The sequence below is a fragment of the Pezoporus wallicus genome, unplaced genomic scaffold (assembly GCF_028554395.1).
Source record: "Pezoporus wallicus isolate ANWC-B61680 ecotype Strahan unplaced genomic scaffold, APGP_CSIRO_Pwel_v1 contig_5231, whole genome shotgun sequence".
Classification (NCBI taxonomy): Eukaryota; Metazoa; Chordata; class Aves; order Psittaciformes; family Psittacidae; genus Pezoporus; species Pezoporus wallicus.
The window spans coordinates 1,846,924-1,991,102 of NW_026635973.1; the positions used below are offsets into that span (position 1 = coordinate 1,846,924).

Here is a 144,179-nt window from a genome sequence, read left to right on the forward strand (position 1 = left end):
GAAAAGTTAATCCATTATTCCCTAGAATATATTCCCTTGTAAGACGAGCTTCCTCCCTCCCCTCCCTTTCCAAAGCAACATACATTTCAAGAGAAAAAACTGAAATTAGCAGGGGAAATCTATATGCAGTTCCTAAAGGACTATTTTAAAGTCACTGTTTGCAGCACAGAATCTCAATCCAGCTGTGCTCCATCTTTACAGCACTGAAGTTTTCCTCTGGGAGCACTAGTTTGGCAATGACATCTAAAAAAAAGGTACTCTGAGGTCACTCTAATTGGAGCATTTTCATTTATAGCCTTTTTAAAGCAGACATCAAGCCATTTCTGAATTTTAAGTGAGGAACTGCTCCACAGAAAGCTGTTTTTGTTACCTATAGCCAATTTAGTTCTACCAGAACTCAGTAGCAGAGTTCAAATACCCCCAACACTTGTACTGGCTCCAGCACCCTGTAACGCTGGCTCCAGACTGCACCAGTTGATGATGCCAACTCCTTACTCAAAGAGGAGACTTTACTTGTCAGCAATTGCTATTGATTTATTCACTCTGTGTCTCAGTCATCTAACAAATTAATTTTAGTTCAGAAATATGGCCAAATGCCTTTTATTCTTTACTCTTTACTATAGTAGCTATAATGTAGTCATATTACAGTATGTGCAATTATTGTGTTACTAGGACACAGAAAACAAGCACCACTGTACATAAAAAGCCATTCTGGAGTTTACTGATTGGAAGTAAGCAATTAGAAATACTTTTGAGCCTCACTCTTGCACCCCTGACAGTATTAGAATCAGGATTCCCAATCTCCAGTAAAAACATTTCCTGTAATTCAGGTGATATTTTACTGGTTACATATTTTTCATAGATGCATAAAAAAGCTGGGCAGTATTTAATAGATTGTATGTATAGTGACTGCTTTGTAGCAGTGATAGATTCCCCTAGATCCACATCCAGGGGACATTTATAAGCATGGCTGCACTTCCCCTTTCCTCAGGGCTATGTGTCAGCTACTGGGGCTGGTTCTGCAGCATCACAGGTGCTGTGGAGGGTCAAACTGGTTTCACAGTACAGTACTGGGGAGAAAGTGCCAAACAGCAGATAATTTACCTTCGACACAGTAGTATTTCATTAGTTCTAGATGCTTTCTTCCCTGCGGGCATCAGCCTACACTAAACACTTGAGAACTGCCTCACACTTTCTCTTCCTACGCTCACTTCCTTGCTAGCGTTTTATGTTTTTCTCTGCCTGTGTCAGCAGCTTGCGGACCAACTCCTGGAGGCTCTGCAAAGAAAACCAGGATGCAGTTCAGCACGTTGAATGGTGTAGATAGCACACATAACTTTATTGCTGAGTTAAGAGATGTTCAGAGAGGAGGTAGGGACTTCAACTGGCTAATGGTAAAAAAATAACACCTTAATTTAAGGTGGAAAATACGGGATGACGCTGGGAGATCACTTCCAACTCTACCGCGCTTGAGCAGTTGAAGAGACCTGCAGTTGTGAAGAGAAGTGAAAATGTCACACCGATAGCAGCTCTAAAATAGGCTGGGAAGGGAGGAGAAGGTGGTCCAGAGAACTGAACAACGATGACAAAATGAAGCATGTCAACAGAGAAAATGATCAGCTTGCAGCTGAAAGCTGCAGAAGGCAGAGCAGCAGTACAGCTGGTCTGCAGTAGCTGCTCCGTGTCTTTGCCATTTAAGAGTTTTATCAAGGTGGGACACCAGAAAAATACCACTAAGATCTAGGACACCGAACTCTGTAAGATAAACATTAGAAAATGCATTTATGCAAATGTTTTGAGAGTTCAACAGGGATCCATTTATAAAATGGAGATAATTTTACAAAGCTTCTTGCCTTTCCATATCATTGTGACAAACAGCTACATGAAGAACAGAGCTGCCGATTACTAGGCAACATGCAGACACTGGTGCTGTGACTTTAAGGTTTTGCTGAGCTTTCCCAACATGCAGAACTACACCTTCCATACCTTGGACAATTATGCTAAATTCTATTTCACATTTGTTTTAAGAATATAAAACTAAATCAACATGAATATATTTCCTGATGTATCAATTTCAACAGTTTTAGTTGACCACCTCCAAGGAATTAAATATGCATTTAACACCTGTCAGACCTTCATATGGGCTGACTTAAAGATACTTCTTTCAAGTAACTTTACATAAATTACGTATGTCAAAATACATGTATTTATGTATTCTGACAGTTAATACTTCTCTCTCCATTAAGACTTTCCTAGACAGCATGTAACTGAACATTAAATAATCATCAGTGCTTTCATACCCCTAAATGATTCCCCCCAAGACAACTGACTTCAGTGAACTTTAGCCCGTTCTTCAAGTACTTTGCACTGGCACTAGTTCCAATGAAACCACCAACTCCTTCCCTTTTCACCTGCTATCAACACCCCCCAGTGACAGCCTACACAGCCAGAATTTAATCCCTCAAAAACTATTAGTCTCAGGTAAAAAGCCAGTTTGGGAAACTTCCTCCTTGCTCCTCATTAGCCCAATCTTGTTCACCTACAGAAAACAGAGGGAATAATCTCTTGATTTTGCAAGCTTTGTATGATTAGTTGTAAAAGACACGCTGGCAAGTAATACTTGGCACTGGAACTGAGCCTCATGTAAAGTCCTGATAATCACCAGTTTGCTCAAGTGCAGATCATGGTCCTACTTTTGTAATACTCCACTTTAAAAAGCCGATGCATCTCTTGTCACTGATACAGCAGGGAAGTGCAGCTTTCAGGATGCTAAGTCAGGTACTCTCAATATTCTGCTGTAACACAAATTAAGCAAGTCCTCAGTGTACAGAGAGCTATATTAATCTTTCATGGTAGTTTTTCTTTATTACCAGTACTGAAAATGTCATGAACATAAAAGCAGCAAAAGTTGGATTAACTGCAACTGTTTTTCTCCCCAGTCTTTCCCTCTCCCTCCCTCCCAAGTTCTCTGCGGACAGAGACCAAAATGTATATGGTGTGAGAATGTAAATCACGTCATACGTTTAAAATGGATTTTAATGTGTGTATAGCAGTTAGCATTCATGAATGTTACACAGTCCCTGCAAGGACATCCTTTGTAAGGTAAGTCTTCACTTTACTGACTGCGATCGTTCCTTACTCCTTGATCTCACTCCTCCTTTCTGTTTTTGCATCAGAAGATTCAGCAAAGATTTCAGGAATTCAAGCAGTAAACCTCAGAGAGTCTTCTACAGAGCTCCAGAAATAAATGGTGGCAACGTGTATATATTGCAATTTTATTTCATTCGCTCAAACAAAACGTTAGCATGTAAGAAATTTAAAATGACACAATATGATAAAAATAGCAGAGAATGAACTGAGAAACTAAAAAGAAGGTAAACCTAAATGTATGAAAAGTCAACATTCATTAGTGATCATCTTCAGTCTCTGATTGACACTTGGTGCTCGTTAACTTTCGAAAACAATGAACTGGAAATCATTATGAGTATCGGAAGAGATTTCAGCACCAGCACTAAGATTTACATTCAGTTGGTTTGCAGTTGACTTGGTAGCCACTTGTCTATAGTGCAGGTTTATCACAGGTCAGATCACAGTGTTGAGGAAAGCAATGCCTTCCTGGCATTAGAAAGGATCCCTTAAACTGCCCTCAGCTTAAGACATCCAGTGTACAAAAGCACAGAACCACCACAATATGGTTTTTAAAGAACTCAGCAGTAAGCAAAATAACCCCAGCTTCTGCGGTTCATTTTCAATACTGAAATCTCTGGAAATGGTGCAACTGTCAGGAGGACAGGAAATGTCTACAGTAATCTTTAATTCAATCCAATTTCCTGGAAAGAACCAATTCGGTGGTTTGGGATTACAGAAAGTGTGTATGTAGAAGCAGCACAAAAGACAATATCTGTTCCTTTTTCTTTTAAACAGAAATCATGTTAATTGTAGACCAAGGCACAAAACGTTTAGTGCATAAGCCAGTTCCTTGCACAATCTAGTAGTTCAGCCTTTAGTTTTGGACCACTTTATACCCATTCACACTATTCCACTATGCTACTCCTGAACTCTCCTAGAAACAAATCAAACATGATTTCTGACAATGGTAAACGTCCTCAATGCGCAAAAAGTCCGCGTAAAACAAAAACTTACATCAACAAAGATGAAAATGCCTCCTCTTGTTTTGAGAAAAACAGCACTTGACAAGCTTACTACAGAGTTGGTTTCTAATGCCTTCAATAAATGCATGCAGAAAAATGTTTTTGTCTATTTCCACTGTAGTCTTCTCTTAGAATTTGAACCTTCAGAAACAGGAAATGTTTGAATTGGAGAAAAATTTCTCATCGAAGCCTTTCCAAAACTGTAAGTGCTGTTTTGCCTTGGTGTTCAGCACTTAAGACAGTATGTCACTGAAAGCATTTGTCTTACGAATGGAGCTGCATATAACTTTTAAGCTGAAACATTAATCTCCAGAAGTTGTAAATAAACTTCTCTTTTGGACCAGCACAGACCCCAAAGCAAACATGGCACTGTTACGGCTCAGAAAAACTGACAGTGCAAAGGAAAAAGGGAAGATTCTGATCCATGTTCTTTGTCTGAAGCACTATAGATCCAATTCATGGAATTTCTATTCCACTGAATTGTACCACATTAAAGAAATTCAAAAAAATAAAGTTTACAAGCATAAAGTCTGAAAACCCTGGGAAACAGGAAAGTATCATCTCCCCTAACAATGATTCTCAAATTGCTGACTGAAACCAATGGCATACAGTTGCTCTTTGTTTCAGAGGCTGGGTTGTGTGGAGCTGTGAGGTCTTTTGTCGGTTTTGATCTTTTTGGAAGGAGGGTGGCAGATAAATGAGAAGGGGACATTTGCTGTGACCTGATGCTCTGTTGTTCTAAGGTAACTAACTGCTGCCCTGTTTCATTAAACAACCAACAAGGATTCTCAGAAAAGAGTGAAGCAGAGGGTCATGGTAAAAAGGTAAAGGACAACGCACTTACACAGGGGCATCCTCAGTAAAGTCAGATGCTTACACATTTGTTCTCTCACCGAGAAATGAGTTCGGTTCACATGGGAGTTTAAGAACCATTATGGAAGTCTTACTGAATTTCAAATAGAAAACTGAAAAAGATACAAAAGGATTAAGTACCTGGTTCCATTAACATGGTTACTGATAAAAGTAGTGTTTTCCCTCATTATTACACATGCATGTAAGATGAAGAAAAAGTGTAGAAAGTAATAAAAATGTGTCACCTTCCCCCTCCCTCATCCCACATCTTTCTGGGCATAAATTAAGCCTTACAAATGAAAAGGCTACTCTGTGACATGCAATTTTTCTTTTAATTAAAAAGCTGGCTGTGTTGTGTTACATTACAAAAATGTCCACATGCATAAATCTAAAAAAAGCCCCAAAATCTACCGTAAATCTACAACATACTAATGATTTACATTTGACTGCTGATTCGCATTATGTCGAAGTCTTAGATTTGGTAAAGCATCGTAACAATGTAGGAAGGCATCTACATCTTTAAACTCTGGACTGTATTTGCTGTTTTTCATTTTCCTATAAAATTGCATGAAGGCTAACTAGAGAGGCTTCCTACCATAAAATTCCCAAATCTTGATATGTCATCACTGTCTAGGTCATTCACTTACAAATATTGCCCTTTAAAAGCACGCGTTTCTAATTGTTCCACGTTTCGTGAACTGAACTTCTACACATCTGATCTTGTAAATTATGCATGGAAGTATCAGATATGATAGGAAGACAAACCTGAGATACATTTGAAGTACAACAGTATAACTTGCTAACTCCTTCATTAACAAAGAAAACCTCTCTGAAAAGCCTTCCCACGCTTTTCCCTGTTTTTTTTAACAACAAATTCTGAAACATGTGCAATTTTATCTTGACATGAGTAGACTTCAAAGCACTGTGATCTTGTCTGATAGGTGTAGGAATTTCTGCATAATCATTACAGTAACGTTAAGAGTCTTTTCCACCCTGCTGTAAAGGTCAGAAAAAAGCTGCAAACTAGGAGGGGAATAGCGTATCACCCAAGTGATGTGTCTGAAGCTTTCAGAATAGGTTGTTTTCTCCCTCCTTCCAAGTGTCTGTCTGGCTCCGTTTTCTTCTAACAGCTCACAAAACGTAGTCAGTTTTATACCAAGTTAAAGAGTCACATCGGCTTAGTACTAGTCTTTCTATGCAGTATTCGACTTGCTGAGTTCCTGCCTGATAGCTAAAGAGAGACAAAGACAGAAGTTAACACATCAAATATTCAAAGTTAAAGCAGAAAGCCAGGATACGCAACTGACCTCTTAAAGAAAGCTCACCCATCTCCAAGTCTTATAATGTGAATAACCTATATGTAAGATAGTTTCATGTGGCTTCAGACATTTGGTATTTTACCACCAGTGGTATCAGTTTACTGTCCCTTTTTCTCTTCCATACTTTTACATAAAATGCTCACCAAGGCAGTAAGTCACACACAGAGTTTTATTTCCTTCTTCACTGGTGGATCTTCTAAGGTTATACTTTCTCAATGATATCCCTCAACTACAGAGGACTACTTAGGAAAATAGGTTCTGTTAAACTAAAAATGAAAATAGTGAGAATTCTTTTCTTTGACTCTTACGTTACAGACCAAAGAAAACTGAAAGCTGGAAGCACAAACCTAGTCTAAGTATCACCAGTTTTGAAATATGCACCTTGGCAGTTCTGGTTTATTTAAGACTAATCCACCTACCACCACATGATACTAAAGATAACTGCAAATCACTCAAATATAGCATCCCTCCAACTGCTTTTAAATGAAACTGGTGTCAATGTTCTATTCAGACACAACATGCAGGAGAGAAAACATGGAAACAAAGTCAGTCGGAACTGGGCTGGCACAAATTAAAGTATGCCACCAGAGTAAGCACAGAGCTACTTTTACCAATACATTATTGTCAGGCTAGGCACACATTACACTTGTTGTATACCTGTAGTTAATTGCTCTAAGACTGAGCAGCAGCAGCAGCAGCAAACGGATGGATACCTACCATCAATAAGTTCTTCCTTTAATTTCGTTAACTCCTTCCTCATTTCATCTAAAATGTCCTGTGGTGTCAGAACATAAATAGATCAGTTTTTCAACACAAACAGCCCAGTCTTGCCACCTGTCATTTTCAGCAGAGAGCAATCTGAAATTCTTCCATCCTTTAATCCTTCTGAAATGCATAACCCACCCTTTAGCTTCCAAGTTAATCCCCAAAGCGTAAAGCATCCCTAAAACACTCTCACTGCTGGTACAGTGAAGAAAAAACTTTCTGGAGAAGTCCTATAAATTGATTCCTCTACAATTTATGAGAGAAGAAGGGACATACTGAGGTTAGACTTTGCACTAACGTAAGTGCTAAATAAAAGTAGGAAAAATAATACTTGCCACAGCCCTGTAAAATAAAAGCTAGAACTGCTCCTGAGGGCTTGTTGTTTGTTGGTTTCCTTGTTTGTTTGGGCAGAGAGAGGATAAGGAAAGATTTCCAGGCAAACCAGTTTCCCAGTTCTAGCTATAGTATCAAGAGCATAATATCACCACACTTGTGTGTGATATTGCAAAAGCAGGAATCAGCATCTGTGAGAAAGTGATGGGGCTGTGTAAGCCACCATCCTACAGTTACAGCGATACTGAAACATGCCTGGGGACAAATAATAGTAGACTAATAATTACTAAATCATTATTTAAGTCTGGAACTAGTTAGCAAAACAGTTAAAAAGTGGTATTAGACAGCTACAAGTTCTTATACCCAAGTTTTCTATTCAAAACATTATATACATACCTGCTTCAATCTGTCATAATCTAGACCTTCTGTCTGTACTCCATTGGCACTGGGTTGCCCCGCTGGTGTAGATTTTGGTCTGCAGTACAAAACACATCCTTGAATTATTTGTCAGTCTTTATTACAGGATACATAGGACTTCCTCATCAAACTTGTGTTCACCAAAACCATAGTAGAGAATCAGAATAAAAAAATAATGTTGGGAGTGGGAGGGTGGGAAAATCAAGCAGACCCAAAATACCACACAGAATAGAAAGCAACAACCAAGAATACTTTCCACACACTGGAACTAATACCGTAAGAGTTATTAGTTCAAAACAAGAACTTTTCAAGTGGCAGACAGATTTCACTGACAGTGGTTTCTGATTTTTTCATAACGGGCATGAAAAGCTGAATGCCTTCAAATGTCAAATACTTTCCCTTCTCCCTTTTCAGCTGCTTCCTCGTTTCAAAAGAGGCCTTCTCAAAGGAACACTCCCACTAATGACTACATGTTGATGCTGGAACTGTATGAATACTGTGGAATCATCCTGGCAGATTTTCAATGTTTGACAGAACAGGGCTGAGCAACCTTATCTAACTCTCTTCCAACCTAAACTATTCCATCAATTACTTTCTAAAGCTATTGAAAGCAAATACTGTAACAGCAAGCTTGATTTGTAAGATAATGCTTCAGAAGTTGTAGTGTTTTGGACTATGTCACATTCAATGTTTGCTTACATAAAACTCTCTTAAGACATCAAAAAATGAGCTTAGCAAGATCAATCTGTATTTTTAACACACATTCCAGAAGCAGGTTTCCTACCTTCTCACTTTTCTTTTCTGATGCCCTCTGTTTCTACATGGCGTAACTCAGACTCATGTACTTACTACACTTCCACAGGGCCTTGCATACCTACAGCTATTGGCAGAGACAGAACCTAGATGCTAACAGTAGAAATGGTTCTCCAAAGCAGGGGTGGGTGGATGGATGGATGGATGGATGGATGGATGGATGGATGGATGGATGGATGGATGGATGGAGTGGGACAAAGGGAAGAATGCTCTGCTGTTCTTAATTGCTTTTTACATCTTGGTTAACATTCTCTCTCCACTGTCCTGTAAAATGTTAAATCAAAAAGAAGCTGCTGATAAAAACTGCTGACTGCTCACGCCAGGAGGTTTCCCCAGTGTTTAGAATTATCACACTATGATAATGTTAAGGAAGGGAAACGTATTAGTAGGCTAAACTAGGTCCTGTTTTCTTGTCCTTGTATGTGACATCACTGAACAAAAAAGCCTGGCCAAAACTCAGTGTCTCACTTCAAAATTCTTACATAGGAGGAATTCATTAAGCAGTGTATTTTCTGGATTTGTTACCTGAAAGTATAACTTTATTTATTACAATGGAAGGTGGCCAGGAACAAAAAAAGACAAACCAGCAGGAAAAGCACAGTTCTGTGCTTTATCTTCGCTCAAATATACAGTATGAAATGAACTTCTTTCAGAATAAAGCAGGGTGTGTGAGGGACACAAGCAGTATAGCCACTGCTTTAATATTTCCATTTATGTATTTTAGTTTAGCTAACAAAGAAAAACTGTGTTCTCAGAAAAAGAGAATAGTGAGCCTATATATATATGGAGGCTTGTTTTTACAAAATCACTACTTTCAGCTTTCATGCATCTTCTCTTACAATACAGCAGTACATCTATGAAGAAATTGTCCTATTACACTTTGTTCAGTACCAGGTAAATGAGCCTTATACTGGACTGTCTGGATGACTTTTAGGACTCCAAATGCAACTCCCAACAGAAAAGGGCATCCACACCAAAATGTCATTTTGCTACTAAAGAACCTTCTCACATTTGTGCTTTCCATCAGATACTTTTACATCTTATAGGTTCCCAGTCTGAGAAATGCTAAGAAACAACATGGGACACAAGGGTTGCCTATTTTGCCTCCCCCTAACCTATAACAACATATGCCTGTGTCACTGAACAGCCTGCCACATTCAAAAGATTCATTAAAACCTTCATAGCTACCAAGTAATCCTGGTGACAGGACATTTGAAATTGGTACACCTGAGCCCATTCATCTTTTCAAAAGGCAGTAACTCCAGTGTAGGTGGTAGAAACCTCTCGACGATCTTTTTAATGCTTCACGATTATTTCTGTGCTCTTGAGTCAGTTATGTCAAGCCTAGTGGCACCCGCTTAGGAAAAAACTGTAGTTAACCACACAAAAGAGTCAGCAAAAGGGATTGTATTAACTATCCCTTTGCTGCTGGACTTTGCATCAAAGCAGAGAGGTGCAGGAACATCCTGTGTTGTTCTACCAGCTTGGTTCTTCACTTGGGATCAAAATACTCAATTGCTACAACTGTTTAGATGTAAGCTCCAAGAGGGAAATCACTAACATTATTATTGCTTGAAACACACCAAAGTGAAATACATGATCTACTGAGGAAGACAGAAAGTGAAAGGTTCAGTAGCTTGGATAGTGGGAGAAATCAGAAAATAGAATTCACCTCACAACCACCAGAAATTCTACAGTGTGTGCTAATGCTATGAAGACAAACCACAGTTTAGGATCATTTACAAAACTCTTTAGATATCATCAGAGCTTAGTTCTTTATGAAAGAATTCCTTGCTCAAAAACATTCCTCAAGATGAGATCTTTGGCAATTGCTGCTTCATCATGTGTCTGATATTAAAAGTGTTACTTGCAGTTTACCCCTCAAAACTGAACACTGACTCCAAGCAGAACAGCATGAGGTCTTCCAATTCTCCATATATAGTTTCTGATCATTTCCATTGACTATCGCTTCGTTCCCATACATGATGATATTACAGCATTTACCCAACATGACCAAAAAAAGAATCAGTGAACTCCCAAATGCAACCCCTGGCAACTGAAACCAGGCACCTGCTACCTGTCTTAATGGAAGAACCCAAACAAGAATATACTTGAATATTTTAATAAAATTACTTATGACTTTAATATTTTAATGAGATGACTTTAAAGAAAAGGTCTCCACAGACAGAGTGCTTAAAAAACACCTGAAATGTTTCTTTTGCTTCACGTCTTTAGAATAAAAAGCCAGCTCTACCAGTCATACATTGTATATTCCTGCTACCTGTTAAAAATCTCAACTGGAAAGTCTCTTCATAAACTCTATGACTCAGTCTTAAGAATGCATTCCATTTTTGCTTTCCAAAATGCAAGACATTCTTCATTCAAATGTGAGAGACCATCATTTGTAAACTAGATCATTTCTAATCTCAGGCAAATGTAGCTGTCATCCTGCAAGAATTATCCTGTTTTTCCTTCTTCAATTTGCTCAGCAGAAAGATCAATGGTGAATGCAGTTGCCGTTATGGAAAACATTAACTACTGAAATTTAGTGAGTAAAACACCCCAACCATTTGATGCTAAGATGGCTAAAGAGCTCTCCCGTGTGGTTTTTCATAGCATTGCCTAACAGGACAGTAAGGCAACCTCCACAGTTCAGAAAACACCTTATATCAAGCATGCAAGATAAGATTCTTATTCATGCCAACATGCAGAATACACCACCCAAGATAAGTAGCTAAAGGGGAACTTTTCATACAAAAGATTAAGTAGTCACCACAATGAGTGCCTTCATGGAAAACAAAGCTGGAATTTGACTCAGTAATTCCGAGGGGCTCCAAAACATTTACCTGTGGAAAGCTCTTAAAAAACCTGACGGATTTTAAGACTGCCACTACAGACAGTGAAACAGAGATCTGCAGCTTAAAATACACACAATGTTAATTCTAACTTGTGGATATATTCCCAGCAGAAACATTGATTTCCCTTTTCAAGTATTTTGGTTTTCCTTTCCCATGTTTATCTTTACTTAATTTGTGAAAAGCAGATGTGAAAACCCACCTGGAAATATATTTGCTATTCCTGTGAATAGTTCACTGAATGCTAGCATATCCAACAGGAATATGCATTTTTGCAGGTGGCAACTGCCAGAAAACCAGTAGCTACTACAAATTCATAGCTAGTTCCTAATCCATCTCAATGTGCCTTTGACATCATCTGCTTTTAACCAGTCCAAAAATAGGCTCAACTGGACAAACAAAATGTGATGAGGAACCTGGTGGTGCATGTGGTGATTACCAATCCATGTAGAAAAAGTCCAACCCTGAACTGGTCAAAATGGTTATTACAAAGTCCCAAATCCCAACAGGATGATACCTGTTTAATGAATCATAGAACCTGTTTTCAGAAGCAAGCAGATTTTTCCACGGAGATTCCCGTCTACGAAGGGGAGAAACACTACCTTAACAAGCTATAATAGGTCTTAATTTTGTTCAGTTCTAGCACCTTAAATGCCATGGAGTTTCACCAGTTGTGTTCCAAGAATATTTCAGGAAATACCAAAAGCATGTTGCTTAAGTCTTTTCAAAGTCTGCTACAAGAAAAGGGCCTGATTTTAAGCATGACACTAACTTAAAATACTCAGAACATTCATTTTGAATAACAACTCCTTCATTGTGTGCCTGTTTGGAAGCTCTGAAGAGAAAATTTTGCTTATTCACCAGTTTCTGAGGTATGCTTTGTTTAATCCCTGTAAATGACTCACATACTCTGTAGAGGTCAGAAGCAGGTTCTCGAGCCTTACCAGGCGAAAGATATCCCCTTTTGGGGAAGAAGGTATTAAGTGTTTCAAACAGCTGCACCCTTTGATTAACTCACTGAAACAAAGCCACTTAAACAAGCTGCTTGCCGAGATAAACTTGGTAACTGTGGAAAATTAACTAAAATGCAAGGATATTCAAGAGAAACTTGCACTAATACATTTTCTTCCTCGGTCTACGAAGCATTCCTCATCCTGGCAGAGCAAACTGTCCACACTAACTAGAAACTGTACCAGCAGTCGCAGAATACATGCTATGGCACCTTCCTGTGTGTTATGATGGCACTGGAAAAAAATACTGATATGGAATTCTTATTTTGGATGTACTTCTAGAGTATACACCCAGTGAGGCTCTCATCAAGCTGAATCCTATCAATATCTTCCATTGGATGACTGAAGACAAAAGTTTAATGGAGAGATCGTCTCAATACATCAAGAGAAGTCTCAAAACTCCTCTGTACTCCTGTTCTCTTCTAGGTCAGAAAACATGTTTAAACAGACCACAGTAACCTCTGCTATTTTCACCAGCTGAAACAAGATCAATGAAATGGGATGCATAAAAGAGTTGTAAGAAGGCTCCAGCTGTAGGGACAGGTAGAGTAAAGACTTAAGGGCACCCAAAACTCCCCAAAGGAGTCTGCTATGGAGAGCTGCCCTACTTATGAATCCCTTCACACACTTTCCTTACTTCACTTGTTTATCCATAGGGTATCTATAGCCAAAGGGCCAGGTCAGCAACTGTCTTAAACACTGTGAAATCTAAAATGCTCTTTAGAATTCCTTACACAAATTATTTCTGTACCCCCTCAATGCCATGTATCAAGACCTTGATCTCCTTGAGAAAAAGAGACCTTGGTTAAAGGAGTTAGATCTAGTGGGGGTGTGGGGAAGAATATAGGGGGAAGTCAGGCCTAAAAGTAAAGCAGTATTTTGTTACACTGACAGTATAGCAGGGCGTACATCACTACCAATGTCACCTGCAAAGCAAGCAACCAGAATCAAGGCTGGAGACATTTTAAGCTGCTTGATTTAATCTGAAAGACAGACACGGATACTGGTATAGGCTGAGAGTGTTTAGTGTGTTACAGAACTGAAGACCTCGATGGTAACTTCAATCACAAGTAATGCCACTTAGAGAACAATAAATTTTTCTTCTGTAGTCACCAAATCTTGCGTATCTGTTTCCAACAGGCCTGAATTTTAGGGAGAATTCAAGCAACTTCAAACACAGCATTCTCAATTTTAATGTGTTTTCCTGATTTCTCAGGAACTTCGGGTAACTTTGTCAGGTTATCAGAAGTCAGAATTCTTTAACCTCTGTACACAGAATGTATATGAACTCTAAAATGGACCGCAAACCTTCTTAATGTAAATGGCAATTAAATACACCTCAAAAAACAATTCAGAAAAAGCTAAGGCAGCCATTTCGCTCTTGCACTACTTGAAATGCCTACCAAAACACCCAGTGCCTACCAAAGTTCCAGCTGACAAATTACCAAAGACTGGTTAATGCACTGAGGGATCTATAATATTTCCACCTTTCTTTAGGATTGACTCCTCTGGATTGGTATGAGACAGCTACTGAAAACTGCCGCAGGATCAACTCTTACTAAGATGGCTTAAATATCTAGATAACCATTGTATGACTAGCACAGAAATAAAAAGGAGATAGACTACTGAACATACAAATCACAGCACTAAATTTGGTGACTTTTGGTGAATTACAGACTTTAAAAATTAAAGAAATAGAAAAAATTAAACATTGCTGTAGGCAAACATACACCTTAATTGAAGATATACACCAGCAATTGTTAGGAAGTCTTTCTGGGTTTTACTTTGGACTTGACTGTCAAATGTTTTGCTTACTAGCATTCTCCAAAAGCAACTCTTCATTCCTAATTAACACTGACAAATGCAGTTTCACAGCAGAAATTTTAACCCCATACATTTTGCTTTTCATACCATTAAGTCAATTTTTACTATTTTAGTCAAGCAGCTTTAGCAGCATGTGCAACAACAACAAGCGTAAGGAGAAGATAGCTGGCACAAAAGGGAGTACCTGGAGATAACAGGCGACTTGCTTCCATTCACTGTATTTGTCCTTTCCCAAGGCTTTCTTGTTAGTTCTGGAAAACACAGTGACAAGATTAAAAATGGTTCTTTTCTATTTGTTGTGCAACTTATGTGAGGAAACCTCAAGTACCTGGCATCTTAAGTCAGACTTTGTGGGGTTTTGTTTTGGTTTGGGGTTTTGTTACTTACTACATTGCATTAGTTCTTTCATATTAAGCTACCACCTGTTGTATTTATCTTATTTTTAGTCATACTACCATTCATGTTGTGATGGCATCTTGAACTCTTGCTTTTGTTCTAGGCATCATAAATGCCATTTGATTCTTAATCCAACTGGGAGCATGTCTGCCTGTGCCTTATACATCCGACTGCTTCAGTCATGAAACATGGAATTCTGAAACTATAAGCAAATAGTCAACTTCAAATACTGGGGGATGGTACTATTAAAGTACAGAAAAAGAAAGCCTTGAGCGTCACCTGAGTCCTTGTAACACAAGTGTTTACAGTATGAACACATATGCATGCTGACAACACGGCCTGGCCAGCTATAGAATTGGAGAGATATACAAGCTTTCCCTAGTGACTGCAGCAGAAGTGTTGGATACACACTTCCAAACTCTGCCACTGGCATACCTCAGCACAGGAATCATGATTAAAGAATTTCTATTCCATGCACTTACATTCATTTATAAAGGGCACCTGCATGTGAGGGTACCTTTATTTAAGTAGCTGAAGAGACAACTATTTCTGTCTGACTCCGATAGTCTTGTGCGTCTGCCTTGAAGAAAACAAGCTACTGTCCCAACTTGTGTCCTACAATGACTGAAACAACTTGCTTTCACATTCACTACCAACTGCTTTCTGTGCATCAGACCCATAGTTTCAGCACAGGAGGACCCTAGACCAAGTGCAGTGTTCCAGTGGATGTTCTTTTTATCTGTCATCTTATGAAATACTTCTGAACCAGGACCTGTTCTACAGCAAAATACCAGGCTGTAATCATAGGAGAGGAAGCAGGTCAAAAATTCAGCAGGGCTGACTGAGATTCATCATTAAGTTTTAACATTATAGAATCACACAGTTGACAAACCTGTGGTACTTACCAGGTGTGCTTGTTGAAGAAACCTTAGAAGTTGAAGACTCTGATTCTTCCTGATTAAAAGCAAGGAGAAAGGAGAGGGGAGAAAGAGAGAAAAAAACCAAACACTTTTGACTAAACAGATTAATCTCAACTGTTTCAATATTAAACTTTTCAGATTTAAATGGTTCTGCTCAGTTTTATGTAGAAAATGTGCAAGCACTAGGCACTTCACAAAATAGTGCTTATGTAAAAAGATGTATGGTAAATAAACTCATGCACACCACCAGAACCTCTCTCATAATCTAGCACTGAATAATTTGAAGTAGGTAGAATTTCTCAACTCACAGTTTTATCTTCTTTCTGCTCTGGCTCTGTTGATCCCTTTTCAGCAATTCTTCTCCTATAAGCAGAGACAAAAAGTTACCTAGATCATCTTGGCTTTAAGATGGAAGAATGTTGTTTAGTGTAATTAAAGACACAGTGTAATTAAAGACACAGTGTAATTAAAGACATATACAGCTCGATAGCTAGGATAACTGAAAATCAGTGTTTAGAAAAAGTGCTTTCAAAATACTTTCAAAGGCAAAGTGCTCCTGCCAAAGTGACTGTGCAAGTCTGTATTCCCTCCCCATCTGCTAAACAAAGACTTACACAGAAGAAAAGTATTCGATTACACTCAAGTAAAAATGGCTATTCATAAAACATTATCAACTTCACAAAGCAACCACATGAGCAAGCCGTTTGTTTGATCTTTAGCCAGCTGCAAAGAGGCACCCAAAATCCTACCTCTTACAATGACTAAGCAGCTGGAGCACAGCAGAAACAGCTCCTTACCTCCTGGCCAGCAGGGCACTCATTTCTTCCATCAACCCACTGCCTCCCAAAGGAAGTGGTCCATTTCCACGGCCACTATCTGTTTTAGATGAAGCAGAGCCTCCTCCTCCTCCACTTGAACTGGAGGAGTCTTCACCCTTCGTAATACACAAAATAACAGCAGATGTGCAAATAAAAGGATAGCTGACTTAATGAAAGAAGCAAAGTTCACATACAAGAAAGAAACAACTGTATAAAGAATGTGATGGGCTGGTAGTACATCCTGTAATACTTTTTTAATAATGAAGCAAGCCTACCCCAAAAGTGTTAATACTATCATTCATCTTGAACAAAAATCACAAACAGCTCAGGAAGACAGGACTTAGAGGCAAGAATTGGAGACAGAAACAAGAGTTGTATTTACCCGTGAGACTTTCCTAAGTTTGGCTCCAGCGAGTGCAGCTGCTAGTCCAGTTAAAGGGCGATTTTCTTCGGACACGAATCCCACTGAAAATCCAGAGGCAGGAAGAGGGGGAGCAGGAGGTGGAAGGGGAACAGAAGGAGCTTGGCTAGGAAGTGGAGGAGGTGGTGGCGGCGGTGGTGGAGGCCCCGAAGGTGGAAGTGGAGGTGGTGGTGGTGGGCCAGGAGGAGGTGGGGCTGCTACTGAAGACTGAGCTGGGCCAGGGGGCAGGGGTGGTGGGGGAGGTGGTGCAGGTGGTCCTTGGACAACACCTAGTATCAAAGAGAAAACATGTAGACTGTATTAAGGATTTAGAAAAGAAAGGTCTTATTTCCACTGAAATATTGGTTCTTTTGCTCAGTGTATGAGACTGTACGTATACTGGTAGGGGTCCTTTTTATAGGCAAGGAAACACTGCAAGTTTCAGCAGGAGAGAAGTATTCTTATTAAACGCACTGAAAATATGACAGAGTATGCTACAAGAGAACAGACAGCTTCAGAGACATTTGCATACAAAACCCCTCCAGTCAGGTTCTGTGCTGCAACCAAGAAGAATCCTATGCTGGGAAACAGGCAAAGCTTTTTATAAAGAGTCAAGTAAGGCACGAGCATCGTACTGCGTAGGAACAATCTGTGTGTTCAAATGGTGCTAACACAGAGTGACTTCTGATTCTACTAACAGGCATTTAACACTCCACCCAAACATCTGAACCCTGGAACAGTTTGAGTTCCAACATGTTCTAAGCTATATAAAAAACCTTTCCTATAAAGAACATTCCAGGAATCAAGTTTAATAATTTAATAGAAATGCTAATTAGTGAGTTAGAAGACTGACATGTTTTAAGCTGATGGGAACAAGCTCTTCTATTATTTATCTCTGATTCCTTTGATACTTTAAATTCACATTGATATGCAATACAAAAATGTGTTTTGAAGAAACACCACTCTGATGATCCCTGTGTTATTATTACAGGAACAGTTCAAGAAATTGTGACTAAGAAAACAGCCCCACACATCCTTCCCCTGCCTCGCCCGCACTCCCATAAGCTACTGAAAATGCTGAGCAACTACCTTAAGCCATGTCTGCAGGCAGACATTTCACACACGTCTTCCTGGTTTCCTACCCTGCTGATCCCTGTGTAAATTTAAAAGCCCTTTACACTCTCTTGGTGTCACTCAGCATCCAGGTGCTGAGTGACTCTTTTATTCCATACTACATGTGAGGCTATTCACCCTATTTCTACTCCATCTCAGAGCAGCTCACACCTTCATTTAAGACAAGAGGGTATAAACATGATCTACTCTGCATGGCTCATGTGTGATGAAGCCATTGTCTGTTCACCTCCCAGGAGCTTCTCTGCCCACACCTTTAGCTGAGCTACTGCAGAGACCTAAATCTATTAATATAAAAGCAGTGTTCAGGTTAACAAAGACATTTACATTCATGTAAAACACATTTCTATCATATTGGTAGAGTGTCCATTAGGACTGTCACCTTCAGCTATGCTGGCAGAATACTACAGGAGACCTGTTTTCATATATATATATATATGCATACATAAAGCCATGTATCAAAATATGACCACTATCCAGAAAGAAATTCTGTCAGTGTCACATACTGCTTCCTAAATTTGAAAGTATCTGGAGTACCAAAGTGATTTAGATTACTCCTCACTTAAGGCCATTCACGTCTCCAAAGCTGCACATACGCTTTTCCATGCTGGCTGCCATCAGGAAATGAGTGATGATTATTATTAGCCTGTTAACACCATGTTCCAAATAAACCAATAGTGCAAGATTTACCAAGCAAGTATTTGACAAGCTCTGTTCTGTGGAGTGCTCAAGAAACCAGAATTTTACTCATGACAGGCCACAAAATGCTGGCTCTTTTCCCCAGAGCTTTAAAGTGTCCCTTACCCCATCTTCCAAATGGTATTTCACTGTGGTATTAAGATCACTGCAACTTTGGAGCCATCGTATTAATTCTTCGGGGCAGTTACAGGCTTTGATACCAACTGGTTTCGACTGCATTCCTGATTAGTGCATTAGTAGCAATAACAGAAAGCCTTACCCTGCTGGGTCGTAGGTTCAATCGGCTGAGAGGCTGCCTGCAAGACTGGCTCAGAAGCAGAGGAGTCTCCCAGCACAGAGTTTAGAGAGTTCTCAACAGAGGCAGGGGTAGCTGCAGAGGGAGAAGGGAGAACACTAGGCTTGGATGAGGGAGTCGAGGCATTCGGGGAGTTGGGAGAAGGAGAAGCTTGAGGTCCAGAGAGTGACAGAGGCGGAAAGGAAGGCAGTGGGGGGGGAGGAGGCGGCGGAGGCGGCGTTGGACCTGAGGTAGAAGGTGAAGGAACCGGATAAGCCAGGTTTTCAGGAAGCCCGTTAGGAGCCGTGGGAGACGTGGACATTTGGGTCACTGGATTAGAAGCCGACACTGGGAGGACGGGTCTCGGACCAGTAGCTTTGCCTGGTGGACTGCTTATCATTACTGGAGGAGATGGGGGAAGTGGGGCAAAACTGGGTGCGGACCAGGCAACAGGCTTTGTATTTGGAGGCAAAGTCGCCACGGCATTGACAGGTGAAGGGGGCCGAGAACTTTTGTTCAGTGGACGAGGAACCGTAGCATAATGGGGGAGAACAGGGTGGAAAGCTGAGCCTAAAGATGTAGCAAAACGTGATGCAGAGTGCCTTAGAGGCGGTGTAGGGGGAGTGGAAGTCGGTGGTGCAGAAGTCACTACAGCGTACTCCGGTGTGGCCTCTGACATTGGTGCTGAGACTGCTTTTGCATATGATGGAGGAGGTGCTGAAGGAGGCTGGCAACTGGAGTATTCAGGAAGTGGAGTGCTATACGGGGAGTTGTCGAAAGATGGAGCTGGACAGAAGATGGAAAGCAGCAGCAAAGGCAGGATAAAAAAAGGAGAAAGAGAAAAAGGGAGCTAATGAAGCAACAAAACCAGCATTCAAACAAAATGTATAAATGTAGACTACAGTTAGTACCAGAGGATTAGGCACAAGTGAAAATACTGTTAGGAAAGTTTCACATATTATCAACAGCTGCTTGTTACCGACTATTTTTGTGCCAACATTTGAATTTACAAGTATGTTCTAGAATAAGATTTCTCAAATCCCATCTGTGAGAGGGATTAGGCATAGGGTTGATTAATGAGTCTTCTATCAGCTTTTATCTTCTTGTTTGGTTGCAAACTGCAAGCAAGTGTAGTGATCTTAACATCTGTTAAACTCCACTAACAAAACTCATCCCATAGGCAGCAAGTATCATCTTTCTCTTCCCCAGAAAAAGCTCCATCGCAAACTTGAAAGTACTGGGAATAAAAATACCAATAAAATCCTCTGCTTTAAAGTGACAGCTCTTAAGAGTGTTCCTTGATTCCTACTATGAGCTGACTTATGTGAATTGAGTTTGTTACTAAAGAACAACCTAATGCTTGACTAATGTTCCATTATATTACCAAAATGAGAAGCTTTCAGCTATCACTTGATACATTTCCACAGGCAGCGCATTATCTTATCTACAAACACATACAATACACTTCACTGAAGTGTTACTACAACGCTGAATTAAACAAGACTTCATACTGAAATGCATTTCTTGCACTATTATTTCGCCTTATATAGTTACATACCTTCTACATTAATACACTCAACCTGATATGTTTAAGGAGGGTTTCCCCCCTCTCCCCCCAGATTATGTAATGAGAATACATCTTGTTGAATAGAGCAAACAATGACATGGTACTTAGCAACTCATCATATTTTAACCTATGTTGGAGGCACCCAATGTGATTCAAGCACTTCAAGCGATCAGACTATGGCAATGGAGGGAGCAAGTAGCGCAAATAATTTTATTTCAGAGTTAATGGAAAATTATGACAGGAAAGCCAAAGCTCTTGGACTTCTTGCCATAGAAAAAGGAAGCAATTTCAGCAAGCAGAAGCCTGAAATACTGACTGCTGGTACACAGCTGTACTCACTGCCCTTTGTTGCTTCTCTCCCAACTCCATCACCCAAACACATAAGGAGTAGTCTGGTACTCAGATACACTTGGTTTTGGAAGTCTTACCAGCATTTGAAATTCTTCTCTCTCTTTCCCATTCCAACTGTTCCCTTTCCAACTGTTCTTGCCGTTCTCTTTCTTGCCTTTCCCGTTCAAGTCGTTCAAGTCTCTCTCGATCCTGCCTCTCCTTCTCTTGTCTCTCCCTTTCTAGGCGCTCTTGCCGTTCCCTTTCTTGCCGTTCTCTCTCCAGTTGCTCCTGTTCTAGGCGCTCTCTTTCAAGTCTTTCCCTTTCTAGCCTCTCTCTCTCCAGCCTCTCCCGTTCCATTCGTTCACGATCCAGCCTCTCCCGTTCCAGCTCCTTCTGCCTCTGTTGCTCTTGCAACTGTCTACAATCGTGGAAAAAAGGGAAAAAGACTAAGCTGCAAAGCGAAAATCAGTATCAAGCAACTGTTAGAGGACAAGAGATAAACTAATCAACAGTCTTTGCACCAGCAAGAACACACGCACAGCATTTGTACTTACATAAAACTCTTAATTCCACATGTCATTTTTCTGAGCTAGATAATAGCTTTATTATGTCTACAGTAACAAGAATCATATATCCAATTTCCTCTTAACTAATTTAACATTGAGAGACAGCTTTCAAGAGATAAGACTAGAAAGCTGCTGTTGCTAATTTACTAACTGATACAATCTTCCCACTTCGGGATGCGGAGTTATATTTGTTCTTTGCACAGTATTTTATACTGTGAAGCAGTGAATAAAAGTACAGTGAAACAGCAGTAATACAAATACTTCTTAGACAAAAACAGCCCCAAACAAATAAAGATAGCAAGCTAGTATTTATCCAAATTTTACAGAAGCATCAAAATGCACACTGTCTCCACTTGCATAATATTGCACGCACATACAACTTAATCAGCATCAAGGAAAGAATACCCTGAAGGCAGGGGAAAACTGGACACGGTCAGAAAAAGATCCTGGGTGCAGCAGCCAAGGAAACCCTGCAGGGAGCTGGCAGGGTTTCCAGCTCATGGGAGTCTTTGCAAAGGAAAGCAGATAGTGGGAAGATGTGGAGAAGAGGAAAACAAGTAAAAGCAAGGCAGAGGAAACAAAGAACTTCCTATATGTAAGAAGAAATAGTGCAAAATTTGCTGCCAAAGCCACTAGTTTGGCTGAAAGAAAGGACTTTCCTGCAAAAACTTCCCTTTGGAACAGGTTGCCCAGAGAAGCTGTGGCTGCCCCATCCCTGGCAGTGTTCAAGGCCAGGTTGGACGGGGCTTGGAGCAACCTGCTCTAGTGGAAGGTGTCCCTGCCCATGGCAGGGGGCTGGAACTGGGTAAGCTTTAAGGTCACTTCCAACCCAAACCACGATTCTACGAAAACACAGTGGGAAAAGCTGTAAACAACCCTCTTGCGTCTTTTCCTCACTTGTTTTATGTTTTGTTCAGGTTGTTTGGCGGGTGTAAATTAAGTTTAAAAGAGATACATGTATCTAGTAAGCTAAAACAACAGCTTTTTTATTTCCAAAGCTTTTTCATCTCTTGGGAGAGCTTACTACCGAAACAAGAATTAGGCACATCCTCCTCAAAGCTGTGGCCAGTATGTTCCTGTCAGTACATATCACTGAAAATGTTGTTAGTTTTTATCCTCTGAGTTGCTCTTTTCAAAAAAACCCCAATAAGCTTAAAACCAAAAGCTTGTATATTAAGCATGGCAGGAAAAAAATGGCTGCAAGCTTTGAGATGAAAACTGAAGATAGCTTCTCAACAAATACAAAGTACAGCCAGCTTTTAAGTATAAAGCAAAAAGGTGACCTAAATTCTAACACCATGAACTACCAGGTATGTGTTTTGTATAGACTGCCACTGGGCAATCTGATTTGGAAAGGTCATCGGTAATTCTATACTATATGCTTAGAGCCATTTAAAACCGAAGTCTAAAAATGAAGGGGACTGCAGCTATTTCACTCTTATTCATGCCCAGAAAATACTGTCAGAACCGGAAACTCCATCCCATGCACTGCTAAAAACTGAAGTCCATCCTCTTTCAGCCCAATGTCTTCCCTTCATAAACAACGGTGGAATTTCAAAATCACTATAAGAAATTAAGTTCCAGTTATATACAGCAGAAGTACTTTTCCTTACTGAACTTGTTACCCAGCATCTTGAGAAGCAGCAAAATAGCTCTGCTTTAGTATCACTTCTTCCCTCAGCTCCTGCTCTCCCATATAACAAAGCTGTAACATCAGTCACTAAGAAATTTGGCTTGACATTCAGCTTGTTAAATTCTTGGTTTTTAGCCTCAGAAGTCCACTAAGAAGTCTGGTAACTGACTGACACAAATTTGGAACCAGTAGCAGATTGCTATGAGTATCAAGACAATACAGTATAAGCCACAGAAATTTAAGCTCCAAAGGATACATTAAAAGTATTTTTGGCATTACATTTTTGCTTGCTCTGTACTTTCCTTGCTCTGTAAAAGTATGTGCTCTTTTCCCCTTGGATAAAATCTATTATTAGAGGAAAGCATTGTTTTCATCCTGACCTAACTTCAGCTTGGTCATCTTTGGCTCTTTTTCTGTAAAGGGGAGGTGGATGTACATATGTTTGTAGCTAAATGGCTATTCAGAGCAGGAGTCAATATTTACAGACTCCAAAGCAGCTTTATTTTGTTCACTCATTTTCCTTTATTTTCCAGAAATTAGTATATTCTACTCAGAAATGTACACACTGTTAAGCCTAAACATAAATGTAGATAAGGCATTTGAGGCCATAAACATTCTATGTCATATTTAGTTTATAAAACTAGAAGGTATCAATCTTCAAAGTTTAACAAGACATCAAGCAGATGCCAGGTATTTAAATTTTCCTTTTCTTAAATTCTTCATCTCTTTACAGAAATAGGAACTCGATATAGGTCACTTCTCACATAAGAGGAGCGTCACCAAGGCAGTTCTGCACTAAGCCATACCAAGAGCTGTGCCATTTCGTATTTTCATAAGCAATGTGGAAAAGAAACAGCAAGGTGCTCTTGAATAAGCTCCTTAATATTAGGTTATTTAGGACAGCAAGGATGATGGGCTGATTATGAAGCACTACTAATGTATCCCTAATTCCAAGTGACTGGGCAACAAATTTAGCAAACAAAACTCAACTGAGATATTAACTGATGCAGGGAAGAGAGGGAGAATCTGCTAAATTCGTATCTAAAATGTTGGACTTTGAGTCGAATGCTGACTCAGGACTGAGATACTAGTGTTATGACAGGCAGCTCTATGACCACATCCATTCATCAACATTTTCTGTTCAAAAACATAAACCAGATGCTACACATTAGAAAGGATTACAGAGCAGTATAGAAGATACCATCATGTGCTTCATGAACCCCACATCTCTGTTCCCACCTCAGAAAGGGAAAAAGGCAGAACAGAAAAGGTTCAAAGAGCAGCAACACTGTGATCAAATGTACCAAATGGTTTCCATTTAAAATAACTAAAGATGCTGGAATCCTGGATTCTGGAAAAGACAACTGGAGGTCTAGAAAATCCTGAATAATGAGGGCATTGTAATACAAGAGCTGGGAGGGAAGATTTGATGCAACTAATAAGAGCAAAGCTGAAAAGAAGAGAGTATCTCTGCACATCAGGCAGATGAACTATGGAAATCCTTGCAAAAGCAAGTCAAAGGGGAGAAAAAGCCCACATGGAAAAAAACTAAAACAAAACAAAAAGCAAGCCACAGGAGGTCATTTAGTAGACAGAAACTGCATCATACACAAGTAGTTGAACCAAAAATAGCCATGGGATGGAAGAGTACCAGAGGGAAGTATTCAAGGTGTTTGCCCTGGCTGAGAAGGGTTTCACTTAAAGCTTTTCTAACTATGGAGAAGGGTAAGTGCACATGTGTGTATGTATGTACTATATACAGGAGAGGTGGGGATGTGAGTCTCCACAGAGCATGTAATTACATGAAATTTTGATTTAGGCATGCATTTTATGCAATTACAGCATAATTGCAGATGCAGGTTTGGACTGACTAGTTATCCCAGTATGTTTTAATACATTCCTGAAGCTTACCTGGGTGTTTTCTCCTCTTCACAGAGCTATGAAGACACACAGTGCCCATATATCATAGCAAAATGTACCTAAGTGGTTTAAAGCTTTAAACTTGAGCTGAAGTAAAACATTTCAGTCAGCAACCCATGCCATCAAACTGCACTGGCTGTCTACTAAGATATAGATAAGAGGCAGTGAAATAACCACTGTCATCTACACAGGACCTGAATAAGAAGTTCTCATTATTAAATAAATCTTGAGTGACCCCTCAGTATTTAACTTTTTGTTTTGTGGTAAAAGAATCCTCATGTTCAGTTTCTTCAGGAAATAAAGGAATGAAACCAGAAATCGAAATGTACGAGTAAAAGCTATGAACAAAACAAGCACTTCACTTACGATACAAAAGCTCTACCAAGAGAGGGCAGCAAAATACCTTGCAAACATTTCTTACATAAAATTCCCATGCAGTAAAACGTAAGGTGAAATACATCATTGTTGAGAATAATTTTAAGCTTATTCTCATTATATATTGCTGACGCATATATAATATATATTGAATAGCAAATCAAACAAAACCCACCACTACCCCCAAACCAAACCCAGACCTCACAACCCACTACCTTTTAAAAGTCTTTTTAACAATTTTCATAAACCTTTCAAATAGAAAAAACCACAAGTGGCACAGGTCAAAAGATCAGTATGGCAGTAATGCAATCAAGTTGCTTTAACCCAACTTAATGAGCAAGGCTGAATTTCGTTAAGCTGGAGATCTTTCTTAGTTTACAAGTGTTATAGTTGTAGCTTAAAAGATTAAGAACTCATTTTGCTTATTAAAGAAAAGAGAGAACAATTTTGTTTGCATTAAATCCCCCGGATTTAGTTAGCACTAGATAATGTGGCTTTAAAGTTTTGTCAGAGATCTGAATTATATTATGCAGAAGCATTAGTAGATTATGAAGAGTCACTACACAACAATTAAAGCATTTCTGAAATGTCAGGACTTTGCTAGTTCTAAAGCATGGCAATGTTCAAGAACACCATGAAAGCAATACATGAAAATCCTTCAGCCTTACAAAGCCTGGTATAGCTACTAGGACAACATCTGAGAAAGCTAACAAGGTACTACAAATGCCCCAGAAAGCCATCTTGTAACAAACTGCTCATGACGCTAAGGCAAAGAGATTCTAATTATTTTAATTACTAGGATCTAAGAGCTAATTTACACTGAATAGCTGAGATTGCTATAAAACTGTACAGCACAATCATATACAAGGTTCTGTTACATATGGGTTTAGATCCAAATAGCCAACTTCAGAATTTCAGAACAGCTGCTAGCTTTATCACATACCCTATTCATGAAAGTTCCTTTTTGGATTTTCATTAGTTTCATGCCAAAAGCATCTTTGGAAACTTCACTTTGGGATGTTTGGGGAGGAGAGGTTCTTGAAAATATCTATTTATTTATTTATTGGTAGTGTTGCTTTTAAATAAACTTACTTTGACATTGCAACAGCTTTTAAAATTATTTTTCCTCTTGCCCTTACACTCTTACCCAGTTAAGGAGGTACAAGGAGGTATTGTCAGAGGATGAAGAAAGAACCATATTTAGAACAGTAACTTGTGACTTTTAACTCTATCACCTTTAATCCTGCAGTTCTCTGGTCAGCCAAGAATCAGAAACATTACTACATTCTTGAAATAACACAAGGAGAAAAATGCAGTGAGCAGAGTTACCTACACACTGTTGTATCCCTGCTGAAAAAAAACCCAAACCCTCTGTTCCATGATGGTGAGAGTGTTCAGGATTTCTCTACACCCTGACTGCAAAACAGAACTGCAGTTAATTTACACAGGTACACACAAAGCCTTCCCAGTTTGTTCTGAATCAGATCATAAAAGGAAATAAGAAATGCTACTGTCTTTCCTCTTGATGTTACATGAAATAAGCTGATACCACAGGCAGACCAAGGTATTATGCCTTTAGCAGGTAATATCACTACATTCAACAATACAACAACTAGTGTGTGTCATCATCAACTAGGAATCTGTCCCAAGTTAATACTATCCATTATCTTTAGGTCTGTATTGGAGGCAGTGGGTGGGAAACAGGTGCTTGTTTTTACTTCTGCTCCTGGAGGTGAATGACTGACAGGGGATCCTCTGGTCCTTCTGCTAAAAACTCAATCAAAAGAATTGAAGCCTCAATCAATTCTATCAAAATACAGCTATTACCACATGGGGTGAAGGGAAGACAAGAGATCTCAACTAGATCAAGAAACTTCAGTGTTTACTGGTAAAACAGTATTCTGTGTCAGAGCAGACTTAACAGCCAGAGAGAACCAATCCTTTTCTGGAACACTTCTCACATTTAAGCCTGTATCTTGGTCATCAGCAGAAGAGTTACCGCAAGCGTCTCAGTTTGTGTCCTGCCACCAGGGAAAAGTATGCCTAGACATTAAGCAACTCTCATGGTATCAAAAACCAGAGCTGCTGTCACCAGGGCACCAAAATCAAAATCCTACATGTAACAAATCCATTGCTGAAACAGTTTGCGATAGCAAATAGCTGTCTGCTCTGGCAGGTCACCTTGTTTCCTCAACTGGAAGCTTTTCTGTACATTCACATAAATCCTCAGGATTCTAACACTAGCTCGCTTTGCTCTTGGATGCAAGATCAAGCCTTTATTTATTTATTTTTTCCCTAAAAAGATGACAGGAAACTGCACCAAGACAGCCATATATCAACCTAAGTAACAGAATTCTACCACAAACCCGAAAGGCTTCTTGTCACGAAGCCAGATACATTAAACCAGAGGTATTTCCATGAACAATACAGACAAAAGCATCTTTGTATCATATCCAAATTCAAAAGGCACTGAGCTGGTAGACATTCCAAGATAACAGAAACTGGTTTCAAGTATTTCATTTTAAAAATGACTGTAGAAAACAAAGATCCAAGACAAAGACAGCAGAAAACAAAACATCTTGAGGAACAGACCTGACTGAAGTAATTGCTGCCCTGAGTGAAGAGGTCAGCTGCAGGCAGATAATACATAGTATTTGACAGCTGTTAGTCATCATTTATGAACACACTCATTTCATAGCCCACTGTTTCCTGGCTGAAAACCTGATGTCAAAGCAGGGCATCAAATCAGTCAGAAAAAAATCAATAGGAGCAGCCATGTTTTGCTTGCTTGAAGATACAACAAGGATGGGGGAAAAAAATACCACTAATGAGTGTAATGAAAGAGGACACCAAAAACCATCACTTGAGCCACTAAGAAAAATAACATGGAATCAAAAATCATCAAACAGATGCACTTGAGGGGAGATTTGCAGGTCTGTGTCCCACACTGGTTTTTGTTGGTTCTGAAAATGGTTTCTTACTTGTGATATTACCTATTCTAAATCAAATGTGGCATCACAGAAGAGACACAATGGTGACACCCAAAAGGCAGCATGAACGTTGCTAGACTACTGCTCCCTTAAAATGTTGGAGTAATATTCTGCACTAACTATACTGAAAGTTGCCATTAAGACATTCTGTATAAGAAATCAAATGTGATTATACAAAACTATTCAACGAATGTATGGATCTTCCATTCTGTGTGTCATTAGTTGGGTTTTTTTTTGTTTTTAATTTATGTTTTATAACCCAACATCAACAACAAATCTAGGAATAACGCTTCTATGTCAAAGTTGTAAAGTCTGTATTATCAACTATAACTGAACCTGGACTCATCAATCCAAACCAATGAGATTGGATTGATGAGTTTGAAGTTGTTCAAACTGTGTTGCTGATCTGGCCATTAAACTTATGCTTACTAATTAAATAAATATTAAAATACATTTAACCATTAAAATATGTTCACCAGTTTACAAATCCGCATTGCAATGACCAGCTTTCAGGGCTGTTCAATGCTCTTGCACCAGCTCCTCTAACCCTGCCTCAATCTATGGAGCAATAAACAAGACAGTGATGTTTGGAGTTTTATTCTAAAATGCAGAAAGCCCCAGCATGTGGGCACAGATAGCATTATCTAATACAACAGTCACTACTTACTAGAATACATCTCACATGATGGCTGTCCTCCTCCCACCACTGAGTCACTGCAACAAACAGAGCAGCTGCCTGCAAACAGGCTACACAATGAGTAGCTGAGCGAGAGGCGCCAGCACCAGATGCAGGATGACCTCAGCTCCATCTGAGCATGCTGTCGTCTACACAAGAGCAGCTACCTTGTGATAGCAAGGATCCGCATGCGCTCTATGGACATCAGTTTAACTGGATACAGTCAACCTGCGTTATTCACTGTTAAAACCATTTATAGGAAAAAATGAAAAAGTTCTTTAGCACGCTATTTGGAACTTAGCTGCTAGTTTTAGGTTTAATAGCTTAATCTGCTGGTCATCTCCTGCACAAGTTCAGAAGAAGAAGGTGGCCCTTCAGATTTGCAGGAATTTATCTGAACAATAAAAACTGAATGTCAATGTGAAACTTGCTCTTCCATCTTTAATATTTATTTATCATGCCAAAATTCAGCATTTACCACAGAGCTCACTCTCCTGTATGGTCACATAAACCTACTGTATACGTATCTCAAGGCCTACACTTCAATGCTTATGTACCATGGAATGAACCACCCCCCACCCCCAAGTTTTGTAATTCATTTACAAAGAGAAAATATAACCTAAATCATAACAATACAGACTGCAAATTCCCATCAAACACAGGCAGCCACCACTGAGATCAAGAATCTTCATGACTAAAAAGTACACTTGATGCACCAATAACATCAGCAGAAGCAATCTATATTTAACTTCTTTGCATCTTCCTTAGCTCTCTCAGTTGCATGACCTTCACTTTGCACAACCTAAGCTGAATTCCTGCTATATGGTCTCCCTGCTTATCAAGTTAGCTTTGTTTTTTAAGTGCTAGACAGTCCAGACAGCTTCTACCTGAATATACTGCACATTGTTTCAGAGAAACCCAGACAAGAGGCAGTCAGCTTGATAAAATGAGCAGGAAAAAGATACTCAGATGATCTGCAAAGTTTGACTGTTCAAAGGCAAGTGAGTTTATGCATATGCTCTGGAACTGACAACTGCAGTTTCAACAGTGGTGGACCTCTAGTTCTTTAAACAGTAGTGGGAGGTGAGACTGTTTCAAATGATGTCTTTACAATGAAATATATCAAAGAACAGTTTACACCTAATTTAATGCAAAATTATGAAGGCATTTAACTGAGCACTTTATGATGATTTTGAAACACTAAGCAAATCTCAAGGTCACTACAGCTGTTTCCAATGTTCAAATAGCTTTCCCCCAACTGACAGATCACCCCTGCATGTAACACTTCCACTGTCAATTTGATTTTCCTCATACACTAGTATTAAGACAACCTGAAAACTAGTATATGGTCTACAGGTTAACAGTTTTTTTCCCTGAGAAATGTCTAAAACCAGGACAGTTGTTATATATTATTTCTCATATATATTATTTCTCATTGTGCAACATCACCCAACTCCTCCTGTTCTCCTTTGTACTCATGTATCTCAACTTGCATCAGCAGCAAGGACTTGCTTTGGTCAACAAAACAGCAAATAAAATTTGACTGCTCTCAATCCCAATGAGAACTGCCTGTTCTTATGCTCCTCACACTTCCACAGCGATCCTCCTCTCTTCCACCCTAACTAGGAAATTCCTTCTTGGTATCTGTCAACTGCATTACTGAAGCCAAAAGAACACCTCAGGAACAGCCTTTCTGCTTTTGCAAATTATTCTTTTCTTCAAAAGTAGTTCTAAAGCTTTTCACATTACCAAAGTCAAGCTAACAGGCTTTCATTTCCTTGATCAAAAGGGATTTAAGGTCTAGCAATAAGCCTCTATGTTATAAGCTCAAAATGCATTAATTGGAAATAAGAAAATTAAGAACTAGGTTTTATCTGTCAAGCAAAAACTTGTAACCAACCACACAATGAAGCCATGAAGAGGTAACTATAAAGCTAAAGGTTATTAGATCTAAGGATTCTAACACACAAAGGGATCTATTAATACTCTTTGATCAAACCTCATCAAGCCTAGTTTTCCTCACCTTGATCTTTCGATATATTATGTAAACTGAACAGAACACTTGAACTTTTCTGGCAGAGGCCAGACTGCAGGAAGTCATCTGTGCACATAAAGGTTCAGAAAACCCCAAGAATCTCAGTAGTAGAAAAATTTACTTTCACTGACAGCTCCCTCTCAGTGGTATATTTGAGTGAGTATGGTCAGGACAGAACTTATAACAGGGAACCACAATAACTAAAACTATGCAAAAAAGTGCAACAGTTTTTAATCCTAATACCATGGTTTGCATTAAACAGAAAAAAAACCTACAGAACTGAGAATTGTGCATAAGGGGTAGGATTCCAGAGCAATTTTGTCAATGTAGTCAGAAGACTGCTTAATGAAAGAGTGCTCTTTCTCAGCCTGCTAAACATGGCAAGGGTACCCAACATCTACGTCTATTCACTACTGTAACCAGACAGCAGCCATGACTTCTCCATAAAGCCAGTTATTAAGTCTGTGAGAGCTAGACTTGACAGCACTAAGGAAAACTTTTCTGTGAACTGGAAGAAACTGCGCATGGAAAGAAAATGAGGCACTAAAAAAGAAATATTATACAAAAGTCTTGTTTTCCAGAAACTTTGAGGGCAAGAAAAAACAGTCTTTGGGATAAGATTAACAATACTGACTGATGGGTCTTTCTGCTTTTGTCTCCCTTTGTCTCCCGTCCTAGTATGCAATGCAGAGGCTGGAAAGATCCAAATGGCTGCAGGGTCTCCCATGAAAGTACCACAGCAAGCTCAACTTGAAAATTAACTAAAAGTCACTACTTGAAAGATTGAGCTGCTAGAAACCCTTAGTTTAGGCACTAAATCCTCCTTTGAGTCCATCCAAACCAAGTCTCTGGTTTAGGCCCACAGCACACAATACAAACATATGACAGTATTCTACAGACCACTCCGATACCCGAAACCAAAAAGCCAACTACCGTATCATATTTGTATGCCTATCCCAGATTAGAACTGTTTGTTTAGTTATAATGTAATCAATCCATATGCCTTTAAAGAAAGCCTACTTCCTCAAAATGAGCGGTTGGATAAATGGCACAATTTCAAAAGCAGAGAAAACAGTACATCAACAGTGCTAGGGAAAGGTCATGGGTTGTGGGAAATGGGTAGAAACCAGGCTACCAGGGACAGAAAGTGACAGGCAACCTTTCCTTCCTTAAAATTATGACAGTTACGCTGCCACTAAACTGGGGGATGCAGGGTTTTCTCTTTCAGTATTTCCACACATTTCCAAAAGAGTTCAGGAATTACAGATGTAAGAAATGATTTATGGGGGAAAATTTCTTTTACTGTAATTAAAAATTAAGATTAGCAAAATCTCAGAAAGAATACTTTTAATCTGTAATATGAAAAGCATTCCTTTAAGTCTATCAGTAAATAAGAAATTGCTACTCGTGTCAGCCTCTGAACTTGCACTATCTACAAATAAGAAACCTTCCAAAAGATGTTACAAAACCCACAGCATATCAATACTATTTTCTAGCACTGTCACACACCAAGTTTTCTTTAACAGTATCATCCCAATCCATGAAATAAACCTTAAAGCAGGCAACCTTAAAGCATTTAATGATTACAAACCCCACTAATACTCCACTGTTGCATTCTGTGAACTTCGAATTTTGGAACACTTACGACAGAAGTCGGTCAAGTTTTGGTCCATTGCGCCCCTGAAGGACAGCAGGCGGCTTGTATACCTTCATTATCCTTACAATCTATGGGCTTTCTCTGTTTCTGGTGTTCTTGGTCTCTTTATTTATGAAGCAGTGATGATTTTGAAGTTATTTATAACTATTAACTCATTAAATTCCCAAGTGTCATATTAGATACCAACCCAGTGACTCATATTCCTGACAATATATTTATCACGGCTGGAAGGTAAATTTACATGCACGAGTAGCACACACAGGCATGCCATGAACTAATCTTATATTTTAAAATGGTATTTGACATTAAGTAACTCAAGTTATTAACCAATACGTATATGTCAACTGAAGTTGGCCCATTATCAAACAGATCAGTGGAATTTGTAAACACTGCCTGAACACCACTGTGACAAGATGAAAAATAACCCATGTAACACAATTTCCCCTCGTTTTTTGAGGATTGAAAATGGGGGCTGGAGTGTTTTAAAGCTTGTTATTACTGCACTTAAAATACGTGCAAGCTAAGGAAAACCACAGTTATCTCCAAATACTCCCTGAGAGGGAAAGCATACTCCACGTATGTTAAGGTTTATTAGAAGACAGTAATAAAGTTATCAGCTCACCAGACAACATTATTTCAATAAGCACCTATGTGTAATCTTGGCCTTATAAAAACCTCAGTGCTTAAGATCACACATCTGGTCCTAGTGGCTTTACACATTGTCTCACTGCCAGAAAACAATGCAAATATTCAACTAACAAGCTCTGCAGCAAAATAAACACAGTAATATTGGTGCTTTAGCACTTTCAAAATATCTAAACCCTTTCTAAACTAAAGAAAAATCTCTGGACCAAAAGAATAGATTTTTGTTGGCTATGAGCTAATTTAGTTCTTTAGTTCCCAATTTCCCCAAGATTCCTGAACACCAGTAATAAAAGTGAAGGAAAACATCAGATCAGTTGAAGACCTCTCTTTAATATGCCATTCTTCACCCATTATTCCTTGAGCAAAACATTTCTGAGGAAGTGTTTCTATTTGTGCGTAGGAAAACCCTGAAGCTACAAGCCACATAATTTAACTTTGAAATCCGTCCTGCTCTGGGCAGAGTTGGACTAGATGACCCCCATGGGCTTCTTTTCCAGCCATAACTTTTTATGTGAGCAGATTTTTGTTATCAGACTTAGACTAATTCCAGAAAATGTCTTCCTGAACTTGACCTGGGAGTCAGTCAGACACTACCAAATCCAGGCACAAGGGGAGAGATGAGACCAGCGCTCAAAGACAACTATTATCCAAGCCACATCTTAAGCAAAACCTGACCTGATAGACATTTCATGAGCAATAGACTTAGCAAAGCCAGCCTTTCTACTGATCCATCACAAATCCCATGTTCCTTCCTACACAGTAACATTTATTCCCTTCTCTTGCATTCCCTGTAGTCCTACCGCTCCCCACAGCATTCACTTCTTCCCACGCTGCCTTTACCCTTTACTGAGAATGGAAATGTCACTTATAAACACATTAAAAGTAATATATACCTAAACCTTTTCTTCCCAACTGTTTACTACTCTCTACATTATGGTAGTAAGACTATTGTTATTACTGTCTGAAAGCTGAAAGACAGCTACCACTGAAGAGAAGTTCCAGCTTCGAGTTAACTGAACTCTATTATAACCATACAGTTACAATAGTAAAGAGACCAGAAAAGCATTTGTGAAATGTTTTAACAAAATTATGTGTTCTTCTTAGGCTTAACGACACAATAGCAATAGGCTTTCCACAGACAACTGGGCTAGCAACATGAGTGAACACTCATTCCAGTTGTCGATCTATTTTTAGGGGAAAATCAAATCAGAACCAGGACCAGACTTCAGTGAGGACACTGTATTAGATGAACACAAGTAGAGCACACTGATGAAATAAGGAAGTGAAGCCGTAAGAATGCCATCTGATAATATGTCCTTTACACACAAACACTTGAGACCTGCAGAGCTCTTAATATGTGGCAGCACTTTCTGCTGAAGAAACGTCTATCTAAAATACTTTCCTCTGAAACACTGTTCAGAAGTATTCAGCATTATAAATGTCAATTAATACAGCCTTCTGCAGGAACAGACGGGAAATGAAAATATTAAAAAGCCACTACTGTAAAACAGAAAAGAATATCAAAAGAAAAAAGCTTTTTAAAAGCCTGTCAAAAGAAGTGACATAAAAGACCTTTAACATGACAGCAGACTTGCACGTAAACACATCAAACAGACAGCTTTGTAATGAGCTTCTTGCTGTTTGTTTTTAAACAAGGCAACTTTCAGATAAAGCGACCCCTGCTCAGATTTAAGAACATACTGCAGAAAAGAGATGGACAAGTACGACCTATTTTCATGTCAAAACTTTGTTCAACACCTATGGCTAGTTTATCAAATCTATACTAGGAATTATTCCCCAATTACCTATCTGTTTCTGCTCACCTTTACATAAACAAACTAAATGCAAAGTATCAAAATAGGCAACATTTCAGTGCCATTTAGACCAACATGTTAAAGTATTTTTTCCAGTTACCACTGACATCTATGAAATGCATTTACACCGTCAATCTGGACCACCTCCTATTTATTCAAGGATCCTCTTCCCCGCATCTGTACTGCATGTGACCTAAATCGCTCCCAGCATCCCTTCTGGAAGGGAACAGCTAATCTCCTGGGAGTATTTTGATGGCAAAATAATCCAGGATTGCACCACCGGCAGTATGCTTGAGACAGCCCAAGGACTTGCTGTTTTCACTAACCCAGTCTCATAGCACTATCCTAAAAGTCTTTGCCATCTCATACACCAGACACTCAACCTATAGCACTAACCCACACTGCCATGCAACGAAAGTGGGAATATGGCAACTAAAAAAGGCTGTTTCCAGGACTTGGGCACATGACTAATCCATAGCAACTATTAAAAGGAGCTGATAAAAACCCCTGTATGTTAAAAATGCTACAGGCCTGAAAGATACCCCCCAGAGTGTGGGACAGGGTACAGTGGCTTCACATTGAAGGGAACAGCTTAGCTGGGAGGAATGCCAACTAGTCAGGGGAACATGGTCTGCTCCCTGAGGGCAGCACAGATACAACCACTATTGCTACAGCTGAAAAATTAAACTAGTAAAAGGTTACATAAATTCATACACTAAAAGCAGAAAATGAAGGTTTCTTTGCTAAAGAACTAATATCGTATAAAGACAAACAAGCTTTCCAATGCAATGTTTGATCTAGTGCATCCACATTCAGGAAGAAAAACTGTCATTCTCCATGATGATTTAATTCTCTACTTCTAAAGGTTAAAAACTTCCTTCCATGCTTGCTGCTTTCTTCTTTATAAGCATGTGTCAAAAACTGAAGGCACAACAGGCACTGAAAAATTAATTAGCCTGGTTGAAAAGGACAGCAGTGAAATCTTCCAAGGCTTCCCATATGATCTTCAACTCTTTCATTACAGGCCAACAGCAACTGAATTGTTTGGATGGGTAGAGAACACAAACAGGGGATCTAGTCAAAGTTTTTACATAGGAAAGCTGCACTGCTGAAAACTGCATGCATAAAACCGCTGCTCTAATGCAAGGAAGTAATTGCAAGTCCTTGACATTTATTTCTCATCATCAGTGAGGAGTTAGCACATTCTTTAATTGAACAGCTGTTCACATATAATACCATACCTCCTCTGGATTTCCAATTCTTCTTGCGATGGACCATTTTGTACTTGAGAGGGAAGCTGTGAATTCTGTCGAGGCAATGTAGGACCTAAAAGTCAAGACAGACCAGAAATTAGTGACTTGAACTTTCAGTAAGCAAAGAGGCACAAAAATCAAGGAAAAAGGCCAGCCACCACATGACATTATAAGAACTGTTTACTTCTGCTTTTTAAGCCAAACAAGCTCAACAACATAATACAGCAACTAAAAGCTGCAACAAATGTTACCTTATATATTTGCAGAATGGATTTATTTCACACAGATGGAAAGGTTTCACAGAAATGCAAAATATATATAAGATGGAACTTGACAAAAGCTTTGAAAAGCACCCAAAGGCTGAGATTTTCTTGAAACAATGAACAAGTACTCTTGGAGAAACAGAAAAGGCTCAAAAAATTAACACACTCACCTAAATAGAACACTGGAAATGAGGAAGGAATAGTAAAAATAAGAAAAGAAGAACAGGAGAAAAAAACATCAGAAGCTTAGAAAAAGTATGTTTCTACAGGTCACACTTTTACTCAGATTTTAGCTTGTCTACTTGGATCAAATACGTTCCTTTTTGCATAGGTAAGTATTGTGTCCGAAGGAACAGAGGCATAACATAAATATAACAAACTGTGAGTTCTGAAAAGCACAAGAAATGCTAGAGAGAAGGACATGCAAATTCACCTTTGACTTTTACTGATGAGCAATTCTCAATCATACATCTTTCAAAAACTATATATGCTAGACCATCTGAAAGCAAAGAGGCTTTTCCATTTTCCTCACAAATGCATTTACAGCACAAAACTATTTTAAAGGATGAAAAAGTGTGGAATGGAATACATTAGACCATGAATGGTTTCTGTAAGAATGGGCAGTAAACTGGGATCTTAATATTTAGACTATAGCTACACTGAAGATTATGGAATTTATAAGCAAGCAGAATTAAAACCAACAAAAATGTATCAAGTAATTTCTTGCTGAGATTCCACCAAACTGCTTAGAGTGATGGAGTTGAAATGAGATCCCCCCCATCTCAAATATCAAACTATAAAATTTCTTTGCCATCTGAACTTGTTAAAGTCATCCAAAAACATGAAGAGACCATGTGTGATATACTGAGACATCAAGGACAGGCGATCTGCCTCAGACTCAGCAAACAAGTGCCCTGTTTTTAAAGGCTACACAAAAAACATTTACTCAGAACAGCATAGTATGACCACTGTGGTCATGAAGACAATGAATGCTGAAAATTAGAGAGGTGTACACTATCTACTGCACCCTACAGGTTAAAAGTCATCTAAGAACTTACTTCTAGAAGAAGATAAAAGCAGGAAGTGTACTACAGGCTTTGTACATATTCCTTACACAGTTTTTCACCAGGCATTAGGTCCTCATACCAAAATGCATGATGTTGCCCTGGATGGACTACTTTTGCTTGGAGTACCTCCAAGAGATACCCACGGATATAAATCTAGATTATTTTTAATGCAAAAGATTTAACTGCATTGATAATCATTAATCTATCAGTAAGCAGAAACATCTGTCATATTGCTCATCTGGAAATCACTTCTGCTTTAAAACTTGACCAGTTTCACATCCTCCTCTGTCATATCTCCTGCATGACAGATGGAAGGCCTTTATGCCCACTAAGCCATGACTGCAGCTCCCAGGCAGCTGGGCTATTTGCTGTCTGCACCATGCTGCAGCCTTTCATGGACTTTCAGAAGTAGACGCAACCCAGCAGCAGCTGTGTTGCTGCTTAAAGGTGCTATATACCACTACCGCTTGCCACGTCTAATATCCTCCCTTCCCTCAGATCTGCTGTATGAAACAAAAGAACAAAAATAAACGGTGATACTATAACCATTTACCAACTGGAACTATTTGGTACTGAAAATACAGTAGAAATGAAAACATCAAACTTCCACACATTTAATCTTTAGGAGTTTAACAGGGATTTTTTTGAAGAAGGCATTATCACGCTGCTGTAGCCGAGTGTGGACCACCACTCTGCAACCTTTCTACCAGTGTCCATCCAGCTCTTTCTTTTGATGGCTTCACCAGAAACCAACCATCTAGTTTTATTTGCACTGGCTATTCCAGCGAGCCTACCTATCAGGAAACCTGTTCCTGTAGCCTCAAGATTCATTCTAGAGCACTGTATGTCAGAAAATCATGTGTCTGTGGAACACAACAGACACAAGCCAAGCTAGCATAACCTGGCCAACGTACTCCAGTGAGATATGTGCTTTTTTTCATAGCTATACCTGCAAAAGAGCTGAACACAGTCACCTGTTAACAATTAACATGGTGCTTTGAGTATTTCTTATGTATTTTTGCCATAAGGAAATGCAACCTGAGCATACCAAAGGTTTTCAAGAAGGAAAAAACCAGCTACTGAGTAATTTGGTGTGTTCTCTGACAAATTCCTCTCTGCAAGCATAGATTCTAAGCAGCATGTTAACAGGCACTGGCAAGTTAAAGGTACACACCAGGTGGAAAAGTATGTTTTATCTTATAATATGTATTACAGCAAGCCAGGACCACCACTTCATTGCTAAAATACAACTGTCTGGCTAGTGGAACAGATGGTATAATAAATAAGAAGAGGTAGCTAATAAAAAAGCTCTGAGATATTCAAGATACTTCAGAAACATCAGCCCCCAAGAGAAATAGTCACTGAATCCCCAAGAGAAACATTCACAGATACTGCCTGGAAAAAAAGTCTGATCCTCCTACAGGATCACTTTATCTTCAGAGACCAGTACAAGCCAAGTAGGAGATGAGGCTGAATGGTCTATTCATTCTGAGTTTTAAGGAAAACCTAACATCTTTCTTCTTCTAAAGAAAGCACAGATGGTGCATGCCGCAGCACACACTGACAGACAGAGGATATAATTTCATACCAATTTGTTCAGCAGCCATTCCAGTTTCAACGCTTTCTGCTTTTCAGCTTATTCTCACCTTTGCATCATCCTTCCTCTACGACAGTTCAGGCAACTGTTAGTGAAAGATGGGCTGGAAATCAGTGCATTAAAAATCCCACAGAAAAAAATCTGCAGGAAGTGTTTTCACCAGCTAAATCAGAACCAGTTCTGGCTCTTCACACAGTCACATAGACAGCTATGCTGGCAGAGCTCAGGGAATGACATCAGACTGCTGGGGGTTGCTTTTAACCAAATTAAGCATCCCCAGCATCACCTTTTTAAACCACAACCAGAGCAGTAGTTTATCAAACTCAGTAACTTCCATTTTCACCTCCAATTGAGTTCTTACCTTTGTATCTCCATTCAAGAGCTGAATTAATTCCAGTTGTACAAACCTATGAAAGCATTATTAGGAAGTTGAAGATGGAAAGACACAGCTTCTCCTCCCTTGATGCCTTTTGGTTCATCAGTTCCTTCCATCTTTCAATTACATTACCTGCTTTGCAGTTTCACACCAAACTCTACAAAACCACTTCTTTTCATGTCAGCTGCCTTATGCTAGCATCCGGCTGATACTAAAGACATCGCATTCCTATGAAGTAGCAGCCCTGAAAACCCCCGAGTATCAACTGTTTAGGATTGGAACAGTACAGGTACTACAGGTCACATAACGAGCAACAACCTGTATCTTCATTTGGCTGGACAGGCTTGCTTGAGAGCTGGTAATTTAAGGAAAAGTTTTCTGGGGGGACTGCTGGTAATCAGATCATGTCCCTCAGAACTGCACGTGCCTTATGGTTCAAGAAGGACAAAACACACATAACCCCCCCACTCCCTGCAATGACTGTCTGCTCAGAGTACAGCATCAGGAAACAAAATCTACTGCCTTTAGAAAAAGTTGATCAACTGTCACACGAGAATTTTAGCTTGAGGTGAAGATCTCCATTCATCCCCCAGAGAAACAGCTTATAGAAACAATGCAGTAATTAAGAATTCCCACTCTTTCATTTCTCAGTATGCCAGCGCCAAAACTAAGCAACATTCCAATTACACAGTTTGATATTCAAATCAAAGTATGACTGACTATTCAAAGGAAGAACTGACTGAAAGCAGACGGCAAGTTAATTCATATAGGCATATATAAATGGGTATAAAGATAAGTGTACTGACTAATTATAATCTTTAAAATGATTTTCATTGAGGACAGTTTGAGTACACCTACTAAGCAAACAATGTACCCCAAGCAAGAGCTCAAAACCACAGCAAAAAAGATGTATTTCTGTTACGGGATATAATAACTTTTAAAAACAAGTGTTTTAGTAAATGCTTAAATGTTTTCTGAATGAATGGAAAGTAGGATTTTTCAGAGATTTATGTTAGGAAGTAATAAGAAAAATGACTGTGGTGAAGTAACCTCTTACTTATCTCTGGGTCCTTCTCCTGCTCAGATCCTGTCCTGCTCTAGGATATGACAGAACAAAGTCTGAGGAGACTCATTAACTAGCCTTCCACAGAAGCAAAAAAGTCACCACTCCTTAAGACCTAGATTTCTGTTATACACTGATATGCAAGACCAGAATGGTCAAAAGCCAGGGCATTAACAAGTGATAAAGCTATTCCCCAGTACTTCTATTCAGATGAATCATCTTCCAGCTAAGACTTTTCTTTCCTTCAAATACTCACTTCCATGCCGTCTTCCAAGTCCCTTCAGCTGAGTTAATTTACTCATCCCTTTGATTTATTTTAGCAGAGTGGTATAACTTATGTTGCATATTCTATGCTGAAAGTAAATGCTTTCCACTTCACGAGCACTTTTGTTACCTGATGAAGGTAATAAAAAGGGCAAGAATAACAAATGTATTCATTAAGATACATCTGAATGGAAGTAGAGCCAAGCCTCCTATCAGCGCCAGCACAGCCTCCTACCAACGCCAGCAGAGCCTTGGAAACAGTGCTGATAACCTGGGTGGTAGCTTGGCTCAGCACAAACTTGCTGGGTGATCTCAAGCAAGCCTGTGGCTTTTCCCTCCACTATCCTTTTATGCAGGCGGAGATAGAGACAAAGCTTCAGCAGTAGAATATTACAGTTGTTTAATAAAACTACAACATCACAATCTTAGAATAGCAAGTATGACAAGTTAATTGCATCAATACCATCTACTGCAGGGTATTTATTACTTTTTCTTCTCCAATTCTGCCAAAATTTCTTTAAGTAGCGATTTTATAGATGGTGATGGTCACTGCTTGCATATAATACTACAGAAATGAGCCTAACAAAGCTGTATTTTCACAATTATGTTCACAATTTCACACCACCAACCTGTTCCCACAAGGCAGCAGATTTAATACAGCTACATCTACTGATATTTTTGAGACAACAATATGAACCCTCAGAAGAAAAATGTATTAACGTTCCCCAATGTTTATTAAACAATACTTCATCCACAAAGTGAATGTACTTCTACATAGAAGAAGTTTGACATGTGGTTAAGACCAACTACCAAATTTTAATGAAATTCTTTGGGTTGCCCACCCAAACCTTAATGCTTTCACCTGACAGAACACCACTAATTCTTAAGAACCACACAAGCAGCCATTAAAAGTGAGTATAACTCTGTAAATTTAGCAATCTCCCCCTTCACTTCCAAATACCACAACTAACACTGATGATGTTTTCAATAATCTTATGTGTAATTAAAATGTAATGGAGTTTTGTTCAATAAACAGTTAAAACTTCTTTTAGGTCATTATTTTGTCATACACATCAGGATTAGTTAACCAGAATTAAAGGCAAAGAAAAAGCTTTCTAGCAAAAATAGAGATTATTATCCAATCTCTGATCACATCATGTTACTTCCATTCTGACAGGGAATGCTGACAGCCTGCTCCAGAGGCGTACCAAAGTATAGGTATAGCATAATTACTTCATTGCAGTAGAGTAACTTTTCCCCTCAAAACAAGCCTTAGCATGATGTGAACCAAAACAGTATGAGGAGAACTGCCCGAGATCCCTTTCAGACCTGCATATACATTTCTATTTTCATTCTCCTTTAACGTCTACATATACTCCAGTTAGGCAACCCCAGTTTTTGTTTCAGTTTGCATTTCCCAAAGATACTAAATTATTCAGTCTATGATAGGAGTAAGTGCATTCCCCTCCCAGCAAGTATTTAATGAACTACCTTTTCTGTAAGAGAAAGGACCACACATCAATATACAGCTGTGGAAAAAACAAGCATCTTTTCCCTATAAAGGTTTGACTATTTTATAAGTAAACAACCTAACTTCTAGGTTTAGTCATCATTTCAAAGCACTTTAACCTCAAGGTTTTTTTTTTTTCCAAGATTAGACTAACAAAACCTCTGTTTCTTTTTCCTCTTCCCCATTTTCCTATGAATTAAAATGTCATCTAAGGCAATATTAGAACAGCTTCGCTGAAGCCATTTTTGTCCTTGCCTTTATATCCAGAATGCCCAAAATCTTGTCAAGAACTAACACATAACTGTTAAGGATCCGTACAAAAACAATCAGGAATTTTACATATATGTGATTCTAGTGAAAAGAATGAGAACAGGCTTATTTACAGCTGTATGACATCCTTCATTTTTTCTTTTGCTGCTTTCGTCTTACACAGTGAACAACCCAAAGAACCTCCTCAAATGCAAATTACACCTATATAAATCTCATACTTAGTTTCTTACTCTCTTAGCAAGGCTTTCCTGAGACTGAAGACGCATGCCACACAAAACACCCCTAATTCCAGCTGAACTAGAAGGTACTTTCTGCAGGAAAACAGAGGATGATGCCCCTTAGTTCCCCCCATCTCCCAGCATGTACTTCCCTTACTTGCCCTTATTCCTTCAAAGGAATAATCAATTTCCTCACGCATCAGAGAATTTTCTCAGCCACTTTCCTTTCATTGAGGTTTTTCCCTCATTCCAGAGTCACTTTGATTACAACACTGAGCTCTACTTGATGCAGACGTGAAAATTTTCTCTGTACTGCAATGCAAAACCTTTGCAGAAAGCAGTCTTTATACCACTAAGACTGATTACTGAATATCTGACCATGCTGCACAAAACCTCAAAGCCAGAAATCCTCTTCAAGTGACCTCTTAAACTGATGACACATACTTGTCATTTGATGAAGGTGTAACTTTTGACCACCTCAGACACTTAATGCAACGAGTAAGTCTTCCAAGCTTTTCCCAGAAACAAATTTTGGTTCGTTTGTAACGTATCTCTTAAACAATACTGGGGAGGAACTTGCAGCATTAGTAATCTACCTTAAAATTCCAGGAGAAAGCGTAGTCCTGTGTTGTCTTTCTCCTCTGGATTTGCAGATGGCCTACAATCTGCTTGACCAGCCAGCAGGAAAATAGGGTCTGGGTGAAGAGCTACTAGCTAAGGCAATCATTCAAACCAGAACAGAGTGAAAACACTTTGACTTTTACATTTATTTCAATAAACAGAATTCAAGCATAAGAGGAATTAGGGAAAGCCAGTTGGGCTTATTCAGACTGGAGAAGAGAAGGCTCTGGGGAGATCTTAGAGCAGCTTCCAGTGCCTGAAGGGGCTGACAAGAAAGCTGGAGAGGGGCTTTTGACAAGGGCCTGTAGTGACAGGATAAGGGGAAATGACTTTAACCTGACAGAGAGGAGACTTACATTAGACATTAGGAAGTAATTCTTCCCTGTGAGGGTGCTGAGGTGCTGGCACAGGGTGCCCAGAGAAGCTCTGGCTGCCTCATCCCTGGCAGTGTTCAAAGCAGGGGATTGGAACTAGGTGATCTTGAAGGTCCCTTCCAACCCAAACCATTCTGTGATTCTATGAGAGGATAAAGAACTAGATATACAGTATTTCAAACAGTTTCACTGACAAGGCAGCCATCCCTTCAGAGCCCTTTGAGACAAACCTGCACTGGGTTTCAATGAGAAAACTGCCAGTTGCAGTAAAGCCTTTTACCATGCATTCTGAACTCATCAGAAGGACAAAATACCCACCACTGGGTGCTCAGTGGGAGAGGCACCCAGTGGCTTCGCCTCTGCTCTGCAGATCCACTAGAGGGAGATCCTAAATTAAACAACCTCAAGACACACAGGAGCCAGCAGAACAGCTGAGGGTGCCAACTGCCACCAAAGATCAATGGCATTGCTCAAATACATGCAAGAGCAGGACACCATGTCATTTTATATATAACAAAAAAAGGGTAAGAGAGCTGTAAGGAACAGCTGACTTGCAAACCAAAAGGATGCTCACAAAATAATATTCCTCAGAAGTCGTTTAGATTTCTGTGAACCTTTGCATAGAGTTTCAAATTCATCTGCAGCTTTATGAATTTCTGAGCAGTTATGCTCAGCTAACATTAAAGCTGTTTGCCTTTTATGAATAAAATATAACGTAAAATAACCAAGCTAATAAAAGAAATTGCCAAAAATGAGAAAACACAGCAGAAAATAAGGACACTGCAAGAACCAAACTTTAATTGTAAGCAGTTCTAGAGTAAAGGGAATTCATCCATACAGGTTTTCTTTATTCTGGGCTGGAGAGTCTATATGCTGTTTTAGATACAGTAGGAAACACAGCAATTCACATAAATTATTAGAGACAAGCTGTTCTCTTCAGGTACAGATTTTTGAAGCAGTATCAGCAGAATACCAACTAGGACTAAACGTGTTAGAAATGTTTGAGTCTAGCGGATAAACTGGAAGAAACAAAACTATCCATACGTAACATATTGATCTTCATGCATTAGCACAAATTCCTTTCGTAACACAGAACCCCCCAACACCATCTCAAAAAAGGATAATTGGGGGTGTTGAAATCCGTCTCCTAAAGCGAAAAGCTAGTATCAGAGCCTCAAAGCCAGTGAACTGTCTAAATAAATATTCAGCTGTATCAGTGATGCTAAGGGGAAAAAAATTATCACCAAGGATTCGTTTCTAGCCACACTTTTAGGAAGTTATACTAACCACAGAGAAAAGAAATGCATTAAACTTTGAGCAAGGAATCTAATTTGCTTCTGAACTACAAACTACTTAGTATCCTATTTCCATTATCAAAGCAGGTATGTTCAGAAAGATACTTCATCTTTCTTACATCTTACACTGATACATGTCAGGAAAATATGTAGATACAAGTAATACATATAAGATCATGAACTGACAAACCTCCCAGCTGATAAAATTTCGGGACACTTTTTGACAGTTTTCTAACACAGATGCATTATAAACATTTACCTTTAAACATTGTCTGGAAATGGCAGTAGGCTTTCAAAGCAATTCCACATATATAATTAGGATTTTTCTTCACAAGCAGCAGTGCAAAACTACTCATCTTCAGCCACTGAAGTGACAGCAGTAACATTAAGCTTTAGCTGGATGGTTGGACAGGGCTTGGAGCAACCTTGTCTAATAGAAGTTCCTGCCCATGGCAGGGGCTGGAAATAGATGAGATTTAAGGTCCCTTCCAATCCAAACCATTCTATGATTTTATGATCCTGATGGCTATATCTGTTATATATCTGAAACAGGTAAGTGATAGCTAATCTTTTATCTTTCTTGGCTGACAGAAATTATAGGAGGACAGTTATCTCCTCCTAGGCCAATGGTGTCCACCATTAGCTTCTGATGCTTGTACTGACAAGTACACCATTAGTTTCTGATGCTTGTAGTCAGCTTTGTACTGACTCCTACCAAGTCAAATCACAAGAAGGAGAAACGAAGTGACTACCTTACATTCAGGAAACATGAGGGTCACCACCAGTCGCTGTCAAACATAATTATGCAACTTATGTCATCTCCTTGTCAGACCTACGTCTCAAAGGCACAAAGCACAAGCCAGACAGACTACAACACTGTATCCAGCAACCTGGATATGGTATTAGTCATACTTAACTGAATCACACACAAATCCACCTGAAAATGAAACCTCTCCACAATCATTAGAGATGAATTGGTAATAAACCAAATGATGCAGACAAACTCAAACTGAAGGGCCATTTCAGAGGTCAGTGAAGAGACTACTGGCAGAGCGATTTGGAGGAATTCACAACTTGGGATGAGCAGAGGACTGAATTCTAAGCACAATCACTTCTGGACTCATTGCAAAGCTCAGCTCCCCTTCCTTCACCACTGAAGAAACTACTGAACTGATGCCAACAGGAAAAAGAGTTCTTTGCACTGAGTTGTTTGAATGATGTTTTGTATAACTAAAGTTACAGTTAAAAAAAAAACTAAAATGATTTTAGTTTTATCCAAGTCTTCACAAACTGAAGCTGCACCTTAGCTCAATACATTTTCTACTACTGAAGAATCTAACGACATAGCCATTAGCCCACATACAGCTTGCATAAAGCAGCAAGAGAACTAGTCATTAGGCAAATCACAATAATCCAAGAAATGAAGAAACAGACACACTGGCTAATTAAAAAATGAGCACTGTCATGCCTGCCTATGCCATTTCAGCCTTCTAGTAGCTCAGTGTTAGTGTTAAGGGAAGGAGTTAAACTAAATGATGAAAATAAATATATGCATATATACACGCAGTCATTTTACAATTGAGTAACCCTGAGGGAAAGGAGAACTGAGGGATTTAGAAGAGAAAATATCCAAGCAAGAGGTAGGAGAATGGGATACACAGCTAGATTATTTTAGCTGGCAAAAAGAAAGCTTTACCTCTAGCTACCCTTTCTACTTTGGCCTCATATGCCACATAACAGCATAAGCACTGCAGAATATATCATCCTTGGTCTAGAACACTTAGTTTCAAATGTTAAGTCTTGAAAAAACTGTCAGAATGAAAAGCAACTTGAAAAGTCACCCTTTTTTGCTGAGAGACGGCCCTAGTAAGGTCATCTACAGCCTCTTTTCTTCACAAGAGAAAACTGGCTCAGAAGTACCATCTCTTGTTACACAACCTTTAAAGTTTAATGAGGACAAAAGAATTCATTTGGTTACAAGAACACTAAAGTCTCTTTCAGTCTTTTAAAATAAAACCTCCCTCTCTGTGTCTCAGTGTTATACTGATCAATTTGCTGTACAGCCACTAATGTTTCCACCTACATTTTAAACTCTCTATGCCACCCTGTTCTCCAAATTCATAGACCCGTTGTCTAGATTATATGCGTTCATCTGAATGTTACCCCTGGATCCAAGGTCTCCAAGCTAGAAAACTCCTGTATGGTAAGGACTGCCAAAGAAGATGACTTGAATTCCCAGATTTGGAGGAAAAAAACCCTAGAGTGTTTATAATAAACTGGAGGTCAATGAAAAGTGAAAATACCAATACACATTAAGAACACCTCTAGAAATCCCCAAAAGTACCTTGATTAAGAGGTATGCACTTCTTGGTCAGGAGTTTTGGTGTTGTTTCCTTAAACAAAAGGCAAAACCAGCAGCTTTCTCTATGCAATAAATATGACAATCAATTTACTCATCAGGAATCCCATTTACATGGATGGCAGTCGAGATTCACTATTACAAAACATCAACTAGGTAGACAAAACTCCCAAATAATTAAAATGGTTAAAGGCTGAATCATGATTAGAAACAACTTATTGACTTCTATGCATAAATATTTGAATGTTTTCCATCTGTATTTGAACAATCTTGTAAAAAAAGAAAAAGCTCAGAGACTCTTACCAGCTTCCTGTGAATTTAATACTTCTAAGGCATGCATCATGGCACTTGCGAAGACATTGGCATCTTCTTTGCTGCCAAAATTCAGACCATACACCTGCCTAGCATCACGCCACTGGTGGAAGGTCTGTGTAGCCTGATTGTACTTCAGCCCTTTCGGAATGGCACAATTTATTACCACCTAGAAACATTACAAAATAAAAAGTTACTTATGTTTAAAGTTGCTTTTGCACAACAAGTTTCAGCTTCATGCAGATTTTATTCCTTAACCATGTGGGTTAATTCAAGACCCATAATCTGTAAAATCACAATGCTGAGGGACATATAACCATTTCCATTTTCATTCCAATGCCGCATGAAATCAGTGATGAGAATACACAAGGGGACTAATGAGATATTTTCCATCAACTGTGTAGTTTAAGCATTCTCATTTCTAAAGATTCAGTGATGTTTCATAACAGCAATGTAGTAATATCAACAGTTCTGGCTTTTAATAGCAGAGTACTTGATGTGAATATGCATCTGGATCTCAGAAATGCATTAGGTTTTTTATTTTCTACATTAGCTTCACAGAGTACTTGTCAGAACTATTTTTTTTAACCAAGTTATCACCTTCTCTCTGTGGCTGCTGCACCCCTTAGCTCGCAGTGCTTTCAACAGCAGTTCATGGGGACTTCTACTATGCATCACAAGGTATCATTTTGCAAGATCGTTATGGCTCACACAAAAGGTGATAAATTCTAGCTAGTAGAACAACCACTTATTACAAGCCATCCACTAAGAGGATCCCATTGCACTTGGATAACTATATCCTCTAACCTTTTTCCACCTAATAATGGGAGGAAAAAAACATGTTTCTTCTCAGATGAATTCACACAGACCATTTATTACTTCAAATAAGTGTTTAATGATGTCGCGGTTTAACCCCAGCCAGCAGCTAAGCACCGCGCAGCCACTCATTCACTCTTCCCCAGTGGGATGAGGGAGAGAATCAGAAGAGTAAAGTGAGAAAACTCGTGGGTTGAGATAAAGGGGTTTTAATAAGTAATGCAGAAGCCACTCACACAAGCAAAACAAGGAATTCATTCACCATTCCCCATTAGCAGGCATGTGTTCAGGCACTCCAGGACAGCAGGGCTCCATCACACAGAATGGTTACTTGGGAGGACAAATACCATCACTCTGAACATCTCCCCCCTTCCTCCACTTTCTTCCCCCAACTTCATATGCTGGGCATGATGCCATATGGTCTGGAATATGCATTTGGTCAGTTGGGGTCAGCTGTCCCAGCTGTGTCTCCTCCCAACTCCTCGTGCACTCCCAGCCTGCTCACTGGTGGGGTGGTGTGAGGAGCAGAAAGGGCCTTGACTCTGTAAGCACTGCTCAGCAGTAACTAAAACATCCTGTGTTATTAACACTGTTTTCAGCACAATTCAAAACATAGCCGCATACTAGCTACTATGAAGAAAATTAACTCCATCCCAGCCAAAACCAGCACAAACAACAAATCACATAGCAGATGATCAGCGTATGCTTCAGGCCTGTGAGAAATGACCATGAATAGACCAAAAGAATTGTTTATAAATGCTGGGAGAGAGGGAAACAGATACAGAAGCTTTACTCAAACAAAAGGATTAGATTTTTAACCTCACCATGTTTCAAGACACAGTGCTAAGTCTGCCATTTAATCAAGATCTAACAACTTCATCAAGGAAATTTAGATGTAATCCTTGTAGCTCTCTTCTCAATCTCTTGAAGTGGTAGATGATGAGCACTACCAAATGTCAGAAGTTTTTGGAATTCAATGACCTGGGGAAATGAGGTATCATGCATCCAACTTTTCATAAAGAGCTACAAAAGAACTGCTGGTACCTATATAGACTGCAGTTAACAGGGAAGAAGAAAAGATTTTAGGTTGCCACTTCACCTTTAAAGAAATCAGATGTCTTGTCTACACCACTAGCCTTTATATTTATCTGTAGGAAGGAATGGTAAAAGAGTGCACAAGGACTTTTGCCTTGGAGGTATGTAAAGTGCTTAGTTTATGGGGAAAAAGCCGTAATACAGTTTTGCTACTTCAGTTTAAAATAAAATTGTTTCATATTTACAGTTCCCATAATTTTACTCAAGATGCACTTCTTAGTGTTAAAAACAATCACAAAAATAGCTTCAGATTCCTATTCCAAATTTGCATAGATCTGCTTACCTGATGATCCTGAATCTTCCTGCCCACAACTCTGAACGTGTTGTTGCCTGTGTGATGATATATATGAACTCTGCTGAATCCAGTTGATCCACCAGCTGGTACCCACTTCTTATTGGCATCATCATAGACCATTACAGCAGCCCGTGCTTGGCAGATACTCTGTTCACTGTTAAAATACAAACATTTTGGAGTAGAACATAAGATTACTTATGGTAAATCATCGTCTTTTTGGTTAGCTTTTGCTTTTTAAACTCAAAATGTTAAAGCAATGCTCCTTGCTGAAACATCCACCTTTCTAAATACATAACACCAGTAGCACTTTGTCATTTTGCTTAAAGGTGTTCATTTTGAAACGCTGTGGTCAAGACAAACAGGCTAAACTATTACTAAGAGATCAGAAAGTGATTTACTTTTCTTTTTTTTTGCACTTCTCCCCCCACAGGGTTTTTCCCCTCCTTTCTGTTCACCACCCACCATAATTTTAATTAAATGCCATAACCATGCACAAAGTTTACTGCAAAGACTGAATTACAAAGAACCTGGAGATGCACTGGCTCCATACGACTTCTACAAGAAATAAGGATTGGAAGTCCACTTGTTCATCTTAACATACATAGAAGGAAACACACACACAGGATAAAGTTCAGAGCAACAAATTCACCTGCTCAGAAATTAAATGCCTTTTTGGTTTGACATGTCTTACAATTGTAAAAATGTCTTTCTTACAATTATAACATTTCCTCTCTGAGAAAAGGTTCTCCTCATTACTGAAAAGTACAATTCCATTAGGAAACCGCTATCAGTAGCTAATTCTGATTATTATGGCAGTCATCTGGAAGCTATTGTATAGCCTAAAGTTAAAAGGAAGCATATCATGAATGTCCTCAAACTAGAAACACAAGAAAGCATGATGTACCATAAACACACCATTTATTAGGAGGGGGTGAGAGGGTGATACTACACAAGTTGTCTTTACAGGAAATGTCCAGATGCAGACAGGAAATAAAAATAGAAAGGAATTATTTCTTATCAGCAAGGCAAATTCTCCAAACATACCACTCCAGTACATCCAACATTATAGAAAGCACATGAAGCCTGGCTTGCTAGGAATGTGGCCTGCCGCTTGGAGAACTGAGAAGGCTGAAGAGACATGCATTCTTCATAAATTACGAAAGGAAAGTAGTGAAATATTCCTTCATATTTCATAAAGGAGGGAGAACACAACTCTCCCCAGTCTTTCTTGGAGTTTTTTTTTTTTTGGTGGGTTTTTATTGTTTGATTGCTTGGTTTTGGGGGCTGTCGTGCTTGTTGGTGGTTTTTTTAACAAGAATATGCTGAATTTCCTAGTATATGATTTCCATCTGACACACAAAAACTCAGCACTGTATCCAGCTGTTTTGTTAGCTTTCAGTACTGGCATTGTTGGGAAAACATAGTCTCAATTTCTATCACACTTTCCACAGTGCTCCAGCAGTTGGAAAAGAACTCAACACTGGGATGCTTTTCAAGACTGGGGGAGAAGAGAGAATATTGAGATGATGTCTCCTATGTGTACAAGAGAATCAATATTTCTAATTTTAAAAGGCATATGGGTTGCAGTCTCATAGCCTATTCAGCAACTAGATCAGAATGGGATAACATCCTCTAATTAAACCACCTTTTTCTAGCCAGAAATTTGTTCAATGTAGGGATAGTAAAATTATAATACACATATATAGAGTGCTTCTTTTCTAAGCATAGTTTACATTTTAGACTAAAAGGACCACATCGAATGCAAAAAGAAAGATCAGATGCAAAGAAAATAAAGCTATTGACAAGTTTCAGGGGTTTCACAGTCCCACTAAAAACGTGCCACAGGTACATAAAGTTCTCACATCTGAGAAGAGGACAGTGCAAGAATTGACCGGATTTCTTTGGTTTGAAGTATTTTGGCACACTCAATCTTAGATGTTCAAACCTAGAAACAATGTGTTCACAAAGTACACAACAAGCAGTAGTGTTTTTTCTAAAATACATAATAGTATTACAAGAAACTTGGAAGATTTCTGAACCCAAACCAAGTTTTGGCTACATCTGAGGTTGGATCAATCATGGGCATAATAAACTACAGGTGACAGGACCCAGATACTGATTTGGAAGCAGTGCCACGTGGTTTGCAGCGTTCTTGCCAAAAAATAACTTTATCTCAATCATGTGTCAGACAGATTAAAAGAGAAATCATTTAGATTCTATTAAAAATTGAGGCTATGAGTATAAGCTAATATGAGTATAAGCTAATATGTTCCAATTACAATGCAGGTAGAATCAGAGTGTGATTGAATAATGGTACGGTGATCAGAAGACTTAATTAGTAGGACAAACCATCAAAGTTCAGATGTTCTTATTCAGAGCATTCTCACTCTTTGCCCTGCCAAGGTCCTTCCATAGGCCTCTTACAGAGGTTTTTACATTGTATTATTTAACATAACAAGAAAAAAACACCTACTCATTTTAGAACTGTTTAGTATTCAAGCGGCGTAATTCATATGCACAAATAAGTTGACCTTGAGTAGAGTTTCTAGCTTTTCTTTAACAACTGTTAAACTATTTTTAGTTCCACTTCTCGGGCTATGCCTTAGAACTGGAAATATTACACAAGTCAAGATCTCAAATACTTCATGCTCCATTTAAAATAAAAGAATTTTCTTAATAGCAGGGGATTACTCTTTCTCATATAAAAAATGTAAGATGATTCACATCCTTTAAAAAATGACAAATACAAATGATTTCCAGTTGACCTATTCAATCACAACACAATAAGCCTTTTGCCTTCATTTCACACAAATCCTATAACTAAAATTTTCATGTTCCGGGTCTATAATTTTCATATCCAGGTACCAATCTGGAGGTGACACACTCCCCTCCTGCCAACAGTTCCCACCACCCATCACTTTGTTTATCAGAATGAAGCGGTAAGACAGAAAAATGAAGCTATCCCTGTCAGAAACAAATTAAAACATCACAGTGTGCTAGCCTTGTCCCAGGGTTCAATAGCTGCACATTATTAGATGTAGAGGAGATTTAATTCAATCTCTTTCTCGGAGGAAAAAGTTCTGCACTCTAAAGTTACTTCATTTTCTTTTGAAGACAAGCATGGAGGCATAAGCTTTAGCAAGGAAGACCTTTTAGGTCTGTTTTTCAATGACCATTTGATAGTTAATATTTGAATATAGCATATTACAGCAAATAAACACCACAAAGTTTAGTATTTAAGTCTCGAAAAAATCACTTTTTAAACAAGATGCATACCTGAACTTCAAAGGGCTATAGCAAATCAAAAATCCATGCTGTTAGGTCATGACTATCTTTGACAGATCTAACAAAAAACAAAGTTCAGTTTTCTTTCCATGATCCATCTTTTCCTAGGATAATGCTAAGTTTAACATACAGACTGTTACTAGAACCTCAGCCAATGCCCTTTGTATTCTCCTACAAATATAAATTTAAACTTCAGTTCAAAGGAACAAGAGCAGAGTGAATCAGAACAGCATCATTTATTACATTTCTTCCTTTTTAACTTACTACACTTCCCTGCTGTACTTTTAACAGGAAACAGGTCTTCACTGATCTCAGTGTTTATACATGAGCTCTTCACAGTCTAGAGGGTTTTCTGTAACGCAGGTCCTTAGACTGCAGGAACTGTGAGATGCCAGGATGACTTACTTCATTCACTGCACCAGAATCACTTTGGTCTGGTCACAAAGACCCTTTTTATATTTAACAGTGGTGGGAAATAAACAAATTGTCTACAGTCGTGTTGCAAAAGAAAAGAATAAAGGATGTTCATTTATTTGCCATGTCATTAGGCCTTCAAAAGCAGCCTACAGGGTTTACTTGCCTAGCTACAGATTTTTTTTTCTGGTGTACTATACAGGTATAATGGTTCCAGAAACATTACACTTGGATTAGCCTGTACCTTCCCAACATGAGAACTCATTAGGGGATGCAGCAGAACAAGTGAAGGGATCCATCTCAAGCTCCAAATACTACTGCCAAAATGTACAGCTGCTCAAAGAACCGATTGCTAACTTACTGGGGCAGTGGGCTGGGGAACTGGAGTGACAATCTAAATATTAACTAAGATTAAGAAATTGTCTGTTCCCAAGAAAACTTACTGAACCAAGTATATGAAATCATACGCTATATATATCCTGTAAAATAGAAAATTGATAAAAGGCAACATTTATGCAAAACAGCGCTTGCCACTTAGGAAACAAAGCATACAAGGTCTTTTCCCAAAGTGTAAAGCCTGACAAAGAGTTGGATAAATATATGTCAGGTGGAGTTCTTCTCTTGACAAAGATGTAAGGTTCTTATTATTAAAGCCAACCATTATTCTGGTTAAGTCCACCTACAGCAATACCATATAAAGCCAAATACAGGGTGGCTGTTTTTTATTTGGGGTAGAGAGTGGGGAGAGGTCTGGCACTCAAAAGGCTCAGACAAAAAAAACACAGTAGTAATGAATCATAAGATTATTCTTATGGGAGAATATACTTTCCTCCTCCAGTGATGAGATCATATGGAAAGCTCAAAAACCATAGCAAACTGAACCCTAACAGACACCATTCTTTTGCCCAGATGGAATGTGTTCATTCTTTCCCATCCCAAGTTCTTAAGCAAAATGCACAGTGACACCAATGCACAGTCTGCTGACCTAAGCCTTTATTTTCTTTTTACTACTCTTCCCAAAAAGTGGATGCTTGGATTTCCTCTCTCAAGAGCTAAAATGAATAAACAGACTTAAATAATCAAACTCATATGGAAAACAGCACAATTGCAGCCACCGAAAAGATCATTTAAATATACTAACAAGAGCAAGGAAAAGCTGCGATTGCTCCAATTCTCAACCTTTAGTATTTTTGTCAGTGATGTAACAGTGAGGTTTTTGGAAAATCCTATCCCTTTACCACTTCTTCTGGTGATTCAGGGTTTTTTTGCTATGTTCTCAATTTACAGAAACATAACAACATGTTCTTCAGTGTGCAGTCTTTGTGGAAGGAATGGAAAGAGACGCTGATTCATCAAACGCCTGTTGAGGTTTTTCAAACCATGTGGCACAAAGCTAGAAAGAAACTCCAAATGCTTCCAGTACTAACATCTTAAAATACACATTTTCAATAAGCAGCTGAATGCTGGTCCAGATATCGGGTTTTGTATCTTGGCGGTGGTATTCTGTAAGATGGTTTTCCTTGCTTGATCCTGAAGCCTGACGGGCACACGTCACAGTGAAAATATGCGTTCTCTATTTTGCTCTTAAAAAAGCAAACAACAAAATACCCTGCAACATAACAGAAAGTAGCGGTAGAGTACACAGTAACTAAAAGAGACACTGCAGATAAAAGTTGTCATGTACTCTAAGCTGCTCATTTGGCTTAACTCAATAGTTAAGCTACTTGCTAGCACCTGAAAGCTAACATTAAAATGCTCCCAATACCTTCAAATATCTCTCTACATCATGGTCTGCTGAGAATCAGATTGAACTCAACTGCATAGACTAGGATTTACTTTTGGGAGTAGGGGTTTGAATTTGAGGGTGGGAGGAAGAATAAACTTTGAGTCACTTCAGTTTTTAACTCCTAATCCACTGCTTTAATTTTACTCATTTTTTGAACTTAAACTAAAAAGCAAATCTCAGAGGAAGCTGAGGATAACAATTACCACCTCCTCCTGCCAACTACACCAGCATCCAAGCCATCAACAGGGCATCATGAAAAAATATAATCCATTTATTATCCATTTGGGCTCAGCAAAGGTTAACATAGATCTTACAATAAATTCATGGTCTCTGTAACTCATCCTCAGTTAAAAGGTAAGAAACTCAACTTTCCCTGCACTACTAAAACATAGCTGAAATGCTGCTGCAAGGGAACATCGCATGCTCAGTACAGGAGAAGGAGCTATGCTGTGTTGTGCTACCTGCATCCAACTTCAAATGATGTGCCTTGCCCACTTCAACACTTCAGCTAGTATAGAATTTATTTGCTATTCAGGTTTTGGAATAAGACTAAATTGGAACCAGCTCATTTATCTGACTGGCTTTCATGCAGATTCTTCTTTGCATGCTATAACCCCCGGAGGACAAGAGCAGCTGTTGATTTCTCCTAGCAGGTGAAACCAAACAAGAGCTCCTGTTCAACCAGGAGGTGAATGTGAAGGGAGCACTTCCAAATTGCTTCACTAACAGCTCTCTTGCTAATGAGTTAGTACTTGCCTGTGCCTAGAAAACTTTTGATTGATAACAAATTCATTCATCTCTCCCACTTTTTTGTCTCTGATAACCGAGAGATTCATTCATCTCTCCCACTTTTTCTTCTCATGAATTACTCTGAATATAGATTAGCTGCAACGCAAACCAGAGGGAAATCCTGCACACGAAAGTTCCAATTAGAAATAAAACTACTACTGCACCTTGAGAAGCAAGGAAAACTGAATCTAAAGACTGGGATTAATAGCTGGCAAAGGAAAGGTGCTTTGGCTTTGGCACAGAACTCTGCAACACTCCATTCCAGAGTTTTAGTCTTACACAGTTTATTGAAAACTTTCTTTGCTCAATGAGTACCTTCCATTGGAAGAAAATTGCTTTTCATCTTATGTCCAAAACCATTTAAGATTAATTTAAGAGCAATCTGTTCTTGGAGCAAGTGAAATTCACAGAATAAATTTCTCTTGTTGCTATAAATCTGTTCCTTCACAACTTTGCAGCTGTAGCTTGTTCCGTAACAGCAGGTGAATATCAAACAGATGAAGGAAATCACTGCAGGACACGCAGCCAGAAAAAGAAATATCATTTAAGAGAACACCTTGATATCAAATGAAAGTCCACTTTCCAAACAGAATTACCAGTTTATAGCCCCAGGATCTTCTTTTAACATTGTTTCATGGTCCATATTTAACATTAAGAGTATTTCATACAATAGATGATGTAATTTTGAGCTGGAAATTCAATAGTTTCTCCAGGTTTGTTATATGCTGATGATTATACTTATGGGAGAATATAGCATATTATACCATACATAAAATTCACTCATTCCCTCAAAGAGAATCAGGGATAACCAAGAGAGAACATGATGACAGTCAAACCAAGAAAAAGCCACGCTGGAGTGATGAACCTTAATAAAAACAAAAGACTGATAGGAATTAATAATAACAGACTGAAACCCATGGGTATTTAATAGTATGAAACTAGTTATATTAATGGTGGCTAACCATATATATAATATGCAATAATATAATAGCAATTGTTATTATATATTATTATCCATATGTGACTTAACCATATTTAGTTACAAACTCCATCCTAAACTTAGATTCCTAAATACTCTCTGAAGTGAACCTTCCCATTTTCATCTCAAACTAAAGATGGTATCAAAATACCTAGAGCATGTAGACATTTCAGGCATGGAACTATTTAAGCAGCACAAGCCATCACTTCTCAAATCTTAAACTAACAAGACTGAATGAAACCCCAAACTCAGGTACCAATTTTCAAACAGGAACAGAAACTAAAGTTGTTTAATACACAAAGGGGTGGGGTTTAAGCAATTATTTCAGCAGACAAAAGGAACAACTGCCTTGCTTTGTAAAAACGAAGAATAACATTCCTAACTTTGTATCATCCATAGCACAAATTGCTTTCTCCAAAACCAGATATGCTCAAAACTTACCTAGAAAAACCACATGATCCAATTCACGACTTCACTGCCATCAATTAATTTTCCATAGGTTACCTGCTAACCTTTTTTAACCTTTACTTGTTTGTATTACTGTACTACCCAGATATTTATCTATTTCTGTGTTTAAGAGAAACAGTTCTTCACAGCTTGCACTTCGGGTTCGAGGTTTTCCTTTAAACTAGTTTTGATTAGAAAAAAGCAGCACTAGAGTGTTGTACATGTCCAAAAAGCATGCTCAGCCTGGGAAAAGACAATACTTTGGATGCTTAAAACAAAATGTAAGATTTAAAATCCCACTGAAGAATTCACTTTGTCCAAACCTTACCATCAAATAAGTACCAGGTTTACTTAAAATATAAAGTTACGAGATAGAGAAGTAAGAGCTTTGATATACTGGAATTTTATACATACAATTTGGTCCTTGCCTTGTATGCAAACCTAGTGATAACTTCATGGATATACTTTGTTAAAAGCCTTCATTATTTAGCTTTGAGGTAAGACGGTCAACGAAACAACCAACAAGTAACAAAGCAGTATTTTCCCAATTTATCCTAGAATTTTCCAGATTTTTCATCCCATAAAGAATCAATAATATTTTTTTCAAAAAATATTTCCAACAGACGTTTTGGGAAAAAAATATCAGAACTACACAGAGACTATTTCATTATAATACATTTGCACTGGTGGGGCAGAATCTTTCTAGCCACTATTTTTATACTGGTAAAATAAAGTCTTACATTTAGACTCCACAGAACCATGAAATAAGATAATTCAGTTTACTTCCTTCACACACACATCCATATTCTTGTTTTCTTTTATCCTTTTACACAGGGTGTTCTCTTAGACACAGCATTTTTGGTTATTTATCCAGATATTTTCCCTGAACACACCACATTGTTGTAATCAAATCCATTTTTCCACTGATTCTTCAAACATATTTCTCCAGGCCATTTACTATTTTACTTACACTAAAAAGGTCATGCAGAATCTATGCAGCAATTTAAATAGATAACACTTCCTCAATGCAGATTCGATAGGGTGGCATTGCATGCCAAAGGTTTTGCCACAGTAAGGCTAATGCTGTCTGGAGAGTGATTCTACTGAGCAGTAGAACAGGAGTAGAAGATTTCTAACATGACTTTCATCCATCTCAAGGCAGATTTTAATCAAAATTAAGTTCCCTGGTTTACCTATCTTCTGACAATCTAATGGAAAACAAGCTCTTCAGCACAACCTGGGAATTGTAAGCGCTGGGGTATGCTGTAACTGAACAAAGGTAAGAGTCATAAAATCAATACCTTTAAATCTATCATGATTGTTCCTATTCAGCAAAAGTTCAAATCTTTAAACCTACAGGTCTTAAAGACCAGGGCCAAAAGCTACCTAGATCCACTGCTTCTTTCCTACAAACGGGTTATTTTTGATGGTTTGTTGCTTTTCTTGCTACGATTTCACGAAGCTGAACACAGTCGTAACTGTGGAAAGACTTTTTCAGTGGGCATGAAAAACATCTTCAGCAACTAGACTGACAGTTGATGATTTCCTGTGAGAAACCACTTAACAGACATTTCCTACCTTCTATACATGTTTTAACAGAAAGTGACCTTATTATGTTATTTCTTAAGCTTTTGACACACGGTATAAATCACAGCTTTCAGAGTCCAGATTCCCCAGGCAATCTGAGTTCTTGAACAGACACTGCAACAGAATCCGTCACTGCATTACCATTACTGCAGATCATGTAACTCATTTTACTTTCAGATAAAGAATGCCCAGCTCCTCCTGGAATAGCAAGATAGTAGCATTTTTACATTACCTATTTAATATAATGGCTGCCTCTGATGTAGAGAGCTGTGTAAGGGGAACGTGGCTGATCTCTGATTGAGCCGTTATGGCCCAATGTTAATATGCGAATATGCAATTCATAGTTCATTACATGATTCTTTTAAGAGTCTTTCTAAAAATCTCATCTAAAATATGAAAGCAAAAAAAATCATATTTTGTTAATTGAGAACTCGCTTTTAAGACGCAAAGTCAACATTAGCAGGAATTAATCAAGGAAGACGTGGGTCTACTGCAGAAACTAGACAGGTTATCTAGCAGCAAAGGACACAGAAAAGGCTCCATTTGCCTTGGTGTCTACTGGCAAGTTCTGTTCTCAGACTTCCCAGGTCTGTGTGAGTACTGGAATACTACCTGCAGTAGAGGAAAATTAAGTAAGGGGCTCCAGTTAGATAAAATGGATATAGAGAGTCTACTGAATTGAACAGTGGGCACTCAACAAGGGTGGAGGTAGCTACATGGTAACATCATTACTGGTGAATTTCTCAGTACCAGCTCTTGATACTGTTTAATGTCCTTGTTAATGACCAGGAAAACGCGATGCAACTTTAGCAAGCCTGTGATGGCTTTTCCTAAATTGGGATAGACCAATATGCTGGACAGTAGAGCCACCTTTCAGGTGTCTCAGCAGGCTGGAGAAACCAGCTGGAGAAACTTGAAGGCTAGAGCAAAATCCGGGACAAAACAACCACCAAGCTGTAGAAGGTGATGATTCTCCTCTACTCAGACCACATCTGGTCTTTGTGCCCATCATTTGAGACCAGTTTTAGGCTCACCAGTAGAAGGAAAGCCTTTGACAAATTGGAGTAAATCAAACAGAAAACCATTAAGGGGGGGTAGAGAAAAGATGCATGAGGAGAGGCTGAGACAGCTGTGTTTGTTCAGTCTTCAGCTAAGACAGGAACATAAGTGCCACTCTCAACTACTCAATAGGTCATTAACACAGAATACAGTCAGAATCTTCTCAAAAGCACCATACAGAAGGATGAGAGGTAATGATCAAAAGTTGCACAAAAGGAACTTCCAACCAGATAAGAAGTTGCACTAAAAGTATGGTGAAGTCCTGGGACAGGCTGTCCAGGGGAGCTGTGGGATCTTTATCCTTGGAGACTTCCAAATTCAGCTGGACAAGGCCCAAAGCAACCCAACCTAACAGCATAGCCTGTCCCAAGCAGGGGACTGGAGCAGATGAACTCTGAGTACTCTCTCCCCTTGACTAAGTCATTCTATGGCTCTAGAAAAAATAAAACACCTTTGAGAAGATCCCACTGAATAGCAGACATCTCCTAAGTACCATATTTATGACAATTACTGCCTTAGCACCTCATTTTATTGGAACAGTCTTCCCCCAAATTAACAACATGCATTTCACACTCCTTTTGTCCTTATGCAAGGCTTTCCATTTTCACATCTGTGCTACCTGCTGCAGCCACCTCACTCTTTCACCTCCCCTCTCCCATATTCCTCCCTTCCCTACTTTATGCTTTCTGGCTCCAGCAATTGCCTTACTTCACTCTCTCCACAGCCCTTGGTTAACATAACCTGACTCCTCAAATCCCTTAATCCCAGAGGTGCCATTCCCACTCCTCCAGGTGAGACCACATCTCCTCATATAACCAAACCCACGAACTCCTGCTCCACACCAGTGTCGCTGCCCCCGAATCTCACCCATGACTGTCTCATCACACACAACCTCCATCCACTACCACCTAGCAGCACCTATGCTGCTTTCTGAACCAAGCCACTCACAGCAGCACACCTTAGAGGCACAGGTTGCATAGAGACCTGCACTTCCTTTGCATGAAGAAGGTATTCAGTATAGAGGTGCCTCTCCCCGATTTAGAAACAATGGACAAGAAAAGGCCCACTCTGAAATACAGTATTCTTTTTCTGTATGCTTCAAGCACACACCTAATTTATGGCCTGCCAGAAAGAACTGTAAAAATTGTCAGGTTTTACTAGGCTGTGTTTTCACACAGAAGCAGCTCACAGGGCACAGAATGTATCATTAAGTTCACAGGAAAGCCACAGAAGAACTCAAAACTGAACTTATACTAGCCTTATAAATAGCAGTTTCTTTGACACAGCAGTCAATATTTACTAAACACTGCAGAAGAAAGGTGTCAGCATCTCTTTTTACAATGCTGAGATACTGAAAAATGATGTTCTTATGACTATGACAAAGATTCTCCCTAAATACTATTAGTATTTTCTGAATACATTTTGAAGTTAGAAGAAAAAACAACCGGGCTAGTAAACTATTTGTTTCAGTAACCTGAGAGTAACATTAATAGGCAACTACAAAGCCAGAAGCATCCATCATGTTACTAATCCTAGCATTCTGAAAGGCACACCATACCTAGTACAATACTGTTTTCTTCCTGTTCTTCACAAAAAGCACAAAAAGAGAAAGCAACATCTCCATTTTCTCAAGTCAATATTGAAATACTTTCTGTCCTCTAAAATAAATGTACTCCTCAAGGCTTAATCTGTGCTACGTTTATTCTACTCCAGCTTGATGTTGTTTCGAAAGCAATGTATGCATTTTGAAGTGTGTGCAAGAGGCAACAATTTTCTCTGCTTGAAAGACATAAGACAAGTAAGTTTCTTAACCTGGCACTTTACCAAAGCAGCTTAGTAAACTGCTCCAAGATTCATGCCAATTCCTTATCTCACACGCATACACACATATATTTTCAATACATACACTTCCCATTTTTAGATTTGATATCAAATATACACCAAAAAACACCTTTAAAATTCCAGAACATGTTAAGAAAAAAAGAATAACTGATAATACTAAATTATCAAGTTGTAGAATTCTCTTAATTAGGAAAAAAATAGGCCGAAATTCATGTTAAACAATCCTACAATTTTCAGTAATTCTTTTTTGGACAACAATAAAATGAAAAACATTGGGGTAAAATTACCTATAGTTCGTCAATGAGACAAAACCAGGCAGCCTTCTGTGCAATAAGCCTTATTTCTCGCATGCTCTCCTCCCAGCAAAGCACACAAGACTAATTCATGGATTTCTGCAATCTCTTACCAAGTCCGTACTACAAAATACATCACATATAAAAACACCTCTTGACAACCTTGTTGTTATTTCTGAGGGCTCCAGGATAAGGTAAAGTTCTGGGCCTTATTCAAACAACTCTAAACAAGTGAATTCTTAAGTAACCCAATACCAGACATGGTGTAGTAAACAAACAGTGATCTGTAAAACCCACTCCAGCTACAACTGCTCCCTTGTATGGGAAGATCTAATGAACATTCTCATGCTGTATATTCAGTACAGACATTTGTGATCACCTATAAAACAAAGGAATACTAAATTTCCACTTACGTCTGTCCAGTAGTGCTCTACTCCCTTCCCAAGCACAGGTTTCCACATGCAAATTCTACCCCAACTCAAAAAGAGGCTGTTATCATCAAGCTGACACAACCTGGCAGCACCCTGCTTCCACTTCACTTATGGTTTATTTACATTTGCCTTTGATCATAGTCAAATTTATCACCTATATTAAAATACGAATTCAACTTTCATGCCAAAATACTGCGTTTACTCACCAAATAGCACGTTTTTCTTTTACTCTTCTCTTCTTTGATCCAACTTACTTTTTTGGCAAGTCTAACTCAGCCTTATTCGAAACAACTCCAGTTTCTTTCCCACACCATTTAATCCTAAAATACCACTTTTTAAACAAGTGATTATCTTCTCACTTCTCCTAATCCCTACTTACTAGTAATAGCCTCTTGAAGTGGTTACTCACACAGCTATTTCATAAGCCCTTCTTCCAAGTTGGACTTCAAGCCAGTCAAGATCTTGGAAGAATGATAGAATGGTTTGGGTTGGAAGCCTCTAACTTGAAGAAAGACCTCATTCCACCCCCACACATCCCATTTCCTCACTTTTCCCAGCATTTTTTACTAATATACTTCCCTCAAGGTACTAAGGCTTGTCTTTAAAATCAAGTCCCTTATGTAGAAACCCACTCTCATACACTCTTCTATTACATGCAGTTTAAATTAACGTGTAATCGTTCAAACCTGTGATCATGTTTCATACAGTGCTACTTAACAGCAAAAAGTAAAAAGACTTGCATTACCCAAAGTGCGTAGTTTGGCTTCATCCGCTAATGGTTTTGATGAAAAGGTAGTAAAGGTGATTTCATCTGAAAATTCTACCACTGTTCTATAGTAGCCATGTTACCATAAGAAAATCCTTTTTTCAGGAGCTGGTGGAGGGATTCAGATGATTCCATCCTCTACTGTATGTGCTGCTATAATTCTGACAGAAAGGAACAGGTTATTTTTACATCAACGAGGATGTAGCAAAAGGCTTGAAGAGTTCTGCTCTTCTTATCCACACTAGTAGCCAAACAGCACAAGCTGAAATATGAAAATCAATGCTAGAATTCATTGCAAAAGTATTCTGAGCATTGGTGACCCACTTTGATCACCAACAGACGACTGCAGTAACTAATTCAATCTAATTAATAATTAACATTTGTGCATTCACTACATCTGATGCTCTGGCCTAGAAAAAGGGATGATCTAGATGCATCACCAACCATCGAGTAGAGCTGTGATTTCCTCATAATGTCAGCTATTTCATGCATCTCTTGCAATAAAAATTAAGCAGCTAGAGTGAAGTGGCAGTAAGCATACAGCTCTTGAACTGAAGTGTATCAATGCAGATGTGTGCTCAAAACACTTGACTGAAGGGGTTTTATCCATGCAGAATAGCTAGCATAAATGGGCATTTGAATTGGCATCCCATAACAAGAACTATTTTTCAGCTCATCTTGCCTTGCTGAAATAGGTCTATTATCAAAACTCTACAAAAAAGGTTACTCTGTGGAAAAAATAAATTACACAAAGAGCAGTCTTTCTCCAGAGCAGACAACACACACGTACAAGAAATGACTAAATTATGATGCTAGTTCATAAAAGTTATTGATCAACATCTTTAGCATGACATTACACATTGTTTTCCCAGACAGCAGCCCTTCTAGTATTTCAAACCTCTTGGTAATGTAATTATTGTCTGAGATTACAATATTCCCCCCCCCCCCATTTCAGGATGTTTTGTTTGATAGCTTCTTTAATGTTGTCATTGAGATCTGCCTTCACACCAGAAAATGTGACCAAGTTGAACAGTGAGAAACTGTGCTTGCCTTGGTTTCCTGGTCGCAATTCCTAGGCAGTTCTCCCCAGCTGTTCTCTCTGCTTTGCAAAGGTTCATGTTTTGAGACAAAGCCTGAATTTTAAGACTGGAAAGTCAATTCTGTTTCACAGTAACTTTAAATATGCTAATCTGTTAAACACATTGCCCAGACAGGTGATGGATGCGCCATCCCTGGAGACATTCAAGGCTAGACTGGATGTGGTTCTGGGCAACCTGATCTAGTTGAGTTTGTCCCTGCTCACCGCAGGTGGGTTGGACTGGATGAGCTTTGAAGGTTCTTTCCAGCCCTAATTATTCTAAGATTTTATGATTTCCAGTAATAGGGACATAATCCATGTTCACCTGAAGGACTTCTGTTCCATTCCACCGACGTCTATTCCCTAGAAGAAACTGCATCACACCACCGGTAACAGCAGCAAAAGGAGATTGCATTTCCCAAGAAATCAAATTCATTTTAAAAAACTCCCAGACATGACCATTCATACCTTACTGAAGTATATCTGCATGAACAGGCACAAATGATTATTCAACAAATCCAGACTTCCACATGTGAATTTCTGTTTGTATTTGGGTACAGGATTTGACTCCGGAGTGAGCTAAATCTATAGAAAACATTACTCAAAGGAAAAAAGCCTACAGTTATTTATATTTTTATGTTATATTGTATACATAATGCATTATATAAAAACCAAAATCCACTGCACAAGGCTTTTAGACACTATTATATTATCAGCATTATTCGGGAAATCCCTGAAAGTTCTGACAACAGTATGTTTTCCTTTTAGAGCAGGGAGAAAAGTAGTTGCTGGCTTCCTTTACTAGAAAAACAGGAAAATAAGGTTTTCAAAACAGCAATAAGATTTAAAAAACCCTGATCTAGTAAGAGTGCATTTATTACATTGCTGTCAAATCTGGAAAAGATATTTAGACACATTTCTAATATCGATTATAACCAGATGTTGATTATTCTATCTCTTCCTTTTTAAGAAGTGTAACTCACTTTACCTTATCTCACTTTAGCTTATCTCACATTGAAAGCCCAAGTACTAAAACTGGAAGTAGCACATAGGTTACTACTACTTTGGACTTAATTCTTCTGCTAATCCTTTCTTTCCTAAGTTTCTTCAGTGAATCATTACATAAGCAAACACTTCTCACTGAACTGTAAGTATAAATTCAGTATAGCATACACCCATACGAACACCCAAACAGAACAGCAGCTCTAGCCAAAAGGGCTTTTATTCTGAGGTTTTAATACTAAAAGTATTAAAATACATCAGTGGCATAAAAAAGGTAGAGCCTTATACTAATCATTACTTTCCAACTGCAAAAAAAAGCAAATCATCTGTGAGCTCCAACTGGAAAAAGAATATTTAAAAGTATAATTATGTATCCCTTGATTATTTGTGCTAATAAACTACTTAGTGGAGTAACTATAATGCAAAGGTGACTTGAAGAACGATTTTGTTCACACTGGAAAATTAAGACTCCTTATCAGCATATCCATTGTTTAGCTTTGTGCTAACTGCAAGTCCCAGAGAGCTTTATCTGACCAGAGACTTTCGCTGGTTCAGCTAATCCAGCAGTAACTATTGGAAAATGCTATTTTGAAGTATAAAAGCAGCACAATCCAGCTGGCATCCCATGGGTCTATTTCATTGCACAAGATGGCTGTTACAGAGCTAGAAATTTAACGTGGCTTTCATTACCCTAGAGCAACAGCCCAACCATTGTACTATCTTTCCTCTCCAGCTCCAAATGCATTTTAGAAACCACCTTTTCCAGACAATCTTGGGTTATTTTAATAAGCATTTTAATTTATCATGTTACTATGATAGTCATTTAAGTGCTAAAATACCTTAAAGCTTAATGACATGGGACAAAGTTCTGCTATTTACAGCATTTACTACTAGGCTGGGTTTTTCCAGTGTCATCACACCCTTCTAATAGGTACACTCTGTAGTTTAATTTTTAAACCACAAAGGGAGTGTCTTGCATCTTCCTTCTTAACAGCAGCTTTGGGAATTCTACTCTCTACCCAGAGCCTTCAGGTTCTGCTTGAAAAAAAAGAGCTTTCAGGCAGTTTTGGGGCTTTCATTTGGGTTGGTCTGGGGTGTATATATGCCATAGGCATTTACTACTATGCTATGGTGCACACATCAGTTTGATTAACACCAGCTACATAGAATCATAGAATAGTTAGGGTTGGAAAGGACCTTAAGATCATCCAGTTCCAAACCCCCTGCCATGGGCAGGTACACCTCACACCAAACCATACCACCCAAGGCTCTGTCCAACCTGGCCTTGAACACTGCCAGGGATGGAGCATTCACAGCTTCCCTGGGCAACCCATTCCAGTGCCTCACCACCCTAACAGGAAATAATTTCTTCCTTATATCCAGCCTAAACTTCCCCTGTTTAACTTTTAACCCCTTACCCCTTGTCCTATCACTACAGTCCCTAATGAAGAGTCCCTCCCCAGCATCCCTATAGGCCCCCTTCAGATACTGGAAGGCTGCAATGAGGTCTCCACGCAGCCTTCTCTTCTCCAGGCTGAACAGCCCCAACTTCCTCAGCCTGTCTTCACACAGGAGGTGCTCCAGTCCCCTGAGCATCCTCGTGGCCTCCTCTGGACTTGTTCCAACAGTTCCGTGTCCTTTTTATGTTGAGGACACCAGAACTGCACACAATACTCCAGGTGAGGTCTCACGAGAGCAGAGCAGAGGGTCAGGATCACCTCCTTCGACCTGCTGGTCACGCTCCTTTTGATGCAGCCCAGGATACGGTTGGCTTTCTGGGCTGCAAGCACACACTGAAGCCAGCTCATGTTCGTTTTCTCATCAACCAACACCCCCAAGTCCTTCTCCACAGGGCTGCTCTGGATCTCTTCTCTTAACAAAACTTAGTTATCTTCTGTTGTTACTTGCCCCACAAAAGCATTTCTTCAAAAAAGCACTTCTTTAAAGTAAGCAATGCACAAGACAAGGGGCTTAACACGATAGTGCATTTTCTGTCTAGCTAAGCATTCATATTCTGGAATGTGTTGCTATGTGATCAACTGCAAACCTGAGTAAGCAAACAAGAACAGGCAGACTGCACCACCAACCTTTAATATGTATTTTGTGGGAGATATGGAGAAAAGTTTTATTACCAGTTTTACGCCATATGTGGGTATAAAGACAGGCTAAGGAAGTTGGGGCTGTTCAGCCTGGAGAAGAGAAGGCTGCGTGGAGACCTCATAGCAGCCTTCCAGTACCTGAAGGGGGCCTACAAGGATGCTGGAGAGGGACTCTTCATTAGAGACTGTAGTGATAGGACAAGGGGTAACGGGTTAAAACTTAAACAGGGGAAGTTCAGGTTAGATATAATGAAGAAGTCCTTTACTGTGAAGGTGGTGAGGCACTGGAACAGGCTGCCCAAAGAAGTAGTAAATGCTCTGTCCCTGGCAGTGTTCAAGCCAGGTTGGAGCTAGACGATCTTAAGGTCCTTTCCAACCCTAACAATGCTATGATTCTATATGCTATAACCACAGTTCAATTAGCTGCTCCCTGATACAGTATAATCAATTTTCCCTTTGCGCATATTCAGTTGTCCAAATCCACACTTAAAAAGCATGTCATGAAAGGTAACAATAAAAATTTGCTTCATGTAACACGAAACAAAGTCAACATAACTCAGTTTACCCTTGTGCACGTACAAAATGAAAAGGTGATGTTCCAGAAAACACTAACAAGCTTCTTATAGACTTCAGAAAATTATATACTTTTAAACTCATTTCCATTTTGACCTTTTTTTTTCCCCTACATCAGCAAATTAGTTGTGTTTCTTTCTTTGTTTTTAAAGGTGATCATTATCTTTGAAAGCAAAAAGGTAAACTGCTTGTTCTCCCTCCTCCTATGTACAAAGGACAGCATTCACTGCATCTATGCGGTACACCCAAGAGCTGTGAGTCATCCGTTTTGGAAAAAAAGCTCCCAAAGGCTATCAAACAAGACTGTTGAGATAAAGACCTTCAAGGCTAGCATCAGGGTTTCCCAGACACTACGTGTCCCAGTAAGTGCAGACTAATCACAGACTGCACACTACTTCCGAACCCATCTACCAGCATGCCAGTGAGGATAATGTAAGCATGAACTATTAGAAGCACATGCTACTCCACGCAGCAATTCTGTTTCTGTATCCTCACCCAGGTTGCCTCAAGGAATGCTTCACAGCTTTTTACAAAGCTAGAATTAAGACAAATGGGACTCGTACAGTGCAAAAAACGAGTAGGGGGGACACAAGGTGCTGACTGCCAGCAAGGAGTGAATGAAGCAGAAAGCTACAGGAAGGCTGTTGGAGACCGTAGGATGAAAGAAGCCCCAGCAAACTGGCTAGCTACCCCCACTGAATAATCCAAAGCTCTGGTTTGGTTTAGAAACCAGTTACTTCAGCTTTTATTCCAGCAATCAAATGCTGCCAGTGACCTAAGCAGTCTAATCAAATCCAGGCCTTGTTAAAACAGTAGTCTGAATGTCAGTAGCTGTTTTCCTTATGGTACTTGGTCAGACTAACAGCATCATCTGCACTCAAACCGGGACACAAAGTTTATTTAAAACTAGATATGTCAACACAGCTCCTTCCACCAAACGCTGGGCAGTGTTCTTTAACAACTTGTAGTTGCTAAATTCAGGCATGCACAGATGTTCACAGGAGAAAGAATCCCCACCCCTCCAAAGAAAACTCAACAAAACCAACAGAAAAAAGCCCAAAACTTCACTAGTCACTTTAAAGAAAAATTCCATTACCTCTTCCTGCCTAACAATGGACTGAAAAGTAGTCAACACATGCAAAGTGAACATGCAAAGCAACTGGAAAAGTCTGGGTAGGGGCCAAATAAATGCTAGCCACAATGCCTCACAAAATACAGTGTACAGTGGGATCCATCATGAGCACCAGTGTTTCTTTCACCTCAACAGCTGAAGAAACAACTATAAAAAGTCTTCCAAGGGGTGAAGCAGCATCCTGAAGCAGAACTACTGCTGTCAGGTAAATATGTTCAGTTTATGGAGCAGACTCATGAAAATACAAAATGAAGTCTTTTATATGGCAGAAAAAAGCCAACAGGGAATATCTGTATTAAAAGTTTAAAAAAAAAAAGAAGTATTGTTTCCAGTACCTAAAGGGGCCAACAAGAAAGCTTGAGGGGGACTTTTGACAAAGGACTCTAGTGACAGGGCAAGGCGGAATGGCTTTAACCTGACAGGGGAGATTTACATTAGACATTAGGAAGAAATTCTTCCCTGTGAGGGTGGGGAGGCCCTGCAACAGGTTGGCCAGAGATGCTGTGTACCCAGCATTCATACTGTAAGGGTCTAGAGGTGTTAACGCTGGCTTAGCCAAAACAATTCGAACAGTGCCATTACTGCCAAGACCAAGAACTTCCTGTTGAGAGGCAAATTTATCACAAAGTATGATGAACATGGTCATAAAAACCTAGACTGCCAGTTACTTGCGGAACGTAAGATTTAGCGCTTTACACCCTTTTCTGTGACAAATCTATTGAGAAGTAGCTTGTCATGAAAAAGAATCACAGAACCACAGAATGGCTGGGTTTGGAAGGGGCCTTAAAGCTTAAAGCCACAGGCAGGGACACCTTCCACTAGACCAGGTTGCTCCCAGGCACCTCCAGCCTGACCTTGAATACTTAAAATAATGAATGCGGAAAACAAAAGTTGTACCTGCGAGTGGTTATTTGGGAACTGTTTGTAATAATCTGGCTCAAGTAACACAGGCACGTACAAGACTACACACAAAGTACCACCCTGCTACCAGGAAGAACAAGAGATCACATAGAGACAGGCATTACCTTTCATCATTACCCAGCCTATTCTGGGTGTGGGGAAATAAACAGGAGTCAAGAAAATAAAAAGGAAAGGAAAAAGCACTGCACACTAAGTATATGGTTTTGATAGCTAAAACATCACTGTGTAACTAATTAGTAAAACGGAGGTAGATGTAAAACACAAAGTAAATGGGAAAAGTAAGTTTAAGTAACCTCCGAAAAACGTGAGCACAAAGTAGTATGCTTTGGACTACAGCTGACAAACAAGGTGGGAAGGCGGAAGTGCATCAAAAAGTCATGGTGGTTACAAAATAAAAGAGCAAACCATTCAACGCAGAGGCAAAAACCTGGGAATGTACTAAAGACATCCTTAATAAACAAGAATGGGTAACAGGAAAATTCCCTTAACAGTAACAGCAGTGAAATACTAGAACAGGCTGTTTGGAACTATTGTGAAATCTCACGCAAGATCCTGAAAACCCCAGAGATGTCAAGATAAGTTTGTTTGATTCTTGCTGCTCAACTTGGTCTTTTAGGAGTGCCTCTGTGTGTAGGGCAGCCCTTGAGCCTTGCAACCATGGGAGCACGCATGAAGACACATGTGGGGTGGGACAGAACCCTGTAGCACAAAGGGCCCCACTGTACAGAGGACCCAGGGAAGCAATGCAAGTCAATGCCTACACTGCCCCAGGGCATTCAGCTCACAGGTATCTGCTGTGGATGAACCCTGCCACAGAGCAGACTGAGCTGGCTTTATGCAAACTGAGGTCAAGATCCAGCAGAGTTACTAACTGTATTGCAGCACTCAGTAGGTGCTGGGTTTATCGTTTTCAGATCAGCACGCTGCTGTTTCAGAAGGTATGGAGTAAGAATCCATCAGCCAAATGAATCTAGCTCAGATGTTCCCAGACCATGGCTCTGGTCCCATGTCTGAGGAACACCCAAGAAGCATGCATAACTTCATTAAGGTCCGAAGCTACAGCTCAACTAATTTGCAATTACAGCACCAGCTGGTGGCTCAAAACAAGGTGCTGTGTCATTTGAGCCTCTGCATCACAGCCCTTAGTATCCGTGGCAGTAAAAAACATGGATCACAGAAATATCCCAACTTCCTTTGACACTCAAGGCAAAGTTACATGTAAGAAATCAACTGAGCAAGGATCTAAACACTTGCACTTATGTTGGTAGTTTAGGGAATGGAAAAAAAGGCTTCTCAAAAACGACAAACTGAATTCAGAATACCTCATCAACACTAGCTACAGACAGCTTTATATCCTTACAAGTGTTCTGGCTGGGGTTTTTCACCCTCCTCTAATTCATTTGTATTTGACTTACCTGCCTGGGATAAACAGTCCCTCAAACAGAGGTGTCTAGAAATGCTCCTAGCAAATTACAGGCTGGCACCTGATTAATTCTGAGTCCCAGGGTAACAAATTACAGCATGAGCTCTGTGTGGTTACAGCAGAATGTTCTGCCTCCTTAGATACTCAACTGCCACAGGATACACAAAGGCTTTCAGGGCTGTTAAAAGAAACCAATCTGTCCCCCCCAAAAAATAGGACAGTACTTGCATCATTGTTCCCCATATGCTGATGGAGAGCCTAATTTTATATTTTCAGGGTGAAAAAGCAGCAGAGACAACTGTTCTCATTACAAATGCTAACACATGTAGAGATAACTTCGGGGGGGGGGGGGGGGGGGGGGGCAGGGGGGGCAAGAAACAAAACATAACTCCTTCCTTTACACTACTGTTCTGAGAACCAGGAGATACTCCACACAGTGCTATAATATATCATAGCAGCCTTCCAGTATCTAAAGGGGGCTTATAAGGATGCTGGAGAGGGACTCTTCATTAGGGACTGTAGTGATAGGACAAGGGGTAACGGGTTAAAACTTAAACAGGAGAAGTTTAGATTGGATATAAGGAGGAAATTATTTACTGTGAGGGTGGTGAGGCACTGCAATGGGTTGCCCAGGGAGGTTGTGAATGCTCCATCCCCGGCAGTGTTCAAGGCCAGGTTGGACAGAGCCTTGGGTGCCATGGTTTAGTGTGAGGTGTCCCTGCCCATGGCAGGGGGGTTGGAACTGGATGATCTTAAAAGTCATTTCTAACCCTAACTATTCTATGACCCTCACAAACAATGGGAGATTGGGAAATGAGAAGAGTGGGGTTGAATAATCAGTGTCAAGAGTTACCTGGTCATTTCTAGAACCCATTAGCTTTTAGCAGTATTTTTCCTTAAAAGGAAACAACCAGTCACTAAACGGAACAGACTCTTAGTTGTAGTTCCCAACAATTTTCAATATAGTAAACCCAGTGATTTGGGGTTTAGTATTATTCTACTGAAGTTTCAGCTGTTTCAGATGATCAAAGTACCTGATGAAACTCATTCTATTGTGGTTACTCAAATGATTCCAGCCAACAGAAAATACAAGTTTTTTCCCCTCAAACAGTCTGGATCTTTATCTGCTTCCTTTGAAAGTTCTGGGGTGTGATGTTCTGCTCAGAACACTCTGCTGTACTTGAGTTGTTGTAGAAACCCAAGGTTGTTCACCAGCACAAACACCTACAATTGCAACTAGGGCACTTTACTCCTGCCTGCAGCACAGATGCAGAAGCATACAAGCATTAGTTTCTCAGATGCTGCAGCCCATATGCAAGTCTAATTTTACTTCAGTTATCAATAACTTCAGATGTTTATCCACTAGCTGCCACTACTACCATAGCAGTAAGTAACAAATGCCTGAGCAATCAATCTTATCAATGTCCCTGAAAAACCCCATCAGCTCTCCTCTGTAATCCTACAGTATTTGGGTAAATTCTAACACCTTGGGACAACTCTGATAATTGCATTTGAACAACTGACTGCTGAAGGTTGAACAACTATTAACCAGCTCTTCATAAATGTTCAAGCATTTGGGGTTTGTGATATTTGATGTAGGCTCTGAAAGCTGCTGTTCACTCTCCAAAGCTCAAGGCACTGTGAATGACCTTCCATGCCAGGTGCAGAAATATGGATAAAGGATGAAAAGGAAATGGAGAACCTTCTTTCCTGCTTTTTGTAGTAGACTGATCTGAATAGAACACAGGTGTGTAAGAAATGGATGTTCTTTGTTCCACAGTTAGGTTGGTGCAATCTATGCTCCCCCTTTGTATGCAAAGTCACATTTGTAGAAATACTAGGTAATGGAAGCTTAGACAGACCTAAAACTGGCATATATCAGCAATATTTGCAGTCATCAAGATACACATAGCAAATTTATGGTTTCTTCAAAGTTTTGACTTCAGGATATGTGAAGAGGGTATATTTTTAACAAACCGAGTCCAAAAACCCTGTCAAATGTCACACAAGGTCTGTCTGTGGAGTGCCTGCTCAAATTCCTGCTCTGTGCATGTCATCTGACTCAAAGTGCAATCTGAAAGACAACAGGTCCTTGTTTCTCACATACTAATACTTAGGTTGGATCTGTTCATACCGTCTGAGTTTGCATGTCCACAGCTGTAATGGAAAAGAACTTCTCTTTAAAGTAAGGAAATAAAGAAAACTCTCCCAAAATTTTTAGAAGTACTTCAAATACTGTGGTATCAGAACACCATTTATTATTCTAAAGCAGTCTCCAGTCTTAAAAAAAATATACAAGGAAAAAAACCTGTCTTACAAAGCCCCACATTCTTGATTCTAAGGCTATTTAAAGTAACTTTCCATAAATTCCTATACCTTAAACAGAGTTGCACTCTGTTTTCCTGATGTCTCTGAAGCCTCTACAAGATCAGAAGCCAAAGCATTGAGTTCTATCACAGTACCACATTCCACATAGTTTGAAGTGGTGTCTACTTAAACAGTGAGTTACTGCAGAATCCACTGAACCCTTCTCCTAACAGCAAGGCCACGCAGCCTGGGTGTGCCAGCACTGGAGTGAAAGCTGATGCCAAACCCCTTCTTGGTTGATAACAACCCTGCTTAACAAGTGAGAACGTTTATAAAGGAGAATTTCAGTACGCCAGTACTTCCTCTGGAGAGGAAACCATAGCAGTAAATGCGTACGTACTGCAATGATTAGTACTGCAGTCTAGGTTTAGTTTACTGATGTACCACAGATTTAATTCACTCAAAATCTCTATACTTACATTTTATTAATAGTCCCATCATTTTTATTGAAGAAATATTTCCTCTTATTTAACACTTTATACTCACTGTTTTCTCTACATCACTGTAGAATCACAACAGCCAAGAAATGCTCTTCTCTGAAGGATTTATGGCGCAACAACAGCCAGAATTATGTCCACCCTCCATCAATATTCAGTTTTGGGTACATCAATGATAAAACTCAAACCAAATGATTCAATTACAGTAGCAAGTTGCTATACATGGAATTGCATTACCAATCTGTTGTCATCATAATTTCAGTAGGAATTCTGATTTATTGCAGTATTTTTTGTACTTTTATTTGTGTTATGGTATTACATATGTCTATAAAGACAATCAGAGAGCTCAAGCACCTCTCCTGTGAAGACAGGCTGAAAGGGCTGGGCTTGTTCAGCCTGAAGAGAAGACTCCAGGGAGACCTTAGAGCAGCTTCCAGCGCCTGAAGGGGTCAACAAGAAACCTGGAGAGGAACTTTTACAAGGACATGCAGAGACAGGACAAGGCGGAATGGGTTTAAGCCAAAAGAGGGGAGATTTAGATTAGACATAAGGAAAAAATTATTCCCTGTGAGGGTGCTGAGGCGCTGGCACAGGGTGCCCAGAGAAGCTGTGGCTGCCCCATCCCTGGCAGTGTTCAAGGCCAGGCTGGACAGGGCTTGGAGCAACCTGGTCCAGTGGAAGGTGTCCCTACCTGTGGCAAGGGGTTGGAAATGGATGAGCTTTAACGTCTCTTGCAGTGCAAACCCTTCTGTGACTCTATGAAAACAATTACCAGGAAAAACATTTGTAGCACACTCATTTATTTAAAAACAAAAAATCCCAACAAAAAACCCCAGAACACCTTTTCAGTTGAGAAGTTTTATTTCTCAGGACACAAGAAAGCATGTGAAAAGAAGTTACATTCAAAACACCCAAGGAGGCTCTAACTTTTGCAGAGGGCTGTCTGCAAAAATACTGCAGAGAAACAAAACAGTTAAAAACAAAGTTTTAGTTGGATCAATGTGATTAGTCATTAAGTTTACAACTGTTTTGAAAGTAAACAAAAGGCAGATGTTTTATGTATTAAAAATTATCCGCCTCAAATTGAAGTGCTAGGCAAGTTATAAAGGCACCTTACTGTGGTTAGCATATATTCTCACTAGGTGCTACCCCTTTGTATCTCTTACTTACAAGACAAGAAAGGCTTTGTCTGCACAATTCACTGTTCTAAAGCATCCAAAAAGAACCCAAGTTTGGCCTAAATTTAAATTACATAACCTCCATTTCTTTCAAGGGGAGCTTTACAAGTGTAAATAAAGACACCTTCTGGTCCTGACATGGAAACTTAATTGAATTTTCTTACATACAGCTGCGATCATTCTTTAGAGCTCGCAACTGTCAGACAAAAAAAGGAATTTTGCTGTAAGTAAATATACCTTCTGACTGCAGCCTTGAACACTGACTTCTTTTAAACAGCATTTCAGATGCCCCAGAATAAATCAGGAAGGGTTACTCATCAGTTTCTTGCTTGTAGTTCAACATTAGAGTGTTAACCCCTTCAATATCCAAAGCTCACCTTCCACCACTGAAGGACTACTCCTGTTCATGATAACAGAGGATATAAGAGAGAAATTTAAGCCCAAAACCTTCATGAGTGTCAGATTAAGACTTAAAACATCCAGAAATGTTTGTTAAAATTCCCAGAGTAATCCACACATTCATGGTATACAAACTATGTCAACCCTCAAATACAAGCAACAAGAATGGAGTAGTCAGCATACAACTTAAGAGGACTGATTTCAAGCATTTCACTAGATTTTAACTGTGGTATTATAGATGGTGGGCTTTTTTTTTGCCAGGCAATGAATACTTACACTGAAAACCTCAAGTGTCAAGTAAAACACTTCTATCAAAGTCACACTATACAGAGTGCTGTTACCATAACTATCTTCTGAGGTCACCATGTTTTCTCCAGTTTGGTTTTATAACTCTCATAACAAGGATATAGAGGAAAGGAATGTGGAAGAGTCAACTGATACTACTGCACCATAAAAAACCTCCTGACTTTTCTCCTGGCTTACAAGGGTTCTGTGAATTTAAGGCTGAAAGATGACCTAGTGTTAAAATTTCTGCATTACAGGTACTGATTGCTCTATGTCATAGGATTTATACTTACGTTTTCTGTGCTTTGTTCTCAACACAGCTACCTAGGTTAAAGAAAAGAAAGCTAAGCAAAACTATACTGACCTGTACTATGAGTAACTAACAAGGTACAGCAGGAGGACAGTGACCTGAAGCAACAGATGCAAGGAAACCCTGATCTTGCATAATGTAAATCATACACAGGAGCTGAACAAGTTTCAAGCTCTTCCCTCCAGCCATAAATATTATGCAACATGTACTGCCTCTGTGCTACACACACAAAGAATACTTTTATAGAGATGGTTTCATAAAAACATTATGGACTGCTAGAGCAATCACTAAAGTAACCTGTCACAAAATTGTCAAAATGTTTTAAAAGAGCTTTCCTTACTTGTGCAGACATTTATTTGCTAAAAGGAAAAAAACTGGAAGGTGCTGTTTGGGTAGCCTGAACTACTTAAGCCGCATATCCACTTAATCCACACTGAGGAAAATTAACAATGCCCTTTTGGGACTTACAGTAGCACACGCAACATGATTGTTCATCCTTTTCATTTCACCTGCAAAGAAATATATTCACTATGCTGCACTGCATACCATAAATCAGACTGCTTAACAGAAGCTGAACTCACAATGAAGGGGGAAAAGTGCAGCCAGTCGCCAAATTCCTACCACCCAAAAGGTTAAGAAGTTACATACACAGGGGGAATTTCTGGACGTTGTTGCTACAGGAACTTAGAGAGGCAGATAAGATCAGAAGGCTAAAAAGAGATCAGAAGAATTCATGGCAACAGGTTCTTAAAAAAAGAAAATAATAAAAGGTATCAACAGGCATGTTCCAAAATACCTTGAATCAGACAATGGAGCCTAGGGTGCCAGCAGAGGGGGGAGAAGGGATCACTGGGTGGCTGCATGTAGCTTCTTCCAAGCAGCTTAGAATCATAGGATCGCAGAATGGTTTGGGTTGAAGTGACCTTAAAGCTCATCCAGCTCCAACCCCCTGCCACAGGCAGGGACACCTTCCACTAGACCAGGTTGCTCCAAGCCCTGTCCAACCTGGCCTTGAACACTGCCAGGGATGGGGCAGCCACAGCTTCTCTGGGCACCCTGTGCCAGGGCCTCAGCACTGTGACAACTTCTCCTATTGCTACTCTCCAAGACATAGCATGGGACTAGATCAACCACTGGTCTGCCCCATGGGACAGTGCTCATTTTTAATGCTACTCTAATATTGAAATCTCTCTAGTTGTCACAAAACTTAACTCCTTCCATGTGCAGGGAATCCTACTACTCTCAAATTTGTCTTAAATTACACATCCGGTTTTCTTTGTTTTGTTACCAAGGCAGTTAAATCTAAGATAGGAAGCAAAGCCTTTTAGATTAAGAGTCCCTTTCTATTGTTTTAAGTAGTCAGAAGGAAGTCCCAGTTTAAATACAGAGCCACACTGCTTGGAGACTAACAGGGGAAATCTTTGCAAGCTTTCTTTTCAATCTGACACTAATTTTAGCTATAGCAGCTTTCAAACCTATTTGCAAGATTTCATAGGTAATGTGGTGCTCCACTACTTGTGATATACTTTTATTTCCTACCAAACCAATTAACCTAAATCAAGGCCCAAAACACCCTGTTCTCTAATCATCAGGCAACATCAGAAGAGCATTGCTATGTGCCCCTCTAATAGGCATGTTATCAGATGTAACAAGACAGACCACACGCTGGAGTACAATGCAGACTGAGACTGAATTTGAGACAAATGCATCTGAGAAGAGTTTCGTATCCAAATTTTACACTGAAGAAAAAGAGACCATGATCTCTACTGCAACAGGAAAGAAGCATGTATATGTGGGCTAGTGACACTGTTGTACTTAAAGGCTAGATGTGAACAGTGTTGTCCCCATCACCATCACAAACACACAAACACTGTTCCATTTCAGTGGTAAGGTATTACCCAGAAAAAGCACTTATACTTCCAAGAGACTCTAAACAGGAAAGCAGAACACAGTGTATTTTATAGGCTTCTACAGATACACTCCCTGCAGTCTTTTTAAGAATTTAAAAGTAAAACCAACCACATTAAGTTATGGTCTCCCACATCTCAGCTCCCCCACAGCTACTAAAAGGATGGGAAGACTGCCAATGCTACTACCACCTTTAACTACTCAAGACCCATACAGCAGTGCAGCAGGTCTGGCTAGACAATGTCAAAAGAGAAAAACAACTCCTGCTCTTGCTTCAGCTGGAGAGCTAACAATAGATGCAGTGCATTCCACGGATCAAATAGAGCTGCAAATAATCCCAGCATTTTTCACCACAGGCACACAGAGTGCACAGGCTCTCACTGAAGGTCTCCCTAAAATGGGGAACTACAAGGGGAAGTCTTAGGGCTTCTCTAGACTGCAGACAAGTTTTAAAGTGGCTTTTTAAGTTATAATCTCTGAAGATGATCTTAAGCAAACAGACTCCTAAGTGGTTTGAGCTGACCAAGCCTTGCTTAAACTGCAGATCAAGATGTTCTAAAGCTGGGAAACAAAAGCTCCCATTTTAGACAAGAACCTGTTTTTCAATCAGGACATATAAAAAAAACCTTAAAAAATGCAAGCTAATTTTAAGATTAATAGTTCATGTGAAGCTTGTCCAGTTAATCCCAAACACAGGGAAAAAAGCTGAAGATCTTTATCAGAATAAAACTGCATTTTTAAAAATAGTTTTAATCAGCATTACAAAAAATAATGTTTGAACATTATTATTATTTTTATTATTAACTTCAGAATTTTTAAGAGTAACAGCAAAAAGCAGTTCTACGGTTTTAGACAGAAAAATACTATTCTGCTTCTAATTTCCACAAAGCTTATGATGAATCATAGTTTTAGCAAGCACTAAGACACTGCTCATCAGCATTTACTGATAAAGCAGATAAGCTTCATAAACAACATTTACTTTGACTGACCATAATTAAGTTCCAAAACCCTGAACTGAGATATGCTACTGAGGTAAAACATAGAAAACAAGGTGAATGGCCATAGGCATTAACACAAGTTTGAAAACTCCACTACCAATCAAGTTTCTTTATCATATTAAATTCTTTGGTAGCAGCTCCACCACCTCTGGGTTACAATCCCAAACTACACAGAGGGCCTTCTTTATGTTCTCCTGGTCATCCCATCTACAGGTATCTCTATCCTCACAGTAATCATCTGGAAAGTGCACTTAGAAGGTTGAGTTAACAGCAAGACGTGGACTGCCAAGTGAAAAGAGTAAGAGTTTGTTTCATTAAGAACTCCACAAACAGGTTTACAATTCAAGTACCTATTTCAGGTTTTCATTTGTGCCTTTGCTGGCCTCCCTAGTTAAGATGTACAGGTGGGATTGAAAAGCAGCCCTTCTTTTTATGAAAGGAACATGATGCTACTAAGAAAAACGGTCACTTACCTCATGCCTCTGGATTTTACTTAATACAGTAAGTTAAATTCTTTCTGTACAGGCATTCACTAGCACTGGATAAAAAGACTGGACACTCTCCCCACTCCTGTTCCCTTACAGATCTGTTCTTCCACATTATCTATGAAGAGTTTTAAGCCTAACATCCAATAGGGAGACAAGCAGCATGAAGTTACTCACTTAAACCTAAAGATACTCAGCAGTATACAGTACATTAAAGGAACTCCATGAAAAGACTATAACTACAAGTAGTAGCTTGTTGTAACACAGAAGAAAAGCAGAATGAATCCCAGAATCACAGAATGGTTTGGGCTAGAAAGGACCTTCAGATCATTTAGTGTGACTTAAAGTCACAAATATTCTATACTCCAATGTACTAGACTTCCTTGAAGGTTTTTAAACAGTCTAGATTCCTGTTACAACAATATAGGTCATTCTGATGAAAACCAGGAGTTTCTCCCAAAAATCAGGGCAAGTGCAAGCATTTTAGATTCAGTACAGAACTTGGCTACAATTCACTGCAGCAAACAACAGCCTGGGTCAAACAAAAAGGTTTTAATCAGTCAGGTACCACGGGCAAGGAAAGGCTCATACTGCAGTTGTGTAACTATAACAAGACAAAAATTTACGGTAAAAAGAGGGTTATTCCTGCAAAACCAACCTCCTCTCCTCTTTTAGGTTATTATCAGCAGGCTGTAACCCAACATCTTACCCTACGAACTGTTACACCCTACTTGGATCCCAGGAGGGTAACACTTCTAGCTGCGACACATTGAACATTACCACAGAACTGCACTCTATGCTTTACTCTCTTCCCTGCAACACTATTAGTGATGCCAGCAACAGATTGCTCCATGCTGCTTTTTACAAAGCTCATGTTTCCAACCGTGTAAAAATCTGCAAGCTTCAGCGATGACAGATGACTTTTTTGGGCTAGTTTGTGTCTGCATTTACTAGAGACATTTTCCTCAATGAGAAAACCCTGAATGTCATAGCTACAACCCTCTGTTTTCAGAAGACTGCAGTTGTCAGGCTTACAATGAAGAGACTCCATTCCAAGCAGAGGAGAGAGCAAAATTTTCCCTGCAATTACTACCACTGTATTTTCAGGTAGTGTTCAGAACCTCAGACCATGAAGGGATGTCAATCAGACCGGCAGAAGCCTGTATCCTCCCTGGCATCATTTTTCCCCAGAGCCTCCTAAGATATGGCCAGAGACCATGTACAATTATTTGGAAAATCTGTTCCTTGCTGTTCAGAGGATACTACAACACTTCCCTCCTTAATAACCAAGCCTGCATCTGCCATGCAGCCAGAACACACAGAAGTGACCCATTCTATCATTCATTATAGAACAGTCATAGCTAAACAGTAAAAGGAGTCATCTAAGTGGACTGTCCCACTGTATAAGACAGGTGACTATTACCTGTCTTTCAATTATACGGAAAAGGAGAGATCAGCATAAACCACTTCAAAGCATCTTCAGAAAAAAGCCATGGTCTAACCCACACAAAACATTAGAACAATGAGCTAAGTGTCAAGGATCTTCCTAGTTCTACCATAAAAACCGACAGCTAAATATTGATGTATCTTAGTTTGCATGAAGTTAGCAACTCTGATTAAGCCCAGTATGAGCAGAACATAGATTCCTGGAGTTAGTGTTCCTCTCTGTTAAGCACACACTGCTGTAATCACAGTTTCGGTGTCCTTCACTGCATGCTCTACCAGCAGACCAAGAACTACCAAGAGTTACGCTCATTTTAGGTAGCACATGTGGTTTAGAATGCACCTGTTGCAGATCCTCATGTTATTTCAAATGTCACAGCACATTATGTTTGGCTTATTATTTCAATTCTAGAAGAACAGAGAAATTATACTGTAATGCAGCAAAGAAAAATAACCTTCAGTTTAAAAAAGTACAAGAGTTAAGAACAACTAAAACTTCTGATTGCTTATTTCTGAGAGGAAGGAGTGACTTACGGTCGTAAAACCATTAAAAAGTCTTAGTTGTAAACTTACTCCTCTCACCCCTCCTTCCTTTTTTCTCAGGCTACCTCCGACTGAGGAGTAAATGAACAGCTATGAGATTTCCTCATTATTCAATGCGCAGCGAGTGAGTGATCTTTTCTGGACATTAATCAAAACTTGTTCTGAATAGCAAATTCAGAAGTTATTTGTGGTTTAAGCACAGTGCCATAAAACACAGCACAAGAGCTTCACACTTGTACACATTTCTTTGTAAGAAATTAGTGAAAGTTGGAAATTAAAGGAGAAACAGATGAGAAGTTGTTTCCTCCATTGGAGGACTGAAGCACAATAACCAATGTATCTAGTCTCCTGATGTTGATTTTTTAATCCAAGACTACCTAGAGCCCTTTGTCTTCAGTGGCCATATAATGTTCTCTGTGCTTTAAAGGATTAAGGTATATGCTGAATAATTTAATGTTTTGACAGATCAGGCCCACAGCCTTAAGTTAGCCAGTAAGAAGACAAGTCAGGACACCGCTAATGAACATCCCTGACAACTCTGAACAACTCAACCAGCACCTAAGGACAGAAACTCTTTGAAAAGTAAAAAGCAGTCAGTTCTTGCAGAAAACGCTGAGCTGAAACCATGGAATCCTCTTCTCTTCAAGCAGCTCCCTACTTCCTTCATTACAGACCTTCCAACCTCTGCAACAAAGAAAAACAACCTAAAACAAAACAAAACAAAGCAGCCTTTAAGCCACCATCTTCTTTCTGCAAACCAGAATCCAGCCTCTATTGTATGGGAGGCAAAACAGCATATAACTCACATGCTTCAACATCCTTCCTACAGAATTCTGCATATAGTGTATGCATACAGATATTAACGACCAAGAGCTGGTAGCTGTGAATGAGCACACACACATAAAGAATGCATTCATTTATTTTCTACAGCTCAGCAGAACTTTGGACTAACTGTATCAAATCTATAGGATTTCCCCCAGTTTAATTTCAATTTTGGGAAGGAAATGATGAATATGAAAAGCTGACTGGTTTGTAATAGCCCTATTTACAGCAGCATAGCACCTGAGCCTTAAAACAAAAGAAGAAAGAAAAATCAAGATAGCATGCACTACCCATACACTGATAATTTCCCTCTGGCAACCACTAACATGCAAACAGATTGTTGCTTTATCTGATGCATCTTTTTGCTCATTTTTGATGGCCACTCCATTATACCATGAAGCAAAACCAGTACAAACCCAAAGTAGAAGATGGGAGGGAACAAAAGGAGAAAAGTATTGTTTGTTCCTAGCTGTTGATTTTTGTTCTTCATCTTTTTCTCCTCCATCCCAAAGCTGTAAGGGAAAATTTCTAAGGAGATTTTCTTTTACCCTGGACACTGTCAGCAAAATCATCGCTGTTAGCTGACTTGGAGGAAAAAGGAGAGGATGGGCTACACGGTAACAGAAACTGAGAGGTTCCTCTTAACTCCCACATTACAGTTGGATTTAGGGTCCAATTAAAAAAAGTGTAGGGATAGTTTAGACACAGGAGGATAAAAATAAACTGATTAGTATTGTTGAGCATTTAAATTCTACATGCTCTTTGTCCTACAGCCAGTGTTTTTAGAGCACCCCTTTTCTACTTGGAGTTCCTCAAAGATTTACCCAATAGCCTACCAACACTTCTAACTTAAATCTCAAATTTCCCAACTGCTTGTGCACACTCTAGAACTTCTCCATTCTACACATCACAATAAGCCGATTTCATTAGTCACAGATAAAATTGTTGGCTTCGCAATCAAGTTACGTTCTGCCCCCCTCCTCAGGAAGAGGAGGCAGTTTTACAAATTCCTACTCTTTCCTGTGCCAAAAGATACCATTAAAAGAAGCCACCCCAGCACTGAAAGACCACAGGCAGCATTCTCATTCTCACCAAGCAGTTCTGCAACAGAAGCAAAGATTCATCTACCCAAGCCAGAAAGCAAAAAGCCCCCAGGCATCCCCATCCACATCTTTAAATCATTTCTATGTAACAAAGTGTTCAGGTTTGATCTCACCAAATACAGAATGGCATAAGAATCAGGCTCTTCTTTGTGTACACAGAGAAATGTTTTTTATTGGGTCTGCTTGAGAACCGGCACGCAATGCTCTGGCATCAAGCTCTGTATTAAGCAGCAGACTACAAGAAAGAAAATGGTATTATTTAAGGCTGCTTGCTCCTTTAACGATGCTTTGTTTCTTAGAGGCATCCTCCTTGGCAAAGCAAGCAGGAAGACAGTAGAGAGGTGTTCTGAATCTTCCCCGTCTTGCTTTTGACTCTTCCTTTTGACTTCTGCTTTATTACTAAGCCACACACGAGCAAATTTACAAAACATTAAAAACCCAGTGACTTACAAACCTGCTTCAGACTGACGACTTAAAATGAGATGTTCAACAATGGCGTATTTCAGCTCTAAGAGCAGAAAAAGTGACAGTATTTGACCTGCTGATTTTTGTACCTGACTTTGTTTCAGTTTAGATTTTGTAAGCTGGCTTTCAAAATCCACAACAACATTTGGAGAACTGCTTAAAATAAGATGGATCATTATATAGGATAGACGTCACAGCACGTAAGACAATGCATGCGTTTCATTCTTAAAAGCACAGTATTAAAGATCCTCAGCTTTCAAGTTTCTGTATTTCAGTCATCGCTATCGCATGACAGCCTTTGAAGCAAAGATCAAATTAACATCCTTCTAGCTCTCAAATATTATTTTTGCCTTCTTTTCCTCTACAGAAGCCTAACTAGATTACAAAATAATGCCTTACCAGACGTTGTTATTTGTCCATTACTTAATTACTGGTCCCAGAGCCACAGAACACACCCTAAACATTTATTCCACAATCCATCTAGAGCGAATGTAGAGTTTGGATGCTGAGATTGGTCGGGTTTAGCACTGGGGGGAGCGGGGGAGGTAGGGAGGGGAGGTGTCAACATATTCAAATATCAAAGTCAATTCTAATCATTAAAAATTAACTGGGTATTTTAGTTTAAAGATCCATATACAGCCATCTGCATTAAAACTTTCCTTGCATCACATTTAAAGGTTTTCGGAATTCACAGCCTGAAGATTTTTCCCCACACAAGGAATTTCTCCCTTTTGAAGCCTTAACATGCTGCTTGGCAATACCATCCAAGCCCGGGGAAGATCACCACCACCCCTTTTTGTCTGGTTGGAAGCTCGATTGTGTTGCACAGGTATCCCATCCACCCGAAAACAAAGAAAGGCTCTCTGCAAGTCCACTGACGTCACTGCAGCTCCAGCGAGCACTGGAATAGCAACTCCAATGTACACTTCATACTACAGTCCTTCAGGAAGCCAGAACCATACCCTCCTGTTACAGTATAAGATGAACGTGCAGAGAGATGTGCCGGGAATACAAATTTAATATATCCTGTACTAAAGTGACATTCTGTTTGTTGCATAGCAACAGGAATCTACTGCAGGAAAACAATATGGAACTTTCTTTTTTTTTTTTTTCCCTTGCCAAGCTACAATTAACCCCAGTCTTCCCGAGAAACAGAACATCCACAGCATAAACACTGCCCTCCTCACCAGTCTAACCAAAGATGCCATGTCCAACACTCACCGGTTTACATCAAATGGATTCCATACGTTTCAATGGTGGTAGGGTATTGTGGTGCTGGGAGAAAATCCACTGATACAGTGCATACAGGCAGCAACATTTTAATTCTGTAGTAATGCCCAAGAAAAAGTTCTTAGATGCACAAAATTTCCATTCGGAAGTGTGGAATGCTTTCATCATTTTATACAAGGTCTTTGTTGTATTATATGAAAACATTAAAGCTCTCATTCAGGAAGAAAAGCCTACGGCTTTATTTCTAACTGCTTTTATTTTGTTTCGTGTGTTTGTTTGTGGGCTGGTTTTGTTTCCCAAAAAAGAAATGAATTAAAATTAGCATCAACCCAAACTATTTTGAATTTAAGATCCGTCCTGAATTTTGAAGCTAAATTATGTATGAACATATGACCCATGTTCCTCTTCATGAAAGAGAGAGTTTTGGGGAAGACAGTTTGAACTGCATAAAATCTCTCCCCCATCCCCAAAGAACAGGAATACTACGATCACCCAATTGATTGGGAAATGGATACTTTGATACATCAGTTATATGAAAATATGCAATGCCAACTAGAGAGAATTCTCTTAGGTTTTTGTTTCTTTGAGCTTTTGTTTTTAAGCCTTCGCAAACAAGACCATGGTAAACTCCCTGAATTACAACCAAAATATCTAATGCCTGAGCTTTGGGGTCAGTCCACTCCCTACACCCACCCCAACCACACACATGCTTGAAGACAGGGAGCTCCGTTCGGTTCAGCAGGAAAACAAAATACAAGACATTGAACACCGAGATTGCCACTGTGTAAATCACCAAATCTGAAAGCATTCCTAAGAGTTACATTAATAGCTCAGTCCTCAGCCTAACATCACTGACAAAATATGTGCAATTTACTTAGAACAAGTTAAGGAACAAAGTCATGAAAGCCTTACTATAATAAGGCCCAGATAACATAAAGCACACCATGAATGAACAAGCTTACAAACACTTCCCCATTTAAAATAGCTAAGGATTTCTCATGCCATACAGGCAATTCTCTCCCTCTTTATTCACACTAGTGAGGCACAGAACAGACCAGATAGAAATCAGATACCTGACTGGAGGTGAAGATTGTACATCGACTGTGGGGAACCCTAAACAAGTGAACACCTTTGTACAGAGGCAGCACAGAGGTTAAGCATGTGTGCCAGGAACAGTGTTTCCTTTCTACTGCAAGGAGGAGTGCAAGAGGAGAGGCTGCTTGGTTTGCACCCATCTACCCTAAGAAAAGGACACACATGAATTGCAGGCAAGATATTCAGAGTATTTAGAACTGGCTTAACTGTACACTCTTCTATCCTGTGATGACTAACCAGAGACTTCAACAGGACAAAAATAAAATCCTACTATTGAGTATTACTAAGCATTAGTCATGTCTAGATGCAACCCTTGCAATGCAATCCACTTCTACCTGCATCTTACGCATTTACTACACTAGTGACCAAGACCACAACCCCACAAAAACACCACAGTTGGACTCCTCAAACCAGGCACTCCAAGCATTCATTTTTTTCCCCAATGATTCCCAATAGTCAGATGCTCCAAAGGAAAATACATCTTCACACAGGAACAGTAACATTTGAGAAGTATTTCCAGTGGTTTACTTCCTGGTATTTTCCTCTGCAAAGCAATCTCCGCTTCCTTTATGCGGGCATCACCTTTGCGGAGTAATGGAAAAATAAATGGCAATTTAAATAGTATCTTATGGCTGCTTAGGTGATTGTTTTAAAGCACCTAATGCCGTATTCTTTGAACTAACAATTACACCAAATATTGTTACTTCATCAGACACCAAAACTATGAGCTAAAACACACAGCAACATTTACCTGTACCCACAATGTGCCTGCAACAATCCACACAGTACTGAATCTCCACATGGTGTCTCCAAAGAATTGAGTAACTTTCCAAGGAACTCAGCACTTGAATGTCTGAAAGCTTGCCCAGGTCCTACTCCCCACCAATGCAGTAGCTGATCTAATAAAAGATATTGCCTCTCTGCATAAAACCTTTGTCGTGTTTATATCCTTAGACCAACACAGCTACCGCAACAGCATTCCTAACCCAGAATGCAACCCCTGTTGCATGCCATTTTACTGCCATCCATTTGTGGATTTAGCTACTGTTGGGAACAGTGGCAGTTACAAGAACATAGAACTGATTCATCAGTGAATAAAAAATGTACAGCAAACAAAGATATACAGGAATACCCTTGGGTTTAAAGTCACCTTTAGAGCATGCCAAACCAAGTCCACGATGTACTGTTCTTCCAGCTTCACAAAAAGAATAGCGAAAGATACTGCCAAAATACAAGATGAGGTCCCTGAATTCAGCAGTCCAGAATTCTTCACTACACAACTTGGTTGTAAGGTTGGATGTAAAGTTCAGCAGTAATAGTTTTGAGAGTAATTTGTATATGACTCAGTTTACTGAGTTGATCACAAAACTAAAGGTGACTAGAATCATTATACCATACTGGGGAAACGAGAACAATGGTACTATCATAATCCTTGAGATTACAGCACAACATATTTAGGATGCAAAATCTGTTTGATTTACTTCTTCTATGTATTTGATGCTTTGGTCTTCTGCCGCAATCTCAAGTCAATTTTCACCTGAAACCCATTACTGCATTTCCACTCAGTAGCTGAAAACCCAACAAGACCAGTGAAATGATACAAAAATCTCATTCTCAATTACTCTCCAAAACACGTAACACTGAAGAAGCGGCTAAGTACCAGATTCAACTTCTGCTTAAGTTTATTAGCAACAGCTTACTACCTGAGTGTTCTAGTACTCTTCCTTCTACTCATTAGACATGGCTCCCCTGCTGGGTTTCTGAGATGAACCTATCTCCTCAGCCATCTCTTGGTCAGAAGAGTGTGGGACTGGGGACGTCTTTCACATCTTCACTCACCCCTCAAACAGCAGGCTCTAACCAAGAGAAGTGCAGTGGCTACAGTACACAGCAACTATTGTCTCCATACTCAGTTTAGACCAGATGGTTCATATCTTACTGGAAAGGCAGTCCTGTTCAAAGTATGTTTGTTTCATATACATACATCCATTGAATGGAGACACAAAGTATCAGCCACTTCCTGCACCATCCTCCTGGTCTACTCACGCCAAAGTGATTCTGCTGCACATCAGTGTACAATATTAAAATACAATCTTAGCTTCTTGAGTTCTGACTATATACAAAATTCTATCAAAGCAGTATTCTGAACCACAAAAAAAGTACTTCTAAATGTAATTTCTAATGAAAGTCAGTATTTTTGCTAGAGTAGTACATAACTACAACCAGACTATACCTGCTTTAAGTAAAATGTCCAGTGATTAGGCTTATATATACATATATAAATACTGAGCTGTGGTGCTGATCATTTTCATAACAGTGCTGTCATTCACTACTTTGATTTATTATCTCTGCCATAATTAGGTTCATTTGGATTAGATTTCACTGTTTTGGCAGTCTGGCTGCACCATCTATTTCAGATAACAGATAACAATGTTTCTTCTTCAGCTGTGAAGTCCATTTAACTCAATCCACAAGTAGCCCATTGCAGTCTTCTGAAAATGGGCTTTGTAAATGTTATCAAGAACACAGTACAAGTTTTCTAATGAAGCTTTACTGTGTTCAATTTTAAGTATAAATCCAACAAGTTAGGAAAAAGAAAATCTGTTGCATTAACTTAGCCTGAGTACTTTTACAGAAGAATCAGCATTGTTTAATGAGCTGAGGTTTGCCAAACAATCATATGCTTTCCTCAAATATCAGCAAGAGTTTGATACAGGAGAGGAAGTAAAAGGTGTAGACATGACCATGCACTGTTTCTAAAAGACTAAAAGCTTTTGAAAGAACTCAAAGAAGGGGAAGGAGATTTTCATAGTACAGGAAAACATACAGAGAAAACAAGTTTTCAAAACAAGTAGCAGTGTACATGGTTCATAATAATGCACTACTGACATGAACATCTACAGTAACTAAACTCCTGCTAGCCTAGGCTTGGAAGCTTGGTACCCAAAAAAGTTCTATCTAATAAAAGCTATTTCAAGAGCTATTGATTTTGAGCAGCAACACTACCAGGTTCAAGGCCCAGATTTACTCAGAGCATATGCTTAAGTCAGACTTGCAAAGCCAACCAGAAAGCTGAATGGAACCTAAAAATACCAACCGCCTCTTTCCACCAATGCCAGTAAAAATGCCACTAATACAGCAGTATTGAAAGTTCTGTTGAAAATACATGGATTACAACTGAATCCTAATCATCTTCCCATTTAGTATCTGCATTTGCAATTCCACACAATAAGGAAAATATGTAACTGCAATGGAAGTCTCCACAAAACATTCAATTCTAGCAGATATGACCACATATGAAGACGTATACTGATGTATAAAACTGAAATATAAAAGCATTTACCAGTAGCCAGATAAAGACCACAATAAAACATTCCCTTAACTACATACCCTTCAAAGTGTTCCAGTTAAATATCTGGTACTACTGTATGGTAACCTGCAACAAAGTGACAGCAGTCAGTGGCTTAAAAAAAAAACACATTAAATAATGAACTATATTAAATGAAATTGCTTTAAGAAGAATGACACATTACATAGGAATTCATTTCTTCTGCAAAGAAAATTAAAACATTTCTCTATTGCTATAAAACTGCAGCTAAAACATAAGAGGGGCTCTACCTACACCAACTGTTTCTATTGTTCTTTTACTGTTCTGCTAATTTCCAGGGTTTAAAATGTTTTCTCTTTTAAACTAGTTAGTTTAAAAGAGTGGAGTTAGTACGCTCAGAACACCCAACCATCTCAGCTTCTGTATAGAGTTTGCAATAAGTACAGATTACTTCGTAACCTGACTCGGGAAACAGAAAAGGAGTTTCAAATTTGTGAAGAATAACGAAAGAATGAGAGAACATTTGAAACAAAACCCTTCCCAAACTTGTCTGTGGTGCAAACCAGGAGTTCAGACAGTTATTTCTGGGCAGCACACCAGTCCAACAAAGCAGCATTTCTGTATCACCCTCTGGAGTACAGTCAGTTTCCACTTCTGTCCCCCAGACTTCAGTGGGTGTCAGCACCTTTCTTTACCATAATTTTAAAAAACAAACAAAAAAAAAAACAACAAAAAGCAAAAACAAAAGCAAAAACTAGAAGAAAAAAACCCACAAGGCCAACCTATACACTTAGCAAAGCAGCATACTAGTTTTGCACTGAACTGAAAGAGTTTATATTGTTATTCCTTTATATAAGCCAGCTTCACCAGGAGAATTTTCAATATGGGAAACTAAGAGAACCATAGAACCGTTTGGGTTGGAAAGGACCTTAAGATCATCTAGTCCCAACCCCCCTGCCATGGGGCAGGGATGCCTCACACTAGACCAGGTCACCCAAGGCTCTGTCCAACCTGGCCTTGAACACTGCCAGGGATGGAGCATTTACCACTTCTTTGGGAAACCAGCGCCAACGCCTCACCCCCCTCACAGTAAACATTATTTTTTGCCTGAATATTGTCTGTGTTTTAATGAGTCCTGACTAAAGACTACCCAGACAGCAAGAGGATCTTACTTCAACTCCTTACATAAACACCGATTCCCAAAACATGCTTATTACCAGCAGTTCAACTGGAAAGACTAATCCAAAGCAGACTGACACCACACTGTCACTACCATTTAGGTAGTAAACCCAGAAAAATGTCACATCATCTCCCAAGGAGCAGTTCCATAAGCTGTCCATAAGTGTCTACAGAACTCTAACATTAAGAGCAGCACATGTCTAACACTGTCAAAAGGTGGTAAGCATGATTTTTGCATTCTGTTTTGGAATTCTTTAAACATTAGTGGTGAAACAGCTCCAACAAAGGAGACTTGTAATAAGTGATAGTAGGGGAGAGGCTTATCAATTATTAGAACAATTAATTAGGAATATCTGAAATAAAACTCAACCTTTTTCTCTAAAAACTGTACTGGTATAGAACATTTTAATGTAAGGCAAAACTACTTCAGACTCAGTCACTTAGACATACATTTTTATTTTTCAAATTAAAAAATTTGAAAGTTAAGATAGTGCAGCCTTCTAAATGAGGAAAAAGATTCTCTATGTTATTCAGAAACAACAAAAGCTATATACAAACCTCATTCTTTTCCAGGTTTGCAGAACACATGGGAAGTTAGGGCAGGGAGGGACAGTAGGGACATAACACTGGCTCTTCATCTGGCAGGTTTAAACACTGACAGATACAGAAGTGCCTTTGCTCCCCTATTAATCCCAAGAGAGATGCCAACAGCACAAGAACATAAGGTGGTTTTATACAACTCAAGAACTAGTGGGAAAGGCAGGCATGGGGTGGGGGAGTGAGGTGGATACCATGCAAAAGTACTTAAATATATTGAAGCTGCTCAACAACGCTCGTGTGACTTCTGTCTCTGCTACATTTACTTTTAGCTACTCCTAAAAGTCAACTTTTTTTTTTGACTCGTACATATAGAAAGCACGTATCTTCTGCTTTCCCTGAACACTACAGCACTCTTAAAACCTAAACATGTCTGTATGTTTAGAGAGCTGGCACATGTATTTCTACACTGCTGAGTGGAAGCAGGCATGAACTGTCAAGAGCAGTTCTAGATGAAAGGTCAAAGTAAAGAAGGGAATAATATCTGTTTCACAAAATACATTTGCTTTTGAGTAATGAAAGCAAATGACTGTCCACCGATTCAAAAACCTACTTCTATAATAGCTCTGCATGAAATACACCAGCATGGCAAGAAGCAGTCCTCAGTAGGAATTATTTCCAATCACATGCCTAAGGCAGCACTGAGATACGTCACTCGGGGTGTAAGTGTTCTAGCAAAGCATCCACTGAAACAGGTGCTGGAAGAATAATTCCTCTCCTTTTTATGGAAGCGTGGAAAAAAGGCTTTTACACTGCAGTGGTCTGAAGTAGGATGTTACTTCACCCAGGCTTTTCTGACCTCCAAGAACAAACACCACGAAGCCCTGAATCAGAGACAAGAAAAAAACCACCACATCTCCTTCCAGAGAGCATTCCTGAATTATACACACTCCCAGACTGTTTCTAATTTTTAGAGGCTGACAACAGAATTGCTAAGATGGTCATAAATAGCTGTTTCTAAACCAACTCTCTTCTGATTCCCGCACCCTCCATTCACAGAGTCATCTTTTAAAGACTTATACTTTTACTATCAAAATAATTCACTAAACTATCCAGAGACCTGGAGGGCAAAACAGTTGTCAGGTTCCATATCAGGTGGGCAGAAACAACCCCTCCATAAATTACTTGCAACTGTCACAAATAAAGTGCTAGCTAAAGGCTGCACTTCTATCAGACAGATGACTCAGTCCATCTGTTAGTTTACTTAAGCACAAGCTAACTAACCTGAATACTTGTATCCACCTGAAAAAAAAACACCACCACAACCCTGCTACACCACCTATTTTACTCTTGAGATATGAGCAATTTTAGGAACTGTACTGGTTGCAGTTATGTGTCTCCAGTCTAATTTAACTGCCTGCTTACATTTCAACATTATGTCAAATATTTCTCACTTAAGCTTTCTCCTTCAAATACAGTATTGAAACCAAAGGAAAGGCACAGTTCCAAAGCATAACCCTACACATTGCTATACACAATAACTTAATGCCACCATTGAAATTAATGGCTTTGCTACTCTGGTATTTACCACCTTAAATAACTGCAGTTATTGCAGGAGACTGAACTATACTGTTGTCACTAATAATACAACACTCTTGTATACCCACTTTTCTGGAAACCCTGGGAACTGTGTGTGGGTTCCTTTAAGAATTCCTAGCCCTAATAAACATACATGTTTTGTTACTTCTGCCATGCGCTTTCACTCCTGAATTAAAGACATAAAAGCTCAGTGAGTATGGTATCACATTTCTTAGCATAATGTTTAAAATGTAATGAAGGCTCACTAACCCAGGCACAAATTAAACTGACTTTTAGATGATAACATGCTTTACCTTGTGAAACAACATACTGGAGCAGAAAAGCTGGTGAATGTAAGCAAGCAGTAATTTTAATATGGCTTAGAGGCCACATATTTAGCTATTTTTTTAATATGAAAACACAAGTGAGGGTATGACATGATTTTCTAAGAAGGCAGACTCTATAGTAATTTATCTAAACACAGAATGAATGTTCACACATATAACACACATACTTGCCTGTTGCAAACACAAATGAATATCCCAGGCTCTGGAAAGACTAGAATTTAAAATCTTTAAAAACACTGTTTCTTTCCCAGTTCCTGCAACTTGGGTAATGAAATCAGCCTAAGCAGTCTGCGTTCTGACTAGCACACTAATGAAAAACAATTCTTTCCCACACAAAGACATAGATGTAGTAATCCCAAGAGAAGGCTGTACAGCTTGATTAAAAAAAAGGAAGCCAGTATCTTGGAAAGCTCATTTATTTTTATTGGAGTTACCATATAAAATGAGCTAGATACCAAAAAATTAACAATTAAAGATAATTCAGTTAACCTTCACTGTAGAACCCCAGTTCTAGCAGTAGTTCTGCTCATCAGCTTCCGTGATACTGATTTCAACATATGCTTCAATACAAGTCTGTTCACACATGTTGTGATGGGAAGTTACGATACTACTAGAACTGGGGCACCAAATTGTGCTGTTTGTTACCTTCTCCCCCACCGCCACATCCCAGTCAGCTAGTAAATGGAAACCTCACTGAATATGCCTACTCCTATGATGAAATAAGTGCATTCAGGAAGCTACACCAAGAGCAGTACTGACTTACTCAGCTAACCAAAATACAATAGGAGCAACAGGTGTTCACAGGAATCAACCCTGTACCGAAAGCCGGAGAGAGATACACACACAAGCCCTATTCAAGCTGGCACTTGAACCAAGTAACTTCATACTCAGGCTAGACCACTGGAGATTTAATATTCAAAGTTGATCAGCAACCTAAAACCCCTAACAGATGGTACTCAAATAGCATATAATTTTAATTTGAATACAAAACAGGGTTCTGCAAGAATTCTGCTGATGTTTCTGCTTTACTGAATCACTGATTATCTTAGAAGAAGATGATGCTCTTTACAATGATGTTTAATTTCACCTGACATAAGGAAAACCAGTTTGCACTTTGGTAACTGAACCAGACAAGATGCAAGATCTTAGCACGAAATCATCAGAGTTAGTTCAGGCTTCTGATGGCTGAAGAACAACAGGTTCTCACACATGTATGCGTCAAAGCAAGGGAGAGAAACTGAGGGGTTGCTGGTTTTTTTTTTTCCTGCAGCCCATCTATTTCTCCTTGCATTCACTGAAGCACCAACTGCCTACCTACCTGCAGAGCAGCAAACTGCAGAATGCAGTTTATACATTCCAGGAGACCATCAACAGCATGTCAAAAGTATGGGTTTCATATTAACTGCTAAGATTTACCCCCAGCAGCAAATAGAGGAGCTATATATATGAAACACAGGTCACTTGTCCCAGCCACAATCCTCCCCCATCACAACTTGCCTTGACCAGCAAATGTACATTAAAAGACACTGCCCGAACAAAATACAGCATGAAGCTATTGTTTAAACATGTTTCAGAGCTATACCGTCAAACGTAGTCTAAACAAGCCCAAAGAGAGAGCGTGCAGTGAAAGCTTGCCATTGTCCTGGAGTCCGACCAACTAAACAAAACAGAGTCAATTTAATAGTGCCTCCACAGAGAGAAAATACTTCTTTAACCACATCATTTTCTTAGCCTGTGTAGTTTAATTGGTACAGTTTGCTGCTTTATTCAAAAGACTTGGAGCTTCCACATGCTTCAAGCATTCTCCAAGTCAGGTTTCTTTGAGATACCTGATGACCACTCGGAGTGACCATCCAACCAAAATGCAAGTACATTTTCCTCTTCACACTGCACTCATGAGTGTGGTAGCACATTCATTTGCCTATATTTACCAACTGCTTCAAGTCAACTATTCCAACATCTAAATAAGCAACCTAAGGGTAGGTTCAACCTAGACACTTTCCTGTTATGCTGGTTAAGAGGAATATTTGTGCTCTCTCCAAGCTGGCAGAAGTCCTAGCACACGTACAGTTACATCAGTGAAAGAGCAGTCTTGCTGGTATAGCTTACTTCCCTCAGTATCACCCGTGCAAGAAAAGTACTTTTTGCCAATAAAAAAAAAAGGCAAGCTTATGGGGGGGCTTCTCAAAACATTTATGCCAACTCTTGCTGGATTAACAGCACTCGTTCTGTTAAAGACTGTCAAGATAATAAAAACAACCCACCTCTGCTTAAAGGATCTGAACTGTGAGTTTTCCAAGTTGTAACTTTTTATTCACAGGGTATCTGACTTCTACATGAGCAGCATGAGTAAGTGAAAATAAATTACCCCAAGACAAAACAAAGCTTAAAATAATGCGGGACATAAATACCTACAGTTAACAAAGAAAACTAGAGGGAAATACAGGAATGCAGTTCTAAACAAAACAGCAGGGAGGCTGTCCCCATGCCTCCTGCTGCAATGCTACCCTTTTCACTGATAATGCACACACAGCGGGCAGGGGAACCCTTAAACAAAAAATGTAATTAGGACGTTACTGCAATTTACAGAGAATTCTCATGGCTCATCATTTTTATGCAGCGCAGGAATTTGATGGTTTTCACCGTGCAAATCTTGCCCACCTATACTCCAAAGGACCTCACGACTTACAGTCATCTTTAAGACAAAGAAGGTTCAAATCCAACTGCGAGGCAGAGAGTATCGGGGGGGGGGGGGGAGGAGGAGGAAGAGTAAGTCGGTTCCCCAGTTGTCTGACTGAGGGACAGGCCTACAGGGAAGCACAACGTCCCCCAACAGACCGGCCAGCGCTCGGGCTACCGAGCCGCATTTCTCACCGGGTCCTGCACCAAGCCAGAAAGAAGATTATAGAAACGGAACAGGCACTAAAAAGAGCTGGGAGGGGAGGGGAAGGACGGGCCGGGGAGGCAGAAAATCGCCTTCAAATGAATGAGCCGGCGGGGAGCGGGAGTCCCCGGCGGGAAGGCGGGCAGGGAGGCACCCACCTCCCTCCTCCTGCTGCTCCCCGGCCCCCAGCCGGGTCCACCTCAGTGTTTACATCCGAAACCTCCAAACGCGACACTTTCCCGGCTGCCGAGAGGGGGATCCCCCCCCACCCCCCGGACGCCTCTTTTATTGATTACACAGGGAAAAGCCCCGCCGCCGCTGCTGCTGCAATGCAACACGCGCCCGTTAAGGCGGAGGGGAAGGGGAAAACCACCACCACCGGCAGAGAAAGAAAGAACCCGGGCGGCGGGGGCTCTGCGCGCACCAGCCCGGGGGGAACCCACCGGAGCGGGGCCGCCCCCCGCCCCGGGCCCCGCTGCCGCCCCCCGAGCGCAACTTCGTCGCCGCCGCCGCGGGGGACGGGGACGGCGGGGCCGCCCTTCCCCCACCCACCGCTAACAATGGGCCCCTCCCCCACCGCGGGGCTCCCCTCAGCGCTGCCCCCTCCCCTCCGCCGGACGGGCCCCCCCTCAGCACGCCCCGGTTCGGGGCTGCGGGCCGGTAGAGGCGGGGGGCACGGAGCACTCACATACACACACACATACATACATATACACACACACACACACACACCCCTAGGCGCCCCGCCGGCACGCCCGCTCCGGGGCCGGCCCCTCACCTCATGGTGCTGCCCGGGGTCGGGGAGCCGCTCCCGCTTCCTCGGTCGCTCACGCTGTCCCCGGCTCGGCTCCTCGGGCGCTCCGCAGGGGCCGGCGCGTCAACCGGTCAGCGAGACCCGCGGCTGCCGGCACCTCCCCGCCCGTCTCCACCGCTCCCTCCGCCGCCGGGCCGGGCCACACCACCGCGGGGAGCCGGGGGGTGGGAAGAGACGAGAGAGGTGGGGGAAAGGGGCGGGGAGGAGCGAACCAACGCGCGGGAAGGGCGGGGGGGGGGAGGAGGGAGGAAGAAGGAGGAGGAGAAAGGGCGGGCGGGGGGAGCGCGGGGCAGGCCGGAGGCACCGGCGGGGCTGAGGGCAGGGAGCGGCGGCGGGCGGGGGGCGCGGCGGCGGCGCGCACAGGGGCACGCGAGGGGCGGGAGGAAGGGGCGGGTCGCGGAGGCCTCGCCCACCGCCGCGCTCCCGCCGCGCTGCCAGCTCGGGAGGTGAATGGGGCTCGGCGGCCCTGTGTGGGGCCGGGCGGAGCGGCGGACGGGACGGCCTCAGGTGAGGCGGCGGCTCCCCGGGGGCACTGCTCAGCCCGGCCTCCGGAGGAGCTCCCCCCGCCCCGTGCCATTGTCCTGCGGGCGGGGGGACAGGCGGGGCACGGCTCGGCTAGGCTCCGCGACGAGGACCTGCTGCCGGCCGGGAAAAGCGGACCCGGGCTCGCCTCGGATGGGCCCCTCCGGGCGGCCCTGCCGTGACCTGTAGCTACCGGAGAGCAGCGTCCCGGAGCTCGGCGTCTCCGGGGGCTTCGGGCTCGCTGAGGCCGGTTGTGAACAATCCGTCTGCAAACCCTTCCCCTCCGTTCCACGTCCCGCACCGGGGTCTGCCCAGGCAGCCGGCGCTAGGTACAGAGGTAGCAGCGGGGTCTGTGTGTAGGAAAGCAGTGCATAACGCCTCAGAGGGAGCGGGCAGGTAAACCGCTCCCCGGGCGTGCGGCCCTTCCCATCGCCGCTCTGAGCCCTCGGAAGGCTGTGGCCTAAGTAGGCATGTTTTCGGGAATACGGGAATGTTACTTCAGCTTTGCACCTTCCCATAGCCCCTGTGTCTGTGGCATATAAAGATTCACGCTTTGCTTTCAGTATTCCCTGTGAAACTGGCACATGGTACACGTAACTTCAACCCGGCTTGTGCTCAGCTCGTTTCTGTCACAAGCGGAATACCCATCCTCTTTCATCTCCGTTAACACAAGTGATGAGCAGCTATCTCTGCAATTTTGCATTTTGGTGCTTCTGCATCACTGGTTTCATTTTTCCCTGACAATTATCAGCGTTTCCTAGCATTTAGTTATTTAAAATGTATTGCACACGAGCAATAAATGTATATATGTATCTTTTTTATAAATTTCTAGACTTCTATATAAAAAGGTAAAAAAAATGAGAAAGACGTATACCTTCTTTGTATATTTCTGATCTAGGTTTCATACATTTAGGGGGGTTTACCAGTTAAAACCTCTTCCTTGTATGGTATCAGAGGCAGGGTCATCCACTGTCAATTAATGGGGTCAGTAACACAGTAAGAGGGAAGCTAGTCAATGAAAAAATGGCCAATTGTCAAAAAACACTGATTCAGGAGAAAGGACAGGCTCTGAAGCTGATGAATAAGGTTAGTAAGAAAACGAACATGTTTTTACTGGCATGGGGATGATGTCAATGAAAATGTTGCAGCAGAGGTGAATCACAAAATGCAGATGAGTAATCAGAAGAAAAGCAGCATCGTAGCCTTAAAAATTAAGCACGCACCTTTGACAACAATGTAAACGCAGCCTGACAAAGGGGAGAAAATGGAATCTGGTGAATAAATTTACCTTCATTGCTTCCAGCAAATACTGAGGACTCCAGTGACTGACAGTGGACCTCAGTTCTTAAAGGAGTCCTGAATTTTCCAAGATCTGAGCTTCCTATCACCAGAACATCCTCCAAATCAAAGGCTGGAAAAGAAGGCCATTCTGATAGTGAAAAGTAGCTTGAAGGCAGCCAAATATAAATGTTAAGATCCATATCAAACTCGTATATCTATGTGTCTGTGTAGATATGTTAAAGATAGATGGCTAGTGGGCTTCAGCAGATACATCAGTAGAAGGAATGGCAGAGACCATGAGAAGAAGGATTTTGTCCTAATATCCCAGTTGTTTTGTACCATGAAAAAATCACAGTCAGAATGCGACTGTTCTGGTAAAACTGTTTGGTCATATTAGTCAAATCTAAAAGAGGTTTGACAGGTATATAAACCCCACTGAAAGTATGTCTGGGCTGCAAGCCTGCCTGAGAGGGAATGAAAATAGCCAGAAGCTGTTACTCCCACAAAATAACTATTATCGCTATTTGTGTTATATTACTTGGTGTTCTTTGCCAAATCAGATACGGTCATAGCTGGATTTCTCAAGACGTGCTCCGTGGTACAATAGAACTTGTCAAAATGCCAGGAGAATCATTTTGCATGCTGGCATCGCAGATGTCACCGAGTGCAAAGTCATTCTGGACGCTAGCTTAGTCAAAAATCCCATTGAATTAATCTGTAACAAAATACTAAATCTGCAGTAACTCATATTAGCAGTTACATGAGAAGGAGGGGAGCCAAAATGATGTAGGGCAGAAATCAATTATAAATGTTGAGTGCCTCTTTCTTTCCAGGTCAATTTAGCGATGTTATTGTCAAGAAATTAAAGTATTCTAGCAGAAGAATGGGTTGGTGTCATGTACATGTTTATGATACTGAATTATGCATTGAGAAATCTGTAATCTCCTGTTGCGGGCCTGCGGGTCCTTAAACTGGAATCGTTTGATGTGTCCAAGTCACTTGGTGCGATTCTGCTGTTATCTTTCTCGCTGACAGGATCCTCCAGCGGCACAGCATGGGTGTTAATGCCCTCTGCATCACCTCCCACTGCTGCCCCTTCTTCTGGCAATGACAAAACTAATGTGGCAGAAAGCCTTCGTAGCTGGTGGTGTCACACTAATAACCTGAGGTCCCTGACAACTTACGGGGCAGAGCCACATAACGAGTCTTCTAATCTGTGTTTGTGCCTTCCTTCCTTCAGATCCAAGCAGCTCAGGATACCCCAAAGCCCCTTTGCATCCATCCCTCTTCCATTTTCTGCTGCTCGGCTGCAACCAGGCTAAGCCAGCTCAGGTTGAGCAGTATGGTGTGCCTCCTCTCCAAACAACCCAACTAATAAAGGCTTTCTGAATGCTACAGGAATGGCTCACCCAGGCATAAACCATAAGAGAATGTGTTTCTGTTTAGTATCAGCCAGATGCAAGAGGCTTGGCAGGCTACTCCTTGAGCAAACCCAGCCGAGTCTGTCGCATCTCGTCAGCATGGATCACCCTTAATGAAGGGTCATGAGGAGGATGCATGACTAATGTTCTGGAGACATTTGGGGAATCCAAAAGCTTCAAAAAGCAGAGTAATCCTTCCTCTTACAGTAAGGTTCCCCCCATCTTCTCTGAAACACTCTCCTGCTTTGCAGTCTTTGTTTCTTTGGAAAGTTTGTTTGTATTTAAGAGGAAGAAGTAGCTGAGATCTTCGTATGTCTTACTACAGTCAGTGTCCTAGGACAACAGCACTTACACAAGACCATTTTGACCTTCTGTGATGATCTGTAAATAGCACAACACAGGATACGCAGTCAGAGAGGTTTCTGGAGTGGGGGGAAGTGGGTTTTTCTGATGGTTTGGGTTTTTTGAAGGGCATTGTGTCTAGAATTTGGGTTTCAAATATGTAGGGAAACACTTTTTTATTTCACTTGTTTGGATTATTTTCCATAGCACTAGTATACTAAGGAAATGCAATTTACTATATAGCAGAAGTGAGAGAATTGAAACCACAAAGCATGAGCTTTCCCTCTGGTAATAGTGAAGGGCTTTCCAAAAATGGTGAACTAAAAGAACATGGCTCTGACAGTGTGCTCCTGTTAGCATCTAAGATTATCAAAACAGAAGTGAATTAAGTAATTTAATGTATTATTCTTATCAGTGACTACGCTAATCTAATGGATAAATACATCTTTTGCTCTGGATCAGACACTGAGCTGATGCCTGAGTCAATTCTGTGAGGTCATGGTTAGCTGAACAAGATGAGGCTCCGACTACTATATAGATAGTTAAAATATACTGGCTACTATAATTCTTCCTGGCCTCTTCTTTCTTTCCATCACCCCAAAGTCATTTTCAATTTCAGCTTGCCATGAGTCAGCCGACTGCTGAAGTGTTGCACAGCAGACCATTAAAGGAGATGCTTTCAACCAAAAACTCTTTAGCTTTATTTTATTGATGAAGTTCTGCAGTATTTCTCAACCGTCTTCTGGGGAACAGGGAGTAAACAGTCTCTAAAGTTCTTTAGGAATGCTAAAATAAACTATTATTAGCATGACTCAGCAGATAAGGACAACAGTGGCCAACAAGGTCTTTCCTTAATGGAATAAGATTTGTCTTCTGTTGTAAAAACACAAAACAACATCACCAGAAAAGGAAGCAAGTCTTTTAATATTAAACACAGACCTTTGACTTCTGAATATGAAGCTGTGTCTTCCTACCAGCATATCCTGCTCCTTACTATACAAGTAAACTATAGATGTTCCATCGAGCACCTTCAAAGTGGAATAGAAACTACAGCTGAAGCTTTCCACTGTGTGTCTTGCCACCAAGGTTCCTACCGTGCCCCTCGTGCTGTCAAAAAGCATCAGCAAATCTAACCACAAGCCTCTGTAGATGTGACTCTGGAGTATGGTACGTACCTTTCAATCTGTTCCCAGGAGACTCAAAGATTGAAGTGAAAATTCCTTGAATAAAAAGGGGTTGTTTCCCCCCCCCCCCCAGATTTATCATTTAAAAGAATTTGTATTTTCCTGCAGGCTATTCAGTGAGGGCTGAAGTCTCTTTGTGTAGCTACTGTCTATCAGGTCTAAAACAATGCGTTGTGTACTAAGTGTAAAAATGCTTTCCTGATGTTCTGATACATTATGATTGTTGTGTTCACCCTTGTCTTTCACTCACCTCCACTCGGTTGCTGACTTTTGTGGTTTCTGAGATGACATGTTGATTTAGGACCACTGCGATAGACCAACCTCATCTCTTACTTTCCATCTAATTTTACACTCTTATCCCCTAATGGTCTTATTTGCCACCACTCTGCCTTCTTCTTATGCATTACCAATAAATTTATTTATTGTGTTCTTTGCTCTCCCTTGCTAATGTCTTAGAACAGATTGTACTCTGCTGCTTTATCTTATGCTGGAGGAAGGTCCAGGCACAAAGCTGGCTCAGAATTTGGTTAAGACTGTTTTGAGCCATCTTTTCATACAACTCCAGATGATTTATGTTTCAAGTTTCTTAACTACAGCCAAGGATTTGGGCCATTATTAATTGGTCATTATTAATAATTGTTAAATGCCTACAGCGCACCTGTAGCATAAAAAAAGGGCAGATTTCTTGCTCTTACTTTAAGGGGGTATCTACACTGCAGTCTCCCATATCTGAGCTAGCTTTAACACACTTACCTCAGTCAGCTGGTATTAGCTATCAGGTACATTCTAGCTGAAGCTGCCCTGAGCTCTGCAAGCAGCTGCTCATCTCACTCCTTGGCCCCAGCACCAGCAGAGATTTGACTTTAAAAGAGCATGTTCTCTGCACCGTACCCCTTCATCCCGTCCAAGTATAGGTAGAGAGACGCCAAAGGAGGTGGTGTAGCCTTTCAGTTGGAAGCCTGTACCAAATGTCACCAATTTAAAGCTACCTTGCGCTTCGCAATTTGTCTTTAATGGACAAAAAAAAAAACCACAGAAAAACAACAAACAATTGCAAAGCATCTGAGAATATTCTACTCTGACTCCATTGCAAATATATTCTGTCTTTTGACCGTCTTTCTCCTTTCTCTTCCTTTCTATTTTAGATGACTGACAACACACTTACTATTGCTGGTTAGTTTCCATTCACTGCAAAGTTGGAATAACTTATGATGGAAGTACTGTCCCAGTTATAGATGAATGACAGCACTTTTACTATAGCTGGTTAGTTTCCACTGACTGCAAAGTTGGAATAACTTGCAGTAAAAATAATGTCCCGATTATAGATGAATGACAACACTTTTGCTATTGTGAGTGAGCACCTGTGGACTGCAAAGCTGGAAGTAACTTACAATACAAATACTGTTCCAATAAAGGTAGAAGCTTAGTAAGATGATGCTAACCTCTTTAGTCCTTTCCAGCACTGCAGATTTTGCTTTCTGGCAATAGCTATAGCCAATTCCATAATTTGGATTTCAAATTTAGTAAGTGATAAATCATGCATGAGACCCAAAATATACAAAGCAGCACTTGCAAAAATATTCTTCCTTCAGTATTTTTGAGAGAACATCACAAAAATGTTTGCCAAATGAATTAACGTTTCTATAAAAAGATGCGAAGAAACGAGCTCTTAAGAAATTACAACACTAACACATGCCATTATTATTACTATAACTAGTTAGCAACAGTCTCAAAATGAAGATATACTCTATAAAAGAAATGAGAAGGAATTCCTTGCCATTGGCCCCAAGTCACCTACCAAGACTAGGGATCTGTATCTCAACAGTAATCACTCTGCTCAGTATTTATTCTCCACTTCCTCTGTTAGTTCAGCTCCCATGTTTCACAAATGCCACCACATAAACAGTGATGGATTTTCTCCTACTCCTGCCAGCCTCAGGCAGAACACAAGTGTCTCGTACCCTATTTCCTATGTCACGGGGTTTTTCTACACAGCTCATACTGCTTGTTTGCCACTGACTGGCAGAGTTCAGGCAGGAATTTAGGTACCACAGTCAACCGACTGCTGTCCAAGCATTCCACTCATTACTGCTGGAGAGTCTATGTTAAAAACTAAAGGTTCTCATAGGAATATAGCCTTTTCCAGATGCTTGCTGAATGCTGGGGTTTCTAAGTTGCTGGTAAGAAGGCATTGCTGTTCTGGAGAACATACATAGATAAATAGAAGTAGGAAAAGACCAATAAAGTTCCTCACTAGACTGCTTCCAGAGTTTTGTTTAATAAACAACCTTACACTATGTGAAATACATTTCACTGTCAGGAAGTTATTTCTAAACTTCCCATGTTTTTCTTGGGCTTACTGTGCTTAGATAAATCCTACCTTCCCTGTATTTTTCTTTTCTAAATAGCTGTAGATTTTATCCTGGGCTGCTTCAGATATCAGCTACCCCTAAAATATCAACTGCTCCATGTCACTAAACAAGATTTTTCAGTGTTCCTGTAGTTCTGTTTCTTAAAAGCCTCCACTGTCACTCTGTGGCTTTGTTCTAAGCTCCTTCCAATGATTCTAGTCCTGGCTGAAAAGTAATGCCTTTATTAAGTAGCAGCCAACTGCTCACTGCTTCTGAATATGGAAAGAGAAATCACATTTCATTACATGGTTTTTATAAGGGTTGTTGTCACTCTGAAAGATTCTGTCCATTGATAATAAAATCCAGGTAGCTCCAGCTGTGTGAAGACAGACTGATTGACAACCCTCAGGGATGCTCAGACAATCATTATATTTAATTGTCACAACTGGTTGAACTTTTCTAACCTTCTGTTTGTGAGCAGAGGTTGCTTTGTGCGGCAGAATGTCTCTTACAACAATGAAGCATTCATTCTGCTGTGACTACACCAGTGGGTGAAGGGGAAGTGCCAGCTTTGTAATGTTTGAAACTATTACTATTATCATCATTGTTACTATCATTACTGTTATTATTATTTTTACTAAAACAACCATACAACAAGGATATTGGCAGATCTGCAAAGAAATAAAAAGCCTTCCATCTCTTACCTGTTCATGGCTTAGAACCACCTTAAGCTGGTAGCAATTATAACCATTAGCATCTGATAGGTGTATTCATAAGATCATTAGTAATATGAGCTGACGTGATGATAAGAGAACATATTCATACCAAAAATGCTGAAAAGATGAGAAGCCACAAGGATAAACAGAGGGCTGGAGCACATCTGCTGTGGAGACAGGCTAAGAGAATTACAGTTGTTCAGCCTGGAAAAGAGAAGGCTCCAGGAGACCTTACAACAGTCTTCCAATACATAAAGAGGGCCTAAAAGAAGGCTGGACAAGGACTTTTGACAAGGACATGTGGTGATAGGACAAGAGGGAATGGCTTTAAACTGAAAGAGGGGAGATTTAGATTAGACATTAGGCAGAAGTTCGTCCCTGTGAGGGTGGTGAGGCGCTGGCACAGGGTGCCCAGAGAAGCTGTGGCTGCCCCATCCCTGGCAGTGTTCAAGGCCAGGTTGGACAGGGCTTGGAGCAAGCTGCTCTAGTGGAAGGTGTCCCTGCCTGTGGCAAGGGGTTGGAAATGGATGAGCTTTAAGGTCCCTTCCAGCCCAAACCTTTCTATGATTCTGTTAATCCTAGGGAGACTTATACATGAATCAGGTCATATGAGGTCAAAGAGCATTACTAGAAGAGATGATTTCTAACCTGAACACAACATTAAAAGCACTGCTTTTGAATCCTTTATGAAGGTGAAAGAAATTTCACCCTAGTAAACAAATATTGGTTGCACTCATCTGTTCACTCAGAAAGAGGTGTTCTTGCCTCCTCTTACACAGAGATCACTGAGGAAAGCCCAAAGCAGTGGATGTTTTCAGGAAGATCAGCCTGGTATAGGCCACAGGAAGGCCTTGGACACAGGAGCTCTGCTTGAGCACAGCCCAGTCAATGAACTTACTCTACACAGCTCTTAATTTGTAATATTTTCAGGCAAATTCTGGAGTGGATCTTTTAACTGACAGAAATAAGCAAATTATCCTCATTATCTCTGCATTACAGGCTCACCCATGACAACGTAATGTGGGGTTTTATGCTACGCAAGTATCTGAGCATTTGCTTTCTATGTGAGCTGGACCTTTAGCACATGCAAATCAGATGAGACTCTGACGACATAAGATGTGACCTTACAACAGGGCATTTCCTCTTCCCTTCAGCTTCAAACATAGCAGATCGTATTTTCATTTTCATGAAGATCTTTTACATCAATTACATCTGAATTTTATGCTGTAATTAAGATCCCTTTGCACTGAAAAAGTGGTTCAAAATGCATTAATTAATTACATTAAATAAGCACACAAGAGACTGCCTCACAGCTTTTGTTCCTCTAAGAATTTTGTGGAGTTGGCTGCAATTCATAGTATTACTCAGCTTCATAAGGGCTTCTTCTTCAAACGCTCTGACTTCCACCTTTTGCACATCTCACAGGTTTCTCTTAGCGTGCTCAAGTAGCCACAAATTGGTTTCTGTTCCTGTATGTGCCTATATATGTGTGCTAAACCTTTTACAACAGGTTTTCCTCAAAAGCTAAGAACTTTCCATAACCTAGTTTTCACCTCTCAAGTTCTGCAGATGTACTCTCCTGAGATGCTGACCTCACTTGTTTCGTGATCTCTTTCCAGCTACTGCATTCTTACAGTTCTGACTGTAAGAACCAGGGAAAGGCTCATCTAAGTGTGTTCAAAGGACTTAAAAGTAAGAGCAGGACATCCACAAGGCAATTAGAAAAAGAGTCACCTTAACTGTCCAGTGTTGTGTCCTCATTGTCTCTTCCCCTGTATTATGTAAAGAAACTCTTTGTTTAATGTTAGATTTATTATTACAGTTGTGAAATTGGGTAAGACTTTTAGATGGCTACAAAAACTACAGGGTAATTGCACAGCAGTGGTCACTAGCAGGGGAAGAGAGAAAGGAATCACAGAGTCATCAGGGTTGGAAGGGACCTCTGGAGACCATCCAGTCCAACCCCCTGCCAATGCAGGACCACCTTGAGCAGGTTACACAGGAATGCGTCCAGGCGGGTTTGGAATGTCTCCAGAGAGGGAGACTCCACAGCCCCCCTGGGCAGCCCATTCCAGTGCCCTGCCACATGCTTAGCTGGGAACAGTGCTCTTCCAGAATTCATCAGAATGCCAAGATTTCTGAATATTCACCTCAAAGGACAGATTTTTTGCCAGCATTTCACTTTACCATGGCTTTGTCCAAATGGGAGAATCATACGGAATTCTGCTTTGCTGGTTTCTGGTGTCATAGCACAATGGCAATAAACTATGAAGAATCCCAAACCAGATCATTTGCAAAGCTGACTGGGAATTTTGGTACAAGAAAAGAGAAGAGTTAGAAGCTAGGATCATAATCCATGTTCAGAATACATGGCTAGTAGAGCTCACCCAAAAGGCTGGAGGGATAGACCTACTAATGCTACGTACCGTGCCCTCCCTCTGCACTGCCTGCTGAGCTCCTCTGTAATGGAAGGAAAGATATTGGCAGTCTTTGGTTTCATGCCTGTTATGACCATGACACTACCATACATTCCCTTCAGCATCATATATGTCTTCCTTCACCTCTCAGCAGCAGCAACATCAGTTACTCAACAGGAAATGTCTCAAAATAAGCCTTTCATTTGAGGAGTCTGCCAAAATGAAAACACTTTTAGAAATAGACAGCTGATCTCATAAACAGAAATAAATCTAAAATTAACTGAAACCAAAATCACATGTTTCCCCTCTAAGCCCCCAGCCAGGTCTCTGGTGTTGGGAATCTTAAGCTGTACTCTCCATTCTGGAACTAAATTAGACTCACAGCCCGAAAACTAACCTCAGACTCAAACTTTGGTGGCGCAGCTTGAAATGATATATTCTATACTTAGATACAAATGCACAACTTCAGATTCATCTGTACTCATAAGTTGTTTCCTAGAAACAAAATCTTATGATTTCAGTTCAATTAGATTGTGTCTTTTAATTAATTCTCTTTCTCTGGAAGCAAATCATCAAATAGAAAAGGCATCTGCACCGTTCTAATTGACTTAACTAGAAATAATGAATACTTAACCTATAGGTTGATTGGACACCTGGATTATTTCTCACTGAGGATAATAATACATCTCTCCACAGGCAAATTTTGGGAAGAGAGAGAGTGGTAATTTCATCAATAAAGCATTAGGAAAAGAGTAGGCTAGAATTATACACATTTACTAGTTAGAACCTCTACTCCATCCACTGTTATGGCATCACTTTGGAGACTGAAACAGCAACAGTTTGCTTCCTTCTTTTTCAGAGATTTATGTAACAGAGGAGAAGGTGGGATCCAGTCCATGTATCCATGCAATAGACTATCTAGGAATCCTTCTGAATAAAATATACACCAGGAATTGAATTTGCCCCCTTTATGCCTTCTGACTGAAATATTCCTACTGAAATCTATTTCCTTTATTTTCCCAGAGAGAATAGGTTTACATTTTACTGAAAGGATACTACTATTGTTACACCTAGAAAGCAAGAAACCCTTCCAGAAAAGAAGTATCTTTAACTATTTTTTACAGAATACAGACCATTTACTTTGCAAAATTCATCTCTTGCACTTGGAATTTCATCTAGAAAATGCAAACTTCATAAATGATTCCCATAAGGCTTCATTTAACAGGCTTCATTATGTGGAAAGGGCATAAAGCAACCGAAGCCCTAAAATGGCTGCTCGGAATTATGTTGTCCTGTGGCTGCTGGCATGATTTACAACTATGCTTTTTCTGCTCCTGTTTCTTCAGCTTAGTGCCGAATTATAAATGAACAACTGGATCCTGGGATTCTTCTTCTACTTCGAAAGTAAAATTAACCTCATCAAGGTGTTTTCACATAGTAAGTCAATGAATTCTTTATAATGAAATGCCTTGTTTGGAGAAAAAGACCCCAAACCCACTCAGACCTTACAGTTTTGCTCTTAAATGAAGAGTAAAGAGAACGAGATATAAAACCAGACCACACAATTACAGTCCAGGTAGCTCTGTGGATAAGCAGTTCACAGTGTTTTGTATGAACAATTATTTAAGCAACTGAAAGGCAATGGGTATGCTTTGGTTTGGTTTGAAGGTACACGTGCAGTACATTTGTCTGCTGACGTATTTGACAGCACATGCAATCTGCAAAATCACCTTCAGTCTTCCTGACAATATGGATCTTTCTGTCTGCTTAACAGTTGTGGTCTGTATCTGTTATTCAATAATGTAGGCAAATGCTGCAATCCTGTCCCACAAATGAATCATAAATAATTACTGAGCATTTTTTGCTAACAGATGATGCGAGGCCCTGCCTCAGGGCCCTGCTGTCTGCCTCAGTAATAGCAAAAAAGACTGAAAATAATACACAACAGCAGCAACTGAAGGGGGGGGGGGGGGGGGGGGGGGCTGTTACTGTTCAATACTAAAGACTTGAGAGAAGGCATTGCTGTGAAGGAAGAGGAGACAGACCTGTGAAGTTCAAAGTCAAGAGGACATCAATGCTAAAAAGCCATCTAAGTTTTACTTTCATATTGGATGCAACCCCAAGACCTACAGTGGAGGATAATCCCCTCCGTGCCTGTACAGCCTTTGCTGTACTTCTAGCTCTGTCACAGCTAGACCTGATTCTTTAAAATTAAGCAGATGCACATCTAGGTAGATCCTACTAAGCTGAGGGATGTCTTGTGCTTTGTGGTTGCAGGTCCCAGATGGGTGTTCAGATTGTCCCAGTGCCTTATCAAATACTCCAGCTTGTGGCTGTGCCCATTGCTGTGGGCTAGTCCCAGGGGCCAGGGCACATGGGGAAAGTACCTTTATTGGCCCTTTGCATCCTCTGACCCAAGCCACCAAAAGAGCTCTCTGGCCATCAACCACCTCCCTGGGGAACAGGGAAGGTTCTTCAGCTCTCTCCTTTGTGTTATATGCCTGGATTAGGCTGATTTAGCCTTATTTTTTGTAAATAAGGCACCAGGATCTGCCAGCAACATTCCTCGACTGATCTCATAGGAATTATTTTTAGTAAGAACTGGTTTGCCCTGAAAGAAAGCTATTCTCTAAAAAAAGCTTTGTACGCTTAAGACATATGGGACAGAAGGAAGCCTGCATCTAGCGTTACATTTTTTCTTTTCAGTTGCCAGAAAAACCCTGAAATTGCCCTTTTTAGCAAACAGAAAAGATAAATGAGTTGGTTCTGAATCGAAAGTAATAGAGATGCCCCGTGCCTCCCTCGACAACCTTTCCTGAAGTCTCATTATCTCCCAGAACATGTGCACAACTCCTACCTCTTTTTATAAGGAAGTTACACAGGTGTAATTCCACTGAAATAACAGTGGAGCAGCTGTAGTAGAGAGAGAGCTATTTCTGTCACTTCTCTCACAAAAATGAACTGAAATAAATACTTTCCAGCAGCAGCAACATCAGCCAGCCCTCCCTCCTGAGAAGCTTACAAGCACTGCAGACACTGCTTGGGGTCATCATGTTCTGCATTTTGCTGCACAGACTTAGTGAATGGCATGCACGATATGCTTACTAAGCTACTTTGGATAAACATGGAAAAAATCTAGTGGTGTAGTTGTCACAGACCAGAATGGTTTCATGTGCTGTGTGATTTGAAAGGAGATTCCTTTACTATGTGTCATTTACCTTTTATACATTGCTGTTGCTCAGTATTTCATAACCATTAATTCTTTGGATGCCCACAATGAGCTTGTTATATACATATATGCATAAAAAAATAAGAACTGTGCATTCTTTTGTGATGTCACGTTATAGTCCACAAACAGCTTTATTGCTCTTTACCATGTTTGGGAACAAAGGGAGCGGGATGCCAATGACGTATGTCTCACGTTAGAACAATTTCCTTTTCACACTTGGAAAACACAGCTCCTCTCTTTTGCATACGTTTTATGTACACACATATAGCCTTGGGACGTCAGGAGCTGAGAAAGAAACCCTCTCTTATGTTTCCTATGTAAATCAGTGACAGCCTTGGTCATGTGCTAGATGAGAAATAAGCTGGTGAGGTGAAGTCAGTGAAAAACCGTCATGAGTTAATTTTTAACTTTGTTTCTTGAGCCATGATCCTGCAAGTCATAAGGATCTTTGAGTAGATTGGGCTCTGTCGTGCGTGAATTAAATACTGGCATAACCGATACAACAGCAAACAGCATCCTAAATCATAAACGTCTTTGAGAAAAGAACTGATTTGTGTCTGCTCAGCATACAGCACAAGAAGACCTTGCTGGTGACTGCCATCCCTGGCACACCTGTAAGGCACACGCGATGCTTCTGTTACTGTTAATTCATTAAATCAGTTGATGTAGGTGGGAATTCAGGGTAACATAGGATCTGTTCCTCCCTCCCGCTCCTCCTGTGGTACTCCAAACTGCTTTCTGATGCCTCTGTGCCTCCGCTTCTGCCTGCGTGGTAATAATTTCTGCCTCCTAGGAAAGCTGAGAGACTGCAAAGGTAAACTGAGGTCTTGGGTTGCAATTTTCATATCTGTTTTGTAAAGTAGGTTGTGACATTATGGATAATAAAGATAAGGCTTCCTGTAGCTGAGGTGTTCTATGCTTTCCATTTAAGTCACTGTTTTCCAGCTGAATTACAGTATTACAATATTAGCGAGTAGTAACTGTGACAGCTGGAAGTTACCATGCTGGGTATACACCTCATCTGAATGCTTCCAGATAATTCAATCCAAACTAACCCAGCCAAGGAAGAAGAATATTGTTCTGCCTCAAAAATGTCCTGTAGAAATCCTAGTCCATCCTTACTCTGAAGGAGAAAGGTATCACAAATGCTGGTATCTAGGGAGCACCTTTCACTGTTTGGCCAAACCTCTACACATTGCTTTGTACTTGTTCAGTCAAGAATGGACAGAATCAGATTAAGTTTGGTATGACAGAGAGCTGAGTGGGAGAGCAGGGGGAGCAGTGCTGTGGCAAGGTATCTGGGGGTACCTGGAGAACCAGGGACTGACCTGTTGAGCTTGGAAGCAAGGGAGCCTAGGATGAAGACAAGGAAAAGCAGCTGGAACATGGTGATGGTGAGGACTAAAAGGTGAAGCTGAAAGGAGACTGAGAAACAGGGGTGGAAACAAGATGTGAGGCTAAAAGAAAGGGGAAATGGGACTGTAAGAAGGAAAAGCTTGAGGGACTAGGAGCTGAACACTTCAAAGGTGTGTTAAGAGATGACTCCCTGCAAAGCTATGTTGCTCCCAGGATCTGGAATAGAACCCAGCATTTCCGACTTGCAGTATTTTTCTGTTTTTCCTACTGAGATCTACTCAAAAAGTGAATGTCTTGTCTCCTTGCAGCCAGCACAGAGGATGATACTCTTCCATATAGCAAGAGTTTGTCTTTGGACCTCTCATTCAATCTGTGGATATGGAATTCCAGCATTTCCAATGTAACAAAGGGAACTACATGTAGTAAAGTGAAAGGATGTCAACCTCCCTTCCTTAAAAAGCTAATAAATTGTTTTATATATGTGTGTGTGTGAGTATATGTGTGTGTATATATATATATACACACATAACCTAGTTTGAAAGGAGCCTGTAATGTCACTGCATTCAGAAAATAGGAAATACAAGAATTGGAGCTCAATCACTGCTCATCTGCTTTGACCACTTCCATTTTTATACAGTCTTTATTTTTACCACCTCATGCAGACATTCCTCCAAGTCATCTGGTGCACAAGAATTGCTTCAACCTTTTATTATTAGCATTAGTAAGTATTTGTGTAGTGGTAGTCCCTAAGTTGTGTAAGCACAGAGGAAAGCCAGTCTCTTCACGGACAACTTTGCAATCTCAAGAATCTGGACTGTAATTCCATAGCTGGAACATCTCACTATGGTGCTCAAATTGTATTCAGCTTATCTCACTAGTCTTCTTTCTCTTCCTCCTTTTAGTTTTCCTTCATTCCTTAGGCTTTTATTTCCTTCATGCTTGTTTGTTTCACACTTTTCCAATAAAAATGAGAGCCTTCTGTACCTCCCCACCCTGGTTTCCTTCCCACCTCCTCTGTTTCTGTGCTTCTTTCCCACAGTTAGCTCAGTTTTTTCCTTCTTCATTTCTATTTCTCTTCCATCACAAGAAATGAAGCATGAGCCTGGATCTTGCATTATGTTTGTAACTATTTGAACCTGTATTATGTCTTCAAACCACCTCTACAGTCACAAGAGTTAAAACTTCTTTTATTTTATTATTATGATAAAAAACCTGGTTCCAGGAATCCTTCCAACTATGAAATCAGCCCAGTAACATTTGCCTGAGTTTGCTGACATCCTGAAGGAATGATCTCAGGAGGTGTATTCTCCTGGCTGAAAGGGCCAGCAGCAGCACATCACAGTCAGTCATTAGCCTGCCCACAGCTGATTAGTTTGGAGGTTGGAATGGTGCAAGGGGAGAGAATGAAATACCCTGAGAGGTAGGATCTGGGAATGTCTGGAAAAAAGATGTGCGGGGGGTGTGAAGGGTAAGCAGAAGAAAATCTGAAGAGGAAAAGGAGGAGCTGAAGAGCCCAGAGGCAGCAGCAGCAGTAGCCTAGAGGAGAGATTTTCACAGTGTGATGGAGAACAGGCAAGTAAGTACTGATTAAATTTTAGTTACAACATAATTTTAATCTATGAACAAACCTCCTGGTGATATCAGTATGAGATCCAGTGATAACTGGAGAGATTATAATGAAATATGATACCCTGCCTCCTTTTCTCCTCAGCTCTGCCCTATCATCTTCCTTATCCATCCCTGCTTTCCCTGCCTAGGCCTGCCCAGCTCCTATGGAAGTTAACAGGAGCTTTGCCATTGGCTCCAGGAGCACATTTGTGCATTACTGTAAACTGAGGCCAACCTTAGCAACATGCTCACAGGAGGACCAGTTCCACATCAGGAAGCAGGGGATGTTTCACTGACAGTGTTAATGCATCGCAGAGCAATAAAACAACTGGGTTCTGGCATATTATGGAGCAACATGACAAAAACTGCAGAATCCACAACATTATCCTACCCACAGTTTTCCACTGGCCCTAATTATAGTTCTGTTGCTAAAGCTATATAATTTGATTTTCAACAGCACACCAAAAAGGCAGGAGCTCAGCAGTTCCCAGAGCAATTGCACACAGTTTGCTAGACAAATGTATTTTGTGCAGGGTTAAGGTGAATAACGAATTAACAAATTACATGTCTAAATGTTGGGTTTCCAGTCAGGCTACAGGACAAGAACTAACATCAGTCAGTTAGGGCTGGCATGCCTGTATTTTCAGACTCCAAATGCTTAAAGTTACTCTCGTAAGTAGTGGTAGCACTTGGCCCTTACGCATATGACAATAAAAGCATAAACCTTTTTCTGCTTATTGCCATTATTTGTCCACTTGATTTTCTGTTGCTATTTTCAAAGCAGTGTTATAACTTGGTGTCCATTGGTTGCTCATCCTCTGCCATTCCTGCTCTGATGGCCCAGCTGGTGGCAAAGCAGAACTACCTGGTCTGACATTGGTGAGCCATTTCACAGATGATAATAACCTGCATTAGGTGTTAACACAACCACAGTCCATCCAGACAGCACTGCAACTACCAACACACAGCTGAACATCTCAATTTCCTATTGCAAAGCCCCCAACTCATCTAGTAGCTGTCTGTTTTTTCTCCTTTCTAATGAAATAAATCAGCAAAACACAGACTGTAGCTTGAAATAAGAGAGGAATATTTGTTAGAAAAGGAAGATGTCAAGTTGCAGCTCTCTGATAAATTATGATTTTACTCACCATGTGATTTCTTGTTTGGATCTGAAAGCACTTTGCCCTCCTCTTATTCCTACACACATGTATTTTTATTTTGCTATTCAAGTCCCTAATCTCTTTCTTGCCTAATTTGCTGTTGGCACACAGTTGTGAGCTGATGCCTCCCCCACCACTGACAAGTATTGCTTTGGCAGCATTAAGATGCTGTGGCAGTGTCCTTCTAACAAAGGTTTCCACCTGATGGCCAAGTGCACAGTGGGAAGCCTGTGCTTCCACCTCCATAGGGGAATTGGTGCAAATCTAGTTTAAAACCTGGTTGAGGTGAAAGCAAGTAAAAAACCAGGGTTTCCATAAAGAAACTGAGGTTTGACATGCTCTTTTCTGCCAGCCTTGCCCCGGAAGATAGCCTCTGGGAAAGCAGCAGGTTGGGAAGCCTGGGGAAGCAACTTCTGTAGCTGCTGCAGCAAAATTCCCCAGAGCTCACCTCTCAACATGGAGCAGTGCTCTTGGCATTAGTGGGAATCAGCAACTGAAGTGAAAAGCAGCAAGGGACATGATTTCAGATTGCTACTGATTTTGGTTTGCTTTCAAAGGCAGCATGATTCAAATTTGGATTCTAATTATCTGCCTTGTTTTTAAGTAGCAGGGCCTAACTAATTCCCACTGGTGCTTTCCCAAAGATCAGGAGCAAAGCCGTCTCTAAAACATATTTTTTCAGTTCCAAGCCAATCATACAACAAAAGTGACCAAGATGAATCAGTTTGTTCTGTGTTCAATAATAAAATAAACCCCCCAAAATAGTAATGAAATACCAATACTGTTGTCTGAGCTTGCACTCTGACCCTGGAGTACATTTGTCTGCTAAAGCACAGTGAGCCCACATGATATTATAGAAACAAATAAAATACAATTAAACCAATACATTCAGGCAGATAAAACTAACGATGGGTTTACCACTGCTCAAAAATCATGTGCTCAATAGAAGACAATCCCTTGAAGGGTGGTATGTGTTAACATGATGCATTTCCATGCTTAGACTTTCAAAACTGCAAAATAGAGACATTTATAGGTACATGTTTCAAATTTAAAGTAATCTTTTTGGAAGGAGCAGACAATTTTTTCTGACACACTGAAGGGGAATAATGTTCATTGTTTATGCATTTGCTCAAGCAGTGGAATTTTACATGGCTAAACTTCACTTCATCAGATGTATATCAGTTTAAATTAGCTCCAAATCCATCCCAACATTCATTTTTAGATCACAGCCTTCAGAGAAACTGATTTATCAGGATGCCTAAACCCAGATGCACTACAAATAAGCCAGGAAAGACAAATAAGCCTCTTGGCATAGAACAAATGAGCTGGGGGAAAAGGAATGTGAAAAAAGAAAGAGCTAAGGAAAAGTAAGGAAAAACCTGCCAGTGGGAGGAATGCAGAGTTTCAGATCCCGGGCACTATCCCACTTGGATTTTTTCATGTTCCACCTTCCCTCCAGCCCCTCGTTTTGGTTTGCATCTTTTTTCTCTTTTTTATCATTGCCTGCTGGACCACCTTCCCTGCTCTCATCCAGCAGCTCTTCATTTGCATTCCTTTTGAAACCACTTCTCTTTGACAAGCCTTATAAACCATTTACAGTGCATGAGTGAGAGCAGTTCAGAAGCATGAAAAAGCTTTGTGCATGGTCTGATCAATGGCAGCTGCCTGAATATGCTTTTAGCTCCCTGCAGATACAAAGAAAACCAGAACAGGACCTTAAAATGAAAGGTAGTCGATAGCAGACCCCTTATCACCATTCCTTTGGGTATATCAGTTTGCTGTTTCCGGAGCTGTGAAGACTTCATAAAAGAGCATGAGTGAAGTGAAATTGAAATGCTTGTTTGATACCAGTGGTAGCAAGAAACAGTAGCTAAGTGTTAAAATAACCACTCTTTAAGGAATTTGGGATTGAAGGTAAAATCCTTCCACTCTGAGACCAGGTCTCCTTAGCTGGGGAGCAGCCCAAGAGAGAAATCCTTCTTCCTGTGGGAGCTTTCCCTTAATGGTGGCTAATTAACCTGGTGTTACCTTAGTTAAAGATTTACCATACTTATCAGGTCTGACTCAGTTCTTATTCATCGCTATTTAAGAACACAGCAGAGATAGCTTGTCTTCTTTTCATCCTTGTACAAGTAGTTTGGCTTGGGTAGAGGGTTAAATGAACTCAGAAGTTCGTTCTCTTAGATCATGTACAAGATATAGTTTTACCAGGTAGCACTGGCTACTATAAGTCAATGCAACATATATTACCATTATACTTGGTTCTTGATTTTGCTCCTTTTGTTTCCTATCAGACTCCCTGGAGGCCTTACTTTGTATTCATTCACTTTCTCAAACGTCTTCCCAGATGCTCAAATCCCACTTCTGGTATTGCAGTTTCTTTTACATTTGTCTGGATCCCTTGTGCAGAGTCAGGACTTTACTGTTCCTTAGCTCAGCATTCTCCTGGCTGGACTCCAGCTCAGGTAATTATATCCAGGGCTCTCTCAAACTTCACTCCCTAGCTGCATTTGCAGAAGTTATTCTTCTCTTTCTTTTCTGAACTGCTTTAGAGCATTGCAGATACTGAGAACTGATGGGATGTGTATTTCAGAGGCTGTGCATTATGCATTAGGGGTGAACCAACACCTTCCGCAGGGGGACTGAAAGTACTGTCACATCTTCCTTTCCTTTTCATTTCAATGCTATTTTAAGCGGACAATTGTCACACGAAGTAGAAGCTGAAGGACAAAAATCTGGTCCAGATTAACCTGTGATTGTCATTTGAATGTAGAGACTTCTCCCTCTAATTTATTATTCTGAATCTAGCCTAGATTTGTTCAATAGCTGCTCAGTGGCTTATGTCACTTGAGCCGGCTGTCACAGGATGCTCACAAAAATAGATTTCTCATCTATTGGGAGACATATCAATACAGAGGTTAAAGAGAGAATGAGCATTGCTAGAGGTAAGGTTGCCATGAGGCAAACTACACAGCAAAACCAATAGAAAACTTGATTTTGCAATGCCTGTGTTCAACTGCTTGTTAACCAGCAGTTCTCTGGTACTGGTACTTAATCCAGTGCTAGGCCAAAGAGAGCTCAGGGTATCCTTTCTAATGAAAAAGGAGTCAAATGGAATCACAAGGAGGTGAAATATTTAAGAGAGAGAAAAAGCATTTTTCTTCTTAGCTAATAAGTACAAGCCATAAGCAGGTAAATTACAGAAAGAAAAAGTAATACATATAATAAAAAAAGGATAGAGAGCAGCAATTCATCTACTTACTAGATGCTGCTCATTTCCTGCAGGATATGAGCATGAGAACTGGTTGTGAGTACTTATGCGAGCTCATCTAACTGCTCAGTGCAGTGCAGTTCTTTCAGGGCAAAGAAATGGAGCTTCACACTTCAAATGAGTAAATTATAATCAGTTTTCACTCCCTCACTTAGGAGGAATTCGAGCTGTTGCTATCAGTTAGCAGAAGTTAGCTGTTCCCTAGGCTGGGAGAAGTGCTGCACTCAGGAAAACCTTGGAAAGACAAATGAGTCAGGAGAGGTCTATGCTCACAGGAAGTTTAAGAAATGCTTTTCTAATCTAAACTTGAAGGCTTTATTTTTGCCATGGGCTGTCTATCAGAGAAGGATTATCAGAGAGCACACTCATCTGCTTGTCCCTGCTTGGAATGGAGGTTTGGCCAAACTACCTCTGGAGGTCTGCTCCAGCCTGAATTATTCTGTGGTTATTCTCCAGCCTCCATAATAACCTATTTGGAAAGAAGTCAGTCATGTACCCACAAGGCAGTCCTTCACAATGGGGAAATTCCTACTAAGGAAAACCAATAAAAGAATCTGGATCCTAATGAGATCCATCTGTGGGTCCTGAAGGAGCTGGCAAATGAAGTTGCAAAGCCGCTGGCCATCATATTTGAGAAATCATGGCAGTCAGGTGAAGTTCCCGACGACTGGAAAAAGGGAAATATAACCCCCATTTTCAAGAAGAGGAAAATGCATGACCCAGGGAACTACAGACCAGTCAGTCTCACCTCTGTGCCTGGCAAAATCTCGAAGCAGATTATCCTGGAAGGCACGCTAAGGCACTTGAAAATCAACAAGGTGCTTGGTGACAGCCAGCATGGCTTCACTAAGGGGAAATCCTGCCTGACCAATTTGGTGGCCTTCTATGATGGGGCTACAGAACTGATGGACAGGGGTAGAGCAGTTGATGTCATCTACCTGGACCTGTGCAAAGTGTTCAACACTGTCCCACACGACATCCTTGTCTCTAAATTGGAGAGACATCAATTTGATGGAGGGACCACTCGGTGGATAAAGAACTGGCTGGATGGCTGCACACAAAGAGTTGTGGTCAGTGGCTCAATGTCTGGCTGGAGACCAGTAACGAGTGGGGTCCCTCAGGGATCGGTGTTCGGACCGGTCTTGTTCAACATCTTTGTTGCTGACACGGACAGTGGGATTGAGTGCGCCCTCAGCAAGTTTGACGATGGCACCAAGCTGTGTGGTTCGGTTGATACGCTAGAGGGAAGGAATGACATCCAGCGGGACCTCGACACGCTTGTGAGGTGGGCTGATGCCAACCTCATGAAGTTTAACCATGCCAAGTGCAAGGTCCTACACCTGGGTCGGAGCAATCCCAGGCACAGCTACAGGTTGGGCAGAGAAGGGATTCAGAGCAGCCCTGTGGAGAAGGACTTGGGTGTGTTGGTGGATGAGAAAATGAACATGAGCCGGCTTCAGTGTGCGCTCGCAGCCCAGAAAGCCAACTGTATCCTGGGCTGCATCAAAAGGAGCGTGACCAGCAGGTCAAAGGAGGTGATCCTGCCCCTCCTCTCTGCTCTTGTGAGACCTCACCTGGAGTATTGTGTGCAGTTCTGGTGTCCTCAGCATAAAAAGGACATGGAACTGTTGGAACAAGTCCAGAGGAGGCCACGAGGATGATCAGGGGACTGGAGCACCTCCCGTATGAAGACAGGCTGAGGAAGTTGGGGCTGTTCAGCCTGGAGAAGAGAAGGCTGCATGGAGACCTCATAGCAGCCTTCCAGTATCTGAAGGGGGCCTATAGGGATGCTGGAGAGGGACTCTTCATTAGGGACTGTAGTGATAGGACAAGGGGTAACAGGTTAAAACTTAAACAGGGGAAGTTTAGGTTGGATATAAGGAGGAAATTCTTTATGTAAGGGTGGTGAGGCACTGGAATGGGCTGCCCAGGGATGTTGTGAATGCTCCATCCCTGGCAGTGTTCAGGACCAGGTTGGACGAGGCCTTGGGTGATATGATTTAGCGTAAGGTGTCCCTGCCCACGGCAGGGGAGTTGGAACTAGATGATCTTAAGGTCCTTTCCAACCCTAATTATTCTATGATTCCATGATTCTAATCATAGAATAATAGAACCATAATATAGTTTGGCTTGGAAGGGACCTTCAAAAGTCATCCAGTCCAACTGCCTGCAATGAGCAGGGACATCTTCAACTAGATCAGGTTGCTCAGAACCACATCTAGCGTGGCCTTGAACATCTCCAGGAATGGTGCATCCACCACCTCTCTGGGCAAACTTCTATCATCTGATGCAAAAGCCATATAAACTAGGGAAGGGAAGGACCAGGGGTCTGTGGAAGTGTACATCTAGAAGTTTAAGTTAACAGTACCCTTCTGCAGAGCTAAGTTAGCACAAGCCCCTGTGCAGTTTTGATGACAGGACTTGGCTAGTGTAAAAATAGCTGGCACCAGGTTCAGCTTGTTCCTATTCTGCTAAGCAGTCCTGCCACGCAAAAAGAAATTGACCCCACTGTACTCAGTAACGTTTTTATCCTCCCTCCCCTGCAGTTCAGTGGTAAGTAAGACTAATAAATCCATATTTAAAGGGCTGTTGACTGCTTTAGAACTTCAGCCATAAAGGAAATAAAGTCAGCACATAAGCATGTAGCCCTTGCACTGTTAAAGATGGTGTCTACTTCTGGGTATAACTAAGAGCATGGTTGACTAAGGAACCAAATAAAACTGTAATGCACTACTGTATGATTTATGTCACGTGGATGTTTTTGTAATCTTTGTAAGTGGAAACCAGGAATGGGTGAATATGTTTGCACAAGACAAACAACAGGAACAAACTTATTTTAGGATTCTTACTGCAAGCAAAGCACACAAGGGGACAAGGAGACAGTCAAAGTAAACCAACATGCTTGAGCATTGGAATTTTTGTGAAGAAGAAATATTCACTCTATAATAGGTTGGATGGAGCTAGGTTGGACAGGACTTGGAGCAACCTGCTCTAGTGGAAGGTGTCTCTGCAGGGGTTGGAATTGGATGAGCTTTAAGGTCCGTTCTGTGATTCTTTAATATTCATGTAGAATGAATGCAATTGTCTTGCATTATATAAGCTGAGTCTGATGATGATGATGCTACAACATAAATAGCTGATAAGAAATGAAACTTGTTGTACTTGTCTATTTCCAAAAGAGGTGATATTAGAATGAAGCCAGTTCTACAGCTTTGTAAACTTCTTTTTTCTGTTTGAACACTTTGAACCTCAAGCTGGTTTTGGGGCCAGCCTAGCAGGCAAGTAAAAATTGCTTCATCGTATCCAACTCATGGTTTTCTTGTTAATCATTATGGGAAAAGATGTTTAATGTCAGAAGAGCAACAGCCTAAACTTCCACAGTACCTATCACCCAAATATTTCCAGTGCTTTACAAATACTACTGGGTGAATCTGCATTGAACTGTGATGTGCAGCTTATCAAAGAGAAGCAAAGGCACTGCTATTACTGATCAAATTTTCGAGAGCACTGACCATCTCATTCTCTGCAGAGTCTTTAACACAGGGCAAGCTCACCCTGATAGACCCCTTACCTTACTTTAGCCACTTAGTAAAAGAGCCTCAGACTCTTAATATACTTTTCTGCAAATGCTGTAACAAGCTCCTGTTCTCAAAATCCATTAAGACAGATATGTATTTTCTTTATAAAGTGCTGTCAGAGAAACAAGGAGAACTGCTACTTTACTAGAAAGTCATTTTTGGCTGCATGATTGTGAACATTTGTAGATGAGTGAAGATGTTTTGAGGCAAACTTAAAAAAGAATGTGGAAATAACCATTAGCAAGCCAGAGGTGTCTGTGAAGATCACAGAGGATGTAGAGAGGGATATTAAAAGAGTGTTGCGATTCAGCTGGGAAAGATCAAAGAGAGCCAGATAACAGTCAGGGGATATCAGAGTACCATGGAAGTTGCTGAGGATGTGGGGAAAGCCAGCACAGAGCTATGGGATATAAGGGAAGTTGAGTAAGATACGTATGTCAAGAGAGGTCCCAGGGTGATAGAGAAAACCAGAGGAGACATCATCATGACACAGCTGTCTAAGAAAGCCTCATAATGCTATGAGATGCAAGCCTCAGGATGACAATGAAAACCAGAGAATTGCTGGGGACACAAAGGACAGCCAGCTAAAGCAAGGGAATGTTACTGACTGCTATTGCATCAAGAAGGGCTACAGCTGCTGGGTATAACCACAGGGATGTTTGAAATAATAAAATCACAGTGTCCAGATATTATGGGGAATAATACATGCTGTTGGAGATCAGGGACCAATGAAGAAGCAATTAGAAATATGCCAAGAAAAAAACATATTATATCATGGAAATTAAGGACAAAAAAAAAATCATTGCTAGAGAGCATGAGGGAGAATCTGAAGAATGTTTTCACCAGAAGCTCCCCAGCCTTAGGAACCTTCTTGGAGCAGCTGCTGAGCTTGAAGAAGGCTATAGCATGTTAGGGAATGAGAGAGCAACCGTGAGATGCCAGAAACAGTGAAGCAGATTGTGAGTTGAATGACAAATGTGTAAACTGCCAGTTGCTATAAAGGGCCATAGTGTCAGGAAATGTTGGAGCCTGCTGTTCTGCTTCTGGAGGCATTCAGGAAGAATGCAAGTAGAAAGAAGACTGTATAGGTTGAATAGCATCAAGAAACATTGGAGAAGGCCATGAATACCTTTAAGCCTGTTCGGGGTGTGTGCGGGGATCCAGACGAGGCAGTGAATTACTGGAGTGGTTAGCAATGCAGCCACATAGAAACCAAGGCAAGGCTGTGATCTCCCAACGGCCCAAGATACCAGAAAAAAGCTCAAGAAAGAATGCAGATTGCCAGGGGGACTGAAGAATCCTGCATATAAACTAGGGACAACTGAAAAGCTGTGAGATCGGTCAGGAAGCACAGGGTAAGGTCATAGACTGAAACAACTCAGATGTCTGGTTTCACCATTTGACTAATAGAAGAAAGATGTGACCCAAGATAATCCTGCCTGCTTCTCCTTTGGAGTGCAGAACAGAATCCCTTTCAGTACTGTCTTAAAGCAATGAATGCTTCCTGCTGAACAACCAGTGCCATGTATGGAAAATAGCTATCTAGCCTATGTCATTGTATGTGTTTAAACTGGGCCTTGGAAACCACAGGAGGCTAGGAGAGGAAAATAATCTCTTTGGGAGAAGGGAAACTTTTTAAGGGCTAAGCATGCTGATGCAGGGAGACCCTTTGCCCCTCACAGCACAGTTACACGGCCTGTAGATAGCACTGGTCTTTCATCATGAGTTTAGAAAGCACTAATAGAGAAAAACAGCATGGAAAATGTGTTTTATGCAACACCTAAGCCCAGAGCACCGGTCCTAAACAGAGTAACATGGCCAATGTGTTTATAATTCACTGTGCTGACTGGCTCTGGAGCGATGCCTTGCTGTAGCCTGAGCAGAGCAATGGCCTCAGCTCCTCTCTGCAACCACAGTTTGCAGAAGAGACACTCTACTTGAAACCTGCTCTCTGCTGCACATCTTCCCTGGGGAACTCCGACTGGCACCAGCAGTGCATCTTCTCCCTCCTCACACAGCTCAGCCTCAGGAGATCCGTTCTGCAGCCTGCGTTTGGATAGGGAGGGTGGAGGTGAAGGAGATAAAGAGTTATTTTTCATAAGATCTGCTGCAGATGACTAAAACCAGCCAGGTTTCCAACCTCTTCCCTTTGTTTGCCTTAAGGTCTCTCAATTTCTGTATCAGGCTCTGGTTCAGCTTCCATTAGCACTTCCTCATCAACATCGTTAACAATGGTTTCCTCGCTGAGGGTATCACTAGGATTATACTTACTGCCAGAATCCTCTGGCACAAAATCACTGTCTGAGTCAGAGCAGAGACATAATTAACCCTCGTGGTACTTCTCTGAGGAATGAACTGAATACCTAATAAGATTTATGGGGCATCAAATTGATCCTGCTGCTAAGGAGAAAAGCATCCACTGGCTGATGTTAGCATTGCCACCGAGGAGTGAGGAAGCTCCTGTGTCAACACAGGAGACATCTTCACCTCACCTGTACATGGCCTGCATTACCTTAATTGTGTTATTACATGTCTAAACAGCAAACCACTTGTTTACTGCTCTGGCCCTGGATTAGATCATGGTTTCATTATCCAAAGAAAACTATCACTGTCAATGGATTCTCAGCTTGTTTGAAACTGGTCAGGCTGGAGTCAGGCAGGGCAAGGCTATCTCACTCAAATTTACCAGCATTCCATTTGCAAACACCCTTCAAACACTCCTGATCATATTCTCAGTCTCTAGGACTAGATTGATGATTCAACCTACAACTCCAGAGGCTGAAATAGAACTGCTGGAAAATTTTCCGCACATACAGAGAAGAGTGTTGCCCCACAGAAGAGAAATAAGAGTCAAAAGGAGAAATAAGAGTCAAGACTGATACAAACTTGCATGGGTTTGCTGTTTTCAACTCCAGAGACAAGAGCTTTACTTCCCTCCAAAACGTAATCAGTCACTTCAGTGGCAGACATTTGCAAGCAAAGCTAATTAACTTCCTAGGTCCAGAAGGATCCCCTCCCAAAAGCTGATAATAGGTCTCAGTGGGGTAGGAGAAGGATAGTACAGTCCTAGCTGGCTGGGAAGGATCTCTGGAGAAGTACATATCATACAGATTTCTGTCTGCAAAAACCAGTAGTCTGCTAGGATCTGGAAGCCTCAAAATCCGTTCACTTCTGCTGGGAATTCAGTTCAAAGCAGCTGCATCTAAATGTTGCATAGCAAATGCTACGCTGGCAAATCTTTCTTATGATTCTTGTTTTTAAATCAATAAGAGTAAACTCTACAGAAAAGGAGGTAGCTGCAGGGCAGCCACATTTACCCTGTTCAAAATACAAGTGAAAACAACCCTAAGGAAAAAAAATATTTGAAATATGCATATGCAGACACACTGCCCTGTCTCATCTCTTTGTGCTGCATAAGGGGCACACAGATGGGCTAAATCCTTATACAGAGAGATCTGGTACAGAGATTCCTTAGAAAACAGGCAGCTACCAAGCTACCATTCCCAGTTCCTCTTCCTCCCAGCCCCGAGCAGATAACAGGCAGGGAGAGGAGGAAGGAGGGTCAACATCAGGCTGGGAATTGCCTGAAGGCCCCTCATCTTTCTCCAAAGCCTATAATGATGAGAGTGGTATTTCCTCCTTCATTCACGTCCCTTGTGTATCTGTTTCTGGTATCTGTGTGACCTCTAAACTTCTGCCTCATCTTAAAGAAGGGGGAACTTTGCTATTTATTCCTGAAGCAGCAAGATCACTTCAACCTTTGACTTACTTCATACACACAATAAAAAATATAACGAGATCAGTAAGAGTTGCTAATGGAGAGAGAAAAACACCTCAGGAAGAATGCAACTGTTAGGACACATTTCAAATCTTGTTAGTAGTTATCCTTTCAACATAAAGTCGCAGCCCTGGCATGTCATTTATAAAGATGTTCTCCCTGTCCCCACTCCTACATGCCAACCTTTCAAGTTTTTAATTTACTTCAAATCTCATGTAAACACTAAACTTACAGATTTGAGGTTAAAATTCAAGCCAACTGAAGGGTCAGGTAAATACTTGCAAGCTCCATGACAAGGACTGCAACAGCAGCAGCATGTTGGAAGGGAGGAATCCCTTCCCAGCACAGGTCCCAGCTCTTACGTATGCTTTCTGTGGGCCTGCAAATCAAACATCTACACAAGCTCTGCACCAGACATCTAGAGAAAGAACATGTCATACTGTAACATCATACATAACACTATAACATCATACTGTAGACATCAGAGGAACATGTGTGCTTGCAAGTTGTTTCCAAAACTGGCAATGCAAATGGTAAGAATCCTCATAGACACTAATCTGACCATAATTTAGACCTTTACCTCACCAACTCTTGACCAAGGGCAAAGGCTCAAACAGAAGAGCTTGAGGAGCCAGCAGCTCTGGCATCCTCTTCTGAGGGCATGGGACAAGTTGCTGATTCAGATCCACTCCCCTTGCTCAGCTCGTCCTACTTCTTGTGGAAATGACCACCTCTTCAGCTCTGCCTGCAGCATGGCTCATGTGGACTCACCTGTTTTGGTCAACCTGAGCCAGAGTTAGCTTAAATGGATTAAATAGGAGGTTTCTGTTAACCCAGTTTGATTGAAGTGGGTTAAGGGGCACTCACACAAGCACCTCTGCAAACACATCATGAGAGGGCATTAATTCCTGGGAAAAGGCAATGACAAGTGGCTGGGACTGCTAAATCAAGAGTCCATTTGAATGAGGCCATGCAATTTCAGGGCCAGCATGGATTTACTTAGCAAACAGCAGAAGTCACTGTTTCCCACCCGCTGCACATTGCTGCTCTCACAACAGCACAGGGGGAAGAGGAAGTGTGCTACTCTTTTACTTCATCAAGAAGTCAGCAGGGTTCACCCACAAGGAAGGTTCAAGCTTTAGCATTTCAGCAGACTGGGAACTGCTCACATCTTCCTCTCTGCAGGCTGATCTGACAGGGAGGTAATTTCCATCTGATCTGGGCTGAAACATGTGGTTTAGAGTTAGAAGTTAACTTAGTTAAAGGTATTTAAAGCCCTTCTGCCCAGATGTAGTTATGGGGAAGGTATCACCGGAAGCATCTAATCTCACTTGCCTGTTGTGGTGATTTGTACTCTTCAATTACATCAGCCATGGCAGCATGAGTATCACAGGTAAACCACCCTTAAGTCATGCCTATCAAATAAAAAGCTTTTCTATTTAAAGATTCATGTAAGAAATCAATGTGCTTTCAGTGTGTGCCAGCAGATGATCAAACTCCATCTTAAGCATGCTCAGAAACTTCACGTGACAGTGATAGAAAATCTATGAGCAGTTAATGCTAACAGTGTCTGTCTCCTTTCAGAGTGCTTCAAAAGCCAGCTCATGAGCTGGCTACCAGATGTGTTCTCCTTTTCCCTGAAGGCCATCATGAGGACTGCTATTTCATTCTCAAATCTCAACAGTCAATGACATGACAGAATAGAGTCTGCTCTCTAACATATGTCTCTTGCATGACAGCACATTAATTTGAATATGTTATTATGCTGAAGGGACTAAACTGACCACTTAACAGGAAGGGACACATCTTTCTAGCTATCAAAAGCAAATAGCTTAACTAGAACGCTGTCAGAACAGCATCCAAAAATGAAAAGGCAGTTTCTATTAACACCATGCTGGCAACAGGGCAATATGCAGGGACAGCTCTCTTGCAGGTGTAATGGCTACTTACATGCACATATGTAAACTCCCTAACATACAGGAAGATTCGATTAGACCATATTAAATGACAGGATTTTTTTTCCTAATGGTTAAAGCAAACTGGGAAACAATGCTGCCTTTTGGAAGGTTATGGCTAAAATGTATGGCAAGTGTGGATCATGGTGTTCCCAAGGCTGCAGGCTCCCCAGGGATGTGTTTGCAGCGTGTTTCCTTTCACAGGAGCAAGAGCACTGGGGAAAAGGAATGAGGATAGTACCAGGCACCCAGGTCTCATCCTGACTTGAAGCTGTGATTTGACCGGGACAGTCACTGACCAGGACAGGGCCCCAGAATTGTGCTGTCCAAATACAGCCTTTACTATCACAAACAACATTTTAACAACCAAGTGACACCAATACTTCATTATCCTGTTATGACAGTATAAGTCTGAATCACTTGATAAGATGCTTGTGAGCAAGAGAAATAGAAAATCAGCATTGATGTAATTAACTATGTATGGCTTAACCTGGCCAAACCATTAGCCAAGCTGTTTAATACATGAAACCCATAGAAAGGAGCCCTATGTTTTGTTCCTTTAGGAGCTGTGGAGTGAAAACCTGTGGCTCAGTTTGGCATGTTATAACCCATCCAGGAGCACGAACTGCTTCTGACTGCAGCCTCGGTTCTCATGGCTACTGAGATTCAGAAGCCAGTGAGATGTCAAAGACCTCAGATCTTGCTGTACTAAAGAGCTATCTGCATCTTTATGCACAAAAATACCCTTTCAAAGGAAAAAATAACCCCTTGTGATTGAAGTTTGCATCAGTACAAATCCCAAGCTGTTTTAGACCATATACACACCAGAATGGAATGTATAATCACCATGCCCATGCCTTCTCCTCAACTTTACTGAGGGCTGGGTTGAAGCTAGTTTGAAAGAAATTACTGTATCTCCTTCTTTAAGCATTAAGCATTCCTGGCAGAAATCCTTGCTTTATAACTAATTCCTCATTAGCACTCCTTTAGACCTGTATAACTGCACTGACTTTATGCTGCTCCTGGTCCAAGAAAAGGATTATCATCTCAGCACCAAAGTCTGCTCTTAATTAAACTGCTGCAGATATAGAAAAAAAATCTACTGAAATAAATGGAATGGCTCTAGATTTACAGCAGCATAAGCAAGATCAGAGTTTGTCCTATTGTTTCCCATCAAATCCATAATTTAGCATTATAAGGCATAGTGCTCTATACAAACTTCTTTTAGCTGGCAGGACCAGCTTGTTTCACCCACCAGTAGTATGCCACGGTGGCAGACAACTACTTTAATGAATTTAATACTCTTTTATCTGAATTCCTTATGCAGGAAAGAAAACTACATTTGCAAATAAGAATATGGCACCTGCTTTAGCCTGAATAAAAGCATGAATGTGAAGAACAGGAAACCAAATATCTCACCCTGAGTGATGCTGAGCAGCTGCAACTTCCATGAACTTTATATGAGTTGCAAGAACTCAAGATCTCTGTGCATGGTATTTTAGTACATAATGCAAGGTCTTTTTCTGCTCTTTTCTTCCAGTTTGTCATTTATGCAAAGGAAGACACTAGATAAAATACTAAAGAAATTACCGTGTGGAATCCAGATGCCTGAACGTAACTATACAAAGCAGAACTTGCAGTGGCAATGCATGTAGAAGCTTGATCAAAGAGAGATCACTAATCATGTACACACAGGTTGGATGAGGGGAAAAGGCCTGAGGAAAAACCGCATGAAAAATCTTCATTGCACAGTAGCTACATTATTGCTTCATAGCTTTTTATGGCCTTAAATCCAAGCTAAAAAAGACATTATCTAAGGTGGTCTGGGTGATGCAGCAAGGATATACAAGGGGAGGCTGAGGAAAGGGTAGCTGAGGTTTTGCAGCATTCCAGATTTCACTTACAAGTGATGGAATGGCTGTTAAGATCACTGGAATGATTTCTTGCATGAGGAAAGCAGGAACTCAAGAAAAGAAAGCAAGATAAGTATGTATGTTTTAGCAGAATTCTTCCTAACTACTAAATTATTATTGGCTGCAAACCAAACACTCCACAGTGATAAACAACTGTTCATTTTATTTCACCAAACAAAAAGCCCATTGAAAGATTTCTACTATTACTGCATTCACTGGAACTCTCTTGGAAAATACAGTTTTGGACATACATCAAATACAACTTTCAGCTGAATAACTGCAGTGGCCTAAGTTACTTTTCAAACATGTCAAGAAAATGTTCTGTTCTCCAGGCAAGAGGAGAACAACACAGTGAAGCAGCGCACTAACTATAGGTATCAGACATTCCCCAAGGCTCAGAAATAGCTTCTCCTTTTAATTGCCAAGATTTCAGCAACTGGCCTTGTTTTCGGGAGAGCTGGAAGAGGGGGACAGTTTCACACACAGACCCCATTTTTGGTGGCAAGCCAGCAAAAACAGTAGGAATCCCCATATCCTGCCTTGCCACCAAAAAAAGGTATGTTTCCAACAGCTGTGTCAGCACACCAGTACATAGGGCCACACAGTAAACTGGAAAAACGAACCCATCTGGGTTAAGAAAAAAGTGTTACTAAAACCGGTGCTGCTTTTAATGCAAGCACTGGTTTGATCCCAGTGCAGAGTTACAAACAGCTGTGGCAGCACAACCGTGGGGCCATAGGTGGCGGTGGTGGCAGGGAAGACGAAATCCTTAAGATCTGCAGCCAGGAACAGGCTGTGCAGAACTGTGTATCAGGCTGTACATAAATGTCGCAGTGACACATCACATTTTCTTCAGAGGTAAAGCCAATTATGAAATCCCTCTCTGTGCTCTTTGTCCTGGCTGCTGCAGTTTGTCACCTCCCAAGTTGTGCATATCTTAAACTGGATCACAGAAACCATCTGGGTTAAGGAAGAAGAAATATCAAAAAGGGTTTGTTTTCTAATCTTGCCCTGTTGCATTAGCTCAGCTGCAGAAATTGTGAATTACAGGGCTAATGACTGACCATTTGCAAGCTCCTAAAATAGCTCTTGTGTCAAAAGAGCCATAAAAGATCCAGAACATTTGAGTCAAAAATCAAAATCCTATAAAAATCAATCAACCCTAAGGTGCTTCTGAGTGGACAGCCCCAAATTGGAGGCAGAAAATGTCTGTGTCCAACTTGAAAACCCAGATCCAAATTTGATGAGTAATGGTTCTATGAAATGTTGTGCTCCCCACACTTTCATTTTCATGTATTTACATCCCCCATGTGTCCGTAAAACACTGCCAAAAGCAATTCTTGCTCTGCTGTTACAAATGGCTACCCGAAGCAGTCCCTCCCTATTAGGTTCTGTGAATAATTGTTTTAGGCTCTTTCAATACATCAGTCACCTTTAATCAGAATCTGAAAGACATCTCTTACGTTTCTGAAGCTTGGTTCTCACACTCAGCAGCATCTAAACTCTGTGAGCAGTTCTGGAAATTAAAAAGCAAGAAACTTTTAAGCCTTTCCACTGTTCATAGCCTCCACTCATTGGTGCAACACCCTTTACCAGAATTGTTTAGACCATGTTTGTAACACCCACAAGTCACAATGTATTAAAGTTTGGCAGTCTGGTTACTGCAGACTAAAGTGGATCCCCACAGTAACAATTATGTTCTGCTTTACTGACTCAGGGAAACTCATTCTAGTTTTTCTCCCTTTACCTCCCATCAGCCCTTTCATTTCTATGCCACGTTTCTTCATTCTCCTTTGCACCTATTGTGTCTTTTGTGGTCAAAAACCCTACAGCTACTATTTCCCCATGTTGCTACTGGAGGCTTACACACAGACCTGCCCTAAACTTTCCTGTTCACTTGTTTGGCCACACCACTGAGGATTGCCCAGTTCAGTAAAGCTAACTCAAAGTTGTGAGTCACTGTCAGGAGCTGCTGGGCTTCCAGTGTGTCCCTATGAAATGAGGGTTGCAATTGCAATTGTAATTGCAGGGGTTACACAAGCTGTGTAACGTGGTCAGAGCTCAGCACTGTGGCTGGCTACAACCATCGTGCAATGAAGGAACAGAAAGCACAGGTCACTTCAGGAAACAGGATTTTATAACCTAACAGGAGAAATTGGGGATTTTACCCCTCATTTCTCTTTTGAAATGAATTTCAGTCAGTTTTACGTAAATATGTTGCACACACACATATTTGAAAAGGAGTGCTCTCCAAGATCTTTACAATATCACAACTTCGGATCTTTCTGAAACCAGTAGTTTCACTCCCAAGCACCACCTCAGCACTCCTCTGAAAGGCTGCAGCGGCCTAGGCAAGCCGGAGAGCTGCTCTCAAATACCCTTTCTGTTCAACATGGACACAGCCTCCAGCCTCACAAAGGACCTTCCAGCTGGGAAAAGCAGGACCACATCCAGCTGTAGAAGCCAGCCGAGATAACCTCACGCTCGGGGCCCGCCTGCCTGGGCTGGCCCGGGGCACTGCCCTCACCTCTCCCCGGGCCCTCCTCACGAAGCCAGGCCACGACGCTGGTCCACCCGAGCCTCCAGCCCCTCTGAGGGGCAGCCACAGAGGCTTCCCGCACCCGACCTGTGGAGCCCCACAAGATCCACCTCACAGACCGTCCCACCTCCAAGCCACCTGCTGCTCCTCCTCCGCCGGTGGCGGCGGGCATCGAACCCTTAACTCTCTCCGGCATCCCGCCGCGCCTCGCCTTCTCCGCTCGCGGTAGGCCCGGGGCGCAGCGGCTGTGTGGTGAGGCGGTGGCTGCGGCGGTGGCTGCGGCGGTCTCGGTTCGTGTCCTGTGGCTGCCCAGGGAGGCAGGCAGGCGGGCGCTGAGCCCACGCCGGGCCGTGGAACCGGCTGTGGGGCGGCTTTCCAGGCAGGATGCGTGTCCCCGGCGGGCCGCGGACCCGTGTGCGGCGTGTGGCGGGACCTGCAGGTGTGCCCAGGGTGGTTGTGGCCTGCACCGGGCAGGCGGGAGGCAGCAGCCTCATGTAAGACCGCCAGATCGCGCGTAGAGTACGGCGCAATAGGTGGTGTTACTGAGGTGCGGGCCTCGAGAACGGCACCTCAGAGACGTGCTCATTTACAGTGTGCCTCTGAGTTAGAACTGGGATTACGAGTTTTGCGGAATGAAAGGTGTGTCGGGAGTGGGTTTGGTTTATGAGATGAGAACCTTTAAGACTGCATCATTTGAATTCGTCTTTCTAAAAAGTTAAAGCATTCGTTAGGTCTTATGTAGTGATGCCTGCAGTGCCTTTGCAGACGGGAAGGTGCTTGCTTTCTAAAGAGTAATTGCTCTAAGAATATTCTTGCTGTATGACTGCATTTTGGTTTTGGTAACTTTTTCAGGAATGTAGTTTGTGCAACTGTTCACAGTAACTTTAAGTATTCAGAAAAAGTGCTATAATTTAGCCAAAGAGCAGCACAAAAGGCAGTGAGGAACTCATGCTTGAGAAAACATTAGGGAAAAAAAGACCTAGTTTTCTTCACCAAAAATAAGAGAACATGGAGACACCTTCAGAAGTAGTTTGTAACAGTGGATTCCCCAATGCTGGGCATGTTTTAAGATTCGTCTGAACAGGGTGCTGGGACATCTAGTCTGGGTCATGCTTTGCCTGGAAAGATTGGACTAGATGATCTCTCAGATCTCTTCCAACCTGGTGTTCTATGATTCTATGATCTGTCTTTAACTAGTGTAGGTGATGACTTCATATGCAGTTGCCACTATCTACTGACAGTAAAACTGTCTTGTTTTACCTTCTTATGCTCTGTAATAGTCAACGAAATGAAAGACAAGGGATGTTGCTGCAGACAGGAGTTCCTCTTCCCCTTTTCTGCAGGGGCCTCCAAAGGCAATCCCTCCCCATCCATGACAATAAACTTGTCTTGTATGAAGGAGTTTATGTAGGCTTCAGAGTTATGAGTACGGAGAACAAGCCTGAGGAGCTTTTGTGTGTAACTTGGCTTGTCAAGGAGCTGAGGGAAGAACAAGAATCGTGGGAGAGAGTGCATGTTCTCCATGGGCCAGTAAACTCAGTAGTGAATGGTCCTGTCTTTTGTGGGAACAAGCTATCTATCAAGTCCATGTCTGCTTGTGGCAGCCTCTTTCTTTTGGAACAGTAGGAACTCTCAGTGAAGAGTTGAATCTTGAAAGCAGTTAATTGGAAAGAAGTTCTTCAGTCTTCTGATTTTAATTACTTAGAAAGTGTTCCTCTTTGTATCTTCTCTTTCCACTTGCAAAAACATCAGAACACTTCAAATCTGTCTGTAGGCAGTGGTGCAGCTATTGAAATAACTGTGGTGGCTGGAAATATGACTGGTTTACATATCAGGTTAGGTATCATAGAAGAAAAAGTACTACTGTTAAGCTTACCTCACTGAGTTAATCCCTTTCAAGTCTTCATTTAGACTTGATTTTAGATTTAGACTTTTTTTGTGTGTGTTTATAAGGTTATAAACACAAGCTTCCAGTTACTTCTTCTGAAGTGTCTTGTGTTGCCACACCTCCTGTGGTTCATCCTGCCTGTCACTGAGGTCTCTGCAGTTCTCCTTGTTGTATTTACCATGGTTTTGAACATGTCTGATGTGAAGTTTCTGATGCTGCTGTAATACTGGTTTAATATGTTAGGCAGGGAAATGTGATGGTTCAACTCCCACATTGTCCTGGCTGTGGGATTAGTGGTCACCATGGAGATGAAAATATGAAGCAGTACATATTTATAATAAAAGTTAGTCTGAATGGGCAGATTACCTTCAGGTATGCTCTTAGAATTGTTAGCTGTGGACCTTAATTCTTACAATTTGTCATTTCAGGTGCGGGTTGTTCTCAAATATCGCCACTGTGATGGGAACCTCTGTATCAAAGTCACGGATGATGTAGCTGTAAGTACAGAATATATTCCTCTTTCAGGGCTTATTGTGCCTCTCACAGACTTGCATTTTGCTGTCAGTCAACTTGAGACCTCTTGGCTGTTGCCTTCAGAGTGCCTGACTGTTCTCTAAACTTGTGCTCAGCCTTCCTTAGTTGCTGTGTCTGTGACTGACACTGACCTGTGGTTCAACTCTGCACAGTCCAGGAAAAGTAACACTTCAGTGTCCTTCACAGGTGTCAGCATAACTCAGGATTTTAGGAAAACAAGCACTACAAAAATCTTGCAAGCTCTCTCTATCTGAAAATGCTTCATGGAGTGACATTGGTGACTTCTGCTGAAGCTTTTCAGGAGCATCTTCAAACACAGGTGTCTAGTAGTGTGAGTGTGGCCCTTTTCATTTGCTCAGAGTGGTGACAACTTCCAGCCATAGGTTAAGCTCCTTTTTGGTGATTTTGAGACAGTGGAGTGGTGATGAGACTGAAAGACAAGATTCCATTGCAGTTCAGAGATCCCATTTTCTGAAATGCTGCCATGGTGTTCGGTACTCATTCAGTGAATACTGGAACATACATGCAATATGGAATTCTGCACTGTTCTTCCCAGGGCTGTTCAAGGAGGTGGAGCAGCTGTGCTTACTGGTTGCTTTTGTTCTAAATCGCCTGGAAGGGCACTTTGAAACATTGGGGTGGATGGGGTTAGGGTGGTGGGCATTGGTGTATGTGTGCTAATGTACATGACAGTGCCAGGTTCTTGCTGCTAGTGATGTTGTAGCCAAGTTGTTTTTCTGCAGTTCAGGGTAAGCAACAGTAGTCTGCCCTTCTCTGATCTTTAGACGTGGAAAAAGTCAAATTTCTTCTTTCTAGGAAAAGTAGCCTGGCATGATATTCCAATAGCTGTGAGAGATGTGGAACTCCACTTCTTGATAGGGTGATAGGGCTTGACATGGGTGAGATGTTGAGTTCAGGGCACTGATAACAGGGGGAATGGGGGCAGTTTAGTTGAAATCTTCCATACGGGAAGTTGGAGTAGGCTGGTTCATGACTGTGAACTCTTTTCAGTTGCAGGCTTTCTTCCCTGCTTCCAGTCAGGGAAAGACTCTCCACTGGGAGATGGCGGGGGATTGGTTTAGTTTGGGATTTTGGGGGGGGCTGCCTTTTTTCTAAAGGCAAGAAGGGAAGTTTTCTTTGCTTAATCTGTAGAACTCATACGGTTGAAGGAAAAAAGAAACTGTCTCTAACTTAAAATAGGAATGTAATACTGGCAAAGTCACTGTGTTCACAGCACTGAGGAATGGAGTATTATGAGTTTTTTCACTGTTAGATCAGCCTGGGCAGTCATACTGAGGCTGTACAAATATAAGGAATTACTTAGCAAAAAAAACCCTAAGCAGTTTTATTGTAAGTCACTATTGCTTGTCCCTTTTGCATTCACAGACTTGTCATATCAAAGAGTTCCTTTTTATCTTAATCAGATGCAGTGTTCCTTATTTAGGCCTGTCTTACATTTTGCCTAAGGGAAGGGATCCCCAGCAGTGAGAAATACTGATTTTGTGTCACTGGCAGTGTAACACCAAGGACTGTGAAAGGCAAGATAAACTTACTTCCAGAATACAGTGAAATAGGAAAGGAATTACAGATTTAAAATCTGGTTTTGTTTTTTAGAGATCACAAACAGGAGTGTCTTAAAGACAGCTTTAACCCTAAGTTTTAGCACCTTCTCTGGGAGAATAAAAAACAGGATAAATCATGAGCTTCCCTATTTTCAAAATGGAAGGTGTGAGCCTTTCAAAGAAACTTGTGTCAACACAGATGTGTTTTAAAACAAGGTAGACTAGATGTTGCTGCTGCTGCTGATTGGTAATAACATGCCGCAAACGAACATTTAAGTACTTGTTTTATGTGTTCCAAGCATAAATATCTTGCAGCTATAAACAGGATAAAACCAGTTTGAGTGAAATCTGATGTGAATCAACTTTTTCTTACAGTGTTTGCTGTATAGAACAGACCAGGCACAAGACGTAAAGAAGATTGAGAAATTCCACAGTCAGCTCATGCGACTCATGGTGGCGAAGGAATCCCGCAGTGCTGCCATGGAAACAGACTGAACTGCTGCAAATACAATAAGTGCTCCCGTCATATTTCACTGGAAGAAGGTATCTCTTGGATTTGAACGAATACTGGGACAGGAGATGCTTTCATGGACTAAGTGGACTGATGGCGAGTCTGCAGCATTTCCCCTCCCACCCTCCAGGCTCTGCTTTGGAAAACTAGGGAAATAAATGCTTTCAGTTGAAAGCTTATATTTATTTTGGGGAATTGAACAAGAAACTAGTCTTACCCAGTAGGTATGCTAAGAAGACAAGTAAATATTTAAAATCTATAGTACTTTAATCTGAATTTGATGGGCCACAAGCTTATTTCTGGAAAGTAACTATTTCATACAGGTTTCATTGTGTTCCTACGTTATGCTGGTATATTTGCACAGTGGGAAGGTGTATTAACCTGACTAGTACTGTAGCATGATGACTGGATCTAATAAATATCTACATGAATGATACACATCAGTGGGGTTTAGGAGAACAGATGTTTTCTGCACTGCAGTGTTAAAATTGCCATTTTCTATTAGCACTGTCATTAGCAAGACTTCAGCTTTTACTATTGATCTTGGTCATAAGCTGTGCATTATCTGTGATGCAGTTTGTAGAACTCTTACATTGTTTAAATAAAACTTCCGTATTTTAAAAATGGAAGTAGAATTTCGCCTAAACATTGCTAGAGATGGGTGAGAAAATGGGAGTTTCTTTTCTGCTTATGAAAATATTAAAGAGTAGTGGCTTTTTTCCAGACTTGGGACTATTTTAGACTAGCCAGGGGACCTTTTCCCATCATTGCTTCAGGCATTGTTGAAGTATATCAGCAAGACAATTTCTGGAAGCTCTTGCCTGTTGTATTAATAGAAAAAAATGCAGCCAAACACTCCAGCTTCCTTATTTTAGCAGTTTGCAAACTGCATTTTCAGATATTATATGTGGCAGATGGATGTCAGTCAACTGAATCAATGGCTGAAAACCAGCTTAATAAACACTTAAAATACCACTGTCAAAAACGGACCAATGCTTCTGTGGTTTAGACTTGTTTTTCACTGGTACCTCTGGGAAGGTGATGGAAGGCTTTTTGCTGGAAATCCCAGTAGCTGAAATGGAACTTGCTTTGACTAGTTCTTGCATACTTAAAACCAGATGAGTATTTTAATGAGATTAGCTTATTGGCATAACTAGACTTTTCCAGGACTAATGTTTTGGGTTAAACCAAGCCACAAAAGTCTGTAGTGGCATTTATGTAACAAAACAATCGACTGAAATAGCTACCTGCTGTCACATAAAAATAACTGAGCTACTTGGAAGCAGTGGAGTTCCCACATTTGCCAAAGGCTTGGAAAAAACTCCAGGCTTGAATATTGCATTAGAGCACCCTTTTAACTGAACATATGACGATGCATATTGTTGGAATAGAGCTAAATTCCCAGTGAAGACTCGCATCCTAGTCTACAGGAGTGACTGGTATGTATGTAATGGTTTTGGGTTTGTATTGGCTTTTGAAATACAAATAAATCCAGAGAGAAGGTAAAACTTTGTTTGAAGTTAATAAAGATACTGTAATAGTGAGCATTTTCCTTGATGCTCCAAATTATTTTCCTAATGTTTGCAATATAATATATTAAGTAGTTGAATCACTTTTGTCTGAAGTACTGCTCTGTGCTATGAATGGTCCCTACACAAAGTCATGCAAAGATTTAAGCTGTTAAACTGGCAGGTGAAAAGGCTGCAGCTGTTATGGTGTAGTTTTTGGATCTCTTATAAAATGGTTTGGCATGTAGATGTCTTCTGTGAGCTGAAGTACAGAAAGGCTGGATTGATCTTTTAAGGTCTCTTCCAACCCAAACCATTCTCTGATGATGATACTTGCTTATGCTTGGAGGATACAGTAAAGAGGGAGAGAAAGAAGACTCTGGGCAGACTTAGTGTGTGTATATGTGTGTACACAGACATATGTGTATGTGTATATATATATATATATATTTAAGCAGGTTTTAGAAGGGGGGTACTGTTGTCCAGTGGAGATGGGGATGACAGTACTATGTAGTAGAGTAGCGGCTGTCAAGCAAAAGAAGCAGGGAAATGGATTTCTGTTTTTCTGAATTCAGAGATTATTTCTGTAAAACCATAAGGAAAGACTAATGCTACTTTTGTATGAGATGTGTTGTTCAGCTTGTTCTCCGTATACGCAGAAAAACTAGGGTGGTTCTGTGCAGTCAAGAATACCAATAAATCTACTGCTTGAAAAGAAAAGAAAAAAAGCTTTTGGAAACAACTGGTGCTTCTTGACTGTCCTGGAGTTTTCAGCAACTTCAGTAGTGTGTGTGAGCTCAAAGCTCTGCTTTTTTTGCTCTTGAGGGTGCATATGTACACTGATCACTTCCCTGACAAACCTTTAAGTCCATCATATTGCAATACTCAAATGTGGCCATTGGTATGTGATGAAAAACCCAGCTTGATGTGGTTGCTTATGCCAAAGGGGTGACTGGATGCTCTGCGTGTGAAGCACTGAATTTGGCAGCCCAGCATGTGAGCAAATGCTTCTGATCACCACGTGGGAGTTTGTGCCAGTCACAGGCACAAACAGGAGCAGATGGGCTACGTGTGCTGCTAGAAACAGGTAATCTTTGAGAAGGGGAATGATTAAAAAGGACCTTTTTGCTTGCTGTAGCTAATTTTGTTGCTGCATGTTAGTTATCTTCAGTAATTGCTCTGTTTTGTGAGAACAGTTTAATAAAGAATATTGTTCTTGTTATTGCACAAAGAAATTGGATTAGTTTACCCATGGAATTTATTCTGGTTTTCTGGTGTTCTCACTTCCCGGATTCTCTGAGTGCCTTTAATTAAATTCTTTCTTTTTGCATAGCACTTAAGCTTTGTGTCTCAAATCTTCTGTGCACTACTATCACTTCTGTTTTCCTTAAGGGGTTTTAACCCTGATCTTCTACAGTGTAGTCTGTTCTGTAAAGTGTATTCTGGGTTACATAAAGATCCTTAAATTATCTGTAGAAGTGAGACTTTTGATGACAGGTCTTTGATTTAGAGATCCTTATGGAAGGGGCCTGTGTTTCCACTTATGTCCCGACCTGACACTTCTAAGAGTGACAGATTTATTCTGTAAAATTGGATGCTTTGGTACACAGGTCTGTCACAATGGGAAGTGGAACTGAAGCCAAGCAGGTGCGTTTAAAAATGTTTTAACTTGTCAAAATAATTACATTTTATCTCTGTAAGTTCCTTCCTGCAGTATAAAAGTGGCTGTCAATATTTTGCTATAATAAATGGGAAGAAAGCCTGCTTTCTGCCAGATGTGATTAAGACTTACAGAATCACCAGGCTGGAAGGGACCTTAAAGCTCATCCAGTTCCAGTCCCCTGCCACAGGCAGGGACATCTTCCACTAGAGCAGGTTGCTCCAAGCCCTGTCCAACCTGGCCTTGAACAATGCCAGGGATGGGGCAGCCACAGCATCTCTGGGCACCCTGTGCCAGCGCCTCAGCACCCTCACAGTAATTAGTATGTTCCTAATACCTAATCTAAATCTCCCCTCTTTCATCTTAAAGCTATTCCCCCTTGTTCTGTCACTAGGGGCCCTTGTGAAAGTCCCTCTCCAGATTTCTTGTAGGCTTAGATGATACCACAGGTTGCTGTTAAAAGATGACGTTATCTGGAAGCCCTCATACTACAGGCAGAACAAATCCTCTCCATTCATCTTAGAATCATAGAATCATTTAGTAAGGATGGTAACAAGCTGTTATGCCTGCAGTGCACCAGTGCTTTTTTCACTTCTGGCTTTATGGGAAAAAATGATACTGTAACTACCTTTTAAGTGAAGTTTGAGATCTAAAGTAGAAAAATGAATATAGAGCAAATAGATGTGTTTTTTCTGTATAATTTACTCTCATCTAGACTGCAGCTTCTGCACAAGTCCAATTTCCTTCAAGAGTCTGTGAACGTTAGTGGGTGACTTTAGGGAGTAGAAGCTTAGCTGAAAACAGTATTCTTCTTTGTACAATATGCTCTGTGCTAAGGAAACTTTGAAATTAATTGAATGGAACAAAGCTGTTTTGGTGAAGTGTATCTTGGGAGTCTTCTTGTAAGATAACTTTTTAAAGGAAACTGAAGAACTAATCCTAGTTTTTTGCTCAAGTTATTAATGATTACTTCTCAAGACATGGGGTGTCAGTTCTGAAAAGCTGATACCACTTTAAAGGTAGATGCTGCATGACTCAATACAAATGTTTGTTTATGAAGATTTTATCTTTTATAAAGGCTTTGAGAGTTCAAAGTTTAAATACAATCTACAGTTGAATTGTCTTTGTTGCTGGGGATGACAAAAACACGCCTTTCATCTCTTACTACTTTTACCATAAGTAAAAGACAGGCTTCCAGATGAACCTACCCACCTTTCTGCTGGGCTGAGTTGCTATGCGCTGAAGGCAGGTGTAGACTTTTGAGTTTATAGTATTGTTAGTTTTAAGATGAGAATGATGCCACAGTATTTCAGAGGCAGATTAGTTACTCAGCAAAATACAAAACATGGTAGCTTGCTAAGCCCTGCTGATTATGCAAGCTAACAGCCTAAATGTTCCCAAGAGAATGTGGGCTTAAAGTGGACCATGCCTGTGGAAACTGAGCAAATAAAACCATGGTCACAGGATGATAGCAGAGTTAACTGCCTTTGTGCAAGTACAGGCCCTATTGTTGAACAATCTTTGCTTCTGGTGAAGGCAGTGCTTATTTTCTGTGCCAAAGCTAGTTATAGGTGTGAGTCCTCTAATGGGAACGCAATTACTTTCTGACCTTCTAGAAGTATCTTAAGTAATCAGTGCAATTTCTGAGTGATCTTAGGTGGAAATAGTCTAATAGCATTGTACTCAGCCTGTAAGTACTCCTCATACAGGAAGTGTGAAATGTCAGTGTTATAAAACTAAAGAGTATGGTGCTTCTCTTAATGTTGGTGTTTATGAAAGTGTTTTCTATTTAAATCAAGATCAGCTCTGTGGATGTTTTGCTTTGTTTTTGTAGCAAGTTTTGATTTTGTGCTCACATTCTTTGCCTCCTTTTTTGGGGCAGTTTTTAGTCATTTTATTAGAACTTAAACCACCAGTTGTACCGAGAGGTCTGGGAGAGATTGAGTTTTGTGTTTTTATTTTCTTTGAAGTTCTGTTTGCATGTTGGGTTCATGTTTTGTCTAGAAGAAGTGGTATCTGTTCATAAAAGGACTAGTCTGTATTGTTCTGCTGCTACTGAGCAGAATCTTCCTGAGTACAGGCATGTGTTTACAGCAAGATTCTAGAGCTTCTTGGAGAGGAGGCTGAGTTGTCTGGACACCTACTGAATAGCTTTACTGGCTGATAGTGAGCAGGTGGGAATTTGCTTCTTGCATTGGCTAGCAGAAATACGTATTTTAACTGGGTTGCTCATGCATGTAAAGACAGCCATCTATAATACAGTTCTGCTATCATTATGTGGCTAAAAGATGAAAGGCTTGCCTCAGGGCTCTGACAAATGAGCTCTGGCAAACTGTGTGTGGCTTAAAGATGCTACCTCCCAAAGGCATCTGCTCTTTTCTGGAGTCAGCAGGCAAGAGGGTGAACTAATGCCTTAAATGTGTTCCTGTGAAAGTGTCTTACTGTAAACTGCCATAAAGGATACGTTTTAAATCTGGGGGCAGGAAGGAAACTGACCTTCTCAGTGAGTGATTGACAGCTGTGTTTTTTTATTAAACACATTGGCTGTGGTGGTGCTGGCCTGTGAACAAGATTCACTAGGGATTATTTGTTTGTGCCCAGAGGCAAGCTTTTCCTCTGTGTTGGTCACACAGCAGACCCATATAACATGACTATATTTAAACATGCAGAGAACCAACCATGTTTTAACAGAGCAAACAGCTGCTTTGCAAATAGCTTCTTAACCACTGCAGCATCATTGATCATCTAATGAAACTGCAAGGCCTAGGATTCCATAGTCCATATAACAGCTGGTTGCTGGTCCCTGTTGCTTCTGTTACTCTGATTCCAGTGTGCCTCAGAGCCTCAGCTGAACCTTTTGGATGTACAGTGCATCAGAGAAGTCCTTAATGTTCTGGAGAGCTGCCAGTTTGGTTATTCTGCCTGGTTCTGTGCTGAAGTGGCTTCACAGAAGGTCAGATGGGTGCTAGAGAGGGTTAGGGTTAGGAGGGTCAGAACAATAGGAACAAAAGAGCCAGCAGTTAGACTTACTTAAGCTGCCATGGAACCCCAGCCTAAATACCTTGCATCTTGTAACTTCCCTGACTTGCTTGTAAAAGCCTCCTGTCCGTCCCGTTAAATGCTGTGTAATGTACATGCCATACAATAGTTACCTAAAGATTCAGTATGTCTGAATGTATTGTTCTATAATGCTACAGAAAGTGTGGGACTAAAGACTGTAGATGATACTCTCCCTAATGGCCTGTAGCACTCTGGTAGCCTCTCAAATGGAGTAACCAGAATTGAAGACACAATACAACGTGAAGATTATATTATGGAGTTTTTTTACAAAACTGTGGTGTAACTCTTAACATTCTTGAAGGGCTCAGCATGTAGGAAAGTGTATGGACTGCCATAGTAACCACTCTTGTGCAGCAGATCCAAACCAATACATTCTGAAGGTGCCTCCAGAATACATCCAGGTGGCTGAACCTTGAAACACAAACCCTGAAACACCTACTGTGTGTGATTTCATTGGGGGTGAGGATGGGTTATCTTGATTTCATGATCAGTTTTCCTTCCCTGTTCTAACTTCTCTGTTAAGCTTCCTTCTTTTCTGGCTCTTCAGTCCTTTCTTCTTCACTTGTTTTAAACTTATTCTTCAGACATGTTCGTCTTCCTCTATAGAGTTGATAATGGTGACTTTTTGGTTTGCTTGGGGGAAGACGATTGTTATGCAGTTGCATCTTCACATTCTACTTGTGGGCGTTAATAGAGGATTTTGTTCTCAAATCTGAGCTTTGGTAGAGGAAGATTCTCCATTGTCACACTTGCCAAGAATACATGTGTACATGTCACAGAAGCATTAATAATAGACTACATGACCACTTCTTTATCCAATAATATAATCCAATAGTATAAGTATATCCAATAGTATAAGAAAATATTTTTTTTGGCTATCAAAAAAGTACTTAGGCTTCAGCAAATAAGAAGATCCTTCTGCTTGTGAACCAGAAGCATCTTATGGTCAGTACCATTAAAG

The 144,179-nt window shown here is 40.6% G+C and overlaps 2 protein-coding genes and 2 long non-coding RNA genes across 11 annotated transcripts; 2 read left to right on the forward strand and 2 right to left on the reverse strand.

Moving 5' to 3' along the window:
• Window positions 1–3,259: 3,259 nt before the first annotated feature.
• Window positions 3,260–98,098, reverse strand: ENAH (ENAH actin regulator). Of its 8 annotated transcripts, none has more exons than XM_057398824.1 (15): window positions 97,839–98,098; window positions 50,222–50,387; window positions 48,019–48,196; window positions 36,427–36,511; window positions 20,973–21,292; window positions 18,963–19,763; window positions 16,856–17,163; window positions 16,453–16,589; window positions 15,964–16,018; window positions 15,641–15,689; window positions 14,524–14,590; window positions 12,023–12,085; window positions 7,817–7,895; window positions 7,040–7,097; window positions 3,260–6,234 (listed from the first exon to the last, which is right to left on the reverse strand). In XM_057398824.1, exons 1-15 carry the CDS (start codon window positions 97,841–97,843, stop codon window positions 6,197–6,199), a joined length of 2,409 nt encoding a protein of 802 aa, XP_057254807.1. In that variant the 5' UTR covers window positions 97,844–98,098; the 3' UTR covers window positions 3,260–6,196. The 8 variants fall into 8 exon arrangements, with proteins under 8 accessions (XP_057254807.1, XP_057254812.1, XP_057254808.1 ...); XM_057398829.1 differs by having other exon boundaries at window positions 18,963–19,073; window positions 97,839–98,095; XM_057398825.1 differs by lacking the exon at window positions 97,839–98,098 and adding an exon at window positions 85,282–85,372.
• A 32,001-nt stretch (window positions 98,099–130,099) lies between these two features.
• On the reverse strand, window positions 130,100–131,476 carry LOC130593531 (uncharacterized). Its single transcript, XR_008970816.1, has 2 exons — window positions 131,420–131,476; window positions 130,100–130,916 (listed from the first exon to the last, which is right to left on the reverse strand). It is a non-coding gene; the product is annotated as an uncharacterized LOC130593531 (long non-coding RNA).
• Window positions 131,477–134,721: 3,245 nt separating this feature from the next.
• On the forward strand, window positions 134,722–138,498 carry SRP9 (signal recognition particle 9). Its single transcript, XM_057398833.1, has 2 exons — window positions 134,722–134,880; window positions 136,855–138,498. The coding sequence occupies exons 1-2, from the start codon at window positions 134,737–134,739 to the stop codon at window positions 136,972–136,974; spliced, it is 264 nt and encodes an 87-aa protein (XP_057254816.1). The 5' UTR covers window positions 134,722–134,736; the 3' UTR covers window positions 136,975–138,498.
• Window positions 138,499–139,226: 728 nt separating this feature from the next.
• LOC130593574 (uncharacterized) lies at window positions 139,227–140,145 on the forward strand. The gene is made up of 2 exons (XR_008970829.1): window positions 139,227–139,585; window positions 140,109–140,145. It is a non-coding gene; the product is annotated as an uncharacterized LOC130593574 (long non-coding RNA).
• Window positions 140,146–144,179: the final 4,034 nt, after the last annotated feature.

Excerpts from the sequence above, each read along its gene's own strand:
- ENAH (XM_057398824.1), bottom strand. Across the intron at positions 21,293-36,426 it reads GAATTGGAAATCCAGAGGAG|ACAGTTGCAAGAGCAACAGA; the intron begins GTATGGTATTAT and ends CCACGATTGTAG. Across the intron at positions 17,164-18,962 it reads TGAACCTACGACCCAGCAGG|GTGTTGTCCAAGGACCACCT; the intron begins GTAAGGCTTTCT and ends CTTTGATACTAG.
- SRP9 (XM_057398833.1), top strand. The coding sequence starts at position 134,737 with ATGGGCAGATTACCTTCAGGTATGCTCTTAGAATTGTTAGCTGTGGAC. Across the intron at positions 134,881-136,854 it reads AAGTCACGGATGATGTAGCT|TGTTTGCTGTATAGAACAGA; the intron begins GTAAGTACAGAA and ends TTTTTCTTACAG.